This window comes from Pongo abelii, chromosome 7 (genome assembly GCF_028885655.2).
Source record: "Pongo abelii isolate AG06213 chromosome 7, NHGRI_mPonAbe1-v2.0_pri, whole genome shotgun sequence".
Taxonomy (NCBI): domain Eukaryota; kingdom Metazoa; phylum Chordata; class Mammalia; order Primates; family Hominidae; genus Pongo; species Pongo abelii.
The window spans coordinates 17,840,328-17,984,506 of NC_071992.2; the positions used below are offsets into that span (position 1 = coordinate 17,840,328).

The window sequence follows — 144,179 nt, forward strand, 5'->3', positions numbered from 1 at the left end:
TGCACTGTGATCTGAGAGATAGTTTGTTACAATTTCTGTTCTTTTACATTTATTGAGGAGAGCTTTACTTCCAAGTATATGGTCAATTTTGGAATAGGTGTGGTGTGGTGCTGAAAAAAATGTATATTCTGTTGAAAGGCCTTTGACAAAATTCAACAACCCTTCATGCTAAAAACTCTCAATAAATTAGGAATTGATGGGACGTATCTCAAAATAATAAGAGCTATTTACGACAAACCCACAGCCAATATCATACTGAATGGGCAAAAACTGGAAGCATTCCCTTTGAAAACTGGCACAAGACAGGGATGCCCTCTCTCACCACTTCTATTCAACATAGTGTTGGAAGTTCTGGCCAGGGCAATTAGGCAGGAGAAGGAAATCAAGGGTATTCAATTAGGAAAAGAGGAAGTCAAATTGTCCCTGTTTGCAGATGACATGATAGTATATCTAGAAAACCCCATTGTCTCAGCCCAAAATCTCCTTAAGCTGATAAGCAACTTCAGCAAAGTCTCAGGATACAAAATCAATGCACAAAAATCACAAGCATTCTTATACATCAATAACAGACAAGCAGAGAGCCAAATCATGAGTGAACTCCCATTCACAATTGCTGCAAAGAGAATAAAATACCTAGGAATCCAACTTACAAGGGATGTGAAAGACCTCTTCAAGGAGAACTACAAACCACTGCTCAAGGAAATAAAAGAGGATACAAACAAATGGAAGAACATTCCATGCTCATGGGTAGGAAGAATCAATATCATGAAAATGGCCATCCTTCCCAAGGTAATTTACAGATTCAATGCCATCCCCATCAAGCCACCAATGACTTTCTTCACAGAATTGGAAAAAACTACTTTAAAGTTCATATGGAACCAAAAAAGAGCCCGCATCGCCAAATCAATCCTAAGGCAAAAGAACAAAGCTGGAGGCATCACACTACCTGACTTCAAACTATACTACAAGGCTACAGTAACCGAAACAGCATGGTACTGGTACCAAAACAGAGATACAGATCAATGGAACAGAACAGAGCCGTCAGAAATAACGCCACATATCTACAAGTATCTGATCTTTGACAAACCTGACAAAAACAAGAAATGGGGAAAGGACTCCCTATTTAATAAATGGTGCTGGGAAAACTGGCTAGCCATATGTAGAAAGCTGAAACTGGATCCCTTCCTTACACCTTATACAAAAATCAATTCAAGATGGATTAAAGACTTAAATGTTAGACCTAAAACCATAAAAACCCTAGAAGAAAACCTAGGCATTACCATTCAGGACATAGGCATGGGCAAGGACTTCATGTCTAAAACACCAAAAGCAATGGCAACAAAAGCCAAAATTGACAAATGGGATCTAATTAAACTAAAGAGCTTCTGCACAGCAAAAGAAACTACTATCAGAGTGAACAGGCAACCTACAAAATGGGAGAAAATTTTCGCAACCTACTCATCTGACAAAGGGCTAATATCCAGAATCTACAATGAACTCCAACAAATTTACAAGAAAAAAACAAACAACCCCATCAAAAAGTGGGCGAAGGACATGAACAGACACTTCTCAAAAGAAGACATTTATGCAGCCAAAAAACACATGAAAAAATGCTCACCATCACTGGCCATCAGAGAAATGCAAATCAAAACCACAATGAGATACCATCTCACACCAGTTAGAATGGCAATCATTAAAAAGTCAGGAAACAACAGGTGCTGGAGAGGATGTGGAGAAATAGGAACACTTTTACACTGTTGGTGGGACTGTAAACTAGTTCAACCCTTGTGGAAGTCAGTGTGGCGATTCCTCAGGGATCTAGAACTAGAAATTCCATTCGACCCAGCCATCCCATTACTGGGTATATACCCAAAGGACTATAAATCATGCTGCTATAAAGACACATGCACACGTATGTTTATTGCAGCACTATTCACAATAGCAAAGACTTGGAACCAACCCAAATGTCCAACAATGATAGACTGGATTAAGAAAATGTGGCACATATACACCATGGAATACTATGCAGCCATAAAAAATGATGAGTTCACGTCCTTTGTAGGGACATGGATGAAATTGGAAATCATCATTCTCAGTAAACTATCGCAAGAACAAAAAACCAAACACCGCATATTCTCACTCATAGGTGGGAATTGAACAATGAGAACACATGGACACAGGAAGGGGAACATCACACTCTGGGGACTGTTGTGGGGTGGGGGGAGTGGGGAGGGATAGCATTGGGAGATATACCTAATGCTAGATGACGAGTTGGTGGGTGCAGCGCACCAGCATGGCACATGTATACATATGTAACTTACCTGCACATTGCGCACATGTACCATAAAACCTAAAGTATAATAATAATAATAATAATAATAAAAGAAAAATAAATAAATAAATAAATAAATAAATATACATGTATTTAAAAAAAAAAAAGCTATTTACCTTAAGAAGAACACTTTAAAATGTTAATAGGTTACATTTAGTGAGAATCAAATTACAAATGTTTATTTCACGTCGATAATCTCAAGGGAAATAAAGATACAGATTTGAATACAACTGCAAAGCATGGAAAGTTTTTGTAAAATCCAATGTATTTTAACATCTTTTTCATATAACAAAGTAAAACTTAATGCATTTAAAATTTACTAAGAGAAATGCATTGCTCTTGGAATAAATCATTTTAATCCATTTTTATATTTGTATTTGGAGAGAGTATTAAGCAATGAAATCTACCTTAGGTTTGGAGGATTGATTTCCCTAAATGAATATCTTGACTCTCTTTTACTGCCCAAAGAAGGGGGTTGATGGAAATCGGTATAGAGTTCCACGTGAGCCACATTTGCAAAAGTAATCCTTAATAACAGTCAGCCATGTCTATTTCCCAGAGTAGATTTCAGAATTCTTTTTTCAATTTTTTAAAAATTACTTGTTTCTGTGTTGGACGGAAAACTATTCATGACACTCATTAAAAACACTAAGGAAGACTTCATTTGAGAGAGGCTACCATAATAAGGTTTTGTAATAGAGGAGAGAGATGGGGCTCAATTCTGAATATAATGAGGAAATGTGAAAATTTGTAGCTAAATAGCAGGATCAGGGTAAAGGTGGGGAGCCAGTGGGGGAAAATGCAGGAGTGTGGGTGGATTCTGGCTAAGCTGACCTACCAGGATTCTTGCTGAAGGCCAGCCAGGATGATTAGACCTCACCCCTGGGATGGTGGAGGAGGAGAAACCTGATTAGATATCAAGGGTGACCAGAAATTGTGGATGGGGGATTATTGCTAAACTGACTTAGATTTCATGCTAAAATTGGACAATGTACAGACAAACAAGAAAGTTCAAATGTCAGGGCCTAATTGAGAAGACATTTAGGAGGAGCCTGACTAGAGTTCAGTCAAGGAGAGAATCTTTGTCATTTGTCAACATGATGCTAGCATTTCTTGCATCTGTATCAAAATGCATGGTAGTATAACCAAAGCATTTTTCAACTGAGTTTACTGAAAAGCCAAAATTCAGAGATATAAAATTTAGAACTAAGTCTTCTGAACAAAATTAATTTTAAGGGGAAGTAGAATACTTATGAACTCTATTACCAGAATATGTCAAAGTGTGACTAGATAATTGAGAAAAGGTTCTAAGTAAAGCAATTAGTCTAAAACATAAGATCTCAGAGAACGGAAACTTCATTCTATTTGTTACTACTCTGAAAGATATACAATATTAAAAAAGGGAATATGACAGAAAAATTGAAAATGAAATTGAGTAAGAAACAGAAAGAAGGTTACTGTTTAACTCTGAAGATCAGTGAGAGCACCTGCGAAATCGAACTGTCAGGTAAAATATAGAGCACTCAGTTAAAACTCAGGTTCACATAAACAGCAAATTAAGGTTTTCAATGTAAGTCTGTTCTACATATTGCATGGAACATAATTATACTGTATAAATTATTTGTCTTTTATTTTAAAATAAAATTTAACTGGTCATCCTGTCATCGTTGCTAAATCTGGCAACCCTATTAAGAACAGATCATTGACTATCTTTTATTTTGATTACTACTATTAAATTCTAATCTTCCACTTTTACATTTTAGAATGGTGTTCTGACTTAACCTTCATTTGCGACCATTTATTTCTGACTTTACTTGGTATACTAAATCTTCTGGTAGTTGTTGCCACAGGATTAACATTTTTGTAAGCATTTAGTTAAATACCTCAGCTTGGCTGCTTCAAGAAGAGAGCACATAGTTTTACAATGTGTTATACACAGATAATTCATTTTTAACTGTGAATTAATTTATTGAAGGCAAAGGAAGTATTAAACGTACTCTCAAGGGTCAAGAATTGCAAATTGAGGAAGGCTTTTCCTAATCCTCATTTCTTATACTATTTTATTTCTCCTAGTCTCATTTGTCTCTTCCTGATTCTTGGATCTATTCCTCTCCATCTTTCATTTTCCTCCTAACTCCTTAAACTGAGTCAACAATTGGAAACTCCCCTTCCACCTCTAGTTCACTCCTACTTAAGGTAAATCTGCCGCAAATGTACCCATCCTGTTGAACTTTTATTGGATGCTTGTCATTTATATATAGTGGCCTAACGTCAAAGCAATCAAGGTCTCTAAAAATGCATATTGCATGACTATAAGCACTTGCTGCATCTTTACTGCTTCTCAGCAGAGAAACTGCTTACAATGTGTGTTGGTTTAAAGTGCAAAGGGAATACACACAGAGAAAAACACATGTGATAAACGTCTTCAAGCTAGGTCTATTTTTGAACTGTGTCCAGGCCATCTTACAACAGAATTCTGTTGGAATAAATGTATCTTTCATATATGTTGTTGCTATTCCTTGTCTTTACCTCACAATTTCCTATCTCTTCTCAACCTCCATTCCTACTGCACCACTCAACTGCTAAGTCAACAAGAATATACTAGGTCCTTCAATCCAAAGGACTCTTGTTACTTCTTGCATTTGAACTCTCTGCAGCATTTGATACTGCCACCATTCCCTCTCTCTGCGAACAATCACCTTCAAATATACCCCTGTCAGAGGTGTTTGAACCAGAGTGGTTCTATCTTGAATAGGGACTGGGCAAAATAAGGCTGAGACCTACTGGGCTGCATTTCCAGGAGGTTAAGGCATTCTTAGTCACAGGATGAGAAGGGAGGTTGGCACAAGATACAGGTCACAAAGACCTTGCTGATAAAACAGGATGCAGTAAAGAAGCTGGACAAAATCCTATGACAACGAAGATGGTGAAGAGAGTGACCTCTGACCATCCTCACTGCTCATTATATGCTAATTATAATGCATTAGCATGCTAGAAGACACTCCCACCAGTGCCATGACAGTTTACAAATTCCATGCCAATGTCAAGAAGTTACCCCATATGATCTAAAAGGGGAGGAACTCTTACTTCCGGGAATGGTCCACCATTGCGGAAAACTCATGAATAATCCACCCCTTATTTAAAATATAATTAAAAAGTAACAATAAGTATAAGCAGCTGAGTAGTCCATGCTGCTGCTCCTTCTGTTGAGTAGTCTTTCTTTTATTTCTTTACTTTCTTAATAAACTTGCTTTCACTTTACTCTATGGACTTGACCCAAATTCATTCTTGCACGAGATCTAAGAAACCTCTCTTGGAGTCTGGATCGGGACCCCTTTCTAGTAACACCACAACAATACCTTTTCCTTTAAACATTGTAAGGAAATAATTAAAATTACAAAAAAGTTTGAATAATAATAGAATGAACACCTATGAGGCCACCATCTATCTTGAGAATTAAAACATTATAAATATTTAAAACTTCCTGTACATCTTGTTAAAAGAAAAACTTTAGAACAAATAGATTTAACAGAGTTTAATTGAGCAAAGAATAACTCATGAATAGGCAGCCCAATGAACTGCAATAGGTTCAGAGAGACTCTATACTACCTCATGGCTGCAGAGGATTTATGGACAGAAAAAGGAAAGTGACACACAGAAAATGGAATTGAGGTTCTGAAATAGCCAAATTGGTTACAATGTTTCCCTGATTGGAGCACAGTTTGAACAGCTGGCCATAACTCATGATTGGTACAAGAGTAAGTTACAGTCTGTTTACACATCCAATTAAGTTACAGTTCACTATGTATGGAGAAACCTCTAGCCGGAACTTAAAATATGTAAGGCGGCACAGTCCATCAAGTTAGAACTATTTTAACCAGAAAGCAAGAAGATGGCTCACTGACTCAAGAATTTTAAAGTATGAAGCTATCCTATTAGGAAGAGATGACTTAACACTAACCACTGATAATTCACTGAACCCAGTAGGTTTTCTAACAGGGAATCCAAATCTAAAAGGACCAAAGCATCAGTGTTTATATTTAATTGATTATCACACAAAAGTCAGGCCTGATTTAACAGAGATCCCTTTCAAAATAGGGCAGCACTTATTGATAGATGGCTTTTCCCAGGTAGATGAAGGAAAAAGACAATGGGTATTCAGTAGTTGATGGGGAAGCTCTCGCAGGAATAGAGTCAGGAAGATTGCCTAATAATTGGTCCGCCCAAACTTGTGAATTTTTTGCATCAAATCAGGCTTCAAATCACTTGCAAAACCAGGAAGGGATTATTTATACTGATTACTTATTAGTGATAGTAGATCGCCTTACTCACTGGGTGGAAGCTATTCCCTTTTCAAGCGCAACTACGAATAATGTAGTTAAAGCATTGACTGAAAATATTATACCCAGGTTTGGCAGATAATGGGACTCAGTTCACTGCACATGTCATTAAGAAATTAACCCAAGCACTAGATATAACACGGGAATACCATACTCCCTGGCACCCACCTTCATCAGGAAGACTGGAGAAAATGAACCAAACTTTGAAGAGTCACTTAACCAAATTAGTCTTAGAGACTCGGTTGCCATGGTCTAAATGCCTTCCAATTGCCTTATTAAGAATCCAAACTGCCCCTCAGAAAGATGCTGGTTTATCTCCTTGTGAGATGCTATATGGGTTGCCTTTTTGACACTCCACTGCTGACATTCCTATGTTTGAAACAAAAGATCAGATCTTCCACTTGCTCTTCCCTCAAAACTAAAGGTCTTTTAGCACAGGCGCCACCCCTAGAGTTCCTAGCACACCAGCATTTAGCCTGGGGATTACATCCTCATCAAAAGTTGGAAGGAAAGAAAACTTGAACCTGCTTGGGAATGACCATTCCTAGCGTTTCTAACCACCAAGACCGCAGTCTGAACAGCAGAAAGAGGATGGACTCATCATACCCAAGTCAAGAAGGCATCACCACCTCGAGTCACGGGCCATTGTTCTGGGGGAGAGTCCTACCAAACTAAAGCTAAGATACCTCCTTTATTCATTCCAGCTGACAGGACATGAGCTGTATGGTAGCTCTCTTCCAAGACCCCACAACCTGGGGTAATGAATTCTGCCAAGCTCTCCCTGTCTCTATCTGCTATTCCCTGAAGTCCAACAACCCTGTGGGTCAGCCCCTGAGGGCCATCCAGCCTCCATTTCCCAATGCCAATTTTTACCTTGTGTCTCTCACAACAGGGGGAAAATTTAGCATTCCTTGGAGACCTAATGGGATGCCGTGAGCTTAAGCCCTTCCAAGAGCTTAACAACCAGTCTGTCCTTATTCCATCCCTAATAACACAGCCCCCGATAGAACAATTACAAAACTATTTACAAGGCCTTACCTCTTACAGTTCTTATAGATGTACTTATTCCTCTAGGTAGATTCTAAAAAGTTTGAAGAGGAAAAATTATGAAAATCAAGAGGGAGAAGTTGTTGGAAACAGTGAGTTCCTCTTCAGAGGTTACACTTGTCCTCTGTTTTCAAAGCCTAACTTCCTTGCCTCCTTGCCCCTAGTTAGGGTAAACAATTTCCAGCCATTTCCATTCTGTAACCCACATCCATTAACCCACATCTGTTCCCAATCTGTAACCCACATCCATTCCCAGTCTGTAACAACTCACATCTGTTCCTTATTTGGTACCCTTAGTTCCGAAATTGCTCTGTAGCCCCCACCCCTGCTCCATTTGAAGTAGTCAATCAGGATCAGCTTAGATTGTGTTGTCCGACCCCAACCTACAGAGACTGGACACAGTGGCAGGGACTGACTATGTTAGAGACAAAAATCCTTCCCTTCTTTGTTCTGTGTGCTCTCGCCCTTGCTCCCTCCATGAAGTCCACCCTTCTTTTTTTTTTTTTTTTTTTTTGAGATGGAGTCTCACTCTGTCGCCCAGGCTGGAGTGGAGTGCAGTGGCACTATCTCAGCTCACTGCAAGCTCTGCCTCCCGGGTTCATGCCATTCTCCTGCCTCAGACTCCCGAGTAGCTGGGACTACAGGCAACCCCCCACCACGCCCAGCTAATTTTTTGTATTTTTAGTAGAGACAGGGTTTCACCGTGTTAGCCAGGATGGTCTCGATCTCCTGACCTTGTAATCCTCCCGCCTCGGCGTCCCAAAGTGCTGGGATTACAGGCGTGAGCCACCGCGCCCGGCCGATTCTCTTTATTGTATTTTTATTCTCTATTTTATCATATTTTATCATATCTGCTCTAATTGCTATTATTTCTTTCCTTCTGCTAGCTTTAGGCTTACCTTGCTCTTCTTTTACTAGTTCCTCGTGTGTAAAGTTAGGTTTTTGATTTGAGATCTACGTAGGGAAGACTCTCTTTAACTGCATTTTTCCTCTGCTGTCACACCAAAACAATGATCATTGACACAGAAGAATTATGTGACCAAATATGTGGGGAGTTTTTCCTCATGCATTAACCAGCAGACACCAGCTGAGTGCCTTCTACTTCAGTTCTGACACTATCTACCAGGTTGGAGGCTCAGTCACTAAGATTGTCCCCCATACCCTCAAACACTAGTTGCAAGTTTCTGAACAAATGGCTTCAAGTTGGGGTTCCCACATCTCCTTCTTATAATTGGGTTCATTTAATTTTCTGGAGTAGCTCACAGAACTCAGGGAAACACGTGCATTTACGAGTTTAGTATGAAGAATATTGCGAAGGATACAGATAAAAAGATGCACACAATTAAGTATGGGGGAAGGGGTGCAGAGTGTCCATGCTCTCCCTGGGCATGCCACCCTCCAGGAACCTCCGAATGTTCAGCTATTTGGAAGCCCTTCAAACTCAGTCCTTTTTGGTTTTTATTGAAGCTTCATGATGTCAGCATTCCTTCCCCCAAAATATAGGTCATGACTCTTTCTGTTGGAAGGCCTGAAGACCCACAATAAGAAACCTGAGGGAAGGCTAGAGTCCTGCCAGGCGGCAGGTGAAAAGAAGGTAGGAAAAGGTCAGCAGCCTCCCGCTGTGGCATAACACACCCAACATTATAACAGAAGACTGTAACAAGGCCTATGGAAGTTATAAGCCAGCAGCCTTGGGTGAAAATTAACATATATATCATAACACCAAAAGATCATTCTTCTTTTTAATGTATGTATTTACAGCTATAAAATTTCCTTTGAGTACAACTTATGCTGCATTCCCTAAGTGTTGGTGTATCATGTTTTAATTTTCATTCATCTCCTCCAAGTATTTCTAATTTCCCATGTGAGTTATTTTTTAACCCATTGGTTAAGAGTGTGTTAATTTCCACAAATTTATACATTTTCCAGTTTTCCTTGTATAATAATGCAATAATTATGATAATTTCTAGCTTTATTCTACTGTAGCTAGAAAAGATACTTGTACAATTTCAGTCTTTTAAGATTTATTGAGATTTTATGGTGGCCATTCAATCACAAATAGGTTGCACGCCAGATAACATTTCATGTGCACTTGAGAAGAATGTGCATTTTACTGCTGTTGGGTGAAATGTTATGTGTGTATATATATATATATGTATGCTTGTTAGGTCTAGTTGTTGTATAGGGTGGTTCAAGTCCTCTACCTCCTTACTGATGTTCTTTCTAGAAGTGTTAAGCATCATTGAACGTATTGTATTGAAGTCTTCAACTACTATTGTAGAACTGTTTATTTCTCACTTTATTCCCTCAATGTTTGCTTCATATATTTTGGGGCTCAGAGTTTTGGTGCATATATGTTTATAATTGTTTTATCTTTTTGATGAATTTGTGTCTTCTCTCTTTTATCAATATATAATGTCCTTTAATTGATATATAATGGTCTTTTCATTTTTTAACAGTTTGACTTAAATTATATTTTGTCTGATATTAAAATAACAACTTCATTTCTCTTTTGGTTACTATTGGCATGAAATACCTTTTTTCATCACTTCACTTTGAACGTGTTTGTATCTTTGAATCTAAAGTGAGTCTCATGCAGACAACATATAGTTATCATTTTAAAAAAATTTCATTCTGCCAATTGCTGCCTTAGAGAACCTAATCCATTTGAATTTAATGTAATTCTGACAAGAACTAACTTTTCACATTCCACCATTTTTCTATATGCATCATACCTTTATGGTTCTCATTTCTTCCATTACTGCCTTCTTTTGTATTTAGTTGACTTTTTTTTGTAGTAAATCATTTTGTTTTCTTCTTATTCCCTTTTGTGAATATATTTTTAGATGTTTTGTTAGTGACTACCATGGTGATTAACATCCTAAATTTATAACATCTGTCTTAAATTGATACCAACTTGACTTCAATAACATTTAAAATCTCTGCTTCTAAGTACTCCATATTTCTCATACTTTGTTGTTGGCCCATATTACATGTTTATATATTATGTGTATAATACAATAAACATATAGTTATTTTTAACACTTAGATCTTTTAAATCATGTAGGTAATTAAAAAATGAAATTATAAACACAAAATACAACAATACTAGCTTTTATATTTTCTCAGGTACTTACCATTACTGAAGATCTTTATTTCTTCATATGACTTCAGTTTAATGTCTAGTGTTCTTTCATTTCAACCTGAAGGAGTCCCTTTAGCATATCTCAGAGGAAAGGACATACTGGCAATAAACTTCCTCAGCTTTTGTTTATCTGGGAAAGTCTTTTTTTTTTTTTTTGAGATGGAGTCTCCCTGTGTTGCCCAGGCTGGAGTGCAGTGGTACGATCTCGGCTCACTGCAAGCTCCGCCTCCCAGGTTCACGCCATTCTTCTGCCACAGCCTCCCAAGTAGCTGGGACTACAGGCGCCCGCCACCATGCCCAGCTAATTTTTTCTATTTTTTAGTAGAGACAGGGTTTCACCATGTTAGCCAGGATGGTCTTGATCTCCTTACCTCATGATTCACCCACCTTGGCCCCCCAAAGTACTGGGATTACAGGCGTGAGCCACCGCACCCAGCCTATCTCGGAAAGTCTTAATTTCTCTCTCATTTTTGAAGAACAGTTTTACCAGACATGGTATTCTTGGCTAACAGATTTGGGGGTTTTGTTTCTTCTTCTTTTTCTTTCAGTACTTTAAATATGTCATCCAAATGTCTTCTGGCCTTATGGTTTCTGTTGATGAGAAATCAGCTATTAATCTTTTTGAAGGTCCATTGTATATGACAAGTTGCTTCTCCCTTGCTACTTTCAAGACTCTCTTTGTGTTTTTCTTTCGGCAGTTTGACCGGTTTTTCTTGGTGTGGGAGTTTTTTGAGATTCTTGGACTTTTTGATTCATGCCTACCATCAAATTTGGGAGTTTTGTTTAGTATTTATTTACATATTCTTTCTTCTACTTTCTATCTCTGGGACTCTCAAAATGCATATTTTGGCCCACTTGATGGTGTCCCACATGTCCCTTAAGCTCTTTTTACTTTTCTTCATTATTTTTTTCTATCTACTTCTCAGACTCAATTTAAATTGTTCTATTTTCAGATGAACTGATTCTCTTGCTTGTTGAAATCTGCTGTTAAAGCCCTCTAATAACGTTTTCATTTTAGTAATTGTATTTTCAGATGCAGTTTCTGTTTGGCTCTATTTTTTGTAATTTGTGTATCTTTATTGATATTCTAATATGGCTAATACAGTATTTTTCTTATTTCCTTTCATTCTTTGTCCATTACTTTTTAAAGCATATTTAAGACAGTTATTTTAATGTCTTTGTCAAATAGGTACAACATCTGTACTTCCTCAGTGACCGTTCTTTTAATTTCTTTTGCTTATTTTTGTTTTGTGACTATCCTGAATGATTTTTACCGAGACTGTGTTCCTTATTGTTGATGATCACTGGAGTCTCTGTTCCTTACTTTGTGTTAAGCTAGTGTTTTTGAATGCCAAGCACTAAAAACAGAAATAAAAGACAAAACACAAAATCTGCAACAACCAACACAACCAACAACAATCCATCTCCCTGAGTATTTGCAGATTGTTTCTGAGCCTGGGCACACCTTCAACACTTAGCCAGATTTGCACTAATCCTAGAGATCAGCCCAAGGTGAAAGCTTAGGTTCTTTTCAAGGCATGCATTTTGCCCTGGGCATGCATGGGGCTTTCTAAATTTCCCTACATTCATTTTTTTTAAACACCCTAATTTCCCAAAGAAACTGTCTTCAGCTTTTGCTACCAGGCTTTATGCTCTCTATTTCATGTTTCAACTATAATGTTGTGACCCATGCATTTGAGGGTTGTTATTTCAGCTTACAGTGTTTTTGAACAACGGCCACTGCTTTACCAACCTGAATTCAAAATTAAGCGAAACAGAGTTGAATGCTTTGCATCAGTCCTTCAAGGAATTTCTTAGACAGATTAAAACAGACAAACACAACCATTTGCGAAGAAGGTCATCTCTGCTTCCTATGGAACCAGGAACCAAGGGCCCAAGCTACGAATGTAGACTGCCTACCACTGCCACAAGACAAAAAAAAAAAACATTGCTGCATCCAGGAGGAGGTAGGGGGAAGGCAAATAAAAATATCACAAACTTTACTGTTGTTTCAAAGTTGCCTTTTTCTTGACTCAACATTTGCTTAGTTGCTGTAAAATTTTGAATTTTTTCAGAGTCCTGACAAAGTTGATTCTGACAGTTTCTATTTATTTTTTGATATTTCTCTAAAAGAATGAATTCATGAAGCTGCCTACTCTACCATTTTGTTAATATTGCTCTTTGTTTTTGTTTGTTTAAGTAAATGTACTCAATAATAACATATACATAAAATAAGTTCTTGTTAAGATATTAACATTTTAAAAATATAAATTCTAAGAGTTTTAAATATAAATTACTCTGCAAAGGAAAATAGCTGATAAATAGCAGAAAGGAATACATATTTCACTATGTTATGTAACCAGAAGATTGGTGTGGTTAAAGAAAAAACATTTAAAAATGTATTACCTAACATTCAACAAAGAAAAAGTGCAAACAAAATGCATAGTTGAAAAAAATCAGGCTATATTATGGTTGTATGTGTGATTAAAAGCCAAAGCCACATCTAGGGCCAAACACATGTTCCTAAAATTCCTATATACTGTCTCAATGAATTAAAAAACTCAATATAATCATCTCCTAATTGTGCTTTTCTGAGGGAACATTGTTGATTGTCTACCTGACAAACATTGACTTTTTCCTCCTCTCTGCCATAATCTTGATTTTATTTAGTTAACATGAGATCTTGAGCTTCACCAGCCTTGAGCTTCTCCAACTCTGGAGAGTAAATAATGCTTACCATTGTAACCCAGTGATGGTAAATTCGTATCTGTTGAGTGTGATTGCTTTGGGCATACATATCACTGCCATACTGATCAAACAAATGACTGAGGGTACAAATATTTCATTTTACCCTTAATAGCAAATTTTATTATAGTCAACCCTTAAACAATATGGGTTTGAACTGTGCACTGTTCCATTTATATATGGATCCTCCACCTCTACGATTCCTGAGACAGCAAATCCAACTCCCCCTCTTTCTCCTTCTCAGACTACTCAATATGAAAACAACAATGAAGACATTTATGATGGTTCACTTCCACTTGATTAATAGTAAATATATTTCTCTTCCTTATGATTTTCTTAATATTTTCTTTCCTCTAGTTTATTGTTAAGAATACAGTATATCACGCATATAAAATGTGTTAATTGACATTATTACTAATACAAAAATGTGTTAATTGACTATTTTTGTTATTGGTAAGGGATTCTGGTCACCAATGGGCTCTTAGTGGCTAAGTTTTGGGGGAGTCAAAAGTTATATATGGATTTTTCACTGTGAAGGGATCAGTGTTCCCAACCTCTGCATTGTTCAAGGGTCAACTGTATATTATTTGTAATAGGCACATTACAAATTAATGTAATACTTTACTTAAGTACAAACCACTATGGTCTATACATTTTGAAAAAATGGAAAGTTTTTATTTGAAACTATTTAGGTAATTTAGGTGGAATATGTTTGGCCCTTAGATATTAATGGTTATTCTTCATTTTCTACATCCCTTTGGTCTTTCTTTTTTCTTCTTTTATTTAAGTATACATTTTGCATTTAACGTGATGCTAGATGGCTCAACAAGTAGAATACATTCATTCTAGTCAGTTGAGCTATTTTTTCAAAAAAAAAAACAAATCGCAAATTTCTGGGTTTTTTTTAATGGAGCAAATGCAATTCAACATTCCAAAGTAAATTAAGTCCTCAATTTGTACTGGCGCTATTAGGTTCTTTTCTTGACTGGACTGAATTTAGTAGATTCTCTCAAATACAAAAAGGATTTTAGATTACTTATTAAAGATATATCTAAGCATAGGTGGTAAATCAGCATGCATATACCATACAGCAATATAGTATTAACAACCCATAAGCACTGATCTCAGACATCCCAAGTGCCTAATTAACTATTAGTATTAACTAATAGTTAATACTAATAGTTAACACTAATAGTTAATACTATTAACAACCCATAGGCACTGATCTCAGACATCCCAAGTGCCTATGGGTTGTTAATAGTATTATTAACACTATCAGTGTTAATAATACTAATAGTTAATACTAACAGTTAACACTAATAGTTAACACTATTAACAACCCATAGGCACTGATCTCAGACATCCCATGCATACCACTTATGCATAAGTGGTAAATCAGCATACATATACCATACAGCATATAGTATTAACAACCCAGAGGCACAGATCTCAGACATCCCAAACAGGCTGATAATGCAAATGATTCTTTCAGAAACCATTGTATTTACCTTTTGAAGAAAATACCTAGGTAGTGGAACTGAACACAAAGAATTATTAACTAGCTGAAAGTACAGCCAGGGTTTGAGACAGAAAGTGTACATTCAGAATTCATTTTCTTAACCACAAAATTATGCTGCCAGAGAAAATCAGCAATGTTAAACAAGTAAAAGAATATTACATGATAAAAATGCATTTTCAGTAGGCTGTTTACAGTAATTCCAATTCCAAGGTAAGATTTTTGCCTTTTTAAGTTGGAGGGTTGTGAACCTACCACATGGTCACTATGTGTGGTGAGACTTCAGAATATGAAAAAGTGTTTAAGCTTATGCTTTCATTTGCCACTATTAAAGAAAGAACAGTACAGTAATTCCATAATAGTACTAGTTTACACTTAAATTTTTTTGTGAATTGGTCATAGGAAACTTGAGAATTCTGTTATTTTCAGGGCTGAGGTTGAATTCATTTGGGCTTTAATATCAACTACCGGTCTTTCTGCAGAGTCCCTTTCAGGGTGGAAGTACTGGGTTTCAGCGTAGCTTTTCACACTCTACACTATGGCCCTGGGGATGGGTTGACTGCCAACAAAAGGTTGCTAAGCTAATTTTTTGGGGCATGCTCAGAGTTATTGGCCCTTCAGGATTAAAGACGCCCCCACCCCTCGCTTGTAAATGTTGACTGACTTCATAAAAGACTCCAAAAAGTTGAAACCTGTCTTCCTTCTGCACTGAAGATGTTTGCATTCTGTTTGTTAAAATGGATTAAATAGATTTAAATTTTAAACACCATGTCCTAGAATTGTAACAAGCTAATTATTCCATTTAAAACGCATAACAAACTAAGCTTCCTGTTAAGTGGCATTTTTGATCCACCAATTATCTGGACAAATATAATGATGGTCAGTTTTCTCATATGTCCTGCTTTCAATTTACTTCATGATTCAATTAAACAGTTGTCAGTACATGACAAGAAAAATAAGCTCCCTAGTCCATCATGGCCAAGACATATCATTAACATTGATATCTAATACACAAGTTATTGTACATTGAGATATCTTAATAGTTGGATAACATTCTTCTTTTAAAATAATATGTGTGGATTGGAGATGTTGCAATCTAGGCTCAAAAGGTATCTTCTGATCCCTTCCATTATTCAGAAAGTAATTAAAATCAACTAAATAGATTACAAAGACAAGACGAGCAAAAAATTGTAATCTTCTGGTGAACATATTATGAATTGGAGCCAATTACTAGTATGTATTTCTATTACCCTTGGCCTTTGTAATCTGGAAGCTATAAACTTCAATATGCTCAATTCAACATATAAGTCATTATATTAGAAAATTCCATTTCAAAACCTATAGAAGTTAAAATGATTTAAATATAGACATAAAATAGTAAGTATGAAGGTGTTCAATATATTAATCCTGTAATTTAAAATATTATTTGGGCAATATTCTTAATCTCTTAAATATTGATTAAATGGATTTTACAGGAACAAGGTAATAAAATCATTTTGAGCAGCGATTTCATAGTTGTGAATGAAAATATGATGCATTATAAAGTGCAAGTGACTCCAGCATCTTCAGAATGTGAACAAGCTCTTGTCCCCCACTGCCGAATTTTACATTCTTCAATGGATGATTCTCTCCCAAAACAAAACACTTCATTCAGCCATATTGGACCAGTACCTGCAATAACGAGGTGCAAGTGCATTAGTAAGTTTAGAGTTTAGTGTTTCTGTTTGTGTGGGGCAAAGCCATTAATTCCTTCACTAATTAAATAAAAAAGTGTTGATTATTTTCTGTATGCAAGTTCTGTGCTCTCTAGTAGGAATCAAAAATTAATCTCCTGCTTCAGAACACTTTATACTCTGTTAACATGTAAACTACTAAAAGGCAAAGTAATAAGAGCTATAACAAAGTTACCTACACAGTTCTATAACAGCAGAAATTAAGAATTTTTTAAGGATTTGACAAATTAGTTTTATTATTAATCTAAAAATAAAGAAGCAAGTTTCAGCCTTAATAATCATGGGTATATGTAATAACCTGATGATCCAAGCGTATCTGTATGTCAAAGGGTCTTGGGGTATATTTGCACGTAAAATAAACTGGAAAAAGGAAAACTTAATATCAGCATCTTCCTCCTTTTCTTATCTTCCCGTGTATTTCAATTTATGTGTGCCTGGTTTATCAAATACATTATCTACTTTTAATTAAAGTAGAACTAATCTAATCAGCAAAGGGCCTACAAACCATCCTGTAAGGAAACCATGGATTAAGAATGTTACTAATTCCAAGCACAAACAAACAGCAAGAAAATGACAAAGCAAAGATTTTCCTGAGCTGATCAATTGTAAGAGTGATAATAGTAAGTTGGAGAGCCCAAGTATTTTTTCAGGTGCTTATAACAGTATTGAGGCTTTTTGACTTGAGATATTAAGGCAGAAGAAGGAAAAGAATAAAGGAATATGATCTCAAAATCAGAAACCTTGCCAGGGACACTTTTTAGTTCCCAAATTATCTTACTAGGCATGGCATGTTCCCTTTTGTGTTTGTGATTGTATGTGTGAGCATGTTTGTATGTGTATATGTGTTTGTATATCTGTTTCCTTTTAAGTATATAAAGCCTATAAAAACTTTTTGAAAGCCTCAAAGGGCTAATTAAAAACACAGGCAAATAAAAACAATTGCACAAATAGTAAGGCTATTCCCATATTAACACAGGAGGAAGCCGAAGTACTGAAACATTTATAAATTGTATCTATTATATTTATTGTCATTTATAAATTGTATAAACAAACAGAAATTAAACTTTCGGTGAAAGCCGTGGCTCTGTCATAATTTGGAGAGTGCGAGAATGGCTCCATGAATTCTGAACTCGGGCTACTGTGATGTTTTCACATTATATTTTGTAGGTCTACTCAGTGAATTTAGATTTCAGCAGTGCAGAATTTGTACAATCCAGGAAAAGGAAATTGAGAGTGGGAATTCTCCCAATGTCTGCAGCACCAGCAAGGCCATCCCAACATGAACAGCAAAGGAAAGAAATTATTTAGTTGATTAATGTGCTGACATGTAAGCACATGTTTTTAGAAACTGCAGTAAGGGAATTCACGAATGTTAGAATACCAAGGTTGTGGTCCTGATAATGAAAATTTAAGTCCACTCTTTTAAGAATTTATTATGTGGCAGGGAACACTTATACATTTGATGTATTATTCCATGGAATCCCCAAATAACTTTCAAAAATTGAATGCCATTATTGTGTCATTTTACTGTTGAGGAAACTGAAAATCAGCGAGGATAAGGAACTGTGCGTGCTCAAAGTCACATAGGATTCTCACCCTGTATCTACCCTGAGCCACTGCCTTTAATCAATGACTTACTGCAGCCTCCTTCATTATTAGACTTACTTATTTAGCAAATCTGCTTTGGGTGCCTACACGAGTGAACAAGACCAAACTCCATACTCTTGTGGACTGACTTCCTGGGAGGGCTTATGTTCTAGGTAGAGGAAGCAACTAAGATCACATATGCAATCATGCCAGAGCAAATACTGGCATCTAGAGCCTCTGATTCTTATTCTGGTTATTTTTCCTCTGAGGACACATGGATGTGACAAATGTATTGTGGAATTTGGTATCTCTGTCTTTTGCTATGTGGAAAAGTTTCAGACACAGTGAAAAATTTTTAAGTGCTTGTGTATAAGGTAATATCGTAGGTCTTTTCACATACATTTCTAAATCTACTTTTTATAATAACCTTGTTAAATAATGGTAATTATCTCCATTTCATAGATACATAAACTGAGACTGGGAGAGGGTGTATGACTTTCTCAAAATTACAAAGAATAGATCCAGGCAACAGTACATGATGACACTTAAAGCTTAGTGATATTCATTGGTTACATAGATGTCTACATAGAATTATAGAAGTAATTTCCAAAGATTTGTTTTATTTTTATATTAATATATTCAAGACTATTGATCCCAGGGGAAAAATTTATTTAATACATATTTTCCATCTCATTCCAAATTGTTTTCTGCATTAAAAAATTAATGCAGATAGTAAAAAATTCTAAAATGTTATCCTTGTGTAAACCAATGAGATAAAAAACAAATTTGTTTTTATTTCTTTAGATAATAACTGTTATTCAAGGATTTTTGTTGTTGGGGCTGTGACTGTTATTATTTTTTTGTGTCTCTGAACTATTCTTTCTATTCGGTGGAAAGCTATACAAAAATTACGTGTGTTTCTTAGATAAGTTTTTAATCTCTAATCCTCTTCCTCTCTTTCTCTCTCTCTCATCTTTCTACCTATATACCTAGCCATATATATATATATATATCTATGATTTCCTTTATAATGTGAGGGTTGTAGGGATTGATATTGATTATATATTTTTTTTAATTTTTTTTTTTTTTTTTTTTTTTTGAGACAGAGACTCCCTCTATCACCCAGGCTGGAGTGCAATGGCATGATCTCGGCTCACTGCACTTCCGCTTCCCGGGTTCAAATGATTCTCCTGCCTCAGCCTCCTGAGTAGCTGCGATTACAGGTGTGCACCACCAAGCCCAGCTAATTTTTGTATTTTTAGTAGAGACGGGGTTTCACCATGTTGGCCAGAATGGTCTTGATCTCTTCACCTTGTTATCCGCCCACCTCAGCCTCCCAAAGTGCTGGGATTACAGGGGTGAGACACTGCACCTGACCTCCTCTTAACCTCTTTATAAAAAATGAAAGATACTGATATTTCTTTGGGGGATTTGGGTATCTTTAATCTTACCAGCATTTCCATGAAAAATAAAAGGTAATCAGTTTCATACATCATCCAGATATATTATAAAATGATGAGATTTGAGATCAGCTGCTGGATAAATGGGAGAGCAAATATCATTAATAGTTAAAAGTGTCCGAATGTGTATTTTCATTATATTTAGTAATGACTGAGTGACATAAATTTGTATCACTTTTAAGCCTAGTTGGGAAGTGTTTTGTGAACAGTGTCTCCATTGAGAAAAACATTGTAAATTAAAGTTGAAAACACCTTGGGAATCAAAGTAGAGAAGAATGGGTCAATATAGCCTATAGTTTGGATTCTAGTTTTGTGCTTATAGAGAAACCACTCATTTTTCCTCAATTTTATGATACGCAGAATAAAGGAGTAAGGCTAACATAGCTTTAAGACTTTGTCTACCTTTAATATTTCGTGATTCTAAGATTCTGAAGAAGCAAGCTCTTTAGAAATGAAGATCTTAAGTATAAAGGACTTGGAAGGATGTTCCATCTGGTGGAGAAAGCATAGTATGAGAGCCAGGTTAAGGCATGAATCTTGACCCTTCTTCCCACCGCCACCCACCCCGAACCACCATAATGACTACGTACATTTGTACAGCTTTGGTGACCTCTGCTAGCCCTACTTATTTTCTCTATGAAAAAAATATGCTATTTTTCTATGATTATCCAGCTCTATGGACTGGTCCTATATTACTTTCCATAATATTTAACATTCAAACGTTTACATTTTAAATGTAACATGCAAGGAGCAGTATGTAACATGCAAGGAGCAGTATGTAAAAATTTGAGTTGTGACCCTTTTATATATTTATTTATCTTTGAGATTATATTTACTCCCATTCATTAAAGGATAGTTCAGAGGTATAGAGGTGCATTTTTTGATTGTCTTCTGTTTACCCTTATGTTTTTTCTTGAAAATTTCACATAGAAAATTGATTATGGTATGTAAAAGTGGTAATAAAAAAGCAAAGAAAAGACAGCTAAGAATAACTTTTAAATGGCATTTATGTTTATATATTACTTTTGTTTCTGTTTCAGGTTTGGAGTTTCAGCACTATAAACTCAGGAGAAGATGCAATAGTTACTCCAGATCTTACTTCCCTCATCAGCATTCATACAGGCTCAGATATACCTGGAACAAATTCTTGGAGGTACCACTGTTGTCTGATGAAGCTCATCCAAGTTTGCTGCAGGGAGACCACAGGCACAAGAGCTGGGAAAGCCTGGGTACGGGGCAAAAAGTGACTCACTCTCCTTTCCCTGCCCTGTGCATTGATAAACAGTAGATGCCCCTCAGTGCTTCCTTAATTAAACTTGTTTTGTCTAGTCAGAAAAAAAGGTGCATCCAAATGAGAGAACCTATTTAAAGGAGCATGCTTGAGACTTTATTCCTCTAAGTCATTTTACCTGCAGCTGCAAAACTAATTGTTCTTAAAACTAACAAGGATTCTATCTGCTAAGCCAGGTTTGCTATTTAAAACCAGAAAAAAAATACGTGGAGACTGTCCAAAAATTATATTCTTTCTATAATGGTGGATTATAAAAAGAGGGTTCATTTAAATTGTTTTCTGGCTGGGCGCGGTGGCTCATGCCTGTAATCCCAGCACTTTGGGAGGCTGAGGTGGGTGGATCTCGTGAGGTCAGGAGTTCGAGACCAGCCTGACCACCATGGAGAAACCCCGTCTCTACTAAATATACAAAAAATTAGTTGGGTGTGGTGGTGCATGCCTGTAATCCCGGCTATTTGGGAGGCTGAGGTAGGAGAATCGCTTGAACCTGGGAGGCAGAGGTTGCGGTGAGCCGAGATTGTGCCATTGCACTCCAGCCTAGGCAACAAGAGCGAAACTCTATCTCGAAAAAAAAAATTGTTTTCTTTTTGTTTCAATTTTGGTAATGATGTACAATATGATATGAACCTGATTCTTCTCACTTTCCTAAGAGAACGATAAATAATTAAAACATTAATGCATGTTTCTCTTTTACTTCTTTACGCATCCACTCATTTTTCTAAGTTTCTTTTCTTGTCTCTACTCTGCATTTAAAATTGCTTTTTCTTTTCCTCTTGAGTGAAACTGTGAATTTAAGGTGGAGGAATGAAAAAATCAGGAATGTTTTAAACAGCTTTCCATAAACACCTTGTTTGCCATGTCTAATCCCCAATCAGTGAATAATGTAAGCCTGTCTCTTAAAATACAATATCCAGTAAAGTAGATCATAAAACTTACTTTTCAAATCATTTTCTTCAGAACAAATAATGTTGGTTCTATTTTTCTCTCTCAGCTCATTTTGCTTTATAATTTTAAAATTCTCATAATTATTCTTTAGTTGTTTGGTACTGAACTCTAGGCAGACAGTGGAAACAAGAGCTAAGTCAAACCAGGTGCAGTGGCTCACACCTGTCATTCCAGTACTTTGGGAGGCTGAGGCAGGAGGATTGCTTGAGGCTAGGAGTTTTAGATGAACCTGAGCAACACAGCAAGGCCCTGTCTCTATAAGAAATTAAGATTAAAAAAAAAATTAGCCAGGTATGTGGTGCAGGCCTGTGGTCCCAAGAAACTCTGCAGGCTAAGGTGGGAGGATCGCTTGAGAGCAGGAGTTTGAGGCTGCATTAAGCTGTGATTGTACAATTGTATTCCAGCCTAGGTGACAGAGTAAGACCCTGTTTATAAAACAAAAAATCTAAGTCATATTTGTGGGATAGCTACTTTGAATTATCCTTGGAATATCACTGATGTCAATGTGCAATGTAATAGTGATCTGACTCTTTCAAAGAGAATAGCAAATAAATGTGTGATTACAGTTTGTATTGCTGCTAGCAGTGATCTCCGTCAGTATTGAGCAACACAACATTGTGAGTCAGATTTTGTAGTGGGTGCTTTCCATATGCTAGTTAACTTAAGCTTCAAAACAAATCTGCCAGGTCAGTATTATTCTCATTTTATTGGAAAGGAAATTGAAATTCTGAAACACAATAACCACAGCTAAAGCTTAAACTTGCAATTTTTTAAGTTAGAAAACTCCTAATCTTTCCAGTTTGCTTCACTAGATGCTGAAAAATGTAAAAGGAAACCAAAATCTTGATCCATTTTATTGTTCGATGATAATAAAACTCTGGGACAATGTATAGAATCACCAACTACCATAAGCAAACAGCCTCCTGAAAATTTAGACAAATTACGTCAAGAAAACTTGACTTATCTCCACAGAGCCAAGTAAATAACTCCACGTGAGACTAAACTCTGTCATTTTATTCCTTATTTAAGTTTAAAAAAAAACATTTTCTTCTTAGTATCTCAGTATACTTATTGTCTTCCTTTCTTACCAGTTCTTTAGACCAGAAATCCCTATCTTATAGAGATACAAGCAGGCATGAATAAAAGCTTCGAGGAAAATACTATTTTACTCGTGAGACTAAGCCTTAAAGTTAATACGATTTTAGGACAATAGTCTTCAACTATGTGTTTCTCACCTGTGTTTGTAACTCCAGTGGAACAATATCTTTGAAGTACATGGCAAAGCTTCAGGCTCAGAGAAGAAATAAAGCTAGAGATGATGTCTTGTTCATTTTCATACTACAGGCTGTATTTTGCCAGCACTTACTAGTTTTCCTTGAATTAAAGTACATATACTACTACTGTTGCTCTCCATTTGATTTTCTATTTGTAATAGATGAAAAAGCCTCACCTCAACCACTGTACTACTGGGCTAGTTTCTTAAAGCAGGGGTCCCGAGCCCACAGACCATGGACCAATAATGTCCATGGCCTGTTAGAAACAAGGCTGCACAGCAGGAGGTGAGCAGCAGGCCAGTGAGCAAAGCTTCATCTGTATTTACTGCCGCTCCCTATCGCTCACATTACCGCCTGAGTGCCACCTCCTGTCAGATCAGTGGCAGCATTAGATTCTCATAGGAACAAAGACTGTATTGTGAATTACACATGTGAGGGATCTAGGTTGCATGCTCCTTATGAGAATCTAATGTCTGATGATCTGAGGTGGGTCTGCAGCCGTGATGCTAGAGCTGGGGATTGGCTGCAAATAAAGATTAACATTAGCAGAGAGATGAGATGGCACAGAGGCAATAATAAATCAATGGCTTACAGACTCATATCAAAACCCTGTCAGTGAGTGGCAAGTGACAAGCTGCATCTGAGGGCAGGCTTTATAGTGGAAAGTGAGTTGATGTACTTCAGTTGTACAGCTGCTTTTGGTGCCTTTAAATTTAAATTTGAGACAACTTCAAATTTCTATACATTCTGGATTAAAGTTTCAAAGCAGAATATCCTGAAATTGCCACAAAAGCACTGAAAAGCCTGCTTCCATTTCCAACATCCTATCTTAGTGAAGCAGGGTTTTCTGCAGTGACAGCAACCAAAGTGAGATTATGGAGTAGACTGGACATAAGTGACACACTTCAGGTGTCACTGTCTCCCCTCAGCCCCAGATGGGACTGTCTAGTTGCAGGAAAGCAAGCTCAGAGCTCCCACTGATTCCACATAGTGAGTGGTATAATCTACATCATAATAAGTTGTATAATCATTTCATTATATATTACAGTATAATAATAATACAAATAATGTGCACAATAAATGTCATGTGCTTGAATCATCCCCAAAGCTTCTCCTATCCCTGGTCCGCGGAAAAGTTGTCTTCCACAAAACTGGTCCCTGGTGCCAAAAAGGTTGGGAACCACTGTCTTAAAGAAACAATGCTAAATGCAGGCTTGTCAGATCTCTGCACAATGTAAGCATCAAAATAATTCATACAGACTACTGGTATTTTCAGATACTTTTCTTTTTTTTTTTATGCTGAGCTTGTCTGCATTGATTATATTATCTAAATAACTGGCAAATTTTATACTTCATTTTGTCAACAAAAGCACATCTTGAGAATCCAAAACATCTTTTATTTCTAAAGCTGAAGAATCTTCAGTCATTTACCAGGTGACTAAGAGCATGCATAAGAATCGTTATGTCCTCTATTAGAACTGCGGGTGTCCCCTTCATAGATGATAATAGTCACTTGAAATGTTTTAAACAATTATGTATTCAAAATAAATGGTCTTTCATTCTGTGGATGTTAGTTATCATAGAAATGGATTCTGTTCCCACAAAACAATTTGGAAACGTGGGCTGGGTGGCGTGGCTCACACCTGTAATCCAAGCACTTTGGGAAGCCAAAAATAAATACCAAATATACAAAAACTAGCCAGGTGTGGTGGTGCATGCTGGTTGTCGCAGCTTCTCAGGAGGCTGAGGAGGGAGAATCACTTGAACCCAGGAGGCAGAGGTTGCAGTAAGCCGAGATTACACCCCGCACTCCAGCCTGGGTGACAGAGGGAGATCTGTCTCCAAAACCAAAAAAAACAGAAACAAAAACAAAACAGAAAACCAATGTGGAAACTCAGATTGGGAGCTCAGTCTTGTTAAATAACTGATGGCATCATTCAATTCTCTAGGGATGAAGAATTGGGAAATTTTTCTTTTTCCTCTTCTCTAAAAAAACAAAAAGGAAAAACAAACAAAACAAAAGCAAAAATCTAGCTGTTGACCTTGAAAATATCTTACTGTTTTACTTTTGGAGATAAATTTTATAGGTGCAAGAATGATTTCAAACCCACACTTTTCAACCTGGGAAAAATGTTCTAAATATGGGACAGGGATGGAAAATTCGGAAACTCCAGAGATCTATCTGAAGCTATTTATTTCCTTTGTTTCTTCTATGTAAAACTTTAGGGTGCAAGTTAAAAAGTAGGGCCAGGGGCTGAACCTGGCTACAGAAGTTCTGCACATTACCACTCTATTTTCTGACATCTCCTCTCTTCATGAAATTAAATTATCCTTCTGCGATCTGAAGACTCTAGAACCTGAGACTTCTGCTTAAATCCATCTCTTAAACCTAATATGATAATTATTATTTTTTTTTTAGACAGAATCTCGCTCTGTCACCCAGGGTGCAGTGCAGCTCGGCTCACTGCAACTTCCACCTCCTGGGTCCAAGCAATTGTCCTGCCTCAGCCTCCAAATTAGCTGGGATTACAGGTGTGCACCACCATGCCTGGCTCATTTTTGTATTTTTAGTAGAGATGAGGTTTCACCATGTTGGCCAGGCTGATCTTGAACTCCTGACCTCAAGTGATCCACCCACCTCAGCATCCCAAAATGCTGGGATTACAGGTGTGAGCCACCATGCCCAGCCTAACACGAAAATTATTTTAGGTAAAATAGTAGAGGATGTAATTGTGACCTATTATGAATACTATGCAGGTATTTAACACAATGCCTGGCATATAGTCATCACTCAATAAATCATAGCATATTAGCACTTGGTAATATCTTCCAGGCATTTGAGAAGTTCATCTTACCTTTTTCTAGTTCTCTGTAAAAATTCATTTTTCAGAGACAGGCCTTGCTCTGTCACCCAGGCTGGAGTACAGCAGCCTGACCATAGCTTATGTAACCTGGAACTCCCAAGCCCAAGCGACACTCCCACCGCAGCCTCTGTAGCAGCTAGGACTTCAGGTGCACGCTATCACGCCTAGCTTTTTTTTTTTTTTTTTAATTGGTAGAGAGAGGATCTTACTATGTTGTCCACGCTGGTCTTAAACTCATTTATTCCAGTGATCTTCCCACTTCAGCTTCCCAAAGTGCTGGGACTACAAGTGTGAGCCACTGTACCCAGCATAGACTATGTTCCTGTCACTACTTTATTCTCTGTCATTAGAGAATGCCTACATTTCATTTTTTTAAAAACAAAATTTTCTGGCCAAGCGCGGTGGCTCTCGCCTGTAATCCCAGCACTTTAGGTTGGCGAGGCAGGCAGATCACGAGGTCAGGAGATCGAGACCATCGTGGCAAACACGGTGAAACCCCGTCTCTACTAACAATAGAAAAAATGAGCCGGGCGTGGTGGCGCGCGGCTGTAGTCCCAGTTACTAGGCAGGCTAAGGGAGGAGAATCGCTTGAACCCGGGAGGCAGAGGTTGCAGTGAGCCGAGATAGCGCCACTGCACTCCAGCCTGGGCGACAAAATGAGACTCCGTCTCAAACAACAACAACAACAACAACAACCAACCCCACAAGATTTTCTTTAAATTACCTTGTCCAAAATGAGCTGCCTTGTGCACAGCTTGAACACCTGGGTATCCCAAACTCCTACAGACGACCTGTCCAACACGCACTTCCCAGCGATCATCACAAATTGTACCCCACTGGCCGCTGTGCAGTATCTCCACTCTCCCCTCGTGAGGGCCGCTCCCACCGACCAGTCGAACTTTCTTAAATGGAGCTGTAAAGTAAAAAAAAAAAAAAAAAAAAAAGACAAGCAAGGACTAATTATGTACATATTGCTTTATCGCACTTTCTTTTAAACACAAAAAAATGTTTAGCACATTTTCCACGTAAGTTCAACTATTGGAATAAATATTAAACTTTCTAGCACCACCTATTGGTAAAGAGTTTAACTGCAAATATTGCAGCTTTAACAGCTGTTAAGAGCAAAATCCAATCTGTCTTACATGTAAGTTATATATACGAGGACACGTCCAAGATTATATTCCAAAGAGTTTGAATTTTAACAAATATAAGTTTATTGTCATTTAGATTTTTCATACCATTGAAAAATTATAACTAAATGGTTCATTATTTTCTTGACATACAAACATACAAACTTATGAACATATAATGCAGAGATTTTCAATGGTATAGGAGGGCGAGGAGCAGATATTTCAGAATATCATAAACACAAAAATAGGTGATCAAACTTCATGTCTTTTACCAAGGGAAACAAGGGAACTATAGTGACAACATTCATTTAGAAATAGCAAAGACTTTCCTTGTTGTGAGTTTCCTAGATTCTGTAACAAAGTTTTTGTGTTTTTCTTTTTTAGAAAAAAATATTAATGAGACAAAAAAACAGACAATTTTGTTTATTTTTAGAAATGATTCAAATAGTAAACTACAAAGAAACTTTGTTTATAATTATAAAAGTAATTTTGTTCTGTAATGTCTAATCAAAATGATCATATGTACAATAAACTTTTATAAAATCTTGATCATGCTACAGAAAGATTTACATAAATATGAAATGGCTCTTTTCTATTTTTAAAAACCAATATATATGCACTTTGACCTAGTGACAGATTAAATAAAACAGTGCAACAAATATTATAAGAGCAATTCACTTGGCGTATGAAAAATCTCTCAACAGCCTGTATTATTCTGCTAAGTATTTGTTTAGAAAATTATTTGGCTAAAGAACAGAATGAAAGGCAGAGATGAAAAATTATTTTTAAAAATTTAGTTAATATCAAATAAAAATAATATTTTCTAATAATCATAAAATAAATGTAATTCTATGTAAACAAAAGATATCTTTTCAAATATAAGTTTGAGGAATGCTATATTATAAAAAAAGATGTAAATTTCATAACACGGAGTTTTCGGGGATGGCTTTTTGGAGCTCAATTAATTGAAGAAATATTCAGTAACTTCTTTTTCTCCAATTTGAATTCATTTTGTTAGAACAGTAATCTAATAACATTTAAAGTTACTAGATTACTGTTTCAACAAATGTTTTTAACTTATGCTTATTACTGTTTTAACAGGAATTTAATAACATTTAGATTACTGACAATTTCCTGTAATGAAATTGAGTGACTTGAGCCATGCAGAAACATAAAAGGTGGCATGTTACTATATATATAATTATAATTATTCTCTTGATTCTTCCAAAATATAATTCAGTGCTAAATACTGATTTAGTGTAAGCATGCCTGAGTGGATAAGTCCTTCTTCACTTAATAAGCATAAGTTAAAAACATTTTTAGAAATGAAAATCATTTGTTATTATAGTATTTCAACTTTCGTTTACTAGTAAAATTCCTGAGTGGCCCAATCATTTCCTGTAATTGCCTAAAGAAAATGAGAAAGAAAAATCTAAGAATGGATTATGAGAAGCCTTTACATATTAGAGTCATGTTTTATTAACTAGTGTGATATCCAAATGTTTATTTTTATACAAGTCGAATACATCCAAACATATGTATCATGCATGCATGCTATGAAAAATCAGGCATATTCAAACATTTGATTATATGAGCATTGTTGTCCTGCTGTCCAAACAAATGTATGTAAGCATTCTCACTGCCCATTGTTTACCTCTTACTCCTTCCAAAATGTCATGAACGAGTCTTGCTTGTCCTGGAGCAGTGGTTCTCAAATAATAATATGCAGCAGAACAAGCTCCCAACAGCTAATGCTGTTGGTCCAGGGACCACGATTTGAGAACCACTAACCTAGATGATTGCAGTACATATTTAGAAGAGGAGACATATTATATCAGAAACAGATGGTGCTGCTGATACAATCCTTTGATCTCATTTATTGCAAAGAGAATGGCTGACTGTAAATTTCTGCCAAATTCCCTATGCTCAAGGGATCCTGAGGGGGAGTAGGTACCCCTATTCAAATTCTTTTTTTTTTTTTTTTTTTTTTTGAGACGGAGTCTTGCTATCTCCCAGGCTGGAGTGCAGTGACTGCGATCTCGGCTCACTGCAAGCTCTGCCTCCCGGGTTCAGGCCATTCTCCTGCCTCAGCCTCCCCAGTAGCTGGGACTACAGGCGCCCGCCACCACGCCCGGCTAATTTTTTGTATTTTTTAGTACAGATGGGGTTTCACCGTGTTAGCCTGGATGGTCTTGATCTCCTGACCTCGTGATCCACCCACCTCAGCCTCCCCAAAGTGCTGGGATTACAGGCGTGAGCTACGGAGCCCGTCCCTCTATTCAAATTCTTTAGGGCCAAATATGTTTGGGTATGCTGATTCGTATCTGTCACCTGAAATATTTTTCAGTTATAAATAAACTATTGACAGGTGTCCACACATTGTTGATCCTTGACCATTTCTGACGTAATACAGAGGAAAGGCGTCTGAATAGGTCAGTAGACTCATTTGAGAGTTGGCTTCACCTACTATTCAACTGCTCTGTTTTGGTGATGTAGAAAAGTTCATTTGGTCATCAACCTTGATCATAGCATTTTCTCTGTAAGACTGAAGGATCAAAACTTCTCTGAAATTAGCTAATTCATTGTCATAAAGATGTAAAGAATGTCCATCGTTTCTTTGGCATCAAGCTAATACATTTAGTCAGATAGGGCTTTTTTTTCCATTTGGGTATTTTTACCTTGTATATAAAGATTTCAGAAGACATGTATATATGTGTGTGTGTGCGTGTGTGTGTGTGTGTTTCTGGATAGCTGTTTCCTCTTAACTTTATTTGTGTAGACATTTTCTAGATTCAAATCAAATAAACACAGATAAGCATTGACTATGTGCCTAAACAATGATTCCGTGTATTATTATTTTTTAATTGGTGAAAAAACAGAAACAGAAACTAAAGTAATTTAAACCAAAACCAAAATAATAATGTATTTTAAGAACACTGGATGTTTCATAGAACCCAAGGATAAGATTATAGTTAGGTATCTGGAATAGCTGACCCAAGACCCGAATCTGCTTAGGAGTCTCCAACTTGTACTCAAGCTTCTTTCTGTAGGTTGCTTTATTATTCTTTTTTTGTTGCAAGCTAGATATCTTTGCTCTCCTGTTCACGTGATAGAACACGTCTGTTAACAGCTCTTAAGTTTATATTTTATAGTTTCTTTCTCGATGACAGTTACTGTCTCTTTCTCAGTGACAGACTGACAGTTCTAACACTCACCTAACTTGATATTTTACAGCCTATTTCTTCGTGATAGATTCTAAAATATCCAGTGAAGTTCTCCTATGGCCTAGTTTGGGCCAAATGCCCATCTGTGGACTGGACAAACACGCAGAGTCGTTTGCATGAACATGGCATTCCCAGAACGAGAATGGGGAGGCATTTCCTTGTTGAAAGACTTTTGAGCAGACAAAAAACCTTAAGTCCATTCCATAAAAGATATTTTAATGATCTTGGTGCATTTATGCAAATATTTGCTGTTTCTTTACAGAAGAAGTTTGGGAATCCCTGGCAGAATTACAAACATAGTAGACTAGAATGATAGAGGATTTCATGGGAATATTCTTGCCGAGTGACTTGTGGAATAAATAAGGTCATGATTAATCTCTGCTTACCTTTCCAACCTAACCGTTGAGAAATTCTCCCCACCCGCATTGCTTTGTCTTTTTACTTTATATATAACTACTCACATTTTCCAAATAAGTCTCATTCTCCTATATTTCTGGGGCTTTGGTTCCTGTCTGGAATGTTCCTTCTTCCCTTCCCACTTCCCCTTTCATTTCTACACTCTTAGTCTCCAAATTTGGATTGGTTATTCCACAGCACTATTACAGATGCTATACCAAACCACAGTAAACTTGTTTGTTTTCCCCAGTAGACTGAAAGAAACCCCTTACAGTCATCTTTTCAGCATCTGACAAAATGCAAGTTGTCACTTAGTAGTCACTTGATGAAGAGTTATGGCATGAATGAGTAAATGAATGAATGGTAAGCTTCTCTTGATACACGAACTGCATTACCCAGTGAGATTAAATTGGCAAACGCTTAAAATATCAAATCATAGAAGAAACTGAATTTAATATTTCATAAGTCTTTAGAGGGAATAGAATATAGTTTCTATGAGTAGAAACAGAAAAATCATGAAGGAAAGATTGATTTAACTGGCATAAACATAAGTGTTTTTATGGAAAAAAACCCATTATGGCTGGCTACCGAGAGCCTCTCCAAATACGAGGGTTTGGTGGGAGGCTCTGATTAGAGAAGCCTGAGACATTAGAAAATCTGATTTTGTCAGCTCAGTGAGCAGACCTATCTCTTAGATGCAGACTAATGTTAAGCAGAATCTTGGGACTAAATGTCAATTCAATTTACAATGAGAAATGTAATTGCCTTAAAAACTGGAATATTTGAATCTGCTTGACAAGGCCATTTTCTCCCCTTGGGCAATCTGCATAGGAAGGCAAATCACAGTGAGTGAACTCTTAGTTTAATTAATTTATTAATTTACAATGAGACTTAGCAGTGAGATTTTGCTTCTGGGACAGGCCAATGATCTTTGGTTAACACATTTTTCTTTATATATGTTAATACATTCAGTCAGGTTAAATGATTTGACATATCTCTGCTGATTCACTGAATGTTCATTCTATAATTTAACTTTTTAAAGGCAATCTCACTATTCTTATGTCCCAGCTCTTTACATCTCTATGACAATGAGTTAGCTAGTTTCAGAGAAGTTTTAATCCTTTCTTTAGGAAAGAACTGGGACATAAGCATAGTACATACATATGTAGTAAATGCACAAAAACATGAACGGAAGGAAACAAACTCCAGGATAAAGGTTTACCCTGGAAAGGAAGACAGGTAGACATACTAGGACTTCAACTCTGTTCATAACATTGTATTTCTTTTAAAAATTTTTAAAAGTTTTTCTTTAGAGACAAGGTGTCCCTGTGTCTCCCAGATTGAAGTGCTGTGGTGCAATCATAGCTCACTGCAGCCTCAAACTCCTGGGCTCAAGTGATCCTCCTGCCTTGGCCTCCCAAGGTGATGCGATTACAGGTATTAGCCACTGCACCCAGCCAAAATTATATTTCTTGAAAAACAAATACTTGTAGTCAAGATGGTAAATGTGAACATTTCAAAGGTCCAAGTGGTACACATGACTATGTATTAGCTATTTAGTATAAATATTATTTTTCTTTATTTTTGAAATATATTTTAAAGAAGGAAAGAACACATTCACAGCAATGTTGACAGAGCCACACCTGAACCCTGAACAAATTATTTAAAGTGTCCCATATACGAGTCTACCCTTAAAAGTTAGAGAAAAGATACTACGAATCTATTCATCGATGTTAGAAAGACAACATTTAAACTTGAAAAGTCAGGCAACATGTAAGGTCTTCTTTGCATGTGTCAATTACCATTACTCAGTGGAAAGAAATAACTGAAGTGAGAAATGACTTTTGAGGAGCATAACAGTTATTATCCTATTGTTTACTCACAGTCATGATTTCTTTTTTTGTATCATTTATTGGAATTAGGATTTAGGGTTAAATTTATTACAATGGTAGTTATGATATTTGAGATGCAAACATAATACAGAAATTAAAAAAAAATCTGGTTGCAGTTAGACCTGAAAGTTCTCACAACATGGCAAAATTCCTTTAAGAAGATAACAGATTCTTTATTTAAGATAATCACCTTAATGAGATACTTAGCAATGAAATGTGCAACCCAAATATCTGATACCTGAAGAAACTGAGTTAAATTTCTCTAGAAAAATAACATAACAGATTGTGTTACTCCTAAAGCCAGGAAGACAAGTATTTTGGAAATCCTGGGACAGAGTCAAGAGGAGATATTTTTGTAATTTTTGAAGAGACAGGATTTCACCATGTAGCCTAGGCTGGTCTCCAACTCCTGAGCTCAAGCGATTTGCTTACTTTGGCCTCCCAAAGTCCTGGGATTACAGACATGAGCCATTGCACCTGGCCATAGGTGTAATTTTGCACAGTTTACTTAATCGTTCTAAATCCTCATGGGGAGAACACCAGAGTGATAGATTCCTTGTGAGGATTAAGTAAAGGAGGTATATAAAGTGCTTTTCAGACTGTGTGGTACAGAGGGTTCATTCTACACATTATAGGTATTATTGATACTATTATTTCTTAAAAATTCAAATTTCTGGCCTAATGATGGGGAATAGGTGATGGGAGAACAAAAGTATCATATATTAAATAACAGTTTCTCAACTACTTTGTGCTTCAGAATCCCAAGGAGAACTTTTGGAAATCACATGTATCAAGCCCACAGCACAAACTCCCTGAAATCAGAATATCTGTATGTCATGTCCAGGCATCTTTATATGATGAAAGCCTCACGAGTCATTCTGATGTTCACCATATCCTGAGCCCAACTTCTAGAACAATACTAGAATACATATGATCACTTAGAGAGTTACAAATCATTCGCATTATGGAAGAATTAAACTAATACATTGCCACCCAATAAGCAATCAGCAAGACTATTTCTAAACATGATTGAACAAGATAGTGAGTTTGATCCACTTTTTAGTGCCCTGGACCCTGCATTCTGAGATTCTTAAAGGAAATCATGTCTTATCCACCATTTGGTAATTATCTCTTCGGGTTAGGCAATAAGTATATCTTATCTCTACACACAATAGCTTGTCAAGGGGAAAGCTCGGGATCAAAAGTAGAGACAGCAAGAGTTATTTTGAATGAAAAAATGTGGCATTCTTTCTTAGCCATGGCTAGATGTTAACATAATGCCACACAAGAGATGACTTCACAATGAATATAACATATCTAAAGAGAAAGAGAGTGAGACTGAGCCCAAATGATTTACTTTGAACACCTGGATCCTGCTATGCCTGAAGCCATCTGTTGGAATTGTAATTCTTAATTATGTAAACCAATAGACTCTATTTTGTGATTAAAGATGTTTCTGTTACTTTCCACTTAACAGTTCTTACAAATACCTCAATGGTGATTATTTGTCATATTAGAAGTGATTGCTCAGGTCATCCTGTTTGTCATTAATCCCATCACCATTGGTTATTGTCTATTTAAAATGCATTATTCTGGTAATTTTTATTATCTCATGAGACAATGTAAAAGAACATCACTGAAATGTAAATACACAATAATGGCAATAAAAAAAGTGAAATTGTTCTCATAACTATAAAAACACCAGAATGCATCAAATGTGTTTATGGTGCGATTTAGGCCCTCTTTAAGAACAAAGTTACAGAAAGATAGACAAAGAAAACTGAATTCATTCTGAAACAGTTCCAGCCGTGTGCTGCAGAGCTCCTGCCCACAGACACAGGATCAATTCTTGATGCCTTCCTATTATGTACTGAATTGTGTCGCTCCAATATTCGTATGCTGAAGTCCTAAACCCCAACGTGACTGTATTTAAAGACAGAGCCTGTATAGAGGTAATTCAGGTTCAATTAGGTCATAAGGGCAGAATCCTAACTTGATAGGACAGGTGCCCTATAGGAACAGATAGAGACACCAGGAGCTCAGTGCTCACACAGAAACTGCCTCATGAAGTCACAATGAGAAGGTGGCTGTCTGCAAGCCAAAGAGAAGCCTCAGGAGAAACCAATCCTGCCCCCAGCTTGATCATGGGCTTTTAATGTCAAGAACTCTGAGGAAATAAATATCTATAATTTAAGCTATGTTATCTGTGGTATTCTGTTATGACAACCCAAGCAGACTAATATGTTTTCTTTTTTCACTTACGTTGTGTGTTTTTACTTGCAAAGGAGAAATAGCATACTTCAGTGCATATAAACTTAAAAATACAAGCTTCTTCTTTAATTTATAGGTGGAGTTATGCTGCCATACTTGCTATGTTGTGATTTGAACACACTGAAAATCGCTTTTCTGAAAATAATCACTTTGTCCCTAAAACACCTACTTTAAAGGCTGATTTTTATTTAAAAATGACTTAAGTACTTACAAAGGACCTATTAGATATTTTAATACATTAATAATAATAATATGTTTGTTAGCTTACACTCTGATAAAGTACATGTCCTTTTGGTGCAGAAATAGTATTTCTAGGTGCAGGTAATGTATTGGGTAACAGGATTAAGTGAGAATGCAACAGGAAAGAGTTTGAGGTGGAAGATGTTTTATAATAAAACATAATCATTTTATAGGGGAAAATAAGTTTTGTTGTAAATCATATGAACTTTTTGTGAAAATATTGTACACAGAAACTGAATATTTGTATGCAGTTAAAGAGGTTTACTTGTCTTTTGAGCTTTCTAGGAAATAAAAATTCAGAATTATATAAAACATCATTAGGAAATGGGTCATTTTGCTAAATAATTCACATTAGAATTCCTTTATATAGGTCCCTACAATACCTCAGGGTCCAATATTTTACTTTGGCATGGATTAAGCAGGATGTGAGTAAGAAGTAGAAAATGAAAATAACTACAGCATCCAGGAAAGGATTAAGAGTCTGTAGGCTAAGCCGTAATGGGGGAATTTCTTGAAGACTCCATGTGAAACAAGCCAACTGTGTCGTTCTAGGAAATCTGGTCTTAAGATTCACCTCAGGTTGGGTGCCGCGGCTTATATCTGTAACCCCAGCACTTTGGGAAGTCAAGGCAGGCAGATAATTTGAGTTTGGCAGTTAGAGACCAGCCTGGGCAAGACAGCAAAACCCCGTTCCCCACAAAAAATTTTAAAAAATAGCTGAGTGTGGTGACCTGTGCCTGTAGTTCCAGCTACCTGGGAGGCTGAGGTGGGAGGATCACTTGAGCCCAGGAGGCAGAGATTGCAGTGACCCAAGATCATGCCACTGCACTCCATCATGGGTCACAGAGAGAGACTATCCCCCCAACACCCCCTAAAAAAGATTTACATCTTAAGGGCAGCACATTTCCAGAGACGATCGGCTGAGGGGGGGCAAATAATAGGCTGTGAGCCTATACAGGGAAAGTGCTTGAATTTGAGCAAAATAAATAATCTTGTGTGAGTATCAGGCTAATTTTCTTACTGCAGAATAGGAAGCCTGGAGTTGTTCCTTCAAAGGGCAGGAAAGGTACTTGCTACTCAGGCTATGGAGGAAAGGGAAGTGGTGTGTTGGGCCTCTGCTTCGTCTGCATTCCTGCACATAATTGCGTGAATTTCCACTTTTGCTGCTGTGAAAAACGGGGCTGATGTTTTTCCTTCTAATTGGTTCTGGTGAGAGTGAGGCTGTGAGAGTCAGCTGGGATAGGGACTAAGCAGGACAAGTGCTAACTGCTGGATCCACAATCGATTTAAATCTCTATTTCAAACGACAAAACATACAGGTATATCCTGTTTTATTGGTCTTCACTTTATTGCACTTCACAGATCCTGCATGTTTTACAAATTGAAAGTTTGTGGTAATTCTGTGTCCTGAAAGTCCGTCAGTGTCATTTTTCCAATAGCATGTGCTCGCTTTGTGTCTTTGTGTCACATTTTGCAAATTCTCACAGTATTTCAAACTTTTCCTTTGTTACAAATGCTTTCTTCTGCCCCCACTTAGATGATCACTGTATTTTATCTTTAAGTATATTAACATGGTGACAAATCGATTTATTTCATTTTTTTAAACTTTTATATTAGGTTCAGGCGTACCTGTGAAGGTTGATTATATAGGTAAATGGCGTGTCGTGGCAATTTGGTGGACACAGATTATTTTGTCATCCAGGTAATAAGCATAGCAGCTGATAGCTTTTCGATCCTCACCCTCCTCCCACCTTCCACCCTCGAGTAGAACCCATTGTCTGTTGTTCCCTTTTTTGTGTCCGTATCTACTCCAAGTTTAGTTCCCACTTACAAGTGAGAACATGAGAACTTACTGTGTGTGTTTGCTAAGGATAATGGCCTCCAGCTCCAACCATATTCCTTCAAAGAACATGACTGATTCTTTTGTATGGCTGCATGGTCTTCCACGGTGTATATGTACCACATTTTCTTTATCCAGCCTACCAATGATGGGCGTTTAGGTTGATTCCATGTCTTTGCTATCGTGAATAGTGCTGTGATGAACATATGCGAGTATGTGTTTTTATGGTAGAACGATTTGTATTCTTCGGGTATATACTCAGTAATGGGATTGCTGGGTCAAATGGTAATTCTGTTTTAAGTTCTTTGAAAAACCACCAAAGTGCTTTTCACAATGACCGAACTAATTTACATTTCCATGAGCAGACGATAAGCATTCTCTTTTCTCCACAAACTCGTCACCACAGCATCTGTAATTTTTTGACTTTTTAATAAACAGCCATTCTGACAGGTGTGAGGTGGTATCTCATTGCGCTTTTGGTTTGCATTTCTCTAACGATTAGTGATGTTGAATATTTTTGCATATGCTTGTTGGCCACGTGTATGTCTTCCTTTGAAAATTGTCTGTTCATGTCCTTTGCTCATTTTTTGTAGGGTTTATTTTTTGCTTGTTAAGTTCCTTACAGATTCTGGATATTAGACATTTTTTGATACATAGTTTGCAAATATTTTCTCCCATTCTATGTATCTGTTTACTCTGTTATTAGTTTTTTTTTTTGTTTTTTTTTTTGTGGTGCAGAAGCTCTCTAATTAGGACCCATTTGTCAATTTTTATTTTTGATGCAATTGCTTTTGGCATCTTCATCGTGAAACCTTTACCAGGTCCTATGTTCAGAATGGTATTTCATAGGTTATCTTTCAGAGTTTTTATAGTTTTAGGCTTTACTTTTAAGTCTTTAAGCCATCTTGAGTTGATTTTTGTATATGGTGTAAGGAAAGAGTTCACTTTCAATCTTCTGCATATGGCTAATCAGTTATCCCAGCACCATTTATTGAAAAGGGAGTGCTTTTCCTATTGCTTGTTTTTATCGGCTTTGTCAAAGATCAGATAGTTGTAGATGGTTGGCAACGTTTCTGGGTTCTCTATTCTGTTCCATTGGTGTATGTGTCTGTTTTTGTACTAGTACCATGCTGTTTTTGTTCTGTACCCCTGTAGTATAGTTCGAAGTCAGGTACCATGATATCTCCAGTTTTGTTCTTTTTCTTAAAATTGGCTTGGCTCTTTGGGCTCTTGTTTGGTTCCGTATACACTTTAAAATAGATTTGTTTTTTTTTTCTAATTATGGAAGAATGTCATTGGTAGTTTGAGAGGAATAGCATTGAATGTATAAATTGCTTTGGGCGGTGTGGCCATTTTAATGATACTGATTCTTCCTATCCATGAGCTTGGAATGTTTTTCTATTTGTTTGTGTCATCTAGGATTTCTTTGAGCAGTGGTTTGTAGTTCTCCTTGCAGAAGTCCTTCACTCCCCTTTTTAGCTGTATTCCTAGGAATTTTATTCTTTTTGTGGCAATTGTGAATGGGATTGCATTCCTGATTTGGCTCTCAGCTTGACTGTTATTGGTGTACAGAAATGCTAGTGATTTTTGTACACTGATTTTGTATCCTATAACTTTGTTGAAGTTGTTTATCAGCTGAAAGAGCTTTTGGGTCAAGACTATGGGGTTTTCTAGATATAGAATCATGTTGTCTGCAAACAGAGATGGTTTGACTTTTTCTCTTCCTATTTGGATGCCGTATATTTCTTTTTTTGTTTGTTTTGTTTTTTTGAGACGGAGTCTCACTCTATCACCCAGGCTGGAGTGCAGTGGCATGATCTTGGCTCACTACAACCCCTGCCTCCCAGGTTCAAGTGATTCTCCTGCCTCAGCCCCCCGAGCAGCTGGGACTACAGGCACCCACCACCACACTGGCTGATTTTTGTATTTTTAGTAGAGACGGGGTTTTGCCATTTGGCCAGGCTGGTCTGGAACTCCTCACCTCAGGTGATCTCCCCACTGCAGCCTCCCAAAGTAGATGCCCTATATTTCCTTATCTTGCCTGATTGCTCTGGCCAGGACTTCCAATATCATGCTGAACAGGAGTAGTGGAGAGGACATCATTATCTTGTGTTGGTTTTCAAGGGGAATGTTTCCAGTTTTTGACCATTTAATATGATGTCACCTGTTGGTTTTTCATAGATGGCTCTTATTATTTTGAGATATGTTCCTTCGACACCTACTGTATTGAGAGTTTTTAACATGAAGAGGTGTTGAATTTTATCAGAAGCGTTTGCTGTATCTATTGAGATCATCGTGTAGTTTTTGTGAGGTGAATCACACTTATTGATTTGCAGACTTTTCCATTATTAGTAAAATATGGGGAGATTAAAACAAAGTTTGTGGAAAAATGCAATTAAAAGGTAAAAATCACAAAATATAAACTTTATTTCTCAACATAAGCTCCACCAAGTTCAAGACACTTTTATAGGTGATGATACTAGCCATTTAGTCCATCCCTAAAAACCTGAGGATCTTAAGAATTTAACTATATCAATGTTGTAATCTTCTCATTATTAAAAGAAGAAAAATTGGTGTCCTTTAAAAATATTTTGAGAGTGGGAAGCAAAAAGAAGTCAGAAGGAGCCAAATGAAGATTGTAAGATACACGCCCAATGATTTCCCATTGAAACTCTCCCAAAAATTGTCCTAGTTTGATGAGAGAAATGAGCAAGAGCATTGTCATGATGGAGACTCCCTGGAGAAGCTTTCCTGGGAGTTTACTGTTAAAACTTTGGATAACTTTCTCAAAATACTCTCATAGTAAGCCTCGGTTATCATTCTTTGGCCCTCCAGGAAGTCAACAAGAAAAATCACTTGCGCATCCTCAAAAACTGTTGTAAGAACCTTTGTTCTTGACTGCTCTGCTTTTGCTTTGACTGTAACACTTCTACATCTTGGTAGCCATTGCTTTGATTATGCATTGTCTTCAGTATTGTACTGGTAAATCCATGTTTTATCTTCTCCTATAATTCTTCAAATAAATGCCTCAGGATCTTGACCCCACTTATTTAAGATTTCCATTGAAAGCTCTGCTCTTGTCTGCAGCTGATCTGGACAGAATAGTTTTGGCACCCATCTAGAAAAAACTTTACTCAACCTTAATTTCTAAGTCACAGTTGTGAAAGCCAAACCAGCTGAGATGTCTGTGGTGTTGGCTGTTGTTCTGCTGTCTCAGTTCTTTTCAATTAAGGCACAAACAAGATGAATTTTTTTCCTCACAAATTGATGTGGATAGTCAGCTGCTGCAGGCTTCATCTTCAACATTTTCTTATCCCTTTGTAAAACTGAGTTCTGTTTTTGTAAACTGCTGATTCCTTTGGGACATTGTGCCTATAAACTTCTCATAAAGTATCAGTGATTTCACCATTCTTCCAAACAAGTTTCATCATCAACTTTATGTGTGTTCTTGGTTCCATTTTAGCAATATTTATGTGGCTCTGATAGGGGCTCTTTTTAAATAGATACCTTATTTTTCTTAGTGCATCAAATTAGATTCTATTCAGACATGTTATAATAAGCTAGCTTGTTTTATGCAGAATTTTTGAAATCCATGTATAGTGTTTTCATAATACATATTTTCCATGATTTTTTGAAGACCCCTTGCATTTGTTATGGCAATCAGTGACCTTTGAGATTACCATTGTGATTAGTTTGGGGAACCACAAACCATGCCCATAAAAGATGGCAAACTGAGTCGATATATGTTGTGTGTATTCTGACTGCTCCACCAACTGGCTGTTCCCCCTTCTGTCTCTCTTTCTCTCCTCAGGCATCCCTATTCCCTGAGACACAACAATATTGAAATTAGACAAATTAGTAACCTTAACAACGACCTCTAAGTGTTCCAGTGAAAGGAAGAGTGGCACATCTCTCATTTAAATCAAAAGCTACACATGATAAACCTTAGTGAGAAAGGCATGTTGAAAGTCAAGATAGGCTGAAAGTATGAAAGTTATCTAAATTGTAAATATGAGAAAAAGTTCTTGAAAGCAATTAAAAGTGCCACTCCAGTGAACACAAAAATAATAAGAGAACAAACCACCTTATTGCCGATATAAAGTTTTAGTTAGTGGCCTTCATATATGATCAAAACAACCATGACATTCACTTAAGACAAATCCAAGTCCAGAGCAAGGCTCTACCTCTCTTCAATTCTGTGGAGGCTGAGAAAGGTGAGGAAACTGCAGGAGAAAAGTTGGAAGCTAGCAGAGGTTGGTTCATAAGGTTTAAGGAAAGAAGCCATCTCCATAACATAAAAGTACAAGGTGAATTAGCAAGTGTGGATATAGAAGCTTCAGATAATTGTCCAGAGGATCTAGTTAGGATAACTGATGAAACTGACTACACTAAATAACAGGTTTTCAATGTAGATGAAACAGCTTCTGTTGAAAAAGATGCCATCTATAACTTTCACACTTAGAGAGGAGTAGTTCATGCTTGACTTCAAAGCTTTGAAGTATAGGCTAATTCCCTTGTTAGGGGCTAATGCAGCCGGTGACTTTAAGTTGAAGGAAATGCTCATTTGCTATTCTGAAAATTCTAGGGCCCTTAAGAGTTATGCTAAATGTCCTCTCCCTGTGCTCTAGAAATAGGACAACGAGGCCTGGGTAACAGCACCTCTGTTGACAGCATGGTTTACTAAATATTTTAATCTCACTGTTGAGATTTATTGCTCAGAAAAAAAATCCTCTTAAAATATTACTGCTCATTAACAGTGCACCTGGTCACCCAAGAACCCTGATGGAGATGGACAGAAAGACTGGTGGTGTTTTCATGCCTGCTAACACAATATCCATTGTGTAGCCCATGGATCAAGGATTAATTTTTACTTTCAAGTCTTATTATTTAAGAAATACATCTTGTAAGGCTATAACTGCCAAAGAGAGTGATTCCTCTGATGTGTCTGAGCAAAGTAAGTTGAAAACTTTTTGGAAAGGTTTCACAATCCTATATAGCGTTAAAAGAATTTATAATTCATGGGAGAAGGTCAAAGTATTGAGGTTAACTGGAATTTGGAAGAAGTTGATTCCAACCCTCATGAATGACTGTGAGGGGTTCAAGACTTTAATGGAGAAAGTCACTACAGATGTGGTATAAATAATAAGAGAAGTAGAGAACTAGAATTAGAAGTGGAGCCTAAGAATGTGGCTGCATTGCTGCAATCGATAAAACTTGAACGGATTAGGGGTTGCTTCTTACGGATGAGCAAAGAAAGTGGTTTATTGAGATAAAACCTACCCCTGAAGGGAAGATGCTGTGAACATTGTTGAGATGACAACAAAGGATTTAGAATATTATATAAATTTAGTTGACAAAGCAGCAGCAGAGTATGAGAGGACTGATTTTAATTTTGAAAGAAGTTCTAAAGTGGGTAAATGCTATCAAATAGCATCCATTGCATGCAGCAGAGAAATCTCTCATGAGGAGAAGACTCAATCAGCGTGGCATATTTCATTGTTGTCTTAAGAAATTGCCACACCCACCCCAATCTTCAGCAACCATCACGCTGATTAGTAAGCAGCCATCAACACTGAGGCAACACCCTCCACCAGAAAAAGATAACAACTTCCGGAAGGTTCAAATGATTGTTAGCATTTTTTAGCAATAAAAAGTATTTTAAAAATTAAAGAATGTACATTATTTTAAAGACATAATGCTATGCCACACTTAAAAGACTCCAGTGTAGTGTAAATATAACTATTATATGCACTGGGAAACCAAAAAATTTGTCTGGCATGTTTCATGTGATAATTGCTTTTTTTTTTTTTGCCTTGGTCTAGAACTAAAACCACAATATGTCCACAGTATGCCTGTATTAGCTATACACTCTATTAAGAAACACATCTATTGTGTAAATGGAATGCTGCATTTTTTTGAGAAGGAGTATTGCTCTGTCTCCAGGCTGGAGTGCAATGGCATGATCTCGGGTCACTGCAACCTCTGCCTCCTGGGTTCAAGCGATTCTCCTGCCTCAACCTCTCAAGTATTTGGGACTACAGGCATGCACAACCACACCCAGCTAAATTTTGTAATTTTAGTACAGACAGGGTTTCACCATGTTGGCCAGGATGGTCTCAATCTCTTGACCTTGTGATCCGCCCACCTTGGCCTCCCAAAGTGCTGGGATTACAGGTGTGAGCCACCGATAATTTGTGAACCCACAGAAAGCTCTAAACACCATGTAACTGTCAAGGATGAGCAGCATTTACCTAAGTTACCTGGAACCATCCCTACTCAGGTACACTCAGTTCTGCTAACTCATAACCAGTGCTACTAAGAAAGTACATTATGGAGTTAAAAAAAAAAAGACACAATAAAAAAAGACAGACATTGTAGCAGCCAAATAGTAGTGAAAAATGTTAAGGCTGAGCCCGTTAGCAAAATAAAGATAGAATATTAACAGGTAGTTCTTCCCCAGGCACACATAAGTAGCTCTCATTAGTGATAATGGAAGCTTTGTGAGCATTCCAGGAAGACTATGTTTCTGAGTAATATCCTTAGGAGGGAGACTAGAGGCAATAGCTCGAGTAGTTATGAAGGTGGAAACATAAACAAATAAAGAATAACTGAGAATGCTTATTTGGAATTTGATCTGCTGTAAGAATTTTTCTCTTTAGCTCTTCAAACTACTAGGCCCATTCTAGAAAACCAAACTGCTCATTACAAATTTCTTCCCTTTCTGCCTTTCTCTCTCTCTACCTATCTCTTTCTCTCTTTCCCTCTCTTTCTCTTTGCATACCCTCCAAATGACATATCTGTGATATTTATATATAAAAATACATAACACTAGTGTGGGAATATTGAATGGAGTCATAAGGACTTTGGAGATTTAAAGACCTGGCTTTGAGTTTCTGTTCTTCCACTTATTAGCAGTAAGCCTCAGTTTATAATTCTAGAAATTGGGATAATAGTCCTTCACCCAAATGCTCTTCTGAGGATTAATGTATAAAGCACCAAAAACCCTGTTGGGTTGGGTGTGGTGGCTCACACCTGTAATCCCAAGATTTTGGGAGGTTGAGGCAGAAGGATCTCTTGAGGTCAAGAGTTTGGACCAGCCTTGACAATATAGTGAGATCCCATCTTTTTTTTTTTTTTTTTTTTTTAAATAGCCAAGCATGGTGGTGTGTGCCTGAAGTCCTAGCTACTCAGGAGGCTGAGGTGGGAGGATCATTTAAGCCCAGGAGCTTAAACTGCAGTGAGCTATGGTCGTGTCACTGTAGTCCAGCCTGTGCAACAGAGCAAGACTCTGTCTCTTAAAAAAAGATAAAGAAAAGGAAAAAAAAAAAAAAGCCCGTCCTTGCCTCACGGGCTTTACTTTGATCAAAAATGCTTTGGAAAAAGACTAGTATTCATTTAAGATTAAGCTGAGTCCTCAGTGAAAATCAAATGAAAAACCAATGGATTTTTCCTATCATTGTCTGAGTTTTAGATAGGATACTCAAAATTCTCATCCTAGTTGTAGTCTCATTGCACATGAGCAAAGAATGATGAGAAATACTACCAAACCACATATTGGTAATTGAGATATTTAGGACAGAGCCTCACACAAGTGTTATATTGTATGGTAGGAATCATTTTGCTTGACTGAAACATCACTCTTCCAAGTTAAGGTGAGAACACAGCAGACAATTCACTATGACTAGCATCAGAGCTTAGTGCAGGCTTCTTTTCTCTTCATTACCCATTTTTAAAGCTGATAAAAATTTGTGCCATTTGTACCAATAATTTGAACAGGGCATTCATTCAGCATCCATTTTTTGTCTAAAGGGAGAAGAGAAGCCTTTCTTCCCTAATTTGAAAAGTTTGTATTAGTTTTTCACACTGAAAAATCTATATTTAGTCTAGGATGTCAGACGACTTTTTAACTAAATCCCTGGAATTGTCTCCCAGCATCTCTGGGACCGAGGCCATCCTGTGGCTGATGTAGACCAAGGTCTGCTGAAGAAGGCTGCTCATACTCTACCTGACTTGCAGTGCAGAATGGGACAGGAGGTCTCATAAAATTAAACCAAGGAAAAAGAGATACGACTTATCTCTAGATATTTGTATAAACTGGCTATTCAATGTTGCTAGCCTGCTAACAGTCAGGAGTATCTGAACAAGTGGCTAATTCTTCTCTCCCTTTTATTTCTGGAGATTTTAGTGTCACGTAGGCATAAAACCAGAGTACCATTGACAACTCTAACTTCTTTCAACCTTTCTTGGAATTTTCTCATCAGCAGTGTCTTGGGCCCATGCTTTGTCCTTCAGAGACTGGACTCTTGTTTTATTAGCCTGACATTTTGTTCTGACCTCTGTTGACAGCTTCTGGCCTCTGGCGTGCACTCTGTTTAGTAGCTTCTTTTATTTATAACTAATGCTCTTCTGCTCGACTCAGACAAACTCATTGATTTGCAATCTGGTCACACTTGCATTGCTCTATCTAATATAAAATCTTCTCTTTTTCTCTAGCATCTCTCTTTTTGCCATGACATGTATTCAGCTTCTTGCATTTTCATTTCACTTTCACTCCTATTCTGATTACAGATTAAAACTGTCTGCATTATACTAGCGGGGAAAAGCTATTCCAGTTCAGAGAGATCACTGCGAAGCATACCTTACATCTTTAAAGGACTTTATGATTTCACAGAGCATCTTCACACACACAATGTCTTACCTGATCCTCACAACAACCCTGTGAGGTAGGTGTTAACATGTTCATTATACAAGGGTGGAAATAAAAATGCTGAGATACACATAGGCATACTATCTAGAGTTCTACTAGAATCTTAATAGTATGAATCTTGGGTCTGTGTGTTAAAACGTAAAGGAAAGAAGAGTTGTGAAAATGTAGTCTGTTGATCAGTAGAGAGAAACCAAAAATATAACATGTAATCCCATAAGAGCTTTTTAGAACAAAATAATATTGGTATTCTTTTTCATGATCAAAATATTTTTGTTTGAAATGACCAGGTAATATACGAAAAGTTTTATTTTTGGCTTAAATGGGTTGGATAAATTGCCCAAGCTCGACTTCACTTCAAAACTTAAAAAAAAAAAAAATATATATATATATATATATATATATATGCTGTAATTTGGAAAATAAGAAGATGAGAAGGTAAACTAAGAATCAATTTTTAAAAAATATTCTAAGGAATTAAACATTTTTTATCTCCTCTGCATACCTATCCAGCCCTGTTCTTCCCCCAGTATAGCTTAGATGTATTGTAATTGCTTGTTCATTTGTCTACATCTCTCAGGGATAATTAGATCTGTAAAACCAGAGACAATTATCTCTTATTAGCTGTTATGTCCAGCTCATGGAGGTACACAATGGACATGTGAATTAATGAATTGATGATTGAATGAATGGATTTTCTTCTATGACATCCCTATCTCTGGTTGAGAATAATGTTTGAATATAAAGAACTCGCATATTATCAGTACCCATGACAGTTCTCCTAGAACCCAATAAATTAAATTGTGTTCTAGACTCTAGGTGAATGAGTGTAGTCCAGCCTGTACAACAGAGCAAGACTCTGTCTCTTAAAACAAGAAAAAGAAAAAAAAAAAATAAAGCCCTTGACTCATTCTTTACTTTGATCAAAAATGCTTTGGAAAAAGACCAGTATTCATTTAAGATTGAGCTGATTCCTTAGTAAAAATCAAATGAAAAACAAATGGGTTTTTCCTATCATTGTATGAGTTTTAGACAGGATACTTAAAATTCACACCCTAGTTGTAGTCTCATTGCGCATGAGCAAAGCATGACGAGAAATACTACCAAACCACATATTGGTAATTGAGATATTTAGGACAAAGCCTCACACAAGTGTTATATTGTATGGTAGGAATCATTTTGCTTGACTGAAACATCACTCTTCCAAGTTAGGGTGAGAACACAGCAGTTCTCCTAGAACCCAATAAATTAAATTGGGTTCAAGACTCTAGGTGAATGGGTGGCAGAGAACTGAGGACTGGTTGGAGCAGCCCTCCAGTCCATGCATGAGAGGTGTCCAGGCTGGGGGTGATAGGGGAAAGGGGTGATGGTGGAGTAACTGGAGTAAGAAGAGGTATGAGCATGGGAGCAGAGGCCCAAACAGCACCAGGGACCAGGAGAGGAGGCCACGTGGAAGTCAGCTACAACACGGGAACCAAAGTCATTTGGAGGAGTCACAAAAGGATCTTGGAAGTCAGTTGTGCAGATGACTTGTCCAGAGGTGAAGGGCCATTTAATGAGATGGTAGCAGAGGATGTCCCGCCCAACCCACCTGATCTTAAAAGGGCCCCGCCCTAATATGATCAGTGAGTTGTACTGGTCCTGACACATATATAAAAGAGGAAATTAATTATTTTTATCATATTTAAAGAAAGCCTTAAAAAATGTTAAAAATGCATATGAAAAAATTCAATATAAATTTTCACATACCAGAATTAACTAAAGATGTGGGGAATCAGGCACTTTCATACAGAATAAGTTGGTACAACCTTTTAGCAGCCATTTGCAAGAATTCATCAAATGGTAAAATGTATATAACTTTTGAATCATTGATTCTACTTCTAGCAAATTCCCTATTAAAAAGTATTCCCACAAGATTATATGTGAGAGTGTTGAATGTAGCATTGTTTATTAAAGTCTGACCAAAGCAAACAAAAATCATTTAGTGTTCAGGACTACAGGAGTGAATGGCTATATTATGGTAGTTATGGTATAGCTGAATAATAGAATAATGTGTAGCCATTGAGAGAAAAGAGGTAGAGTCATATATAATGATATGGACAGATGAATATACCACATGAGATGTTTATGTACATCATTCTTTCTTTTTAAAGCATTTTGCAGTTGTCATATACTCTACATGAGGAGGGAGGACATGGTGGAGAATGCAGAGGCTGTATACAAACATCCCTCTTACTCCTTCCTCAAAGAAAGCATGTGCATAAACTCCAAAATAGCCATGAAAATATCTGTAACTGAAAACATTTCTGAACATATCTGAAGAAAATGTTCAAAGCATTTGATAACCTTAGGTAATGGAAGACAGTGGGGTGCTGTTTGCACAGTAAATATTAAAAAAAAAGTTTCTTATTTGCAAAACTTGACTAAAGTCAATGTTAAGAAGCTCAGAGAAAGCCTCAGGAGAAGGAGATAAAAACAAAAGATAAAATAAAGGGCAGAGATAAAGATAAACATAAGGATAAGAAGGAGAACTTTTTAAGAGGAGCTCAGCTGAAAGTAAATGGAGTGAAAAGGAGAAAGAAAGAAGTAAGTCGAGTAAAAAGTATACAGCAGGTGTGCCGGGCACGGTGGCTCATGCCTGTAATCCCAGCACTTTGGGAGGCTGAGGTGGGCAGATCATGAGGTCAGGAGATCGAGACCAGCCTGGTCAACATGGTGAAACCCCATCTCTACTAAATAACAAAAGTTAGCTGGGCGTGGCGGCATGTGCCTGTATTCCCAGCTACTCAGGAGGCTGAGGCAGGAGAAGAATCATTTGAAGCTGGGAGGCGGAGGTTGCAGTGAGCCGAGATGGTGCCACTACACTCCAGCCTGGCGACAGAGCGAGACTCCATCTCAAAAAAAAAAAAACAACAACAAAACAAACAAACAAAAAAACAAAAAAGTATACAGCATTCAAAAGTGACCACATTAAAGAATGAATGGATAGAATGGAGAAAAGAAAGACAGATTAATGTTTCTATTGTTTTAATATAATAATAACAGTAATACTCATTAAGTAACACTAAACTACTCCAAAGACACACAACACTCTGTTGTACTTTGAAAGCATCATGATTACACTAATGGCTACTGTAACGGCTGGTATTCACAACCATGCCCTACTTTGTCTAAATATGGCATACCTGCACAATATTAGTTAAAATAATTAGGTTTTGTAAGGCAGATAAATTGGTACTGTATATTTCTAGATAATGATTGCAAATAAAAACTGCTAGATTTTGGTACATAAAAGGATTTGCCATTATCTGTCTAAAACAGACCCCTGATGATTAAATATGATCACCCTGTTTGTGTCACCTATCCCATGGACACACAGACACACACACACATCACATGTAGTTTCTACTGGGAATACAGAGGGAGGAGCTTTTTGATTCTGAGAAGTTAAGTGAGGATTCCACATTCCTCTTCATAATCCTTTCATTATATCAGTATACATTCAGCCTAGACACAACAATTGACTTACAGCATGGCAAATAGAAGACATCTCATCTAATATTTAGTTTTTAAGGTCCAATTAACAGGTTGTGTATATTGCAACATGAGGTCGGCATTAGATTGACAAATATTCTTGTTGTGAAATCTATTCTGTTGTAGGTTTAAAGGTTTAGAACATGGAATACCACATTTTAAGTTTTTAGTAAAATAAACAAAAAGCCCCAGCCATCAGATAGTTAATTTTTCAGGGTTCTTAAACTGTCCAAATTCTTATATTTAAGGTTTCATTTAGTAAGGAAGGAGGTTGTAATTGTTTCTCTTCATAAGCTTGATTTTCCCTCCGTGGATAGAAACTGACTTGAAAATTGAACAATTTTCTTTGTGGAATTTTTAGAAAATAGTATTCATCACAAAAACAAAAGACAAATGGATAATGAGATTGAAAGAGTTGTATAATATAATCTATTTGTTTTACCCCAATTAGCATGCTTATTTGTAGAAAATTATGTTTGGCTTCCATAGAGTCTGTATGAATCTGTGCCGAAGTTCCCAACATTTGCCTCAAGCCCAGATCTCTAGTATCACAGACTTACTTATTACAAGAATTCACACAGAAAACAAAATACTATATACTTACTTAATGTGTTTCCACTCCCCTTTTCCCCTTTCTGGCCTTTTGGTCCAGAATTTCCTTGAGAAAAGAAGAAAAATATTTGTTTTTAATCAGGGCAATTCACAATGTTTGCTTTAACTGGAGACAGATCATCACAAGGTAATTAAAAATGTATAAAAACTTACAGATGTTGAAATGTATAATAACATTGATGTTAATAATAATAATAGTTATTACTTAGGAAGCTCCATTCTGAACCCAGTATTGTGATATTTCAAATTATTTACAAGGCCCTAAATGCCCCATTTTCCTAAATCAAGCAAAGCTGAAGAATAAGGAGTTTGTTTTGTACTTATTCATCCTCCTTTTCTCCTCTTCCTTTGACTGGGTCTTATTCACACCCCCAGGAAGTCCAATGCCTTCCGTGAGCTCCCACATCCCGTTCTTCTATTCACATTACAATTTATGGTTTTCATTTTTCATTTCTTTAGAGTGTACCATCCCCAAAAACTGGGCTGCCAATGAACTTCTGGGAGTGTTGAGATTCTTAGTCATTGGGAAGGTAGGAAGATACCTGGAGCATTCACATCTCTAGGATGATCACCTTTGGTTTTGAGAAACCTCACCCATTTACACAGGGGTGTGGTACAAATATTTCATACGAGGGTCAGGGCTTGAAATGGATGCAGAAACATTGCTAGATCTTGGTTTTTGCCAAGGGATTGCTACTTCACCCACTGTCTCATTTTTAAAGGGATCTGCAGGAGATCTTTGTTTAGTACCAAGAAATCTCTTAAGACTGGTGCTGTTCCTGCTTATTGAGTTTTTTTTTCCAACAGCCATCAGATACAATAAGATCTTCAAGTAATTATTATCTTGACATAAATGTAGAACTGATCCTAGTGCTCTAGTGCTCTCTGTCTCGAAGTCAAAATCTTTGTTAATGTTTTTGATTCCCTCCAGCAAAATTCAGAACCTTCAACCTTTTCATCCTAGAGCTCAGAGGATGTAGTTTAACAACCATAGACTTCAAAATAATAATAGTAATAATTTAGAAAACCTTGTGTTGAATTATTTTGCTCTGCCACTTCCTGGGTATGTGACTTGGGACGAGTCTTTAAATCTTTCTGAGCTAAAGTTTATTCTTCTATAAAATAAAAAAATAACGCTTTCCATTGCAGAGTTGCCTGTTCATTAAGCACTTTGCCCATAAAAGATACACATAAAAGATCTAGTTCTTCCTATTTCTATTCCTCACCTCCTAAAGCTTAGCTGGAATCTTCTCTTTGTGATTTTATTCTCAGGGAATGAGAGAAAAACTTTTTCATCGCAGTTCATTTTATATGGCACAATTATATATAATTTTAGTGTTTATTTTTGATTTCTCTAGTTTACATTGTCTTCATCTGTGCTTTATTTTGAACATGTGTCATTATGTATTTCTTAGAGAAGATTTTTGGATCCTAATTTACCAGCTAAAAAAATACATATATATAATATAACATATATAATTACTAGCATGAGACTTGAGGCACTTATAGAGTAAACATTATTCCCAATTGAAATTGTATTTTGAAGATTTAATGAAATGCCAACCATTTTATATCAGGGCATAATATCAAATTTCTAATTCTCTAATTGCTTTGCATAATGTGATTATACTTTATATCATTAAATTCATTTCTTAATTGTAATTGAGTTGTTTCAGGTACTGCTAAATTGGCAAAAATCGTTGCTACCACAAAACCTTTCCTATATTTTGAGAGCATGCTTTAAAAAAATATAGTACCAAATTTTCATATCGCCAAGAGGAAAAAGGTCTAAGAAATTGTTAAAAATTAGGGAAGGGAGGAGTTAAAACAAAGTGTAACTGATCAGTTCTAATTCTTTTCATAAAAGAGAACATAATAAGCAAGCTTAATTTCATTATTTCAACATTAACTTCACAATGAGAAAAGATAAAGAAACTATGCATTGTTCTTAGAAGACTTTTCACACAGCAACTTGTCTTAGATATTTCAGAATAGACATGCTTAAGCCAGAGCATCAACCCACGAAAGGTCCTTGTAGCTCTCAGATTCTATGATAAATAAAAAATTAGTTTCATGTTTTTATTTTGCTTTTGTTCTTATACCACTGTGACTTTTCCTTTTAAAGATGATAAAATAAAATGTCTTATCTCCTTATAAAAAAAACAAATGTTTTATATCATTTTAACATGATTCAGAGATTTGCTTACTGATGATACTTGAAAATCTTTTCTCACACTTGAAAACAGCAAAAATATCCTTTCTAAAGGACAGGAATGTAGTGGTCTTTCAGAATGATACCTTTGGTCAAAAATGAATGCAAGGGCTTGGTCCAAACCTAGAGTTAACTATCTCCTGTCTTATGTATTACTCTTTAATAAAAAGTAACTTATATTTCTAAAAGCCATTCAAAAGTAAGAACCAGGTCATATGTAAGAGGATATTCTAACTTGAAAGAATATAAGAGGAGGTGTCTTCAATAACATCATCATGATTTCAAGCATTTTTTAGTGCCTCTTATACGAGCCGGATACTAGGTTAGATGTTTCTGCTTACATGCCTTAATTATACTAACCAAATTTCTGCAGCTGTAGCCCGCCTTTCCACCCCCCGTTTTTTTTTAAGCTGTTTTGAAATGTGATCATCCTCTCTCCTAAGCCTTGTGCTTCTTCCTGGTCCCTGAATTCCTCGCCTTATACCCACTCATTAACCTTACACTATCTTTTTGCTTTGCTTTCCTCTGTCTTCAGCCACTCCTCCTCTATTTTATCTTCCATAAGCATTTAAATGGTACTCAGATCCTTCCTTCAAAGAAAAAAAAATCAAATGAAACAAACAAAACTAACAAAAAATGCATCTCTTCCTCCTCCTCTGCATAGCGAGGCAGCTTGAGAGTTGAGTCTACCACATCTCCAACCCTTATCAACCATTCCCTTCTCTGCATACCCTAATCTGGTCATCACCCCCACCCCACAGAATCTGCTCTGAACAATGGCAACATCCCCACAGCATCAGGTGCAAAGAGCTTTTTGTAGACTTCACTTTACGTGACCACCTTTGAAACTCTGTCTTTTTTCATGCTCTGTTCTCTGGGTTTTCTTCTTCAGTTGGGCTACTTCTCTTTCATTTGCTACTTTGTTCATCTCAGCCTATACTTCTGGAACTACTTAAAGCTTTATGCTATGCCCTGTCTCTTTGTACCTTTCTACTCTCTACCCATGAAATATTATTAATATCAGTGGTTCTGAAGAATATTTATATAATCATAGCTAAACTTTGTCTTTTAATCTCTGGCCTCTCCTCGAAACTTCAGACTCATGTGTTCAACCATCTGTACATAGCTCCATGAATCACAGAAAGAAAATATTCAGTAAATGTGTTGAATAAATGAACTATGTATGGTCTAATATTTTAGATAATTCTGAAAATGACTATAACTTACCCTGAGGGAAACAATCAGGTTTTGAATGGACTTCAAGAGGCAAAACAGACAGAAGCACGTTATTTGCATGCTGAAAGTTCTACCACATTGAACAAGGTAGAACAGAACCTTCTACGGATTTTGAAGACGTGCAAGGTTTCACTTCAATTAAATCCTCCAAACTTTCTGAAGCAAATATGTCAGGTCTTATAAATGCACTACTCTATAGATCTGCTATGCATGGAGAAAGTATGAAGTCTTCTCTTTCTCTTCTCATGTTTGTATATCTTTTCAGTTGTAGACTGTCTTATTCACCCTTCATTTCCCTGTTTCTAGCACTGTATCCTTATGAGCAGTGTGTACTTAATCCATGTAGAAGGAAAGGGCAAGGTGAGAAGAAAAAGAGTGTGGGAGGGAGAATAGACGAAAATAGATGGAGGATGTTCTTTTTGAACTTTTTGCTTCAGAATCTGGTAATGTTTTTGATATCATTCACATAGTCCAGGCTGTGAAAAAACTACAACTCAAGCAATGTAAAGTATCAAAGAGTGTTTATATCATAAACTGGGGTCTTAGCTCTGAAATATATTACTTTATCTATCATGGACCTGTTTTTACATATTTCATATTTGACAATTATTGGACTTATTTCTAATTTTACCACCTTTTTCCGACTCTCGTAGAGGAGAGACTGTATTGTTCCTTCTTTTAGTCTGCAGTATAACTAGAGCAGCATCTGGCACTGATGCTGACATCTCTACCAGATTGGTGTCTTTTAATAAGAAGTGATGTCCTAAGGATATGTTTTGTCAAGGGACTTATTACCTCTGCCCTTGTTTTTCTTTGTGCTTGATTACTCTTTCTCCACTGTTTTTTTCCACCTAAACACGATGGCTTTCAAAATGTGGTCCCTGGACCAATAGCATCACCTTCACCTGGAAATTGGTGAGGATGCAAACCCAATCCCAGACCTACTGCATCAGAAACTCTGGGGTGGAGTCTCGTAAGCTGTTTTAACACATCCTCCTGGTGATTCCAACGCCTGCTATAGTTTGACAAATACAAACCTAAAGAAATTCTAGGCCTGTTTTAGTCCAGCACTAACAAACACTACTTTCTATCTAACACATTTTCTTACGGCATGGAATTAATCACTCCTTACTCTCTACTTCCAAATAGCATTTTGTCCAACCTCACCAAGGTTGTTTACTTACCACATGGCATAATAGCTAATTGCTTATGCATTTTTTTCTGTCTCCAGCTCCTTAAGAAAAGCAGCTGTGCTTTATTTATCTCCAGCACACAGTGACCCCTCATCAAGTTGTGTGAACTGGGTGAATGAATGAAATGATACTCTCCAAAGCTAAACATAGGTTTACCATTTGATCCAACAATCACACTCTGAGGTAAACTCCTGTCCACAAAAAAGCCAGCACATTAATGTTTATGGCTGCTTTATGTATAATTTCTAAAACTTATTTTTTTGAGTCAGGGTCTCACTCTGTTACCCAGGCTGGAGTGCAGTGGCATGATCTTGGTTCACTGCAACCTCTGCCTCCTGGGTTCAAGTGATCCTCCCACCTCAGCCTCCTGAATAGCTAGGATTACAGGAGTGTGCCACCATGCCTGGCTAATTTTTGTATTTTTTGGTAGAGACAGGGTTTCACCAGGTTGGCCAGGCTGGTCTCAAACTGATGACCTCAAGTGATCCACCCACCTCAGTGATCTGCCTGCCTTAGCCTCCAAAAGTGCTAGGATTACAGGTGTGAGTCACCACGCCCAGCCTAAAACTTTGAAGCAACCAAAGTGTCCTTTAATAGATGAATGGATAAACAAATTGTGGTAAATCCATAAAATGGAATACTATTGAGTAATAAAAAGAAATGAGCAATCAGACCATGAAAAGATATAGAGAAACCTTACATTCATGTTGCTAAGTGAAAGAAGCCAGTCTGACAAGGCTACATACTGTCTGATTCCAACTATATGACATTCTGGAAAAGGCAAAACTATGGAGTCAGTAAAAAGATCAGCAGCTGCCAAGACATTGTGGTGGGGAGGAATAGAGTTGATGGAGCACAGGGGAAATTTAGGGCAGTGAAACTATTCTGTCTAATACTGTAATGATGGATACATGACCTTATACATCTGCTGAAACACATAAACTGTACAACACAAAGAGTGGCCACTAATATACATTATAGATTTTGGGTAATAATGATATGTCAATGGTTACATATGTACCACACTAATGCAAGATGTTAATAGTAGAGGAAACCATGTGTGCATGGGTGGTTTATGGGAACTTTCTATGCTTTCTGCACAGTTTTTCTATAAATGTAAAACTGTTCTAAAAATAAAATGTATTTTTAAAATACCTCAATGATAGGGACGCTATTCCTTTTTTTACTTTTTTCTTATTTTTTAGAGACAGGGCCTCACTATGTTGCTCAGGCTCGTCTCAAACTCCTGAGCTAAGCAATCCTCCCACCTCAGCGTCTCAAATAGCTGGGACTACAGGTGCTCACCTCTGCATTTGGCCCGACTCTATTCTCTTGATGATAATTCACTTTGAAATTAGGAGACAGTAAACCTAGCTCTTTCTAAAATTGCTGTTCAAAGTTTGCAATTCAAACTTAGGCTACTGGCAGAGCTGATGGAAATAATATCATCATGTGTGTACATTTCAAAATGCTGAGCAACCTTGATTATTAAGCACTATTAGGTAACAGCAGACAATTTATTTTGCAGAGGATAGGATTTCAGACTTCTCTGTATTTTGCTAACAGTAACTTCACAGAGTCTGGCCAGTTGTGGTTAAATGGGTATTTACACTTTGCTTCTTTTTTTTTCTTTGTCAGTCTTTCAAATCTCTTTGTTCAAAGATGGATATCATTGTTCGTGATGATTTATGATTGTGAGGAGTTTATAACTCCTGTGTGTTTTTTTAAACGATTTTCCTCTGGGATATAGAGACTTTCCTCAGGTGAACAGAAATCAGTTTCAAAAATCTGATTTCAGCAATCATTTCTAGACCACAAAATAACTGCACATGAATACTAGTATTCACACAATGACCATTTTTTATCATCCAAGAATTTAAAAATATATATACTACATATATAACATTATGTATATATATATATAAATTATCTGGTGTCTCTTCTACATATTCTATAAAGAAAATACACATTATTGTAATACCTGGCCTTCCAGCATATCCTGGGAGTCCTCGACTTCCAGGAAAGCCAATTGCTCCCTGATCACCTTTAAGACCCGGAGGACCTACATTATTAATGAAGAAAAAAAGGAGGTAATAATTCATTTTCATACAGACTTGAGAGTATAATGAAAACATCTAGTTTTATAAGTGAATATGAAATTAGAGAATCTCCAAATGAAGGAGTAATATCTTTCCTAAAATTTAATGTTTGACAGTGAAAGATAATATAAGCAATAAATATAAACCTTAGTACATTCAGCACATTGCAGCTATTCAATAAATAATATATTGTTGGTAGAAATAAAAGCACATTAGAAAAAATAGATCTTGGAGTTTTAACCAGAAGACTTATGTAGTCAACCAGTAATCATCAAATGGCAGGATTTTGCTGTAGCTGAAATGAAAACTTTAAAATGCATAAGCTGAAAATTGAATTCTTAAGATTTGCCTTAGAAAAAAATGCAACTCAAGCAATGTAAACTATCAATGAGTGTTTTATAAAATAAATTGGTGTCTTGGCTCTGAAATATATTACTTTATCTATCACAGACCTGTTCTTACATATTTCACTGTAATCCCAGTGTAAATAAACATAAACACACACACACACACACACACACACACACGATACACAGATTTACTTATGAGTATGTACTATATACTTACACAAACCCGGGGTTTTATATGCTTAAATGAAAACTGAAAATGGATTTTTTAACCCAATATTACTATGGTGATCATAACAACTGCATATAAAAGAAAATGTTGTATTCCTATGAAATAAAATATTTTATCCTAGAGTTCAGTGGTCCTTGATAAACTATTTTAACAGTTTAGGCATCTTATTTTGTGTCATTATCAATTCAGAGAGATCTCATTCACCCAGTCTCACTTGATCCCTTGGGGAGGCACATTGTAAGAAATTGATTATACATCTTTTCCCAATACCAACATTTTGGAATATTACTTTTAGTTCATAAGTTCCAGAAGACAGGGCTTATATATATTAAATATATTTTAAAAATCTATTCTTGAGTTTTATTAATAGAGACACCTAAAATTGGGCTAACTGCCCTCTAAGAAGTGCTCAGTAAGAAGTATATGATTCTTAATAGTAAGAAATAGTATTTAACCCAGTGTAAAACTTTGATTCCAACAGAAATTAAGCAAACTTCCAAAGCAATAAAGTGATAAACTATGTCTAGAACGATTGCTCCCAAAGCAATAAAGTGATAAACTATGTATAGAAATATTAGTAAAGTCAGGACATTTCAACTCAATTTAATTACATAGTAGTATATATTGGCTGGACTTCATAGTATACAGCCTAACAAAGACCTAACATCTGTTCTCAGTACAAGCTGATTAATGTTTATACCTTCCTTCACTATATAAGCAACGCAGTGAGACTTCTGCACTTGTGGTTACTGAGACCTGTCATTCAAATTTACAAATAAAAACACTGACAGTAAATTCTGCCAATTTAAAAAATTTGAAAACATTCCCCTACTCTTTGTAGAGTGCCATTTACAAGTAACCTCTACTTTTACTATTTCCTTCATTAAGTCAAGAAATATATATTGTACCAGTCTTAGTACATTCCTGGAGTTAAAAATATCCTTATCCAAACAGATCTTCCAGAGTGGAGAAACGAGAGACAGATAATGAGAAAGGTAGCAAAGAAAGACAGTAATTTGGGGGTCATAATTTTAGAAAAACTGGGTAATGGAATAGAGAATGCCATGGTGCCTGCTTTAGACAGGAGCATCCTGGGGCCACAGGAGCATCAGATGCTGACTTCTGATCCAATGCTGACTTCTCAAGTACCTTACAGTGATGCTCAGAACACAGCTGTTCAACTAAAAATCAAGGTTGTTCAACTACAGATCAAGTATGTTTTCAATGAGTGAGCAAATACATCTGTAAATGAAGTGTATGAGAAATCAGGCAGTCATAGACCTCTGTTCTTGGAGATGGTTAAGCAGACTCTATATGGCCCATGGAGTTATGTGACTTGTTTGTTTAATGATGTTTCAAAATGTAGTCCCCAAAATATAAGCACAGCTGTTGAATGTATTCCATAAGATCAGATACCCTGAGGCTTTCAGGAGGCAATTAACTAATTTTCTACAATAATCTGTGGCAATGGGAAAGGGTCTGGCACCTGCTTCTAACTCATGGACAATATAAGTACAATTACATGGAATCTCAGCCATGGGATGTTCCAAGAGACGTTAGACATCATCCAGTCAGAATCCATCATTTTACAGAGACAGTTCCATGAGACCAGAGTGATCAAATCACTTACATAAAGCTGGTCTGATAATTATTCACATGTCCTAGGTATCTTGCTCCATTCAGTCTCCTTTCTGCAATGTAGCAGACTGGTTAAGGGCATGGACTCTGCACTCATGCCCATTGGGGTTCAAATACCAGCTTTGCCTCGAAGAGGTCATTTAACCTTACTGTGCATTGCACCTGTAAAATGGGTGTATTATTTGTTTCTGCATCATCAGGCTGATGTGACAGTTAAAAGAGCTCATACATGTAAAACACTTAGAAAAGTGCCTGGCATGTAATGACTACTTTGTAAATGTTAGCTTTTCTTGTTCTCCTCCCCCTCTTCCTCATCCTCCTCCTCAGTAATACAATCATTATTTTCACCAGCCTGTTGTAAAGGCTTCTAAATTTAGTTTTACTAAATGATACGTACACAACAGTGATATTTTTTTATTCATTGGCACAATTTGTTACTTCCAGAAGAAACCCACTTTCAATACTCAGGCGTAGAGCGACAGCCTGCAGCCAGGCAATGTTCCTTACTCAGGTGTATATTTAGGGATCCTGTCCTTGTTGAAGCTTTAGGGAGGGGCCTTCTTGGGGCCATAGCCTATGGGAAGGAGTGGGCCAGGGTAAAGATATACGTGGATATAAACATTAATAAAATATGGTTCCTCTCTTCCAATATCTATGGGTAAGATGAGCTTTATTTTCTCTTCTGGAAGCACGATTCCTATGGTGGAAAATTCAGTCTACGTAAGGAAGTAAATAGTACTGGTTGATGATGAAAAGTTTGCAGCCAGAGAAACCTTCAGTTCTCTCCCAGGGCATCTCATGTAGGTAGCCCCTCCCATGCCTACAGGTCAAACTACCTTGTTATTGATCACACTGGGGGCATAAACAGCTTCTTAGATGGCCCACACAAAGATTCCTTTAGAAAATAAAGTTGCTTCTCCTTCAAAACATTGTTGTCAGGGGTAAAATCAGCCCCTTAAAAGAAACTCACATGAGATAAAAAATCCTTGATCATGACATTTGCCTCCCTTATATTACTACTTATCATCCTGGAAGCTCTGTGAATTCAGAGATTCTGTATCTGTTTACACACACATACTCTACAGGGTATTGTAGAGCACCAGGCCTGGAGAAAGTGCTCAGCACATATTTTTTGAGTGAAAAGTGATAGGTCATTCTCCCTATCATGCTTTCAAGGAAATAGCCCTCTAAAATAAATTTGTTATTATTTAGGGAATAAAGCATATTTAAACATAATATCCACCCTAGTATATGAATAATAATTCTACTATATTTAATGTGTTAGTTATTTGAGGCTACTAGGACAACCACTTAGGTTTTGCAGATATTTGCATCATGATTGTGAGTCTAGGTGAGTTTGACTTGGTCAAGCTGATTTTAGTAGGCTCAAATGGATGTAGAGATGGGGACATAATAAACCTGCTCAAATGAGAAAGTAGAATTAGTATGAATGTCCATCATATACTCTTTGCTTCCTGATTTCGGTATCAAATATGAGGCAATTAGACAATCTGGTGAAGAAATGAACAGAATGTAGCAAGACATCCAGAAATAATTCATTAGGAAAGATGCCTGGTATTTTGAATAATTTTCTTGCAGTGCACCAAACTAAATGGTAACCTGATAACCTAGAAGAGTCATTGATTACCCCAGGAACTCAACCTGTCTTTTATGAGGAACTGGGTAATGACTATTTGTGTAAATGAGCAGTACCAAAAGCAACAGATTATGACATCACTTTTTACCCTGTAAATTTAAACCATGACAAATCGTTAATTTACAATAAAAAAAACCAAAATCAAAGATTCTTTGCAATGGTGTCTATTTATAACATTAACACAAGCCGAAATTTATAAATCCTTCTATTTCATACATTCATAGTTCAGAAACAGCTGCAGAAGATTCTCCCAAGATGAAGCATTGTATGGCAAGTTGTAGCCCAGACTGAACTTTTATGGTTGAGTTATAAAGCTCTGACAATTGCAGCTTGTATGGAGGAGCTGATAGACCCTTGACACAATAGTAGTTCTGGCAGCAGATTTAATATTGGTTATTTCCCCTGCTGATGACATTAATGCGGCATTGTTAATATCTGATTAGCATTAGTCAAGTGGAAAGACTTTCCTGAATAAAAATTCTTTCCTGGCAAGGCATTCAAAAGCACATCAATACTAATACCATCCGACTTGGCATATTATATATATGGGCAGGATTGCTATTTTATATATATAAAACATGTGTACCTGGATGTATATAATCTATCTTCACATATAATATGCCATATATATATTTATATACATATATATACATATATGTGCTTAGGCAGGTATCAAGTTCGTGCTTTTCATTTTCAAAAATTTTTCTGATGTGACCAGGGCTAGTCAATACACTGATCAGAAAGAAGAACCTTTTATATAATCAAAAGACAGAAAAATAAGATGAAGTACATGGTATTTAGACATGTTTTAGTAACACAAACCATTCTAGTTATAATTAGACCTTGCAGTATTACTTCCTACCATCCAACGGCACGCAGGATATTTGATTTCAAGCCAAGGCTAACCTGACAATCATGTTATTATCTTTTTTATTTTTTCAAGCGAAGAAAGTTCATGTTCTGTCTTCTGTGTCTTCTATTGTCTTCTTTCAAAATATTTCTTTCAAGATTACAACTTAGAGGAAAATAATTTGAAACAATTTTGCTCTTAGTAAAGCACAGAGAGTGACCATCAGCAAAGGTAAGTGTCATCCATATTTTAGCCAATATTTACATTCAGATTTCATTAAACAGATATATTCCAAATACTATATAAGAAATATAGTCCAATTTGCTTGTGATTCATAACTCACTACTAGTGTGAGTTTTTATGTCTTAAAAATGAGATCGCTTACAAATGTGAAGATGATTTATTCAGTGCAAAGATAATTGTTGTACTCCCCTTCACATATGATCTACGGTTAGGTCTGCCTTATACTGTTTTCTGTCTATTATATACGTGTCACTCTCTAGACTTATGAACAATTCCATTTGATTACTCTGGTTAAAGCATTTATTTTCTTTGAAAATCATGAGTAATGCTTATCATTCAGTATATTATATGATTAGGCTACTAGAACATTTACTACCCACCCCCAACACAGACACACACACACACATACACATCCTCTGCAGGGTATAAATAAAACAGCAATCCTCCCCTACACATGTACCTGGATGTATATCATCTATCTTTACAGTATATGATTAAATAGCTATAATTACCATACCTATTGGACCTGGAAATCCTCGTGGACCACTTTCTCCAGTGGGACCTTGATCTCCTTTTTCACCTGGGGGTCCAGGAGGACCTTTAAAAAAATTACATTACTGATCATAGTTGTAAAGCATAGGAAAAATGGGTTAGTCATCTGTCAATATACTTATATAAGGAAATCCAAAGTCTTCTATTTGTTGTGCAATAATACAGAATGTATAAGACTGAACTTCATGAATGGAGGAGTATTCTGCTATTCAGGAATATAATGCCCTATACTAGTAAGGATGACATTGCCTCAAAGTAAACAGCCTAACAGTATATTAAATATGAGTGTGCCTAACACTTTTCTATGTTCTGAGAACCTGTGGGCAGAGAAAAGACAGCAGGCTGGCACAAAGTCACATTAGTGTTGTATGCATCCTAGGCAGTTAGACATAGATATAATATGGAGTTAGCTACTATATGGAAAATCTATAAGTAAGAACTTAAAAGACATTTGTGATACCCTCAAGGGAAAGGAAAATTCACACACAGTAGACAACCAGAAAGCACTTTGCTGGAACTGACCATAAACTCAGATATTTGTCAGTGAGCTGTAGATCGGCGTGAATAGTGATGGTTGAAGTCTTCATTGAGAAAGTAGGATATGAAGGGTACTTTCAAGAATGAAGAGAAAGGGAAGGAAGACAATTCCTGGGGAGTGAGAAAGGCATGAGGAAAGGCAGGAAGGTGAAAATGAGTAGAGGAATTCTTTTTTCAAGTAAAATATTAAGTAGAATTTCTAAATTGCTATAAATACTGTAAACAAAATGGAGACATTGCAAGGAAAACTTTGGTCTCATCATTTTTTTTCAGGTGGCTCTCCTGACAGCTGTGATTAAATAACACTGATTTAGCCATTTATATTTTCTGTGTCCATCAAAACAGATATCCGCTCATCATGCCTTTAAAATGATTATACCTAGCATGTCTTTAGAACTCAAGAGGTAATCCTACCTACATACCATGTTCCATATGGAGTCCAGAGGACAAATAATCTCTTCTTTATTTAAAGAAGAACACTTAGTTTCCTTTTCAACACCAGAAGAAAGAAACAGAGAGAAACATCATTCAATAGATTCACCACAGAATAAGGAAACAGTGATATTTTAAAGGAAGCATTTTCAATTGCTAGTTTGGTCACATACATAGTCCAAGGAAAACATACAAATATATACAGCATCCCTGGTTAGAATGCATTTGTTTACAAATTTTAATCAGGTGGGAGACATAATAACTGAAGAAATCTAAGAGGGGGACACATAAATAAATAAAGATTATCTCATGAGTAAGTATATTTTGTACTTTTTTTGTTGCTTATTTTGACCTCCTTGACTCTACTTCTGTCTATTCCTCTGGTATGTCCCATTTTCAAGGTACAATTTGGGTTTTAGAGGCCCAAGATATCATTACTCTTCTCAATAGAATGTCCCTTTCTCTTCATATGCAACATTGGACACACATTTAATTGTATTTTTATTATAAAAGCAACTCTACTTATAGGAAACATAAAAGCCTAGAAAAAGAGTGAGGAAAAATATAATTCGTAGTTGTGTTATTTTAACTAACGATCTTTACCATTTCTTTCCTAAATGTGTATGTGTATTTTTTTTCACATAATCGTCATGCAAACAACATATTATAGGGCTTTTAGAAATTAACCAGTGTATTATATTCTAAGGTATAGCTTAATTGTTGCGAGACATATATTTAAGTGCTGCACAAGAAATGTCAGGTTTCTATATCAAAGGGAATCTCTATGTGTCCCCTATTCTCTGCAGAAGAATGTAGTACTTCCCAAGAAAAGGAGTTTAACTTCCATAACCATGAACACAGCTGCATCCATTCATCACTACATAGCAATGAATCCCAGGGGAGGGGGGCAGGTAGGACAGACACTCGATTTACAGCCTGAATTTTGTTGAACTAATTGAAGGGAAGCACAGGGATAGTACTCAAGGATGGTGTTTTGAAAAAAGTGCAAAAGCAAAGATTTCAGTTTAGTAACTCAGGATCCAAAGCAAGACGCAGACATTCCAGGAAAAACTAGAACATGAAACAAGAAGAAACAAGGGACACAGAGAATAGATCTAGACTCAGCCTCTGAGATGGACTTCTCACCATTTCTTTGGTAAGTAAGAGATGGAAGGAACTCTCCTAATTACTAACCATCCTTTCAATTATATTACATGTAATTATGGGAACTGTATACTTAATTTTGGAGTACTAGTTCAATCACAGCAAATACATCCGTGTTATCTTACAAAATTTGGAGTTAAAGATCCCTCTCTGTATTTTTATATAAAAATACTGATACCTGGTATTCGAATCCTACAATAAGAAAAACAGGTAAAGCTTTTTGTTAGAGTTCAAACTAGGCGTGTTGAATGTACATTTTTACTGTCATTCTATTCTTCATGTAACATTAATCTCACATTATGTTTCATTTTTGTACACTGTTATAGCTCTTTTACTGTTTCTAACAAAATGTTGGAAGGATCTCAATAAATGTTTTAAGTGTCTTTTAGATTCATCGGGGGAATAAAATAACAAATTATATACCACTTTACTCTTAGTTTCTGATGCAGAACTTTTGAGAACACTATCCACTACATTGCCACCTTCCAAAACTAGCCTCCTCTCCATTCCCATCGTAGCTCACATCTTCACCACCACACAGCTGGACTATTGCTAGAGATTTTTAATCTGGTCTGAATGTGTTTTATCTATTTCACCTCCTAGTTCCCTCAGTGTTGGCCTTCTTCTTCTTTTTGATAAGAATCCGTTTTGCAATGTCTCTATCAAATTAAGGAAATGCAGTAACCTATTCTGCCATAGTATGGAAAAAAGAATAAAGACTTAGAGTCTCTTGTAGTCACCTTTTGTTCATAATTTCCATTTAGTCTTTTCAAAATTTTGTTCCATATTGACATAATAACTGCCTCGTTGCATCAATAAATGGACAAAATGCTACCTGTCAGCTCCCTTGCTGATACATGTCAAAAAAAAAAAACTGGGTTAATATTGGGCAAAATGTATGATTTACTCTAGTTCAAGAAGCCATAGAATTTACATTATTTTTCATCTTTAATATTTCCAATTACAGTTATAGGAATAATTCATAAATACTATCACAATAATCTGCCATGAAGAATTACCTTTATAAAACACATACACAAAATCTACTATTTAGCTTCCTCCATGATTACTTCTTAAAAAGGAAAAGTAAGATTTCTATATAACCACAAAAAGTACTGATATATAACATTTGATAATCATCAATATCATAGAACAGAATTACACAATTTACTAGAAAAGCAAACCCAGGCGTATCATATCATTTAAAATCCTCAGATGATAACATAGCACTAATAATATCTAAGTTTCCAGAGCTATGCTTCTCTAGTTTTTATTCATTATGAGCATTAATTTTCTACTTTGTTTTCAATCTTATCTCATATTCAGATCATCATAAAAATCTGCCACATCTTCTAGTCTATTGCTGCCTAAACCTGCTTCTTTTTTTTTTTCTAGTTTTCATGCTCATTGATTTAGATATGTTTAATCTGGAAGACACTTTAAATATTGTTTAACTAAACATATTCATAGAGGGTCAGAGAGTGAGTTGCTCAAGCTCTTAAAGCTAGTTGGGTAAAATCAGAACTAGAACATTTCATTTCTTTCCTGATCCTATGCTACCATGTTCTAAATTTAATTGACTTCATTTTCCGTATCTGTTCTTCCATTATTCCTCAGCTGAATTTTTCCTTTACATAGTGGTTAGATAAACTCACAATTCAGTTTTTTTTCCTTTGGTTAAGTGTTTTTTTTGTTTTTTGTTTTTTGTTTTTTTTTTTTCAGAGATAGGGTCTTGCTACTTTGCCTAGGCTGGTCTTGAACTCCTGGGCTCAAAAGGCCCTCTTGTCTCAGTCTCCCAAAGTGCTGGAATTATATTGTCTCAGACTCCCAAAGTGCTGGGATTACAGGCATGAACCGCCACTTCTAGCCTACAGTCCAGCTGTTACAATCTCAGTAATTAATTGTACAAAACTCCAAATTCAAATATCCTCAGTTGTTTTTTCATTTTCTCTACTATAAAAATCAATATTTCTTTTTTGGTGCTCTTATATCCTAGGAAGCCAATATATCTAAAATTTTTCCAAATAAACAAAATGTTAGCTATTCTCACCACGGAGCCATATTATATTTTATTTCTCTTAAATACCTTTCTCTAGAGTTCATCTTTGCTTCTTTAAATCATGTTATCCCCAACTGTCCACCAAACTCTACTTCACCATTTCCACAATGAAATTTTATGTAGTTCTTTAAGGCTCTAATTATTATAACTACTTGAGAAATGTATTAAAAAATCTTTGTCTCTTTTAACTGTATAATTATTAAGTGATTATTAATATAAAGGAAAAGAGAACACAAAGTAATTACACTAACCCTGCAATCAACACATGTTAAAGGATAAAGCACTCATTAATTTCTAAAATATGCTTCTTAAGTTATAATTTAATTAATATATATTTTATGGCTAGGTGCTATAAGAGATATAAAGAATAGTTTCTAATTGAAGTAACTTGTGTCCACGAAGAGTTAACACGGTTCTCGAAGAGAATATGAGATACTTTTAAACATAACTATCACATTAGTGATTCTCTCTTGTGAGAGAATGCTTAATGTTCTGTATTAAGACAGAAATAAATATCAGCTGGGTCTTACTGTTGGTAGAACCAGCAAAGGCTTCATGCAAGAGGTGGCATCTTAGATGGACTTTGAAAGATAAATAAGATATTTTTGAATACAAATCAAAGAGAAAATACTTCAAATAAAGGAAAAGACCTGAGACGGGATGCACAAAGTACTGAGTACATTAAAATAACAGTCAAATTAGTTGGAATATTTCATATACAAAAAAGACAAGGGAGGGAATGAAGCATTCAAGACTAGCTAAGAGACACACTGAAGAAGACCTTGAGTGCTACAGGCAAAACTGTATGTCTAACGAAGGGGCAACAGAGAGTCTTTATGCTTCCTAAAGCAAGGCTGTATTTTACAAGGGTGCAAAAAAGGATTACAGTCTGGGCAGGAAACAACTGCAACTCTGGCAAAGAAGTGATAAGAATAATTTATATGAGGATATAAAGAAATGACAAGGGAATAGAGAATACAGAACGTTGAGAACTAATGGTGGTCTTGGGAGATATAAAATAATTAAAATCGATAGCTTGGAAACCAGGAAGAATGACTCTGCTATTATAGAGTGTAACTTGCTAAGAAGAAAGTGTTAGTTTCACTTATTCACTCAACACATATATAATTGCTCACCCACTATTTTCCAGGCACTCTAACAGGCATTGGGAATGCAGAGGTAGACAAGAAGGAGAAGACTTAACCTCACAGAGCTCACATTCTACTGGAGAAGATACAAGCTAAACAAGTAAGCAAATGTAGAGATGACATAATTTCATATAGTGGTAAATACTATGAGGAAATTAAAGCAAATCATGGTAGAGAGAGATGGGGGAGTCTGGAATAAGAATGGTGGAAGGTGGAGGAGGTAACTTCAAGTGCAGCCAAGAAGGAGTAGAGATGTAGAGAAGAACATTTCAAGAGAAAGAGAAAATGTCTAGTGTTCATTATGGACAGCACGAAATGAAACAAACACTTTTTCTTTATTAACTTTTACTTGTTCGTGGCACTTCCTTCTTCCACATTTCCAAGCTAGGCAGAAGGATGACAGAGGGAAGATTTAGAAAATTAGGGTAGAGAAGTAGACAGGTGACAGACCAAGTAGAAGTTTAGATTTTATCCCAAGTCTAATGAGAAGATATTGGAGGATTTAAGCAAGAGAGACAAAAGACACATCTAGTGTAAAGAGAGAAACCACACGCATCCAGTAGTTTGTGTGGGTTTTCTTAAATAGCATTTTTTTTTTCTCTATTTAGAATGGACTAAGAGCAGAGCCAGGGATACCAACTGAGAAGTGGATGTAATACACCAGACTGGGATATGGTTGCCTGAATTAGAGTAGTAATAGAGAGTAAGAAGAAGTTTGATTTGACATATGGTATGAAATAAGAATTAGTCGGACTTACAAATGGATTATGTAGAGAATGAGAGCAAGGAAGTCAAAGACAGCTTCCAAGATCATGGAGTGAGCAGGTAGTTGGAAAATGACAAAACCAACAAAAAGACTGCAAATGCAACAGATTTGGGGAGGCAGATGGGGGTGGCTATTTAAGAAGCGAGGATTTGGTTTTGAATTTGTAAAGCTTTGGACATTTATTTGAAATCCAAAGTGGAGGTATCTAATTGTTAGAGAAAAATCTGATTAATTCAAATTTTTCTTTATCATCTATTTTACTGTGATAAATACTATATGTGATATGTGTTCTGTATAAGCAAGCTATAAAGTACAATAATGAGAATACCCTTGCAACACCACAATCCAAGAAATTGGTATCTACCTAGATGTTCCCCCATCTCATTCATCTATTTCCTTTTCACAGATAAACATTACCCTGAATTTTGTGTTTATCATTTTCTTAAATTTTAAAACAACCATTATGTTACATATTTATGTGTCTGTAAGTTTACATAATTTTACTAACTATAAGCATTAGAAGTAAAAATTGTCTATATATAGTTTTCTGGGACTTGTTTTTATTTTTTTTTTCATTGTCTTCCCTTGATTATTAGGCTTCTTAATTTTCTCAGACTAGTGTATTCGAAATGAAATCACATGAAGTTCTTAGTTCTATTTTTCTAGTTGCTGATATAAAATGAGACAAAATATTAAAATCATGAAATAGAGCTTAACAGACATGGAAGCTGGAATGAGAACATCCAATATGAATTTTTTGTGAGTTACAGAGGAAAGGAGAGAAAGAATTGTGAAGAAGCAATAGTCAAAGTGAATGAAGCTGGTTATATTCCCAAACTGATAGACATAAATCCACTAATATAAGAAGTACAACAAATGTTAAATGGATAAATTATCAATACAAAACCACAGATAAGTAAACTGCAGATATGAAGACAAAGAGAATGACCAACAGATTGGTGGCAGTCATTTTAAGAGCCGTAAGAAAAGCTTGAAGCCAGGGGACCAATTTTTTCAGCACACTGATAGAAGGAATCAAAATAACTGTCAACCTAAGAAGTGCGTATATAGTAAAACAATTTCAAAGATCAAGACAAAATAGAGAAAATGAAATCAGAAGGTTTCATTATCAATTTACTTTCACTAAATGAACTTCCAAAAGATAAACTTCAGGCAGAAGGAAAATAATCCCAGAGGAAATGACTGAGGTGCATTTAGAAGGGAGAACAATTGGTAAATTCATGGGCAAATTTACATAAATATTTGTTGTGGGTGAGTGATGACTATCTGAGCCAGTGGTGCAGAGTTAAATAATTTACCAAGATGGTTGTAGATAAAGAAAGGCAGATTTATTAGAAAAAGCAGGAAAATACCTTGCAAGGGGGCAATGAGCAGGCCAGCAGAAGAGAAAATTATTGCCAGGAAACAAAGGTTTGCTGAAGATTTTATAGAATAGTGTTTATAACGTATGCTGAAGAGACCTTGTGCAGTACTGGTAAGCCAAGGTTACAGTGGGTTAACTTGCAGGTATCTGGTGATAAGTTTCATGCAGGAGGGACCTACATGTTCTGGACAAAGAAGAAAGGCAGATTTATAGCTTATCTTCTTTCTCTTTGCTTTCCCTGGTCCTACCAGCCTGACTACTTTTCCCTAATTAGGGCTCCACAATATTGTCTGCATAAAAAAAGAAAAATAATATTGACTAAGTTCTTGATAAAAAAAATAAAGTAGAATAAACTATACTAAAAATATTAGCAGGAAATTAGGGAAGAGGATCATCAAACCACTTTCAGTTCCTTGTATATTTTAGGATGAATGTTAAGATACTGATCAACTTTAGACTTCAAAATAAATGTTAAGGTCAACAATCAATAAGAAATAGAAATATACTACAAAGTTTCTAAAACCTGTTTGGTAACTTTGGTAGAGAGAAAAATTCAGCAAGAGAAAAATCTTAATCAATCCAAAGGTGGCAATAAAGGAAAGCAAAAGAAACATTAAATAAACTGGAGAAAACCAGAGCACATGATAAGATAGTGGAAATAAATACAATGAAAAGAGATGGTCATATTGTATATTTTTTAAAAAGAAAAGGTAAGTGTTCATTACAAGAGACAAACCTAAAACAAAGGATACCAAAAGGCAAAAGGTTGCAATCAAAATATAGAAAAATACATGCAAATGTTTGAAATCAAAATATAGAAAATCAAAATCAAAATATAGAAAAAATGTATAATGTAAAGCTAAAACTAAAATATCTAAAATGTAAAGCTAAAACTGAGAGCCTACATACATAGTAAGAAAGCATATATATATATATAATAAATATATATAAGTAAGATTAAATTCACCTTATTTCACTAACAGGCGCTGCAGAAGAAATGGACAAATCCATCATTATTTTGGAGAGTTCAAAAGATTCTTTTAATTAATAATACAGTCAAGTAAGAAATAAAAAAGACTGGAAGTTTTGAAAAAACAATACTAACAAGCTTGGTTTGTGAACATGTGAAGAAACTTGTAATTACAGAAAACTTGTATTCAGTACTTATGAGGTAGTTTTTAAAAATGAGAAAATCATTAGACCTTAAGATATATTTTGCTTATCCCTTTCTATTGAAATGATACCAGGTTACTGGTTATCGTACCCTGTCTTGATCTGATTTTAATATTCTTTCCTTTGGGTATCTGCAGTAAATGTAAGCTCAAAAACTATATATTTCAAACCATAGGATTTCAAATATCAAATCTCTGCATGTATCAGTATATTTTAATATATATATCATTTTCTGGAGGAATGACAAGACATTTTACCTTGAATTAAAGTGATATTTCTCAAGGTCTGAGAATGTTCCCAATCTTTCAGTCTGAGATCATTAGTGATGTTATTCAGTATTTTCACTTCTCCTTTTATTTCCTGTTCCAAATGCACTTGTTCTTCTTTCATAGCCATAATTTCTGCTGATACATTGTAAACACGATCCTCTAATTTACTGATTTCCTGTAAAACATAAGTGAGCATTCACAGCCTTTGTTACATACATAATTATCAAATATGAAATTTCAAGAAACCCTCGGAGTTCAGGTTTTTAAAAACATATTACAGGAGTTTTATGGAATAAGAATATAGAAATTAGAAAACTGTTTTGAAAGTAGTAATTCTTTAATTGTGAAACATTTCCTCTTGACTGAATGGCTGAATGTTTACAGTCACAACACACTTCAAAAATCAATTTAATATATCTAGGATAGTTTCCATTCCTATATATATAGATGTCAAAATGCTAACAATAAAATTCAATAAACATCATAAGGTCTTAATTTATCTGAAGTAAAATGTCTTCATACTGTACTTACAGTGGCAACATATTCAAATTCTGTAAATTTGATAGATTTATATGAGAAATTGTTTTATAGTAATAAGCAAAGTTTAATGTCATAATCCTCAGTGGTGATGAACATTGACAATAGAGTTTCATACTCAATAAAACCTCAAACTCGCATATTAACAGTGCTTTACCTTCAATTTGCATTGCCTCTGTATTTGAGGCATTAGTATTTTGTGTTTTCAAACACATGTATATTTTGTGTATATTTATACATACACATTCATATAATTAGAGTGTGAAAAAGAGAGAGGATCTACCAATATCCTGGAATATGCTTTTATATTTTACTCAATAATATATTAAGGATATTTATCTATTAAAATACTTTAAAGTCTGATATTTTCAGTAATTTAGTGGAATTAAATATATTTCTCAAAATTTATTTAGGATTCCTATTCATAGTGTTTTGAGCTGTGCACTTTCCTACAACTTTAAACAATGTTGCCATGAACATCATTTTAAATATATTCATATATTGATGTAAGTACTTCTATAGAACATCTTCCTGGAAGTGGATTTGACCAAAGGAACTAAATATTAAACAGCTCTCCAAATATATGCTACCATTTTTCTTCCTCTTACTGCGTATCAGTGTCCACTTTTTGCCGCTAAATACTGGGTACCATTAATATATTTAAGTTTGCATAGTAAGAGTAGGTACATAGCAAATCATTATTATTTAACTTGTTTTTCAAATTATAGTGAGGTTGAAGTATCCAGTCATTAAATTTCTGATGATTAATATTTATTAATTTTTCTTTTAGATCCTTTGCTTAGTTTTCTCTTTCAGCATTGGGCTTTTTCTTTTTGATGAACCAAATCTTCTCATCTATTCTGGTAATAATTTTTGTCTTTCTGTTCTATTTTTATCCCATTTTCTGTCTTCATTGTATGCTTTATTATTGTATTAAGTACTCCTATGTTCTAAAGTTGATAGATACTCATTTCCCATTTGCACATGGAAATAAGCCAGTGGTTTATTTTTGTTTAATATAGATGTAGAAAGAATATCACACTCTCTTGAGTTGGACTGGACTAGACAAGCTTAGGTGAGAGGATGAAGATGGTCAGAGTGTAAGACCTTTGAAAATAAATGAATGTGCATCTAGAATTGCCTCTTCAATGACACTATACTTAAGCAGAGAGACTTATCACCTTTCATTGCTCTAACTGTGCCTTCTCCCAAACAAAACCTTATTCTAGATTAGAATTTTTCTATCCTGCACCTCCTCCTTCCCCGACCATTTGACATTTTCTGTACAATACCATCATTACAATAAAGGTGAAATAGTGAGCATGGATGTTTTTAGAGCACACCACCATGATAAATACACTTGACTTAATTTAGGTAGCTAAAAATTGCTGCAAGTATGTCAGGTAGTTCCAGACACGCAGCATAAAGTGTTAAGTGGCTGGACAGTGATTTTGCTTCCTAGAAACCAGGAATCATCCAGCTTTTTCATCATACCTAAAAGCTGAGGCTACTTTTTCTTTTTTTTTTTTTTTTTTTTTTGAGACGGAGTCTCGCACTGTCACCCGGGCTGGAGTGCAATGGCATGATCTCGGCTCACTGCAACCTCCACATCCTGGGTTCAAGTGGTTCTCCCGAGTAGCTGGGATTACAGGTGCACACTACCACACCTGGCTAATTTTTTTTTTTTTATTTTGTACAGATGGGGTTTCACTATGTTGGCCAGACTGGTCTCGAACTCCTGACCTCGTGGTCCGCCCACCTCGGCCTCCCAAAGTGCTGGGATTACAGGCGTGAGGCTCTGCGCCTGGCCGCTAAGGCTACCTTCTTATTCCCTTCTTTGAAAACTGCATATGGTGTTTACATTTGTCAAATTTCATTGGAAATTATTTTTACTGGGAGGAGGAAAAGTGTATTTAATTTCAAAAAATCCTATACAGCATCCACACACTCCCTCCACATGCTACCACCAGTGACCCTCCTAGAAACAGGCATTTAATTTTGTAGTCATACAGTCCCTTTCACCTCTGTCGATGGAGATGATAAATGCCACCCCTGTCTTTCATTTGGTGCCAATGTTCTTCCTCTTTCTTTTAAATTAATGTTTGGTGTGTCCTTGATAAGTGTTATGCTGGTGTCACTTATAAGCCATTTCCTCAAATGCCATTTACAAATTCAGGCATTCATTTAATTTATTTATTCCTACATTGAGCTAAAGATTCAAAGATCAATAAAATTATTCAAGCAACGGAGATGAGAGTCCGAATGTTGTTTTTCAGTGTACACAGGAGTATACACACACACACACACACACACACGTACTGGCACTGACCTAGTTTCTAAGTCTCTGTGAGTGACTACTGTTTTTAAAGATGTATATAGCTTTCAAACTTTCACCATTCCCTTGTATTTCCTTTTCTAATGCTGGAGTTCCCTCCAAAATGTAAGTGTAATCTATCCCAACTCAAACAGCTCACTGATCACCAGATTTTGATTGTTTCCATTAATTATCACTTCAAACAGGTTCAAAATCTCTACCATCTTTCAAATAGTTTCCAATTTGCTTTCAATTCCTCACATGTGGATTCAAAAGCATTCCATGGTCAGCCAGGCACAGTGGTTCACGCCTGTAATCCCAGCACCTTGGGAGGCCAAGATGGGCGGATCACCTGAGGCCAGGAGTTCAAGACCAGCCTCGCCAACATAGTGCAAACCCTGTCTCTACTAAAAATACAAAAATTAGCCGGGTAGGGTGGCACGTGCCTTTGATCCCAGCTACATGGGAGGCTGAGGCACGAGAATCACTTGAACCTGGGAGGCAGAGGGTGCAGTGAGCCAAGATCTCGCCATTGCACTCCAGCCTGGGCAACAGAGTGAGACTCCATCTCAAAAACAAACAAACAAACAAACAAACAAAAACATTCCATGGTCTCTGCAGGATTTAATGCACTGCCAGAATCAAATGTATCCTTCTTCTTCCATCTCATCCACCTTCCCTCTGTCCTTACCTCATCTCAGTGCTCTTCTGACCCTATTTCTACATAAATAGTATTTTTTCTCCATTCTTCTTTCCCCCAACTTAACCAATGTCTATCCTGATAACTAACATTTTAGCTTCCTCTCTTTCTTATATTATTCAAAACTATGGACAGTTTCTTCTTCGTACACTTTCTCTAATCTTTCTATAGCCCAAGGCTTTGATATCCCAATACCTTTGATATGCTTACTTATTAACAATGTAGGAAACACTGATAGATTTTAGACATGACATGGAATAGAAACGAAATATCAACATGTTGGGATGAGGTTCACCAATAGACTCCCCATACACAAACTGTAATACCATTGTCTTCTGACACCTTAAGGTGAGGACCATGTATAAGTTCAAAAGTTCTGAGTGAAACTTACAAATAAAAAAAAATCTAAGCATATCAAATGGGTCTTTTGCAAAATTCACACATACAGAGTGTTCACTTCTCAAGATCTGCTAAGATAATCTAAAAATTATGATTGGTTTAGGCAGTCTAAAAAGACATTTTAACAGTATTTATAAAATATGTAAAGGGAGTCTATATTCAATGGGAAAAATTTCCCCTTTTTCTAAGAGTTTGGAGAAGGCGAATCCGTTTTAAATCCCTTAACATTCATTTAAAATCAGGATAAGTCAGCCATAGAAATCAGGGTAAACAGGATGATGAAACAGGGTTTGCAACTTTTGCTTTCCTGTACTGCCTAAGGAGAAGAGACTTGGATGGGTTCCGTTCCGGCACGTGACCTTGCAGTCCCCAAACTCTTACCTCTTCTTGTTTGAAGGTATTCTCTTGGATTTTGCCATTCAGATTTTCTAGGTTGAGCTGCAAACCAAGCAATGTGGTATTCAAACTTATTAAGGACTTGGAGATTTCATCTATTGCATTCCCGTGTCCCTGGACCGAGGAAAACAAAGTACTTAGCTGGAGAAGAATGTCATTAAATCTTTGATCAGTTGTCATGCTGAAATTTTGGAAATGCTCTGTGTCTATGAGGTTGGCTTCCATGTCTGAAATATGCTGGATTCTCTTCTCCATGTTGCTCATGTGTTCCATAAAGACTTCTTGAAATCTCATTTCCTCTTCACTGTCATTTCCTTTTCCCGCGAGACTTTGGGTTATATCGTTTGCATTAGTTGAACCAACTGAGCAATTCTTCGACTCCCACTTCAGGAGTTGAGCTGTATATTTAAGTAAAAATAAACCAGTCATGGCCTGATCCTTAAATGCATACACTATCCCATCCCATATCATTCCATTCCGTTCATTTTATTCCATTCCATTCTAACATTTTGAATGCTAGGCTAAATCGAGTATTTATTTTTAATCTACAATGTGTGAACTATGCTATGTATATTGCTGAGAAGCATACATTCTCCCTTTCCTATTTTATGTTAAGATGACTCCAGGATTATATTACGCTTTCTGAATTGCTGCTTGTATGAATCTTCTTGGCCATTGATTTTGGCTTTGCCAATTCAAAAAAATTCTATAGATTATGAAAGGCTATGTGTCTACGGAACTGTTGTTAGAATAAAGTGGACTAATGCTTAATACAGTTTCTGAACTAAGCATGTTGAATATGTTAGCAATGACAATGATGATCATGATGATGACAAAAGCAATAAGTGGTAAAATAGTGATGTCATGCATCATATGGATAAATTGTTGGTTTATCTTCTTCATTCTTTCACTTGAGCTGCCAGAAAAGTGTCATTTTCAGTTAACACAGACCTAATTCACAGTTGGTGGAGCAGGAAATTGGGCAAATACATTTTTTCTCTTTATAAAGGTACAATTCTCATAAGACTCCTTTTTAACTATTATAAAATATATATTCACAGCAGAAAATTTAGAAAATACAGATAATATGGAAAAATAATTTACCATGAATCTCACCATCCTAGTTTAAACTCTAGGATTTTGGTGTATGTGTCTCAACCCTTATATTATTATCTTAAAATATGATATTTTTAAACAATCTGGAAACAACTTTTTAATGTAATGCTCTATCATAAGTACTTTTTCATATTATTAATATTGTTCTACAAAACTAATTTAACAAACTCCATTGTATTATATGTATGGATCTGCCAGATTTATTTAAAAAAACAGCTGCATTTAGATTGCCTCTTTTCAGTAATATAGTCAATGTTTTGATGAACAATCTTGTGATTAATTATTTCCCAAATTAAAAAAAATTCTATTCTAAAATAGTATTTTAGGAACATACTGAGCTGCTGATAGATATCCCCCAATGGGCATATGTTCTCTAAACAAGCTAATTATCATTCTGAAATAATCTAAAGCAATACCTTTTATAGTTTCAAAAAAATAAAAGGCTTAAACAGTAACTTTTTATGCAAAAATAGGCCAGGTGCGTTGGCTCATGACTGTAATCCCAGCACTTTGGGAGGCCGAGGCAGGTGAATCACGAGGTCAGGAGATCAAGACCATCCTGGCCAACATGATGAAACCCCGTCTCTACTAAAAATACAAAAATTACCCGGGCGTGGTGTCGGGCACCTGCAGGCCCATCTACTCAGGAGCCTGAGGCAGGAGAATCGCTTGAACCTGGGAGGCAGAGGTTGCAGTCAGCTGAGATCACGCCATTGCACTTCAGCCTGGGCAACAGAGCGAGATTCCGTCTCAAAAAAAAAAAAAACATGAATAATTACAGACAATGAGGAAAATGTTAAACACAATCTTATCACTATTCAGTGACAGCTGAGGATTTCTGTTTTCCTATATCTCTCTATATGTATCTATTTATACCTTTTATCTACATGTATGTTAGTCATATTCATATTAGATTGGATGTATAAGATTTTCCACATTTGACAATTATGGAACAATAAAAGGAATAATTTCATATTGCTCAAAAATATATGCAGCTCCACCTGAGTCTATCAATTTTCTAATAAAAGTGATATGGTGATAGTACCATTTTTACAGATTTTTGAGAATTAAACAACACATGAAAAACATTTAGTTCTACCCCTAACTCAAGGATTTTGTTCAATAAATAACAGCTTGGTGTTTACATAGGATCAAGTTCCCTGATTCTAGAATCTTCCTACACTCCTCCATTACCAACTAGGCTACTCTGAACAAGTTACTTATCCCTCTCCTTGCTTTGGTTTTCTCAATTTGTAAAAGTAACAATTACCTCAACAGTGGTGGTGAGCACAAATTAAATAGGCATATCTATTCCTCTAAAGTGCCTTGTACATGAGAGATATTATCTCAGTTATAGAGTCCACCGTATTTACTACCTTTACTTAAAGAGGCTGTGTGTGGATCACTTGAGGTCAGGAGTTCGAGATCAGCCTGGCGAACATGGTGAAACCCTGTCTCTACTAAAAATACAAAAATTAGCCAGGCGTGGTGGTGGGTGCCTGCAGTCCCAGCTACTCAGGAGGCTGAGGCAGAATTGCTTGAGCCCAGGAGGCGGAGGTTGCAGTGCGCCGAGATTGTGCCACTGCACTGCACTCCAGCCCGGCTGACAGAGCACGACTCTGTCTCAAAAAAAAAAAAAAAAAAAGAAGCTATTTGATGAGCATTACTACTGTAGCTATTATTACATTAAGAGTGTCATCCTAAATATGTAGTTAAATTCTAATTTCAAAAAATATATGATACCATATTTTTCCTTGTTTTATTAATTTAATATTAGCTTATTTGAAATAAGAAAATATGACAATATTTTGATGTGATCTACAATAGAGTTTGTATTGAGTATGTTACTCTATATGTCTTAACGTATCAATAACTTGGAAATAAAAGTATATTTCTTAACTGTATCTCATCACATTTATTAAATTCATTGTGGGGACCAAGTTTTGGGTTGACAGCCTCATCCATGCATTCATTAATTCTATGATTTAATTCTTATATACTATGTGGAAAGTATTGCTTGAGTTACTCTGGGAATAAAAGAACAATTGGGAATGGAATTTGACTGTAACAATCAGAAGCCCATATAAACAACTTTATCAAAATTACTTCAAAATTTTCCTCTAACATTGTCCTTTTTTGATTATTATTTCTTTTGAAGTAGCAGTTAAGAATTTAGATTCTAGAATAGAACTGCCTGGGTTAGCAATTCTGGCTCTGCCGTTTATAAACTATGGCATTGGACAAGTTACTTAATCTGTCATTGCCTCTATTTCACCATCTGTATTAATGGGGTACTAATAGTCAGTGTCCAAATAATTAAATGAACTATATGTAAAATACTTAGACCACTTCCTGGCATGTAATAAGCATTTAATAAGTTTCAGGTTTTTGCTATTATTAATATTTGGATTCAAGATATGTGATTCAAGTACCTACATGCCCAATATTGATTAACTATGGGGAAGTAGCATTGTGTGATAAAAATCTTTTTCTGGAGTTGGACGTTCCCATGAACACAGTCATCTCTCTGCTTTATTTTACTATGCACGTTGCACTGATTGCTCAACTGTATAGTTTTACTTTCACTGGAAATAAGATTTATTTTGTATCAGTAAAGCTAATATTTTTCACAATATGGAAAGAGAAGCCCCAATGTGACTAAGGTCACGTGACCAACTATTTTTAATTTGACGACAACTTAAACATGAGATGACAGTAAATGCTACATTTTGTTAATAGATCTAAAAACACAAATTGCCTGTTTCATCGAACCCTGAGTGAAAACTAATTTTTCTATAAAATGTTAACTTTTTATCATATATCTAGGTAAAGAATGCCGGGGTTTATATTTTCAAAAGTTCACTTATTTTTATTGGAGAGATGGCATTTTGTGACTTTTCTGTTTCACACATGAAAGGAGACAGAATTTTATGGTCTGTGCAACAACCTATGGACAGATTTGATTCTACAGATCATACCTACTCTTTCATATTGGAATTATCTTTTCCTACCCCAAATGGATATTGTTTTCAGCTAAAGAATTTTTAGTATTTCAGTAACAATTTATATATATATATACATAAATTCTTGATTTTTATCTTATTGTTCTGACACAGTATTATGTTGTTACACTCTGATAGTGTTTCAGCAGCTTCTTTAAGAAAAGGTTGTAAATGGAATAAACCTTATAATTAAGAAAACACCCCTCAATATATAATTCACTTCATAGAGTTTTATATATAATATTCTATTTCACCCATCAATTCATATTTGCCAAACTTCTACCATTTTAGGGATGTATTCTGTCTACATTTGTAATTTTTTATGCCAAGTAGAGATATGTATTGCTTTTTAGTTTCTTTTTGAAAAATATACTGATCTACAACTTAAGTTGTAAGTGGATTGTCAATTGTTTATTATTAATACATAATAAATATAGTGAGGCCTTTTCCAAATTCTGGTGAATCTGATACTGATGTGAACTTATAAAATTTGAACATTCTTAGTGTCTAGTCAATTTTAGTAGGTACCTACTGTAGTTTTAGTAAACAAACTACTTCAAATCAATCATTGTAAACTCCAGAACAAATGTGTTGACTTGGTAGTATTTTCTAATAGCTCAGGGACTTTGAACTTGGTTAGAACCGTGAATTATTTTCCGGCTCTTGTCTGCAATCTGCATGAGCCTATCAGAAGCTGCGGTCCCTGGTGTTGGCTCTGCAGGCAGTGATTTGCATAAAAGTGAAATCTACTCAAATTCTAATTGGCTTATAGGTAATAATCCCAACAATGAAGCATCATTTAGTTATGCATTTCAAATTACTGATAAGCAAAGACATAAACAAACATACAGATAACCTTGATTTATGAGGAAATTGATTGTTTAATGCCAAACATGTCAGGTCCTTTTACTCAGACAACAATAGTTTGGTTGTTTGGTTGGTTGTTATGGTTGGATTTTTGTTTTAGTTTATTTTTAATAGCCAAAAAGAAGTTGTTACCTCTGGAAAATATTTTCCTGTGGTGACTTTTTTGTTTTTTCTTTTTTTTTTTGAGAAGGAGTCTCGCTCTGTCCCCCAGGCTGGAGTGCAGTGGTGCGATCTTGGCTCACTGCAAGTTCCACCCCCTGGGTTCATGCCATTTTCCTGCCTCAGCCTCCCTAGTAGCTGGGACTACAGGCGCCCGCCACCACAGCCAGCTAATTTTTTGGTATTTTTAGTAGAGACGGGGTTTCACCTTGTTAGCCAGGATGGCCTCGATCTCCTGACCTCGTGATCTGCCCACCTTAGCCTCCCAAAGTGCTGGGATTACAGGTGTGAGCCACTGCACCCAGCCGACTTTTTTGTTTTTTATTGGCCAACCACATTGTTTTATAAAGACTTAATTAAGCTGGGAGACAAAAGACCAGAGTAACTAGAGTTCAGAAGTCTTCGATGGGAACTCCAGCTCCAATACTGAGCTGTCTGAATTTTCTTATGTGGATCATGAGAATAATTACAGTGTCTGTACAGAGGTTAATTGTAAGGGTGTATTATTGTTTTTATTATATCTATCTTAGTGGAATTTTTGCTCTGTCTTGGAATACTTCCTTAGACTGCCCTGTAGCAGAGGAAGTTTGGCCTGGTCTTTAGGAACTTTTTTGTTGCTGTTGTTAAACTGCTTAGTATGCACATAAAAATGTATCTTATTCCCAGCCTATCTCTTATTAGAGCATATGGGCAGACATTTTATCAGTCATATAGAGAAGAGGAGAGCTATAAGGCATATAAATTCAAATGCCAATCGAAATACATCAAATCCATCCAAAATGCTACGAGGGGAATAATATTTACATACGTGCTTAAGGTGTACACAAGCTATCTACCCTTGCAGAAACAGTCAAATCTATCTCCGGTTCAAGTCAGACTCTCCAAGGAAATATATACCTCAAGAACATCATTTTGAGCCCAAGTATCACGTTGTATATTTTTTCTTTGAGAAGATACTATCAGGTTATTTTCAGAGATATTTTAAATAATATCCCTATGAAAAATGTGGTCATATAAACTGGATTTTACTAAGTTGTAGGCCATTATTCTTCAAAGTCTCCTCTCTTTAAAAACTGACAGAAATATTTTTTCTGCTCTCAGTACTAAGAATAGAAGAGCTTCTCCTGGACACCAGGCTTGTTTTTTTATAGTATAGCCATTGTTAATGTAAATGATCATGTTATTTCTTCACATTGGCAAAATGAATACTTTTGAAATTTGTCACCCACATTAGAAGGAGAGGACTCTAGAGGATAATATATTTTTGAAAGAGTTTAGTCCTTTTCATTTTACTTTTACAAATCTGTATTTTTATCTTGCACTTCTTTTTTCCATTCTATTTTGTTTTTTCTAATTTAAAAACTATTTTTTTCTACTTAACTTTGCGGAATCTGTTTTTTAACTTAACGAATTTGAAGGACACTTTGTAATACAGTATTTTCTTTATGAATGTACCATACACAAACGACTGAATGCTTCTTTTTTGCTTTGGCAATGAACAATTCATGGGACGAGTTACTAAATTTCAAAACTCGGGGTTACGTTACCTGCCACTATTCCAATGAGAGGGATGAGAACTGCAAACACAAGGAGGTAAAGGGCAATCAGTGCAGCTCTGAAGGACTTCAGTTTCTCTTGAAGGGAAGGGCTGTTTTTAGGATCTAATAAAACAAAAAAGCCCAGCCTACTGTTAGAAAGTGTTATCTTCTTCCATAATTAAAATTGTTTTAATCTCCAGTTATATTGTTACTACCAAGCCTATTGGAATAAAAAAGAAGAAAAAAGGTTCCACATTTTTGCAGTAGAAAGCAAAGGGACAGTCACAGGAAAAGCCAATCCAGGTATCATTATAGACACTTGATTGACTTATCCACTCACTAAACATCCACAAGAAAGTTACCATGCTCTACGAGTTGTGCTTGTCTGATTTTTTGGAATCAGCTGGTAAATTTTAATATCAACACTTACATATGCAAACAAATTTTATTCAGTGTTCATATGGGAATATATTCTGGGTGAGAATAAAATTTTCTAAAGTAACTATGCAATTTTTAAAATATTTTAAAATCAGATAGGGCAAATATTTATTTTCAATGACTACGATGTTAAAATAATTTTCTTGTCCAATTCCTTCTCAGTAGTTTTGTATCTGGATACCTCTTATGATTTGAATACAGTGTAAACAATATTTAAGAAAAATGAAATAAACAAAGTGATTCACATTTTTACTAATCTTTAGAATGGATCAATGAAGCCCACTCTCTCTATATTTCAGAACATATTAATAACAGTAACCTTTTATTCACATGCATTTATATGGCACTGTGATTTATATAATGGGATATTAATTGCAGTAGAGACAAATCAATATGGGGGGAAAGAGTAGATGAAGAAGTCATTTCTCTGATTAGGTGAATACAATGGTCATTAAAAATTTATTTTCTATGGTCATTGCTTTCATTGATCAATTAAAAAAAGTAAATGTTGCTTTCAGGTTGCAAATTGTTAAATTAAAAACAAAGTTTTTAAATTAAATTAAAACGAATTTAATTTAAGGTATTGAAAAGAAAAGAAGAGAAAGTTTTTAAAAAGTAAAGAAAAGAAAAGAGCTGGATGCAGTGGCTCACACCTGTAATTCCAGCACTTTGGAAGGCCAAGGCGGGAGGATGGCTTGAGCCTAGGAGTTTGAGACCAGCCTGGGCAACATGGAGAAACCCTGTCTCTACAAAAAATACAAAAATTAGCCAGTCACGGTAGCATGCCCCTGTAATCCAAGATACTTAGGAGGCTGAGGTAGGAGAATTGCTTGAGCCCAAGAGGTTGAGGCTGTAATGGGCTATGATCGCACCACTGCACTCCAGCCTAGGTGAAAAAGTGAGACCCTGTCTCAAAAAGAAAAAAAAAAAGGGAAAAGAGAGAAAAGGAAAGGAAAGAAAAGATGGAAGGAAAAAAGAAAAAGAACCCATAATAGAAGCAAGTTGAGATATAGTCCACCTGCCAGGCTGATTAAGCCTGAAATGTAGGAGTCATCTTCTTCATCTTTAATTTATCATCGCAAATGTAAATTCCACCTTTTAAATAGTTCTCAAACATTTTGATTGCTTTTTCTCTGCTCCCAATGTCTCTCTCCTCCTTCTTCAAACTCTCATCATTTCTGTATGTAACAGCACTCACTATTATCTTTTCTTATATGTGTCTTACTTGTGCCACATCCTCCCATCCGTCCTTTACACAGAGCACAAGATCCACTGTGCCCTGGAGTTGAGGTCTGTATTTCAGGTTTGCTATGTAAGAACTCATATATGAGCCTTTAACTTTGTATATGCTGCTTCTTCACACTGAAATGTCTTCTCTTTCTTTTCCACCTCCACCCATCCCCTTAGCAATATGTATTTATACTTTGAGGTTTAGCAGAATTTTAAGTAACTCTCTCCTGACATCTTAAATGATCCTGTTGAGATACAGCTGAGTATTGATACTTTTGAGCTGTTGTCGTAACCTGTGCAAACATGTTTCACCACTGCTATATGGGTTGAATTGTGTGCCCCCAAGAGATATGTTGAAGTTTTAACCATAGGTACCTGTGAAAGTGAGTTTATTTGGAAATAGGGTCTTTGGAGATGTAATCAAGTTAAAATGAAGTGATATTGGATTAGGGTGAACCCTAATCTAATGACTGATGTCTTTGTAAGGAAAGAACAAATAGCTACATAGAGAAGACCATATGAAGAAGGCAGGAGAGATAAGAGTGGTGCAGCTAGAGAGGCAACGAACACTAAGGACTGCCAGGAGCCCCTAGAAGCTGGGAGGAGGCACGGGAAGATTCTTCTCTAGAGCCTTCGAAAGGGCACATGGTCTTTCTGACACCTGCATTTTAGACTTCTGCATCTCAGAACTGTGAGCGAATAAATTTCTGTTGTTTCAAGCCTCCCATTTGTTGCAACAACTCTAGAAAACTAATACAGGCACCTACCACCCATGATTTTCAAATATTAGCTCACGGTGCTAGGATCATATTTAGCTCCAGGACCTAATATTGTAGCTGGGAAGCCAGAAGGCTCAATCAGTGTTGTAGATTAATTTAATTTCATATAATACTGCCTTACCTTTATTTAAGCTTATTTTTATTCTGTCTCAAGAATAGCCCTATTTGTCAAATAAGTATTATTTTAACATCCATATACACTTAAGGTAAGTCTCAAGACGATACTTTTATATTTTGTCAAGAACTCTAAGAACGACCTCCATGGGCAGCCCATCCCCCTCTACTTACTTGGAGGAAGCAAAGCTGTCATTGAGCGAGCATCAAATTTCACAGATTCGGAGCAGCTATCGGTGTCCTCCTGTTGATTGTGAAAGTGATCCCACTGCTCCATACTTCTATGAAACAAATGGAAAAATACATTAATATCACATGAAATGGCTAGGGCTCTTTTGCATAATGTTTTAAACTGAAATTTCAGTTTGAAATGGAATCTATTCAGTTTTTCTTTTTTTTTTTTAATTATACTTTGAGCTCTACGGTACATGTGCACAATGTGCAGGTCTGTCACATATGTATACATGTGCCATGTTGGTGTACTGCACCCACCAACTCGTCATCTAACACTAGGTGTATCTCCTAATAGCTATCCCTCCCCCCTCCCCCTACCCCACAAAGGCCCCAGCGTGTGATGTTCCCCTTCTTGTGACCATGCGTTCTCATTGTTCAATTCCCACCTATGAGTGAAAACATGCGGTGTTTGGTTTTTTGTCCTTGCGATAGTTTGCTGAGAATGATGGTTTCCAGCTTCATCCATGTCCCTACAAAGGACATGAACTCATCATTTTTTATGGCTGCATAGTACTCCATGGTGTACATGTGCCACATTTTCTTAATCCAGGCTATCATTGTTGGACATTTGGGTTGGTTCCAAGTCTTTGCTATTGTGACTAGTGCCACAATAAACATATGTGTACATGTAACTTTATACCAGCATGATTTATAGTCCTTTGGGTATATACCCAGTAATGGGATGGCTGGGTCAAATGGTATTTCTAGCTCTAGATTCCTGAGAAATCGCCACACTGACTTACACAATGGTTGAACTAGTTTACAGTCCCAGCAACAGTGTAAAAGTGTTCCTGTTTCTCCACATCCTCTCCAGCACCTGTTGTTTCCTGACTTTTTAATGATTGCCATTCTAACTGGTGTGAGATGGTATCTCATTGTGGTTGTGATTTGCATTTCTCTGATGGCCAGTGATGATGAGCATTTAAAAAAAAAAAAGAAATGGAATCTATATTCTATGACACAATCTATAATAAATAACATTTAATTTTAGCAAAAAAACCAAAATTAGTTAAATGTGTATATCTGTCATATACAGCAATGTATTAAACCTACCCATAAGTTTTAACTTTCACGTAAAAAGACAGATGTATGTGGAACCCTCTCATGTATCTTTCTATTTATAAATGTGTATCTCTATTTTTAGAGGTGTGCTTTTTGAGTGTGGAAAAAGAGGTAGCTCTTCTTTCTTAGTTGAAAAATTTTTTACACGTGACAGAAAATAACTTGTAAAATGATTTAATCAGTAATTTAATAGAGTAAAAGGAAGGAAGTAAAGAAAGGTCTGGATCTGAATGATCTGATTTGACTTCTTACAAAAGTCAATTTTCCCAGATAATTGTTTTAATTTGCCTCTACCTGAGAAAAGAGAGGATTTGGGAACTATGCCTGCCTTCTTCCATCCTCTTCCTCCACAGTGTTTAAATCCATTAGAGAACATAGTCCTTGTCCATATCAAAACAGGATTCAGAAAAACCAATTCTCGGAAATGATGCACATACAAATTGCCATTGCGAACTGCCAAATAAGGAATTTCTTTAGTATTATTTTAATTACTCTATTCGCTGAAAAGACAGTAATTTCCCTTAGAACAAATAGTTTTGTGTATTTGGACTAAATAAATATTTCCTGGATCTTTTAAGAAAATTATTTATTGGCCGGGCACAGTGGCTCACGCCTGTAATCTCAGCACTTTGGGAGGCTGAGGTGGGTGAATCACTTGAGGTCAGGAGTTCGAGATGAGCCTGGCCAACATGGTGAAACACGTGCCCACTAAAAATACAAAATAATTAGCCAGGTGTGGTGACAGGCACCTGTAATCCCAGCTATTTGGGAGGCTGAGGCAGGAAAATTGCTTGTACCAGGGAGGCAGAGCTTGCAGTGAGCGGACATTGCGCCATTGAACTCCAGCCTGGGCAAGAAGAGTGAAACTCTGTCTCAAAAAAAAAAAAAAAAAATCAAGTATTTATTTATTTATTTATTTACTTATTTTGAGATGGAGTCTCACTGACTCTGTCGCCCAGGCTGGAGTGCAGTGGTGCAATCTCAGCTCACTGCTACCATGTTGGCCAGGCTGATCTTGAACTCCTGACCTCAAGTCTGCCTCCCAAAGTGCTGTGATTACAGGTGTGAGCCATTGCACCCGGTTTCTCTCTTTCTCTCTGTCTCTCTCTTCTCTCCCTTCTCTCTCTCTTCTCTCTCTCTCTCTCCCTTCTCTCTCTCCTCTCTCTCTCTCCCTTCTATCTCTCTTCTCTCTCTCTCTTCCTTCTCTCTCTTCTCTCTCTCTCTCTCCCTTCTCTCTTTCTTCTCTCTCTCTCATTCACTCTTTCACTTTCCAGGGCTTTTCTCATTTTACATTGGCAGCCATACAAATACGTCCTTGTACATTTTTCAGCATAATCTCTTTTCTATGTGCATACTAAGCAGCTTTTTAAAATGTTCCTGTGTCTCTTTAACATGTATCAGAAACATTGGAAAGGTTTGATAAAAAGAAACTGATGGGCCTCACCCCCAGACTTTCTGGTATTTGGGGTGGGGGCTCAAGAATTTGCAATTCCAACAAATTCTCAAGAGGTGATGCAATTGGTCTGAGGACCACATTTTAAGAACCTTTTCCATAAAAGGTGATTATATGCCTTCTTTTGTTGGACACAGTTCCATTCATGTGATTGACAAATTTAGCATAAAGCCAACATCTTCTGATCATTTCTGATTTTCTTGAATGCTGTGTAATGGACTTAACACAGCACAGTTCTAACTGAGCGCACTGGCATCTTCAGGACAGCAAACTCAAATCCAGCCCAGGAAATGAAGGGCGATCATTCAGATGCAAATGTTCATCCCACTGTGGGGAGAGGCAGTGACATGTAAGGATATGACTCAACTCCTGTCAATATATTTTGAAAATATCACTAAGAAGCTTCTTTATTTGGCAGTTTGCAATGACAATCTTTGCATATTCCTCCTTTCTGAGAGTTGGTTTTTATGAATCCTACGTTGATCTGACCAAGGACTGTGTTCTTTAATGGATCTGACCACTGTGGAGGAAGGGGATGAAGGGAGGTAGGCATAGAACCCAAATCTTCTCCTTTCTCGGGTAGAGGCAAAGCAAAATAAATAAATGATTATCTGGGAAAATGAACTATTGTAAGAAGCTAAACTGGATTATTTAGATCCACCCTCTTCTCTATTTCCTCCCTTTAAATTTACCCTATTCGATTTAAAGAGCAGTTTTACTCCCCAAGCAAAACAAATGAACAAAAAAAACCCAGATAATTAAAAAAAACTGAGATGACAATAAAACTTAGCAAAATTCACTTTAAAATATAGTTGAATAATTTATAATCCTTTGGGAATATACCCAGTAATGTGATTGCTGGGTCATATGGTACTTCTGGTTCAAAATCCTTGAGGAACTGCCACACTGTCTTCCACAATGGTTGAACTAATTTACACTCCCAACAGTGTAAAAGCATTCCTATTTCTCCATATCCTCTCCAGCATCTGTTGTTTCTTGACTTTTTAATGATTGCCATTCTTGGAACCGATCCAAATGCCCATCAATGATAGACTGGATTAAAAAAATGTGGCACATATACACCATGGAATATTGTGCAGCCATAAAAAAACAGTGAGTTCATGTCCTTTGCAGGGACATGGATGAAGCTGGAAACCACAATTCTCCGCAAACTAACACAGGAACAGAAAACAAAACACTGCACGTTCTCATGTATAAGTGGGAGCTGAACAATGAGAACACATGGACCCAGGGAGGGGAACATCACACACTAGGGCCTGTCAGGGGGTGGGAGGCAAGGGGAGGGATAGCATTAAAAGAAATACCTAATGTAAATGATGGGTTGATGGGTGCAGCAAACCACCATGGCATGTGTATACCTATGTAACAAACCTGAACATTTTGCACATGTATCCCAGAACTTAAAGTATAATTAAAAAAAAAAAAAGAAAGAAAAACGAAAACCCTATAGTTTAAGGCAGTTGGAACTATGTACTAATGCTTTTTAACTTTGAACTCAGTTTGTAAAAGATGGATTCACAAAAATTGTGTTCACGTATACCTGGTATGTATAGACATGTGTCAATTAAGGACAAAGATATGTTCTGAGAAATGCATTGCTAGTCAATTTCATTGCAGTGTGAACATCATAGTGTGCACTTACAAAAACCTAGACGGTCTAGCCTACTGCTCCTAGGCTACAAACCCCCCCGTCCCCGAGGCTGTGTGGTCTAGCCTGTTGCTCCTAGGCTACACACCTATATAGCACGTTATACTGTGCTGAATCCTGTAGGCAGTTGGAACACAATGGCAAGTATGTGTGTTTCTAACATATCTACACATAGAGAAATGCAGTAAAAATATGCTATAAAAGATACAAAGTTGTGCACCTGTACAGGGCAATTAGGATAAATGAAACTTGCAGGACTGGAAGTTGCTCTAGGTGAGTGAGTGAGTGAGTGGTGAGTGAATGTGAAAAGCTGTAGACTTTATAAACATTGCACTTAAGCTACACTAAATGTATAAAAAATTTTATTTGTTCAATAATAAATTAGCCCTAGTTTACAGTACCTTTAATACTTTAGAAACCTTTTTAAACAACTTTTTTACTCTTTTGTAATAACACTTGGCTTAAACCATAAATTGTGTAGCTGTACAAAAATAATTTCTTTCTAAACAGCTTTATCCTATAAGCTATTTTAACCTTTTTTTTTTTTTTTAATGTTTCTACTTCTTTAACTTTTTTGTTGATAACTATGACACAAACACACACATTAGCCTAGGCCGACACAGGGTCAGGCTCATCAATGCCACTGTCTTCCCCTCCATATCTTCTCCCACTGAAAGGTCTTCAGAAACAGTAACAGGCACGGAGCTGTCATCTCCTGTGATAACAATGCCTTCCTCCAGAATACCTCCTAAAGGACATGCCTGAGGCTGCTTTATGGTTGAATATTTTTTTATAAATAGGAGGAGTGCACACTAAAATAACGATTAAAAAGTATAATATGGTAAATACATAAACCATTAACATTTATTATCAAGTATTACATACTTATGTAACTGTATATGCTATACTTTGAAATGACTGGCAGAGCAGTAGGCTCGTTTACACCAGCATCACCGCAAATATGTGAGTAATGCAATGTGCTATTCCCCTTACAACAGCTGTGAGGTCAATAGGTGATAGAACTTTTCAGCTCCATTATAATCTTCTGGGACCACCATCATATATATGGTCCTGTGTTGACTGAAACATTTTTAAGTAGTGCATGTCTATAACTAGAAAAGTTTCCTTTCAGGCTACCTACTGGCCCCTTCTCCGTATGTTTGATTATGGCTTTGATCCTCACATTTGAGATATTCTGGCTCCATTTTCACTGACATGCAAAATAAACATCTCAGATTATTCTATCTACCAGGTAAGAACGTTCATGAAAAAAGCTGAAGCCTTTCAAATCTTATAAATATCTTTACACTGTGAACTCGGAACCAGTAGGGACCATGTCTGCTTTTGTCCACATTATGTCACTAGAGACTAAAGCAACCTGGAACATAGAACATATTGAATAAATATTGAATATACTGAATAGAATATGCTGAATATTCATATATAAATATATGAGTAACTATAAGTATAAATATTCATTATATATAATTACATATATAACATGTAATACATATTTATATATAAATTATATAATACATAATTTATACATGTTAATATATTATATATTATATAATTGGCAAATATATAGTATATAAATATAATTCTAATATATAATATAATAAATATTATATTAATATAACTATATATTATAAATATATATATTTCCCAACTATATTATATATATCATATATATTTGCCAATTATATATTACATAATATAAATATATGTATAATTATATGTAATTTACATTATGTTAATATATTATATATTATATTATATATTGGCAAATATATATTATATATTTTATATATCATATAATTGGCAATATATAATATTAAATATATAATTATATAATATATAATTATATTTAATATAATACAATATATTATATAATTATATATTGTATAATATATATTATATATTATATAATTGTATATATGTTATATAATTGTATATTATATATTATATAATTGTATATATTATATATTATATAATGTATATAACATATATTATATAATGTATATAACATATATTATATAATTGTATATAACATATATTATATAATTGTATATAACATGTATTATATAATTGTATATAACATGTATTATATAATTGTATATAACATGTATAATTGTATATAACATGTATTACATAATTGTATATAACATGTATTACATAATTGTATATAACATGTATTACATAATTGTATATAACATGTATTACATAATTGTATATAACATGTATTACATAATTGTATATAACATGTATTACATAATTGTATATAACATGTATTATATAATTGTATATAATATATTATATATTATATAATTGTATATTATATATTATATATTATATAATTGTATATAATATATATTATATATTATATAATTGTATATAATATATATTATATATTATATAATTGTATATAATATATATTATATATTATATAATTGTATATTATATATTATATATTATATAATTGTATATAATAGATATTATATAATATATAATTGTATATAATAGATATTATATAATATATAATTGTATATAATAGATATATATAATTGTATAATATATATTATATAATATATAATTGTATATATGTATATATGTATATATAATATATACATATATAATTGTATATATATGTATATATGTATATATATGTATATATATATAATTATTATATATATATAAAGCACAGGCATAGTACAAAAAGGAGTGATTAACTCTTTTGGGGAAGTGAGTAATCAAGGTAGCAATACAGAAAAGATGACAATGAATCAGGGTTTTGAAAATGAGCAGAATCTGGGGTAAGGTCGTTCCAGGATGCAAAATATCATGTTAAAAAGCATGAAGGTATGAACAACATGGAAGTGAGAGCAGTTTTAACTTTTCATAAAGACAACAACATTTATCTTTTACCTTAACATATTTATTTTTAATATGCCTTACCTAGGTTAAGAGAAAACAAAGATTTAAAAAGCCAAATGTCCCTTTTATTATACTTTCTTTTCAGATAACCTTTTCAGCCTAGATTCAGGTAACTTCCTGTCTCTTGCATGAAAGGGGAGGGGTCCTGCACACTACAACAGGCAAAAAAGGCTTTCAGGAAATAAAATGTTTTAATTTGATCTATTACATCTGTTCAATTTTCTTGAGTACCTTGGAGAGTGGGAAAAAGACAAAAGGAGAAAAAAATGGTATTTTAAACAACCAGACTATAATAACCTTAGTTAGGTTGGTAGTACACTGTTTATACTTTTTCTCCAAACAGGTATAAAGGAGGTTCAAAAAGAAGAGGCTGGAGAGGCATGTAGCTGGTAGCATCTGACTCATCAATTTCTTCCTTTATTTTTCTGATCACATAAATTGATCTGGCTTTCACAACCTACCCAAAATATAACATTGAATTACTATCTATACAAATGAAGTAACAATTTATTGTTTGCTTTGGCAGTAGTGACCTGGATTAATATTATTAGTGACACAATATATATTGCTTATTAAACATTTTGCTTTTCTCCCTTTCACTTTGAACTAGAGATGAAGCTTGATTTTGTTTTTAAGTTTCTAACCTTTGGTTTATTTTTTTTTAGCATATAGAAGTGATAATAAATATTTTGTGGATGACTATATTTTAAACTGTGGTTACCTGGGGAAGATTTATTTAATCTCCGAAAAAGGAAAACCATCTAGTACATGTCTACGAGTGGTTTAGACTAACTGACAATATTTGGTCTATAAAATGCCCCTGACAGGTGTAGTGGGCCAGAAGGGAGGTGAACACTAAAGCATACTCAGTGGAATGAGGAATGAACGATTGTCCCTATGGCTACATTTGTGCACCATGGGAAGTCTGTTTGCTTTCTAGGCAATGTTCAAAAGGGATTGGTTTATCACGAAGGATTGGTTTATCATGAACTGCATGAAACGTTGGTATATATATTTTCCAGAAGAAAAAAAGATCACGTTCATCAGAGACAATGCAGCCACAGGATTTGTGGCATTTTCTGATGTTACTGTCTTTTTTCTTAGTCTGCACAGTCTCTCTGAGAATATCATCTACTTTCATGGCTTGAACTACTGCCTGTGTCCTGATCGAGCCAATATAGCCAATCCAGATCTCAATCTCAGAATCAGCTTTTGTTTTACATAACACAACTAGCTACAAAGGTGGATTTTCTACAGCGACCTAACTTTTCTTTTTCCAGGATTTTCACTGTGGGTATATCATCCATTTACATCATCTTTTTATTATCATATCCACTTATTATTATCATCTACTTACTGTATAGTGGAGAATACGTGATACAGTTAGGCATATGCCGGCAAAGCACAGTCACACAATCTGAAGCCAGAGCTTCTTTTCTAGACCACTCTCATCTATAAGACCCATATCCGATTGCACAAAAACTCCTGATTTCCTTTGATCCATTCCTTCCATTCCATCCAATTTTTGGACTTCGGCTTATTTTTATCTACTCCAGCCAGGCATCTTGGGTAGCAGCAATGGTGCAGAAAATTAAGAGGAGAATCCAAGGGCATTAAGAGAGAGGACAAATTAATAGCACCTGAAACACAGCATTTTAACAAAACAGTAGGGAAAAAGTCAAACAGTAGAAGATAACTTTTTTCAGGAAAAAAGACACCAAAGACATAAACTTGAAAAACATGATATTCATTGGGTGAGTAGAGGAAGAAGACTCAGTACAAAAGACAAGGAAGAACTTTTTGACACTGCAGGAGAAAAACAAGAAGCAGTCACGGTCATGGAAAAGAACAAAGAAGTTCGTGGCCTGCAAGAAATCCATAACCTGCCACATAGAATTTAAGTTGTTTTTCCTGTGTGGTAGAAGCAGAAATAAAACCTTGCAAGATTGGCAGCAATAAATGTATAAAAATGAAAGTCCCTCAGTGCATAAATGAAAGTTGTTCATGCTCATGGTTTTCTGTTGAGAAGAGAGATACTGATGATTGCACTGAGACAGCACATCCAGGAGAGTTTTATTTATTTCTGGGTATTCCTCCTCATCTCCCCAACGTCTCAACAGCAGAGTGAGCCAGGGCCCAGTTTCTGTTCTGTTTTCTCTCCTTCTATTTTCACTCCCTTGGTGATCTCACTAGCCTCATTGCTTTAAATATAATCTAGAAGGCTGATGACTCTTAAGTCTTTATCTCTTGCCCATAGCTCACCTCTCAACTCCAGATCCATATATGAACTGCCTAACAACACCCCTGCTTAGAATTCTAATATGGTGCAAACCTAGAGGTCTTCCTTTTTCCTTGCCTTTTCTCATCCACTACACCCTGTCTCTCATCCGATCCTGTTGTTTTGTTTTCAAACGCTATGTAGAAACTGAGGGCTTCTTGTCACTTCCTTGCTAGCATCCTGTCCAAGCCCCATTATCCTTTTCACTGTGACATTTCTTTTTTTTTTTTTTTTTTGAGACAAGGTCTTGCTCTCTTGCCCAGGCTGGAGTGCAGCCATGTGATCCCATCACTGCAACCTTGACCTTCTGGGTTCAAGTGATTCTCCCACGGCAGCCTCCTGAGTAGCTGGGTCTACAGGTACATGCAATCATGCCCAGTTACTTGTTTATTATTATTTTTTTTTCTAGAGATGCAGTCTTCCTATGTTGCCCAGGCTGATCTCAAACTCTTTAGCCTCAAGCAACTTCCCACCTCAGCCTCCCAAATTTTTGGGATTACACACATGAGCTATTGAGCATAGCCTCACCTTGTTGATTTTAATAGCTCCTTGACTTGACTTTCACTGTTACATTCTTGAATTAATTCTCCACACAGTTTCCAGAAGAATCCTCTTAAAAAGTAAGGCAGATTGAGTCACTCCCATGCTCAAAGCCCCTGAATGCCTGCTCGTCTCACTCAGGCCCTCACTAAAGTCTGACTCAATAAAGCAGACCACCTGTAATCCCTGCACTTTGGGAGGCGGGTGGATCACCTAAGGTCAGGAGTTCGAGACCATCCTGGCCCACATGATGAAACCCCATCTCTACTAAAAATACAAAAAATTAGCTGAGTGTGGTGGCGGGTACCTGTAATCCCAGCTACTCAGGAGGCTGAGACAGGAGAATTGCTTGAACCTGGGAGGCAGAGGTAGCAGTGAGCCAAGATCAGGCCACTGCACTCTAGCCTGGGCAACAAGAATAAAACTCTGTCTCAAAAAAAAAAAAAAAAAGAAAGAAAGAAAGAAAGAAAAAGCAAGCAAGCAAGCAAGCTGACTGTTTCTGAACATCCATTTTCAAGCTACAACCCCTTGGGGCTTTGACTTCCCCATCCTGGCTTCATTTTCTTTCCCCCAGAAACATATTTTCCTTATCTGTCTTGTCTATCATCTGTCTTCTCTCATCCAAGCCAGATCCATGATGTGGAGTTTTGATCTCTTTGGTTCAGGGATCAGAGAGTTCCTGAAGGTGCTCATTACATACATAATGCAGTATTTAAAATTACATAAATAAATGAAAGGCAAGATATTTTTCAAGATGACTGGATTTTATATCTTAGGTTATGCCTCGAGAAAACTTTGTGGTTCACTAAAGTAGGGATTTTAAAAATTCTTCTGTTACACACTGGAAAATAAAATATTTCTCTTTGCACTGCATGTAACTAGCAAACTGAAACAAAAATATTACCCTCAGTGAACCCACTTTGCTTCAAAAGCATTTATTATTAAAATTACCAGATTATTTCAGCTCCTTACTCTGGTTATAATCATTGCAATTTTTTAGTAACGTGAACATACATACATGCATGAGCCTTCATTTAGCAGGCAGTGAACAACTCACACTGTTCAAGTGTGCCTTTTAATATCAGTTCCAAAGTCAGGGAAAAAAGTAACTTCACATAAAGTTACTCTTCCTATTAAATGTCAACGTGCTGATAAAGGATTGTGAAATCCTTGGAGTTTGTGTAGTCTATTAAAAGCACGTGCTCATGAGAAGTGAAACACGTTTCTGTAATATCAGCTTTTTATCAAGTGGATGAAAAGTTTACAGGAAATTCATAATGAAAGAATTTCAAGGTTAATTTGTTTGGAACCATATACCTTACTTTTCTCTGTTTTTATTATAAAACATTTTATAATATTATAGATATGTTAGGATAAAATTTCTGTCATCTCATCACCCTAATAAAGGAAAAAAAACCCTTAATTTTTAAAATGAAACTCGAGTCTTTGGAAATATGTATACACGTAACATAGTTCATGTCGTCATGCACATATCATTTGGTATTATGCATTTTCCTTAACATCATCTCATTATTTTAATAATTCAAATGAATTGTTCAAACTTGAAATTTCTTTTATTATTCTTTAGGTTCTGGGATACACGTGCAGAATGTGCAGGTTTGCTATATTGGTATACATGTGCCATGGTGGTTTGCTGCACCCATCAGCCCATCATCTAGGTTTTAAGCCCTGCATGCATTAGGTATTTCTCCTAATGCTCTCCCTCCCCTTGCCTCCCGCCCACTGACAGGCCCCGGAGTGTGATGTTCCCCTCCCTGTGTCCATGTGTTCTCATTGTTCAACTGCCACTTATGACTGAGAACATGCAGTGTTTGTTTTTCTGTTCCTGTGTTAGTTTGCTGAGAATGATGGTTTCCGGCTTCATCCATCTCCCTGCAAAGGAGAGGAACTCATCCTTTTTAATGGCTGCATAGTATTCCATGGTGTATACATGCCACATTTTCTTTATCCAGACTATCACTGAGGGACATTTGAGTTAGTTCCAAGTCTTTGTTACATAATAATTCATCATATATATGATTATATATATATATAAAATCTTATTTATATAGCCATTTTTCTAAAACACAATTTTTCCTTTTAAACTTTTTTTCCTTTTGTCAGGGGGCAATGCTTCACTGATGTAAATAATGATGTTATAAATATTTCCTTTTTTTTTTTTTTTTTGAGGTGGAGTCTTGCTTTGTCACCCAGGCTGGAGTGTAATGGTGTGATCTCAGGTCACTGAAACCTCTGCCTACTGGGTTCAAGTGATTCTCCTGCCTCAGCCTCCCGAGGAGCTGGGATTATAGGCATTTGCCACTATGCCCAGCTCATTTTTGTATTTTTCACCATGTTCATCAGACTGTTCTCAAACTCCTGACCTCAGGTGATCCACCCACCTTGGCCTCCCAAAGTGCTGGGATTACAGGTGTGAGCCACTGCACCTGGCCATTATTTTCATAATTTAGCTTTCTTCTTTCAAAATGTTTCTTTAGGATAATTCACCATATGTGAAACTAAAAGGTGAAAGGAAAACTATTTTGAACTTCTTGGGCTCTACTTAGTGATCTTTAAAAAGATAACATAAATTTATTAATATTCCAGACTTATATATGAATATGGCAGTTTCAAGCAAAATTCACTACCATTGAATAATAAAGCTTATTTTAGAATCATTCAGATTTTAATAAAAGTTAAATAATACCTGAAAGTGGTTTTCAGTTTTATTTTTTATTATTAATGTAAAAGAGAGATTTCCATGTAATTGTTTGACATATATTGTTCTTCTTGGGTTATTATCTATTCATATTCATTGTTTATACATCCCCACAGGTTTCTTTTACCTGTGCACATGAATAAGCTCTTTATATTTAATATATTTAATACATATTTACCATCTGTCTTTTCATATTTGACATGTATTTGTTTTTCTAAGATTTTTCTTTCATCATATTCTTTTTTTTTTTTTTGAGATGGAGTTTCCCACTTATTGCCCAGGCTGGAGTGCAATGGCGTGATCTCGGCCCACCACAACCTCCGCCTCCTGGGTTCACATGATTCTCCTGCCTCAGCCTCCCGAGTAGCTGGGATTACAGGCATGCGCCACCACCCCCAGCTAATTTTCTATTTTCAGTAGAGACAGGGTTTCTCCATGTTGGTCAGGCTAGTCTCGAACTCCTGACCTCAAGTGCTCCGCCCACCTCAGCCTCCCAAAGTGCTGGGATTACAGGTGTGAGCCACTGTGCCCAGCCCATCATATTCTTAAGGTCAACTTTATCTTCAAGATTTGGAATAAATAATAACTTTGTGATCCTCCTTATTATATAAAAGAATAACTTTGATTTTTGTAACAGCGGTTGAATGTGTATATAAAATGAAAATTAAATTAAGATTATTTGTGAAACTAACAGCTTTATGCTTAAGGAACCCATCTGTAAGAAAGATTTTAGTAAGAAATGGAAATATTTATTTTGTGCCTAATGTCACTGATATTCATCCTTGGTAGCAAAGAAGAAAGAGCATCAACTTTTGAATCTGAAGTCTAGATTTGAGTATTGACTGTGACATCATTTAGCTGTGTGACCTTAGGCAAATATTTTAACTTATTTGAATTGAAGTTTCTTTAGATATGTAAAATATGATCACAATATAAATTTAAAGAATTATTGTGAGAAATAAAAATAATTTTTGTAAATTGCCTGGTACACAGAAAATCATCAATATATGAATCCCTGTTATTTTAAAATACCATTTTTTAAAAAATATCAGCTTTTCTTATTTTGTTCTCACGGTATCTTCATGAGGTACACAGTAGTATTTTCTCCATTTTACAGGTTAGGGAACTGAAATGTGTAAGTAACTAGTCAAGTTACTCAGCAAAGGAGCAGGGGAGCTGGAATTTGAACACAGGCAGTCTGCTCCCAGAAGATCAGCTCTTACCCACTGCATAAAACTGCTAATCACTGCACAAAACATTCGTAATCTCAGTTCCATGGTTTTACTGTAAGTATTTTTACCTGGTCAATGCAAATGCCAACCTCCCATTATATGTTGTGTGAATCTTACTTGGTCTTCAAGATTAATGAGATCTCTAGTATCTCCATGAAGATTTATTTTTGATAGACTTTTTTCCCATAGAAGTAATTTTGGCCTCGCCTATATTTTCATAGTAATTATCTATAGCACTTTCATACTACTTAAGGTGCTAGTAATTATCTATAGCACTTTCATACTACTTAAGGTGCTAGTAATTATCTATAGCACTTTCATACTACTTAAGGTGCTCAAATTACATTATGCCTATTTGGAGATATGTTTTAAAGCATAAGATTCCTGAACACAGAAAGAACTATATTTTATTTTTTGTATCCTTTCCCCACATCTAGTTCAATGAAGTGCATATAGTAGATACCCAGCCAATATTTGCTATAAATCAAGGAAAGATAATAAAAGGCATTAGATTAAAGCCAAAAATGTTCCATGAAAAGTTATGAAAGGAGAATAACTGAAATGTATCAAGTTATACTTTGAATAAAGCCAGTATTTTAAACAAAATATGCTTAATTATATGAAAAAACCAAATTGCTAGTTCAAACTACAAAGCATTTAGTGTATTTCATATGTACTTGTGAACATATATGTTTTTCACTCATGGAAAATTTAGCAGAAATCCCTATTTTTGATTATCGAAAAAAACCAAACCAAATTATTGCTGATAGAATAAAGCATTCTACTATAAATCATTCATCTCATCATACACACACACAGACACACAAATATATATCACACACGCACGCACACACACACACAGAGTACACACATAACAATTAATAGAAACAATTCTGGAAAAAACATTAAAATAAGCCTTTTTTTTCTTTACCTTTGGTCCTAAAGAAAGCAGCACTGATTTATCCACTTCTCTCTCTTTACAATTGAAACCTAAAATCTTTATCTCATAGTATTTCAGCATCTGGTACACGAAGAAAGGAAATGACACATTCCTGCGTTGAAAATCTTTCTTAATGTGTTCCAATAGCACTCTCATCAATGCACAGGTTTGCAAAATCTAAATTTGTCAGATAACTCACTCTTCACCCCATTTAGGCCGCTTTAAAAAAAAAAAAAAAGAGAAGTGAAAAGGAAAAGAAACAAGGGTTGTTGAAACAAGCACATAATTTACAGCAGATTGAGCTTTCCTTTTTTTTTGGAGACGGAGTCTCGCTGTCTCACCAGGGTGGAGCGCAGTGGTGTGATCTCGGCTCACTGCAACCTCTGCCTCCAGGGTTCTACAGGCGCGCACCACCACACCCGGCTAATTTTTTGTATTTTAGTAGAGACAGGGTTTTGCCATGTTGGTCAGGATGGTCTTGATCCCCTGACCTCATGATCCACCCGCCTTGGCCTCCCAAAGTGCTGGGATTACAGGCGTGAGCCAGCGTGCCCGGCCTGATCTTTCCTTTTTTATAAGTAATCTATGCCTTCTAAAACATACATGGATTCTCATGATCTCCTCTTTCATGTTACTATAATGTTGAGTAAAGACTCCATGTTTGGCCAGGTGTGGTGGCTCATGCCTGTAATCCCAGCACTTTGGGTGGCTGAGGTGGCTGGATCACTTGAGGTCAGGAGTTCTAGACCAGCCTGGCCAACATGGTGAAACCCGTCTCTACTAAAAATACAAAAATTAGCCAGGCGTGCACCTGTAATCCCAGCTACTCGGGAGGCTGAGGCCGAAGAATTGCTTGAACCCAGGAGGCGAAGGTTGCAGTGAGCAGAGATCATGCGACTGCACTCCAGCCTGGGCAACAGAGTGAGACTCCATCTCAAAAAAAAAAAGAAAGACTCCTTGTTTAGTGATTCGGGTTTTTTTCTGAAATCCTTTTTCCTGTACCTTTATCCCTAGCCTCAAACACAAAACACATGAAGAAAGAATATGATGCCTTAGTAAGTACAAGTAATAAGTAATAATCTAAAAGCACTCACTCCTGTTCTCTCTATAATGATAATAGCATTAGTTTTTAGAGCACCAGACAAGTTGTTTATTTCCAGTAGTATAGTAGAGGGAAGGAATCTCAGGCATGGGATCAGATAAAAGGGATGTTCTTTCCCTTCTGTCATCTATCAGGGTTTTATACAATTCAACTCAGTTATTTACTCACATTCAAGAAGTTCAAGTACGACTCACATAAAAACGTTCAACATTACATTAATGAGCTAATTTTTACAACTGATATTTCTGGAAGAAGGTGTTTAGTTTATATTCCACAGTCACCTCTTTGTGCCTAAACAGGAGAAATAATGCTTCCTACCAAAAGGTGCCCCAAATTGTTGTGCCCATGGGCACCATCCTTCAGAAGTCAATACGTCTGGAAAAAAGAATGCAGGAACAGGGCACGGCCTTTGAGAGATGCAAAATAACAGTATTATTCAGTCACTCTTAAGGTAACCACTAAAAGGCTAATAGCAGTAGTAGGACAGGCATCAAAGTAAGCTGCATAATTTCTAACCACGCAGCTTTAAGACTAGAAGTACGATCCCAATCTGATCCAGCCTGGACCAGCATAAATACTATTGGCTATCCCTCATCAAATTCTTACTGACACGGAACTGGAGACTACAAAACTCACATTCTTTCCTTTACAATTATTTGTATATGCTTCTTATTTTAAAATATAGACCTTTTAGGTTTTTTTGTACAGAATCTGAAGTTTAAAATTTAGATATCCCTGACAATACTACGTGATTAGAAAAGTCAGACTCTGGGAATAACAAGCAAAGACACCAACCTCCCAAAATTCTATCCTAATGAGGTTTCTTTCTGTCAGTGTGCTTTATTTTCAGTATGTCTCTCTAATATTGTTTGGTGTATATCCACGGTGCTAACCACTTCCCTGTGTGATGATTTCCACACTCTTCAGCCAATCTAATTTTTCATTAAAAAACTTCCCTTTTTATGTGTCTAAATAGGTACTATATAATTTTATATAGTTTTATATATAATAATTATAGATTATATAACATAATATTATCTATTAGATCTTACTATATGTAGAAACACCTTTAGCAGGGAACCATGTAAAAAATGTTCAGTTCAAGCCAATGTTTAATTGAGAACAGAGGTAATGTCTAAAGGGTTGGGACTTTGCATTCATTCTTTCATTTGATTTCACAGCAACTTTGTCATATCACTTCCCTAATTGAGAAATTAATGTTTAGAGAGTTAAGTAAATTTCTCAAGATCATAGAGTTATGAGTCATCAGAGCTGTTGTTTAAACCCAGTCTGATTACCAAATTTAGCAAAACACAGTTTTTTCTTAAGCTGAAGTAGGTATATGTGTTATTAGGGGACTATAATATCTCCATCAAAAACGGTATACAGAAAACAAACCACAAATATGGGCAAATTCCAGATCATGTGGATAGTTACTTTGTTCATAGTTATTGTGACGGATCCCAATTACTTCATTTTTGTTGCTTATGGATATATGTGTCTAGAATGAGGTCTATGTAAGACTATGTCCAGTGACCAAATAGAGATTCATAATCAAATAGACAAATGGCTTGAAAGAATTGATTCAAATGTCCTAGGGCTCATTGTGTACAGGTATACTGAACTCAAAAGAAGATTTAACATTTTACACTTATTAAGAGGTATTTTTGTATGTCTAAAGTTACAACAGGTTGTTAGTCATAATATATAGTTAATACATTATGACTTATTTATTGTGTGACATATATGATAAAGTTTCAAGATAAAATTTTTTATGTTCTTAATTCAAAGCAATAAGTAAATAATGATTTAAATGCAGATTTTAATAATGCTGCAATGGACACATATTGCTGTGGGATTATAAAGCATTTACAGAATTATCAAAACATTCTTTATTAAAATTGACATTGAAAAATTGCATATTGGCAGAGCTTTTTGTTTGATAATCACAAGAAGAAAACTGTGAAGTTACCAGTAACATTTTATATAGCCTTATTAAACGGAACTTTCCTAAATGAGAATTATTGAAGTCAAAAAACAGAAACAGACCAAGGATAATATCAGAATTAAATAGTATCTTCCTTCTATTGAACCTATAATAATATTTTGGCTCACCCACACAATCTTACATCGGTGGTGCTAGTTAAAATTTTAATATTTTTGTGAGATTTTAAAATTTAATTAATGTATGCATTATATTTCAAAAACTTGGTTAAGAACTGTAGGCTTATGGTGTTTAGGTCTAAATTTGTGTTTCTTTATTTTAACATAAAATTATAATACAATAATATATCAACAATAAGGTATAGAGATGAATATATTTATTTTCTTTTGAGAAACATTGCACTATGCCATACTGTCTGTTTTTAAAAGAAAGTGCATGGAAGACTTCTAGTTGCAGCTTCAACATCTAAAGAGCTTGGAAGTCATCACTCATATCTCGACACCACGAAAAAAGCTGGAGAAACCAAAAAATCAATGATGTCTTGGACCCATCAGAGAATTGAGGTCTCAAGGAAACCACCAGCCTGAAACCGGGAGTGAGAGGAGATTACACAGCATCACAGCAGAGATCAGATCACCTGCAGCTGATGCCAGTGGAACCACAAACTGGCAGGAACACCTAAGCAGGAATTTGGCAAGAGGCTGAGTATGGACCAGCGTGAACACTGGAGCCTCCTGGGGGCTACAGGTCTTCGAGGCGCCCCCTAAACATTTACAGGCTTTACTTCCAGGAATACAACTTGGTTCTCACCGTATACACCAAAAAATATCACCTGATGTCCCTGGCAGAGAGAGGGGAAATCTAATGATTTTAAAATATACATAGAGCATTTCCTGTAATAAAGGCTTACTCCCCAGCGAAAAGAGTTTATCAGAGCGTTATCTTAGCTAGGCAGCTGAAAGGCAACTATTCAATGCTCGCTCCCTCTAGTCTTCCAGCTACACTTCAACTTGACAGAGAAAAAGGAAAAAAAAAAAAGTTTAGAAACACTCATGAAGGTCATAGTCCAGGGAAAAGGGCCCATTAAAAGACTGAGATTTAATCACAAGACTATAGAACACCTCCCCCCACCCCCACATCTCACCCCTCCATCAACAGAGCTCCAGTATGATAACAGTGGATGACAGCTGAAAGAGATGCAAGGTTTTTTTTTGAAACGGAAGTTTGTAGGGGAACCTAAATACAGTAGAGGCAACAAAGAGACACTACAGGTAATTTTAGCTTCTGACAGCTGTATCTACAGGAAATGTTAGACGTAACCCATCTCCTAGCTAGATGAATATACAACCTCACACTAAAAGGCAAGTAAGCATATCCAAGACCCTAAAAGTCACATTGTCCTTAGCCAGTTAGGGAAGTAGAATGGATAACATATGCCCAAAATACAAATGACTAATTTCCTTGCAAGATCAGCTGTCTCCTGCAAGCAACATTTGACAATTCACCGTTTCCTCGTGATGATGTCTTAACTAAGACTATAGAAAAATGCAAGGAAATGAAAGTGAATATGAGATCACTTTTATGTGCTATTTTAAAAACATTAATGCACATTGCACTGTGTTTAGGGAAGTATGGCTTCAGAATTGTAGGAAAGACCCATGTAGTTTAAATGAGTTTCAAAGTTGTAAAAGTGTCAATTAATTTAAGCCAGAGCAAAATGCATTAAGCAAATTCTTACCCAGAAGTCTGTGAAATCATGATGGAATGTCAGCCTAGGGGCCCAAATGAGAGAAAAGAATTTATGCTATAGCCAAAAGGATTGTTGCAAGGTGGATACCATTGACTTTATAGCAATTTCACATGCTCGATTGCCTTTTATTCTCATAGCAAACCCTCTTTATTTTGCAATGAGAAAACTTAAAGATTCTTGAATAAATTATCTAGGGCCACCTGGCTAGTGACAGAGCATGAACTAGAAAGTATGTTCTGTGATGTTCTAAGCCACCTGGCTCACGTCGCCTTCATAAACATACATAATTGCTTATTCTATACATCTTCAGTTCCCCTCCAAATATCTCCATAAACTACTGCTTAAAGCTCCAGGACGGCCTTTGTGAAAGGGAAATAGGAACTCAGGAACCCAATTAACTTTGCCAAAAGAAAAAAGAAATTAAGGTGAAAGCTGAAACTGCCTTTCATTTTGTTCCTAAGCAGATAGCTACAGATAAAATGTTAAATATCTCCACAGGTAGCTATTTCATATTCACCTTATCTTATGCAAAGTGTAGATTTACTGAGCAAGAGAGGAATATATGATTGATTATCCCCCTACCTGCTCCATTTCTCTTGCAAGATGTGGATTGCCATACCCTCCTCCAGCCATCTTTTCCCCTTTAAATATGGAAGCCCTCAATATCATCTATGGAGAATGTCACAAACCAGAGATGGTTTCTGTGACTCTGTGTTCTTTTTTTCCAGGAATGTCCTTAACCTTGGCAAAATAAACATCTAAATTAATTGAGATCTGTCTCAGATACTTTTTGGTTTGCACTTCCAAAGCTCAAACCTGTCATTTGCTGTTTGATCTTCCTGCGTTCAGAGAATACATGTCTTTTTCTCTTTTGCTCCCCAAATCACTTGGGAGCACCACTCATTGGCAAATTCTAATGTGGTAATGAGAACTGTAAAAATGATTGATAGGGACACTCCACTTAAACACCTGCACTGAAAGACTTCACCAAACTTGTTTTGTTTTCTATTATCTACTCTTCAAGAAGCAATCGCCAAACTTTAACATGGCTTCTAGCAGCTCAAGACCGTATCTCTGAGACCACTGAACCTCCTTTTGGGTTCCTGCCTAGGATAGCTCAGGACTGTCAGTGAATTTACTGTTTGTTCTAACCAATACCTGACAATAAGTCCCTGGCCTCCTTTAATAGAACATTTACTAAAAAAGGGCTTACAACATTGAATTATTTATCTGTCCTTCTGAGATGTGTGTATGTTTCCTATCACCTAGGATTGTCTTCTTCAATGACCTGGTAGTATTTTTTTTCAAGGACCTGAAAGCCATCCCTTTGAAAAGTAGTCATTAGGAAGAATAAGACTTCTGCCTCCTGGTCTCTGTTGGGGGATAGAACCTTTCTCATTTATCACTCCAGATCCACTCTTCACCATTCTGTTTTCTCCAAAAGGATGATCTTTTTGGACAGAATCAAATGGCTCCCCTGACCTCTGTTTCTTGATTAGGTTTGGCAGACTGGCAGGCTAGCAGGAGATTTGTGAGACTGAGGAGAGTGAATCCTCCATATTAATTACCTAAAAATGAAATAAATATTTATGGTCTAGGAATGTTGGGTGGCCTCTTAATGAGTTACTTGGCTTATATAATCCAAAAATGTTCAAGTCTGCTGAGTAGAAACCTAATTGTCATTATTGTGGAGATTCATAACATCTTAGTTCGAAAACTATACCAGTTCAAAAATCTACTACTTCTTCAATGATCGGCCCCTAGAGAAGCAACCCAGCATCTTAGCTATTAGGACTGGGGTAGGCAGACTAATGCCCTCCTCACAAAGGTGTCCATATCTGAATTCCCAGAACAATATTACATTATAGGGCAAAGGAAAATTAAGACTACACATGGAATTATGGTTACAATGGGCTCATTCAGATGACATTAAAATAGGGAAGTTACTCTGGATTATATGAGTGAGTCCAATTCAATCATAAGGATCTTTAAAAGCAGCAGAGGGAGGCAGAAGAGATTCAGAGAAAATAATGTGATGAGGGAAGAATGGCCAGAAAGATGCAAGGTTGCTGACTTTGATGATGAAAGAAAGAAGACCACAGAACAAAGGATCTGGGTGGCCTCTAAAAGCTGGAAAGGGCAGAGAAATAGATTTTCTCCTAGAGTATCCAGAAAGGAATGCAGCCACGCTGACAGCTTGATTTTAGCCCAGGGTGACACGTTTGGACATCTAACCTGTAGAAATGTAAGATAACTCATTTGTGTTATTTTAAGCCACTTAAGTTAGTGCTGCTTTGTTATAGCAGCAGAATTGTATTAATTTGCTTGGGTGCCACAACAAAATACCTCAGGCTGAGTGGCTTAAAAATCAGAAATTTATATCTTACAATTCTGGAGTCTCAAAGACCGAGAGCAAGGTGTCAGCAGCTCTGGCTTTCCCTGAGACCCCTGTCCTTGGCCTGCAGATTCCTGCATTCTTTCTGTTTCTTCATGTGGTTGTCACTCTGTGCATGAGTACCCCTGGTGTGTGTTTTTTAATGTGTTCAAATTTCCTCCTCTTATAAGGACACTAGTCAGATTGGACTATGACTCACCCTAATGGCCTCATTTTAGCTTAATTACCTCTATAAAGGTCTCATCTCCAAATACAGTCAGTCACATCCTGAGGTGTTCAGGGCTAGGATTTGGGGGCCAGATTTCAGTTCATAACAAGGGCTATATTATAAAACCTTCCTTGAAGCTATGTCTAGAGGGCCCCTCGGTGAAAAAACAAAGCTACATACTGGGGCTTATTAATAGAGGCTCAGAACTCTGACCATCCTGAGCACTATGGAAAGTCTTGACCCAATTGCATCTCATAGTAAGTCCTATGGAACTATAGACCCAACTGGCAGTTATTTCTAACTACAAAATGTGAACTAAGAAGATATATATTTAATTATTGGCAGAATCCATATTCGTTTCCTGAACTATGGAGTGAAAACTCTTATGGTAGAAGCACCAAACGGAAGCCACTGACACGACCCCTCCCCGCCAGGATGGTAATCCAAAACAATATTGCATCTCTGGGAGAACTGGTGACATCAGGGTCACCATCAAACGTTAATGTTGCAAGACTGTGATTCTGGGGTAATGATATGTGGCTGAAACTCTCAAAATGGGCAACAATGTGAAAACATCCATTTTCTGTGCAAATATCCACTAGACAGCAACCACTATGTAGAGTCAATAATCTGGCTGACAAGATGACCATAGCATATAGGAAATGGCCATGCAGAGGAGACTAAAGTGGTTCATGGGCTGAAGGATGTAGGCTTTTCTCAACAAGTCGATCTGGATACCGGTGCTCCTGAGTTTCCAATATGCAAATAGCAGAGGCTGAAAACTCAACAAGCTCGTCTGGATACTAGTACTCCTGAGTTTCTAATATGCAAAGAGCAGAGACAAATGCTGAAAACTCCTGAGATGGCCCAACCAGTTATCTGGCAGCACAATGATTATACCTGATCTCTTCCAGGAAGAGATGTTTAATCCTCTATTAAAGAATTTTTAATCCTCTATGGAAAGGAAGGAGTGTTTAATCCTCTATGGAAAAAGCACTTGCTAAAGATGTGGACTTTCCTTTCCTGCTTCACTGATTACCCTAGCAACACAATGAGCAGACACACTGAATATATATATATTCAACAATGATGCATACCACACAGTACTGCTTCTGACCAGGAGCACATTTTATAGATGGTTCCAAGTTTAAAAGCTTTAGGAATTAGTTCTGATGGGTCATGTTCGGTGAAAGATCCATAATTAGACCAGTCACTTCTTTCTACAGTTGGGGTTTTATAAGAATGTCAGCTCCGTCACACAAAAAAATGGATGGTTGGATTGGGAAAAAGATCCCCAGTGCAGGGGAATACCTCAACGTTAATTTTCTGCTCTCTTAATTGTTTCATATTTATCACAGCACTGTTTTTTTTGATCCATTTCTCTTAATTTTCAAACAATGAAAAATAAATATGTATCTTTTCAATATATTTGTAAATAAAAATATTGCTGATAATACCTCATACCTCACATTTATATATTTCTTAGCAAATAAATGATTACTATTAACTTCTTTCTTCCTTTTTTTTTTGTATTTTGCTCACACAGGTAGACCATTACTACCTGTAATTTTTTTTGAATGAAAAGAAATGGAAAGAAACCTTGCATAAATTATCTCATTTCACTCCTTACAATGGAACGAGATATTTTGGGCAAAATAATATTATCCCAGTTTAAAACTGAGGATGCCCAGGCTTAGAGAAGGTCACACAACGCTAAGAAGTGAATTTGAATAGAACCCAGGTTGTTTCTCAGTTAGCTTCTTTCCAACACTCTGTTATCTGTGGATATGACAGTAAGGACTGACATGGCCATGGTCTTTCGACTAAACAACACTTGAGATCCTTCCAGTTTCAAATCCCTCCTTGAAAATGCCTTTTGGGAAGCAGGGTCCATTTCCCCATCACAAGGCTGACAGCACCAAGGGCTCTCTGTCTGTTCCTTGATAACTGCAGTGTAGGCTGTGACCTAGGTCAAGCCAATTACTTAATCCTGCCTGGATTTTGAGTCTTGAAAAAATAATACGAAGATGTTAAAAGATGTAATAAACAACTCATAGCAATGTCCAGAATGAGAGTCCAGCGGAAGACTGATTATCTCGCATCCTGTGCTGGTCATGCTATTAGCAACCTCCTTAACTGGGGGAGGCTGCGGGCTTGTGTGCTTAGCATTCTTTGCTTCCTGCATGCCCTTTTCTCTAGCTGGGCTCTTCAGCCTCCCCAGTGATTTTCTAAGGGATCAGATATTCTTCCAGCACATTTCTTTGCTGCTTACATTAGCCAGAGTTCTTACAACTATAATACTAATGATACTTGAAGTAACCAAAGAGAAGCCGACATAGAGAAACCAGAGGATCAAAAGAATACCAATCACTCTTCTTTAATTTCCATTGTCCAGGACTGTTTCTGTCTTTGTTTTTTTCTTTTTCAGTTCAGTTGTTACAGTTTACAACGTAGCAGTTTATGCTATTCCAGCTGTAACTGTATAAATGGCATGCAATCTCTACCGCATCATGGGCACTATGAATAAACAGATTCTTACATGAAAGTATGTCATGTTCTATTTCTCTTTATTAGATATGTAATGTGGATATGTTATATGCTTTATGATCTTTAGCACTGATCCATTTTAAAGTATTCACTCAATCCTAAGAGACTTAGCTGCAAACATCCTCATTTACCAAATCTAGGATAAAAAGAGAAGTTAGAACTTCCTTAATTAGGCTCAGGTGCCTGAACAGATCTGATGGAATCCTGCAGCTCTCTGCAGGACAAGGATGACATCCAAAAAGCACCCAACTAAAGAGAACAATGAGTATGCTAATGAGGATGAAAGGAAATGGCAGGTTTTTAATCATCAGCCAAAGTGCAGGATACCCCACAAAAGACAAAAAGAAAACACTATCTTTTGAATAATTGTTCAAAGAAGATGATGATTCAGAAAAGTGAAAAAAAATGGAACTAACATAAATGGCTCAAGATTGCATTTTTCTTTACACTATACATGGCAATTGCAGTGCTTAATCTTGAGCCTTTTATTATTTAGATATGAATACAAATCATCTTAAGAAAATTTCTTTGCAAGGCAGAAGCTTTCTCAAAATATAAATTAGTTCTTTCCCGTCTGTCATAATGCTTACAGCGAATTTACACAGCACTTCACATGAAACTATCTTAACCAAAGAGTTTTCTCTGGCTGTTTTTACATCATATGGAAGAGATTTTTGTTTATTTGTTCATTTTATTTTGTTTTACAGTAGTGGAGACTAGTGTATCAAATGTTCCAGGCTGACTTTAAAATCTATAACAAAAACACTGCATTTCTTAAATTTGTAAAATAACTACGAGCTAAGGCAGATTAAGGAGAATTGTTAGAAAACTGGTTACTGACATGATTATATTTACATCTTGAAATAAACTCCTTGCATCCAAATCCCTTGCTATATTCATACAACATGAAAAATGAGCAAGGTAGGCCCTCTAAAATCAGCTAGTAAAAAACTATTTCAATAAAGAAACAGTGTTATTTACATAAGAAATGCATTGTAGAATCTCAATATTTTCCAGGAACCAAACATTTTTATATTTTATAATTCATTCATTTTTATACACAAAATTTTTGTATGAATAACAATGAAGAATCCTGCCTCTGGAATTCACTAATTGTGTGACATCTGAAAAGTAAAATCAGGATTAGAAAAGAACCTCTTCGAGTTAAGTTCATTAAAAATAGATATATAATCATGCCTGACCTTTAGTATTCTATCTATAAATATATTGTAAAATTGTAAACAGTAAATTAAGGTATTAAAATTTGAAATTATAAAACCAACATTAACTCCTCTTCAGTAATATTAAAATAAATAAATAAAATGAGTTTTAAGGAACTCTCAGAAATGTTTTGAAATATCTTTAAAATGAAATAAACTTTATGAAATTCATACATTCTGTGAAAAAGAATACCCTTTTGTTCTAAATCACAGGCACTCAAGTCATTGTTTTTGTTATTTACTAAAACAAAATTGTGGAAATGTTATTGTTGTATCTATCATTGGATTGAATAAAATAATTTTCTTCTAAAAATACATTTAAGCTTCTCAAAACACCTGAATCAAATGGTGTTAAGTCCAAGATGGCAGAATAGGAACAGCTCCAGTCTACAGCTCCCAGCATGAGCGACGCAGAAGACAGGTGATTTCTGTATTTCCAACTAAGGTACTGCGTTCATCTCACTGGCGCTTGTCAGACAGTGGGTGCAGGACAGTGGATGCAATGCACCCAGCGTGAGCAGAATCAGGGCGAGGCATTGCCTCACCTGGGAAGCGCAAGGGGTCAGGAATTCCCTTTCCTAGCCAAGCAAAGCTGTGACAGACGGCACCTGGAAAATCGGGTCACTCCCACACCAATACTGTGCTTTTCCGACGGTCTTAGCAAACAGTACACCAGGAGATTATAGCCCGCGCCTGGCTCAGAGGGTCCCACACCCACAGAGCCTCGCTCATTGCTAGCACAACAGTCTGAGATCGAACTGCAAGGCGGCAGTGAGGCTGGAGGAGGGGCGCCTGCCATTGCTGAGGCTTGAGTAGGTAAACAAAGCAGCCAGGAAGCTCGAACTGGGTGGAGACAACTGCAGCTCAAGGAGGCCTGTCTGCCTCTGTAGACTCCACTTCTCGGGGCAGGGCATAGCCGAACAAAAGGCAGCAGAAACCTCTGCAGACTTAAATGTCCCTGTCTGACAGTTTTGAAGAGAGTAGTGGTTCTCCCAGCATGGAGTTTGAGATCTGAGAACGGACAGACCGCCTCCTCAAGTGGGTCCCTGACCCCTGAGTAGCCTATCTGGGAGGCACACCCCAGTAGGAGCAGACTGACACCTCACACGGCTGGGTACCCCTCTGAGATGAAACCTCCAGAGGAACGATCAGACAGCAATATTTGCTCTTCAGCAATATTCACTGTTCTGCAGCCTCCGCTACTGATACCCAGGCAAACAGGGACTGGAGTGGACCTCCAGCAAACTCCAACAGACCTGCAGCTGAGGGTCCTGCTTGTTAAAAGGAAAATTAACAAACAGAAAGGACATCCACACCAAAACCCCTCTGTACCTCACCATCACCAAAGACCAAAGGCAGATAAAACCACAAAGATGGGGAAAAAAACAGAACAGAAAAACTGAAAATTCTAAAAATCAGAGCACCTCTCCTCCTCCAAAGGAACGCAGCTCCTCACCAGCAATGGAACAAAGCTGGACAGAGAATGATTCTGATGAGTTGAGAGAAGAAGGCTTCAGACAAACTTCTTTGAGCTAAAGGAGGAAGTTCGAACCCATTGCAAAGAAGTTATAAACCATGAAAAAAGATTAGATGAATGGCTAACTAGAATAACCAATGCAGAGAAGTCCTTAAAGGACCTGATGGAGCTGAAAACCATGGCACGAGAACTACGTGACAAATGCACAAGCTTCAGTAATCGATGTGATCAACTGGAAGAAAGGGTATCAGTGATGGAAGATCAAATGAATGAAATGAAGTGAGAAGAGAAGTTTAGAGAAAAAAGAATAAAAAGAAATGAACAAAGCCTCCAAGAAATATGGGACTATGTGAAAAAATCAAATCTATGTCTGATTGGTGTACCTCAAAGTGACAGGGAGAATGGAACCAAGTTGGAAAACACTCTGCAGGATATTATCCAGGAGAACTTCCCCAACCTAGCAAGGCAGGCCAACATTCAAATTCAGGAAATACAGAGAATGACACAAAGACACTCCTAGAGAAGAGCAACTCCAAGACACATAATTGTCAGATTCACTGAAGTTCAAACGAAGGAAAAAATGTTAAGGGCAGCCAGAGAGAAAGGTCGGGTTACCCACAAAGGGAAGCCCATCAGACTAACAGCTGATCTCTCGGCAGAAACCCTACAAGCCAGAAGAGAGTGGGGGCCAATATTCAACATTCTTAAAGCAAAGAATTTTCAACCCAGAATTTCATATCCAGCCAAACTAAGCTTCATAAGTGAAGGAGAAATAAAATACTTTACAGACAAGCAAATGCTGAGAGATTTTGTCACCACCAGGCCTACCCTACAAGAGCTCCTGAAAGAAGCACTAAACATGGAAAGGAATAACCAGTACCAGCCACTGCAAAAACATGCCAAATTGTAAAGACCATCGAGGCTAGGAAGAAACTGCATCAACTAATGAGCAAAATAACCAGCTAACAGCATAATGACAGGATCAAATTCACACATAACAATATTAACCTTAAAAGTAAATGGGCTAAATGCACCAATTAAAAGACACAGACTGGCAAATTGGATAAAGAGTCAAGACCCATCAGTGTACTGTATTCAGGAAACCCATCTCACGTGCAGAGACACACACAGGCTCAAAATAAAAGGACGGAGGAAGATCTACCAAGCAAATGGAAAACAAAAAAAGGCAGCGGTTGCAATCCTAGTCTCTGATAAAATAGACTTTAAACCAACAAAGATCAAAAGAGACAAAGAAGGCCATTACATAATGGTAAAGGGATCAATTCAACAAGAAGAGCTAACTATCCTAAATATATATGCACCCAATACAGGAGCACCCAGATTCATAAAGCAAGCCCTTAGAGACCTACAAAGAGACTTAGACTCCCACACAATAATAATGGGAGACTTTAACACCCTACTGTCAACATTAGACAGATCAACGAGACACAAAATTAACAAGGCTATCCAGGAATTGTATTCAGCTCTGCACCAAGCAGACCTAATAGACATCTACAGAACTCTCCACCCCAAATCAACAGAATATACATTCTTCTCAGCACCACACCACACCTATTCCAAAATTGACCACATACTTGGAAGTAAAGCACTCCTCAGCAAACGTAAAAGAACAGAAATTATAACAAACTGTTTCTCAGACCACAGTGCAATCAAACTAGAACTCAGGATTAAGAAACTCACTCAAAACCGCTCAACTACATGGAAACTGAACAACCTGCTCCTGAATGACTACTGGGTACATAATGAAATGAAAGCAGAAATAAAGATGATCTTTGAAACCAATGAGAACAAAGACACAACATACCAGAATCTACACACATTTAAAGCAGTGTGTAGAGGGAAATTTATAGAACTTAATGCCCACAAGAGAAAACAGGAAAGATCTAAAATTCACACCCTAACATCACAATTAAAAGAACTAGAGAAGCAAGAGAAAACATTCAAAAGCTAGCAGAAGGCAAGAAATAACTAAGATCAGAGCAGAACTGAAGGACACAGAGACACAAAAAACCCTTCAAAAAATCAATGAATCCAGGAGCTGGTTTTCTGAAAAGAGCAACAAAATTAATAGACCACTAGCAAGACTAATAAAGAAGAAAAGAGAGAAGAATCAAATAGACACAATGAAAAATGATAAAGGGGATATCACCACCAATCCCACAGAAATACAAACTACCATCAGAGAACACTATAAACACCTCTAAGCAAATAAACTAGAAAATCTAGAGGAAATGGATAAATTCCTTGACACATACACCTTCCGAAGACTATGTCTATTGTGGTATTTTAATAATATGATTTTTAAAAAAATCCTTGTACTCAGATTTATCAATCTTCTATGGTTTTATTTCCTGCCTTTTTTTTTTTTTTGGAAAGGATCTTTCCTAACTCAGTATCATATAAACAATGTTTTAGTAAGAAAAATTGACAGAAAAAAAAAGAGTGAGAGAAAATACTTGTAATATGCCTAATGTGAAAAGGTCTAGTATTCAGACTATATAAAATATTTCTAAAAATAATTACCTAGTAATAGAAGATATGGTAATTCAGTAATTTTGCTTCTAGGTAAATAGAGAAATTTTTGCACATGTGTACCAAACATGTACCATAATCTTCAAAGAAATGTTCATTACAACCCTATTGGAAACAACACAAGTATCACTTAAGAATAAAATTAAAATATATTGTAGTGCACTGATTCACATAATTATTGATCTCATTAGAAATTATATATATTATATATATGATATATATGGTGGTTTAGACTCCAGAATGTATGTGTGTGTGTATCTATCTATGTATCCATCTATGTATCTATGTATCCATCTTTGTATCTCTCTATGTAGTTATGTATCTATGTATTTATGTATCTATGTATCTATGTATCTATCTATCTATCTATCTATCTATCTATCTATCTATCTATCTATCTATCGTTTTTGTTTTGTTTGAGTTGCTGTCTTACTCTCTCTCCCAGACTGGAGTGCAGTGGCACGACCATGCTCACTGCAGCCTAGACCTCCCTGGACTCAGGTGATCCTTCTGCCACGGCCTCTCAAGTAGCTGGAACTACGGGTATGCACCACCGTGCCTGGGTAATTTTTGTTTTGTTTGTTTGTAGAGACAGGGTTTTGCCATGTTGCCTAAACTGGTCTTGAACTCCTGGGCTTAAGTGATCCAACTGACTTGACCTCCCAAAGTGTTGGGATTACAGGCAACTGTCAGTAATTATTTTAGTAAAAATAGTGTTTCAGAAAAAGTCATGAGTTTAGTTCACAATTTAAACTATTGCATGGTGGCTACTGTGACAGTTTGTTGCCACTGCATTGATTCATGTTAAGTCACAAGCTGTGTTACCTGCTTGTTACTTTGCAACATTCATGCAAATGAAACAATAAAAAAGTCAAATAGCATTATAGTATTATAAAAAAATAGTTCTGACCTTGTGGACCCCCCGAAAAAGATTTGAGAACACAAGAGATCAGTCGACTACACTTTGAGGATTACTGTTTTAGTGTATTGTTTTAATGGGATATTACTCAGCAATGAAAATGTGCAAAATAAAGATGTAGAAAACAGTATAACTCAATCTCCTGGCTATAATTTTGAAAAAAAAAATTGAAGCAATGCTTACAAAACACATAAAGTTGAAAATAGAACTGTTTAGGGATGCATAGAGGTGATAAAGCCAAAGAAACACTGAAGTACATGCTTACCACAAAAGTCATACCGGTAGTTATCTCCTGCGAAGGGATGGCGTCGTAACTGGGGAGGAGCAGATGATGGGCTTCTGGGAGCCTATCTACTTCCGCTGATCTATTTGTGGATCTGCGTGGTTTCACAGTTATTTATTTTATAATAATTTCTTAAACTGTATATTTCATTTACCTTTCTGTATTGATATCACATGTCAAAATTAGGTAATAAAATTGATGAATTAACATTTATTCTAGTGCATTTGTATTTCTTTTCTAATCTTGGTTAGTGCAGAGGAAGGGTCTAGTTTTTCTTCCACAAATGATAGTCAAATTCTCCCCCATCGCTCATGAAATGGTTTATTTTTTCCCTACAGATGTGAAAAGCCACATGAGAAGAGAATGTTTATGTTTTTTGTAACTCTTCTCTTTTCTACATCCATGTGCAACCCTCACTGTGTATGGAGTAAAATTTCTTCTACTTAATGATGCTCACTTTATTTGACTTTTTTTTTTTTGCCTGGCAAGTTATTGCTTAATTTGTTTCACCTATTATTAATTCAATGGGTCACCATTCTCCTTGTCTTTTCCAAAGATAGCATAATGAGGTGCCCTTAACCATCTGCCCTGTAATTTGCATGCCTGAGAAAGAAGCTTACTTTTAAACACTTCTCTAGTGACAGAATCCAAAGATCATGAGAAGGCACATCAGCTGAAGAAAAGGTACTACAGACTGTTGGTATTTGAGGCTTGACTACTTGAAAAAATGACCTGAAGTTTGAGAATACGTACTAATTTGCAATTTAGCTGAGAAAGAAATTTGGATGACAGATGCTATAAGGTTGGTGTATAGGAGCATCACTTAGCTAGAGAGAACCTAATGGATCACACACCATCATCACTGCACCAACATCAATGAGACTCTATTATTCAGCTATATACAGAGAAACTTCTAAATATTTTCTCCATTTTATCGAACAGGACCTCTGAAAAGAATGTAATCTTCAGGTGCTGATAAGGAAAATGGACTCAGGACACATACAATTAAAAACTCAGATAATAGCGCAAAAATTATGTTAACAAATGTTAAATTACAAATGTTAATTAAAGACAAAAGATAGTACACACTTTGGGAGGCCAAGGCGGGTAGATCACCTGAGGTCAGGAGTTCAAGACCAGCCTGGCCGACATGGTGAAACCCCAACTCTACTTAAAATACAAAAATTACCCAGTAATCCCACTTACTTGGGAGGCTGAGGCAGGAGAATCGTGGAGGTTGCAGTGAGCTGAGATTGAGCCATTGCACTCTAGCCTGGGCGACAAGAATCAAACTCCATCTTAAAAAAAAAAAAAGATAGTACAGCCTGTTTTTCGTATAGATTTTTCAATCACTAATTTTTGGTAAAATCCATGTGTGCATTACTGCTAGAAAGGGAAATTTTATTTCAGAGAAGAAAAACAATCTATTTCCCTAATTATGAGAGTTCCTAGGTGACCTTGGTAGGTTTAAATCCAAGTCTAACTCTATGACTTTTACTCTCATTTACAAATTGAGGGTAGAGACTGGACCTTATAATTTTCCTAACACTGTTTTACTTTTGAACAGTAATAGATTCAAAATGTATTAGGTTAACTAAACATTATCAGAGCTTATGTTAAAAGAAGTTTTCTAAACAATTAGCATATATTTATTGCTTTCCAGATATTAATGACATCCATTAATTTGTTCATGCATGCAGTCATGACTGTATTCATTCATTTGTGACAATCAAATTAGAAAACATATAAAGGCCCTTAGCAAACTAAAATAGTACACAAATATGTATGTTATTATTATACCTATTTCTACATAATTAATACCTATATGGTTAATGCCAGGTTAGTTGACACAGGAAATGCTACGAAGAGGTCACTGATAATTTGGTCAGAGCAAAACATGGCTAGTTATTGACTCTTACATCATGGGTAGAATTGCTCTAGCTGAGAAGGACAGAATGAAAGCAGGGAAGTAAGGATACAAAGACAGCGAGTTGGAGAACATTTGATTTAGAAATAAGACAGTGAAAAGAATGCAATAATTAAATTTGAGATGGCTACTATGAGAATTCAGGAAAGGAATCATTAAAATATTAGGAAGAAAATAAAAGTTTTCAGAGATACGGTGTTTGCTGTGAAAAAGTCACATATTGTGGTTCTGGAGTCAGCTAGGTAAATGTGGGTCTCTGATATTCATGAAAAACATTTTCTTCAAGAAAAAAAGCCAATATTTTCTGGATATATAAAAAAGTCACTAAATTATTTAATATTTCATCACCATAGGATCTACAGTACATGTGAAAAAATACATTCTAAACAAAAAAAAGTGAATTAGATATCTTGTTTAAAATTACACAATTTTGAAACAGATTCTGACTAAATAATCATTTGGTAATCTTTTGGCACTAAAATTTTAGATGATCCTGAGAATAAGCTCAGCTAGAACTACTGAGTCTTCAAATTAGAAAATGTCATGTTAATAAATCAGAAAGTGAGAAAAAATGGTTATAATTACTATGAGGTAACATCTGTATCAGGGTTGAAGCTAGTAAACTCTTATTCTAAAATAGAATATTCTCAATATTTCAAGTTTCTGTTGAACTATCAGATACATATTTTTTGAAAACTTTTCTGAGTTGAGCACAAATAGAATCAAACTGTATCCAATTTTAAGTCCTATCATAAGCCATGAATGTAGCTTGGAAGCATGAGAATATACTTTGTATTCTTGTTAGATTTTAAAATAAAGAAATAAGATGTTTAAGGGAAGTATTTTAATGATTAACCCAACCTCTGTTCTAGAGTTGAATTTTTTTTCCTGCCATCCATTTTTTAGTAATATTGATTCCTTCTGCTTGTTGTCTGATGAATGTAGTAATCTCAAGTCTTACAAGGATGGGTTGTAAATCCAACAAATTGAAAAAGTGCTGACTTTGATCTGGGGAGCAATAAAGTTAATAGCTGTGTATTCTAAATTTGACATAATGATGTGCATCACTATCAGAAATAAATATAAAGTTTCTTAAATCAGAGTGTGAGAAGTAACCAGATTTGGCCTGCACACCAATCTAAGCGGAGTCATAGATAGGGGAAGAACACAATTGTAGCATCCATAAATAAAAAATATATATATATACTGACATTATAATCTACACATTTTATGGTCTTTCCAGATGGGATAAGAACTGTTTAACAACGATTCTAAATACAGTAGCATGATTATCAGCATTGTTTAAGATATAGAAACTTCAAATTTGGAATAATGAAAAAAGTGAAAACTTTTCATTGTTTGACATAAAATAAATGATCCTTCTCATGATTAGTAATCTTTAATCTCAACTATTCTTTTTTTTTTTTTTTTAACATAATCTTGCTGTGTTTCAGGCTGGAGTGCAGTAGTGCTATCTCTGCTCGCTGCAGCCTCAACCTCCTGGGCTCAACTGATTCTCCTGCCTCAGCCTCCTAAATAGCTGGGACCACAGGCGTGTTCCACCTAGTCCAGCTAATTTTTGTATTTTTTGTAGAGATAGGTTCTCCGTATGTTGCCCAGCATGGCCTCAAATCCCTGGGCTCAAGTGATCTACCCACCTTGGCCTCCCAAACTGCTGGGATTAGAAGTGTGAGCCACTGCACCTGGCTCAACTACTCTTAAACCTAAGTAATCCAGCTATCCTTTTGTTTCAATATCACATTTCAAGTACTCATTTTAGTCTTAAAGGGTTGGAAACTTCTAAATTGCTTCTTTCACATTTCACTGATGCCTTTCAAAAATTTGGGACACCAATGTGCAACTTAACTATATTTGCATGTGAATTCCTCTGATTTGGAAATACTATTCATAAATAATCGTCATGCTGTGATTTTATAAAACCACCACTCAAATGTACACATTCTAGACATAAATGCATAAAGTTTTAAAATATGGTCCTATAATATTTCAGAGGATATATCTTCATTTAAAAATGTTTGACAGACAATATGGGACATAGATTAATATTCAGTAGTTGAAATTGAGAATGAAAGAATTTGTCAGAAGTTTGCCTAAGACCAATTACAAATTATTTTACCTTTGTAGGCAATCCTGCACTTGGTCTTTAAATTTTCTCCAAGTTTTCGTTCCTATTCTTCCTGACTATCCAGGAGACAAAGTTTAACAATTAGAACTACTATGATCACTCACAGGTTCACCAAACTTGCCATTATCTTTTGCGTGGGCTGTCCTTCAAATCTCCAATTTTCATCAAACCTGTGACGTAAACTTTTGGTTTCTACTCCCTGCCTGCTAGGGTCAGTGAAAGACACGTGAGATGCTACAGGGTCTGCACTACAAATTTATTATTTCCAACTTAAATTGGAAATTTAAATTGGCCTCTTAACAGGCCAATCTCTTTACTTGTTATTTATCCCTTCAGTATCTAATCTAACCTTTTTGGTAATCTCTTCAAGCTCCAATCAAACTTCACTTTTCCTTTACACTCAGCAAAATATCAAATTTCATGCCTTCCTGAGAAAAATGAGATTAAGAAACTTGACCTTCCTCCAGATACGGACTCAAACATACACACTTCCCTAGATATGCTTTCGTAAGCCTTGCCACTAATGCCAGAGGGTGACTTTATCCCTACAACCCCTGCTGTTCAGAGATAAATAACATATTCCCTTCTGTCCTGAATTCTACCGCTTTCTGTAGCCTCATAAGTCTTTCCAATCAACTGTGCTCTTTTTTGATTTTTTTTTTCAATTTTCTACTTCTCCCAGCACCTTCTCCTTGGTTTATGAAAATGTCTTAATAAAAGTAAGCAAATAAATATTTTAAAATTAAAATTTCTTTAGTTGACATTCTCCTCACTCTATTTCACTCTTTTTTTCTTTCCATTCTTGCCACCACATGATTTCTCAATCAACTGCAATGTGCCTTCATCCTCATGAGAGAAAATGTTCTAAAGTCGCCACTGAGCCTAAATCACTCATTAAAAATTTCTCCTCCTTTAACTTCTGTTTCTGCTCCCATACCATTGAACTCTCTTTCTCAGCCAATTTCACTATCTATTTTTTGGTTTATGTTTTGCTTTACTTTTCACAAAATGTTCTCTGCCTATGCAAGTTCAGGGATTTCATGATTCTTAGAAGCACTTCTATAAAAGAGGCCCCAATTCAGGTCTCTAGATCCAGAGTCCACACGCTACTTCGACAGTATGAGTCGAAATTCACAGATACATTTTTTCTGGATATTTTTACCTTTCAATTTCCTGAAAGTATTTTAAATTTAACATTTACAAAACTTAGTTTAAGTAGTTTAAATATAAAATGGTGGAAAAAGTAATCGTCCTAAAATCAATGGAAAACAATTTCATGAAAAGATGACTGCGCCTTTGACAAGAAAGCAATTGTAATTCCTAATTACAATCTCTAAAGATAGAATTGTCAATTTTAGTAAAATTTTTCCTTGGAGAGAAGGCACACACAAATATTAACTCAGAAAGTTACCCTAAAATAGACATCGTATCATGAGCTCCATCAGAATTCCCTCACTTGGAAAAAAGAATCTGTCTCAGTAGTTGTGCCGCTTGCCACACATTAGATCTTTATTTTGTATTACTAACTTGAAACGTGAGAAACAAAGAAGAATAATTTTTATGTAAAGCAGGCTGCTGGAATAGTATAGTGGAGACTATGGGACCAAAACTATAATATGAACAACACAGTCTCCTCGATCTTGCAAGGAATAAAAATAATAAACAATAACCTGAGCAACAGAGCGAGTCCTGAATTCTACTGAAGATAAAAAAAATTGCCAGGTGTGGTGATGTACACCTACAGTTCCACCTACTTGGGAGCCTGAGGCAGGAGGATTGCTTGAGCCCAGGAGTGGAAGGCTGCAGTGAGTCACGATCATGCCACCGCACTCCAGCCTAGGTGACAGAGAAAGACTTTCTCAATTAAAATAAATAAATAAATAAAAAATAAAATAAGTAAAAAATAATGTGAGGGATCAGTTAGAGTGGTGGGAAAAACTACAGGGAAAGGATGCAAACCTGCTGAAAGGTGGGAAGGTTCTGCAGAGCCCCAGGGTCGAATAGCTGAAGGCAGCTGTTCTGTAACCCTGAAGCAGAGGGCAAGGATTAGGTACAAGGCAGTATGGGGGGATTTATCTTAAACAGACTTGTTTACTTATGTTGACCAGGAACTGACCTTTGATCATCCCGCGTGCACATGACAATCCCTGAAAGGGGAACAATAAATGTTAATTACCTACAGGTTGTGTGGGCTCCAGGTTTTCAGCACTGTGCCTGCACTGAATAAAAGCAAGCTCTCGGGACTGCTGCTCTCTGGCCACTGGAGCCAGGCGGTCACCTAGTTGCTCTTACACTGCATACCTATGGCTGAGTACTCATTTCATCTCTTGGCCAGGGTCTGTGGCACAGACCTGGCAAAACAAAAAGAATAATTATAGGGCTGTGATTTGAATGTCTCCTCCAGAACTCACATTGAAATTTAATTGCCATTGTACCATTGTTAACAGGTGGAGCCTTTAAGAGATGATTAGATCATGAAGGCTCTATCCCCATGAATGAATGAATGCTCTTATCATGGAAGTTTAGCGCCCCTTTTCTCTTTGTCTCTCACATGTTCTCTTGCCATGTGATACTTCTGCTGTGGAATGACCCTCGCCAGATGTCAGCACCATGGTCTTGGACTTCTCAGCTCCAGAACTGTGACCCAAATAAACTTCTATTGTTTATAAATTACCCAGTTTGTGATATTCTCTTATAGCCAAAAAAAAAAAAAAAGTACTAAGATACATGGAAAGACAGAGCTTTAGTTAAAGCCAAGGAGGTTTAGAAAAACTAGACTATTGCAAAGTGATACCTAAAGCTGATTGTTGTTAAATTTAGAGAACACAGAAGGAAGCGTATGAGATATAAAGGGCACTTCACTCTCCTGATCCCTTCTTCATTTCATCTTTTAAAAAATATTTACTATAAAAATCCCCCATTCAGTGATAAATTATATCTGGAAGGGGTTCAACGTGGATGCATGTAAGGACTACAAGAAAAAGCACTGATAGAACCATGGAAACAAATGGCAGATGAATATGAAAAAAATTCATGAGAAAATGGGTGAATATTATGAATAAGCATTACTCCAACAAATCAAATAAATTAAAGAAAACCTGTTATCTGAAACAAAAGCTCAAACAAGAGACACAAAACCTCAAAGAAGAGAGTTATTTTAAACAACAAATAGTAATCTGCCATCAATCAGTGAGAAAATGATTTAAAAATCAAGCCTATTCTAGAAAAGAGGAGAAATATGAACACATTCCACAGATAGCACAGTTAATCACAGGGAGAAGAATCTGGTCAAAATAAATGAGTGAAGAGCAGGGAGTTAAAACTACATATAACATAGAGATAATTAGTATCCCTAAGAAGTAAAACAATAGAACAAATCAAATGGCCAAAACATTCAGTCTTTTGAAACTAAAAATAGAAATCTATAGTTTGTAATGGTCATTTTCCAGAGGAAGTATTGAATAAAAATGAATGTCAATGAAGATCAATATAGTTAATTACTGGTCATGGTAATTAACTATAAAAGTAGCAATTCTATAGGATACCCAGTTGAAAAAGCAAGTCACGTATTAAAGAGGGAAAAAGCAAATTTTCCACTTCCCCTTTAATGCTGAAATAACAGTAAAGCAATGTCTTCAGAGTCCTCAGTGAAATTACTGTGACTCAATGATTTTTTTAAATTTAATTTTATTATTATTATACTTCCAGTTTTAGGGTACATGTGCAATGATTTTTATACTCTTCCCTGTTGTTACTGGTTGTAAAGGAGATAGATATTTTCACAAACGCAGAAATTCAAGAACCCTGAGGTATATGTATAATTAGAAAAATACCTGTGCCCCCACAAAATGCCCTAAATGAAGGGGACATAAGGTAAAAGTTGTAAAATTTCTTATCAGTAAATAAAACAAATAAAAAAAACTATATCACTGACAACATAAATTCTACAAATCACTTATTTCTCTATTTGCCTTTACAACCATGATAATTCTTTTTATTTTTTTTAATTTCTTTTTTGAGACGGAGTCTCGCTCTGTCGCCCAGGTTGAAGTACAGTGGCGCGATCTTGGCTCGCTGCAAGCTCCGCCTCCCAGGTTCACGCCATTCTCCTGCCTCAGCCTCCCAACTAGCTGGGACTACAGGTGCCCGCCACCACACCTGGCTAATTTTTTGTGGTTTTAGTAGAGACGGGGTTTCACCGTGTTAGCCAGGATGGTCTCGATCTCCTGACCTTGTGATCCACCCACCTCAGCCTCCCAAAGTGCTGGGATTACAGGCGTGAGCCACCGTGCCCAACCTACCACCATAATACTTCTTTAAAAGCAGTCTTCATAGTCACACTCTAGTTTCTCTTATCATATACTTTTAAAAAACCCAGACTTATTAGATATAAATTACATACTAGAAAATTCCCATTTTAAATATTTATCTGATTTTTAATAAATTTACTGTATTGCGCAACTATCACCACAATCTAGTTTTAGAACATTTCTGTTACCTCTCTGTAACTCTAACTGCTGGTTTACAGTTAATTCTCTTTCCTACTCAGTCCCAGCAACCAATAATCAATTTTCTGTCTCTATAAATTTGTCCTTTCTGGGTATTTTTTTAACTTTTAAGTTCAGGGATACATGTGCAAGTTTGTTACATAGGTAAACTTGTGTCCTGGGGGTCTGTTGTACAGATCATTTCATCATCCATGTATCAAGCCTAATACCCCCTAGTTATTTTTCATGATCCTCTCCTCTTATCCTCCACCCTCCAATGGTCCCCAGAGTGTGTCGTTTCCCTCTATGCGTCCATGTGTTCTCATCGTTTAGCTCCCACTTATAAGTGAGAACATGCGGTATTTGGTTTTCTGTTCCTGCATTAGTTTGCTAAGGATAATGTCCTCCAGCTCCATCCATGTGCTTGCAAAGGACATGATCTTGTTCTTTTGTTAAGGCTGCATACTATTCCATGATGTATATGTACCACATTTCCTTTATCCGGTCTATCATTAATGGGCATTTAGGTTGATTCCATGTCTTTGCTACTGGAAATAGTGTTGCAATGAACATACATGTGTGTATGTCTTTATAACGGAACCATTTTTATTCCTTTCAGCATATACTCAGTAATGGAATCTTTGGGTTGAATGGTATTTCTGTCTCTAGGTCTTTCAGGAATTGCCACAGTGTCTTCTACAATGGTTTAACTAATTTATACTCCCACCAACAGTGTAAAAGCATTCATTTCTCTCCAAAACCTTGCCAGGATCTGTTTTTTTTTTACTTTCTAGTAATAGCCATTCTGACTGGTGCGAGATGGTATCTCATTGTGGTTTTGATTTGTATTTCAAAAGATCAGTTTTTGATTTTGTATTTCAAAAGATCAGTTTTTGATTTTGTATTTCAAAAAATCAGTGATGTTGATCTTTTTTTTTGTATGATGTTGGCTACACATATGTCTTCTTTTGAGAAGTGTCTGTTCATGTCCTTTGTGCACTCCTTAATGGGGTTGTTTGGTTTTTTTCTTGCTTTTTTTTTTTTTCCTGTTTAAATTCTTCATAGATGCTGGATATTAGACCTTTGTCAGATGCATAGTTTGCCAAATTTTTTCCCATTCTGTAGGTTGTCTGTTCACTCTGATGATAGTTTATTTTGATGTGCAGAAGCTTCTTAGTTTAATTAGATCCCATTTGTCAATTTTTGCTTTTTTCACAATTGGTTTTGGAATCTTCCTCATGAAATCTTTAACCATATCTATGTCCTAAATGGTATTGCCTAGGTTTGTTTCTAGGTTTTTTATAGTTTTGAGTTTTACATTTGTCTTTTATCCATCTTAATTTTTGTACATAATGTAAGAAAGGGGTCCAGTTTCAATTTTCTGCATATGGCTTGCCATTTATCACAGCACCGTTTATTTCCCCATTGCTTATTTTTGCCAGGTTTCTTGAAGACCAGATAGTTGTAGGTGTGTGGTCATATTTCTGTGTTCTCTGTTCTGTTCCATTGGTCTGTGTCTGTTCTTATACCAGTACCATGCTGTTTTAGTTACTGTAGCCGTGTAGAATAGTTTAGGTTAGGTATTGTGATGTCTACATCTTTGTTCTTTTTGCTTAGAATTGCCTTGACTATTTGAGCTCTTTTTTGGTTCTATATAAATTTTAAAATGATTTTTTCTACTTCTGTGAAGAATGTCCATGGTAGTTTAAAGGGAATAACTTGAATCCATAAATTGCTTTGGGCAATATGGCCATTTTCACAATATTGATTTTTCCTATACATGAGCATGGAATGTTTTTCTATTTGTTTGTGTCATCTATCATTTATTTGAGCAGTGGTTTGTAGTTCTCCTTGTAGAAGTCCTTTATGTCCCTTGTTAGCTATGTTCCCAGGTATTTTATTCTTTTTGTGGCAATTGTGAATGGGAGTTAATTCATGATTTGGATCTGAGCTTGACTGTTGTTGCTTTATAGGAATGCTAGTAAGTTTCTTACATTGATTTTGTATTCTGAGACTTTGCTGAAGTTGCTTATCAGCTTAAGAAGCTTTGGGGCTGAGATGATGGGGTTTTCTAGATATAGGTTCATGTCATCTGCAAACAAGGATAGTTTGACTTCCTCTCTCTTCCTGTTTGAATACCTTTATTTCTTTCTCTTGCTTGATTGCCCCAGCCAGAACTTCCGATACTGTGTTGAAAGGAGTGGTGAGAAACGGCATCTTTGAATCATGCCTGTTTTCAAGGGGAATGCTTCCAGCTTTTGCCTATTCAATATGACATTGGCTGTTGGTTTTTCATATATGGCTCTTTTCATTTTGAGGTATGTTCCTTCGATACCTAGTTTATTGAAAGTTTTTAACATGAAGGGATGTTGAATTTTATCAAAAGCCTTTTTTTGCATCCATTGAGATGATCAAGTGGTTTTTGTCATTACTTCTGTAATGTAATGGATCACTTTTATTGATTTCTGTATGTTGAACCAACCTTGCATCCCAGAGATGAAGCCTACTTGTTCATGGTGGATAAGCTTTTTAGTGTGCTTTTGGATTGGGTTGCCAGTACTTGGCTGAGGATTTTTGCATTAATGTTCAGTAAGGATATTGGCCTGAAGTTGTCTTTTTTTGCTGGATCTCTGAAGTTGACTTTTTTTGCTGTATCTCTGAAGTTGTCTTTTTTGTTGTATCTCTACCAGGTTTTGTCATTTAAGATGATGCTGGCCTCATAGAATGAGTTAGGAAGGAATCCCTCCATTTCAACATTTTGGAATAGTTTTAGTAGGAATGGTACCAGCTCTTCTTTGTACCTATGGTAGAATTCAGCTGGGAATCCATCTGGCCATGGGCTTTTTTTTGGCTGTTCAGGGTTTCCATTTCTTCCTGGTTCTGCCTTGGGAGGGTATATGTGTCCAGGAATTTATCCATTTCTTTTAGGTTTTCTAGTTAATGTGCATAGAATTGTTTATTGTTTATAGTATTTTCTGACTGTTGGTTTGTATTTCTGTGGGGTAAGTGGTAATATCCCCTTTATCATTTCTGATTGTGTTTATTTGAATCTTATGTCTTTTTATTAGGCTAGCTAGCAATCTATTTTGTTATTATTTTCTTTAAAAAAAAATCAGCTCCTGAATTTGTTGATCTTTGGAATCGTTTTTCATGTCTCCATCTCCTTCAGTTCAGCTCTGATTTTGGTTATTTGTTGTCTTCTGAAAGCTTTGGGTTTTGTTTGCTCTTATTTCTCTAGTTCTTTTAGTTGTGATGTTAGATTGTTAACTTGACATCTTTCTAGCTTTTTGACGTTGGCATTTAGTACCGTAAATTTTCCTCTTAACCCTGCCCTAGCTGTGTCCCAGAGATTCTGGTACATGCCTGCATCCAGGCATCAGAGAACCCAAGCAGACCAGGAGTGGAATGGTACCCAGCACAGCACAGCTGCTCTATGAAATTGTGGCTAGATTGCTTCTTTCAGCAGGCCCCCAATCCCATTCCTCCTGGCTGTGTGAGACCTCCCAACTTGGGTCTCCAGTCACTTCCTACAGGTATGTTCAGGCTGGCAACAGGTCCATACCCTGCTAAGATGGAGTTCCCAGAAGAAACGGCAGGCTGCCATGTTTGCTGTTTCACAGGCTTCACTGGTGATGCTTCTAGATACTGAAAAATCCAAGGCAACAAGTGTTCTTTGTTCTCATTAGTTTCAAATAACTTATTGATTTCTGCCTTAATTTCATTATTTACTCAAAAGTCATTTAGGAGTGGGTTGTTCAATTTCCATGTAATTTTATGGTTTTGAGTGAATTTCTTATTCTTGAGTTCTAATTTGATTGTGCTGTGGTCTGAGAGACTGTTATGATTTCAGTTCTTTTGCATTTGCTTAGGTCTGTTTTACTTCCAATTACGTGATCAGTTTTAGAGTATGTCCGTGTAGCAATGAGAAGAATGTATATTTTGTTGTTTTGGGAGAAGAATTCTGTAAATACTTATTAGGTCCATAGGCTCCAGAGCTGAATTCAGGTCCTGAATATCGTTGGAAATTTTCTGTCTTGACGATCGGTCTAATATTGTCAGTGGGATGTTAAAGTCTTCCCCTGTTACCATGTGGCAGTCTAAGTCTCTTTGAAGGTCTCTAAGGATTTGCCTTATAAGTCTGGGTGCTCCTGTGTTGAGTGCATATATATTTAGTATAGTTAGGTCTTCTTGTTGAATTGAACCCTTTACCATTATATAATGCCCTTCTATGTCTTTCTTAATCTTTGTTGGCTTAATGTCTGTTTTGTCAGAAACTAGGATTGCAATCCCTTTTTTTCTGTTTGCCATTTTCTTGGTAAATTTTCCTCCATCCCTTTATTTTGAGTCTATATATATCTTTGCATGTGAGATGGGTCTCCTGAAGACAGCATACCAGTGAGTCTTGATTCTTTATCCAGCTTGCAACACTGTCTTTTAATTGGGGCCTTTAGCTCACTTACATTTAAGGTTAGTATTGATATGTGTGGATTTGATCCTGTCATCATGATGCTAGCTGGCTATTTGGAAGACTTGTTCATGTGGTTTCTTTGTAGTATCACTGGTCTGTGTACTTCAGTGTGTTTTTGTAGTGGTTGGTAATAATTTTTCCCTTCTATATTTAGTGTTTCCTTCAGGAGATTTTGTAAGGCAGCTCTGGTGGTGACAAATTCCCTCAGCATTTGCTTGTCTGAAAAAGATCTTACTTTTCCTTTGCTTATGGGCTTCCTTTCATAGGTGACTTGGCCTTTCTCTCTGACTGCCCTTAACATTTTTTCTTCTGTTTTGATCCTGAAGAATTTGATGATTATGTGTCTTGAGGATGATCTTCTCATAGAGTATTTTACTGGGGTTCTCCACATTTCCTGAATTTGAATGTTGACCTGTACAGCTAGGTTATGGAAGTTCTTGATGATATCTTAAAATATGTTTTCCAAATTGATTCCATTCTCCTCATTTCTTTCAGGTACCCCAGTCTGTTGTAGAGTTGGTTTCTTTACATAATTTCCTATTTCTTGGAGGTTTTGTTCATTTCTTTTCATTCCTTTTTCTATTTCTTTTTTCTCTATTCTTTCATTTCTTTCATTCTTTTTTCTCTATTCTTGTCTCTATTCTTGTCTGCCTGTCTTATTTCAGAAAGTCTTCAAGCTCTGAGATTCTTTCCTCTGCTTGGTCTATTCTGCTGTTGATACTTGTGATTGCATTGTGAAGTTCTTATAGTGTGTTTTTAAGCTCCACCAGGTCAGTTATGTTCTTCTCTATACTGGCTATTTTGGCTGTCAGCTTCTGCATTGCTTCATCATAATTTTTAGCTTCCTTGCATTGGGTTTAAATCATTGTGCTCTTTTAGCTCATCAAAGTTCATTTTTATCCACATTCTGAAGTCTATTTCTGTCATTACAGCCATCCTAGCCTCAGTCCAGTTCCAAACCCTTGCTGGGGAGGTGTTGCAGTCATTTGGAGGAAAGAGGGCACTCTACCTTTTTATGTTTTTGGCATTTTTGTGCTCATTCTTTCCCATCTTTGTGAACTTATGTACCTTCAGTCTTTGAGGTTGCTTTCCACTGGACGGCATTTTTTTTTTCTTTTAACAGTCAGACAACTTTACCACAGGGCTACTGTGGTTTGCTAGTGTTGCACTCCAGACACTATTTGCCTTGGATTTTCCAGTACGTAGAGGTCTCACCAATGAAGCCTGCAAAACAGCAAAGATGACAGCCTGCCTCCTTCTTTGGGAACTCCATCCCAGCAAGGTATGGACATGTTGCCAGCCCAAACACACCTGTAGGAGGTGGCTGGAGAGCCCAGTTGGGAGGTCTCACCCAGTTAGAAGAAATGGGATCAGGGTTCAGCTGAAAGAAGCAATCTAGCCATAATTTCGTAGAGCAACTCTGTTGTACTGGGTACTGCTCTGCCCCGGTCAGATTGGGCTCTCCAAAGCCAAGAAGCTGGTATGGCTAAATTGCCAAAACAGCAAAGATGGTGGCCCACTCCTCCCTCTAGAAGCTCTGTCCCAGGAAGTTTTAAAATCTCTACTGGCCAGAGAACACTGACAGGAGTGGCTGGAAGCCCCAGTCAGGAAGTCCCTCTCTGGGCATTTTATATAAACAAATTATAAACTATGTAGTATTTTTCATCTTTTTCACTTAGCAAAACTAAAAAGCAATTATTCATGTTGAAACAAATATCAGTAATATACTCCTTTTTATTGTTATGTAGTGTTCCAGTGTGTGAAAACGAGGTAGAAAGCAGAACTCTACTCACGAGATGGGACTTGACTCCAGATATGAGGCTTGGTCACTGGACCAGATTGAGTACTAGCCAAAACGGGGCCAGGGAAGAAACAGCTTTCCGTAAGACATGCTACCAGTGTGTCATGTCAGTTTACAATTGCCGTGGCAACACCTGAAAGTTACTGTCCCTTTCCATGTCAATAACCCAATGACTAGGAACTTACCATCCTTTTTCTAGAAATCTCTGCATAATCCACCCCTTCATTTGCATATAATTAAAAATGGGTATAAATATGACTGCAGAATTGCCTCTGAGATGCTGCTCTGGGCACATTGCCTATGAAGCAGCCCTAGTCTGCAAGGACGAGTACATCTGCTGATGCTGTATACTGCTGCTTCAATAAAAGTTGCTGTTTAACAACACTGACCTGCTCTTTAGTTCTTTCCTGGGTAAAGCCAGGAACTCTCTCAAGCTAAGGCCCAATGTGGGGGTTTGCCTCTCCTGCATCAAATGGACTACATTTTGCTTATCCATTTACCAGTGATGGGCATTGGGTTGTTTCCTAAACAGACTTTTGATCTTAAAACTGCACTGAAATTACTCTTACCCTTATTACAAAGTCTAATGGCTAATTAATCACGTTTTTGTTTTTTTTTTTGAGACAGAGTCTCACTCTGTCACCCAGGCTGGAGTGCAGTGGCATGATCTTGGCTCGCTGCAAGCTCCACCTCCCAGGTTCATGCCATTCTCCTGACTCAGCCTCCCACGTAGCTGAGATTACAGGTGCCCGCCACCATGCCTGGCTAATTTGTTTTTTTTGTATTTTTAGTAGAGACAGGATTTCACAGGGTTTCATCCTGTTAGCTAAGATGGTCTCAATCTCCTTACCTCATGATCCACTCGCCTCAGCCTCCCAAAGTGCTGGGATTATAGGCGTGAGTCACTGTGCCCGGCCTAATTAATCACTTTTTAATCCAATTCACCTTTTCCCTTTTGACAAAGTTTTAAAATTTTAATGTAACCTCCAGAACATCACATTTTCTTGCTGATTTGCTCACTTCCCTTTCATTCCTCATTAGCTCACTGTATTAGTCTGTTTTCACACTGCTGATAAAGACATAACTGAGACTGAGAAGGAAAAGAGTTTTAATTGGACTTACATTTCCACATGGCTGGGAAGTCCTCAGAATCACGGCGAGAGGCAAAAGGCACTTCTTACGTGGTGGTGGCAAGAGAAAAATGTGGAAGAAGCAAAAGTGGAAACCCCTGATAAACCCATCAGCTCTCGTGAGACTTATTCAATATCACAAGAATAGCACAGAAAAGACAGCCCCCATTATTCAGTTACTTCCTCTGGGTCCCTCCTACAACACGGTGGAATTCTGGGAGATACAATTCAAGTTGAGATTTGGGTGGGGACAAAGCCAAACCATATCACCCATTTTGTTGGATAGGTCTTCTTTTGGTTTATAGATCAGTGCTGTCCAATAGAAATTTAATTTGAACCATAAGTGTGACATGAAATTATTTTTTGTGCTATATTTTATTTAATTCAATGTATCCAAAATATTACCATTTTGACATGTAGTAAATATACATGTTTTTAATGAGGTAATGTATTTAATTTTGTGTTTTTTATACTAAGTTCTTTTAAATCCAGTGGTTTGTTATTTACACTTTTAGCACATCTCAATTCAGACCAACTAATTACAAGTTCTTAATAGCCACATGTAGCTAATGGCTACCATACTGAAAAGCATGGCTTTGGATCCTTGAAAGCCCCAGGGAAAAGCTTTCTAAACATTTTTCTTCTCTAACTATGTGTACTTTCTAGAGATATCACTTGGTCCCATGGCTTTAAAAGCCATCCACATACTGATGACTACCAAAGCCATATAGTTAGCTTTGAATATTTAGCTGGACAACTTTACTTGTATGACTAATAGTATCTTTAATATAACATTTTCAAAATAGATCATTTCTACTCCTTTCAAAATATTCTTATTCTTTTGCATTTTCCCATCTCAGTAAATGTTGTCATTCTTCTCCAGTTGTTATAGTTAAACACTGGAAACATCTTTCCATTTCAGAAAGAAAGAAGAAATATTCATGTTTTAGTAACATGATAACAAATCGCTATCCATATATAGAAAATAGCAAAGTCAAACCCATACCTCACCACTTAAATCAAAACCAATTTTAGATGAATTAAAAACGTAAAGTAAAAAATGCCAACAAAATGCAGTGGAAGGAAATGTCAGCATGTATGCATCAAGGAATACTTTTTTTTGTGAGATGGAGTTTTGCTCTTGTCGCCCATGCTAGAGTGCAATGGCACAATCTGGCTCACTGCAACCTCCACCTCCCAGGTTCAAGCAATTCTGCCTCAGCCTCCCAAGTAGCTGGGATTACAGGTGCCTGCCACCATGCCCAGCTAATTTTTGTATTTTTAGTAGAGATGGGGATTCCCCATGTTGGCCAGGCTGGTCTCAAACTCCTGACCTCAGTTGATCTGCCCGCCTCTGCCTCCCAAAGTGCTGGGATTACAGGCATGAGCCACAGCACCATTTTTAAACAACAAAAAAATACAATCAAGAAACCTCAAAAGAAAAAGAAAAATACTCAATGACATTACTGATAAAAATTTTAGGACCAAAATACACAAAGTCAGGAAATATCTGCTACATGTGTTTAAAATGCATGTTTAAAAAATAAGAAATTTTTATATGTTCATTTTCTCTTACCAGTTCTGGAAACTACTTGCAATACATCTTGCCACATGTTTTAAAACTTTTAAAAATCTGGTCCATATTTGACAGTCACAAGATATTAAAAACATCTAGATATACATGAGCAACTCAAGTGGTGAAAAAATGATAAGGAGAAAAACTTGGATAAGCAATTGTTATCAAAATATTTTGCTTCCAGTCGTTTATTGTTTATGTGCAGTCACATAGTATTACTGGCATATAATATATAACTACTTAATAATATGAATCATTTTTTTTAATCTAATACAAATCTGACAGTCTGTGGCAATTGATTTAATAGCCATAACAGTTTTGAGATAGGTGCTATTATCACTTTTATTGTATAAACTAGTAAAGTGAGGCAGAGAGAGATTAATAAAGCTTATTCAAGGTCACTCAGCTATTAGGTGGCAGATAGGGGATTCAGGCCCTGTGTGCTCACCTCCAGAGACTGGGTCCTTAAGATCAACACCATAGCATCTCTTAGTGATGTTGAATACATGTTTAAATAGACAAATAAATCAACAAATTAATATTAAGACATATGCCTCTCAAAATAATTAGGCTGTGAAATATCCTTTTCATAGATCATGAAAATATTGTTTAAAACAATGATGCAATAGACACCATTTACTTTTGCTAATGAAGTTTCTAATATACACATTTCTAATATACACATTATAAGTAACTTTAGCCTACTGGTATGGACTGAATTATGTCTCCCCCAAAGTTTGTATGTTATAGCCCTAACTTTAATCCCCAATATGACGGTATTTGGAGATGGAGACTTTGAGAGGTAATAGGTTTAGATCAGGTCAGGGGATGGGGCCCTCATGTTGGGACTGATACCCTTATAAGAAGAGAGATCAGAGATCTCTGTTCATCTCTCTCTCTCTCTCTCTGCCATGTGAGAATACAGCAAGAATACAGTTGTCTGTAAGCCAGGAAGAAAGTTGTCATTAGAACCTAAACATGCTGGTATCCTGGTCTTGGATTTCTAGCCTCCAAAAACATTAGGTATAAATTTCTCTTGGGTAAGCTATTGAACCTATAGTAATTTGTTATGTTAGCCTGAGCAGACTAGGACACTCATTTTTTAAATCTTATTATAACAGTTATGTTTTCTGCCAAATTTATTGTTGGTTTTTAAGCATGAGTTGTATATTTTAGTTATTGATACTTTGCTTTTTCATATACATTTTAGAATAAGCTTGCCAATTTTATAAAATGCTTACTGGAACTTTGATTTAGATTTTGTAAAATCTATAGACTTATTTGGGAGAAAAAGCATCTTAACAATATTAAGGGTCCTGCTCGATGAGCATGGTATAGCTCACAAATTATATAGGTCTTTTGAAGTTGCTCTCAGCAATGTTTTACAGTTTTCAGTTGAAAGGTTTGGCACAGCCTTTGTTTAATTTTTCCTTTTTAAATTTTTTAACATTTTCCTTTAATTTTTTGTTTTTGATGTACTGTAAAAAGTATTTTTTCACATTAGTTTCACATCATTCATTGCTAGTATATAGAAATACAACTGATATTTGTATATTGACCTTGACCCCTACAACCTTGCTGACATCACATAAAAGTTCTAGTGATTTTTACATGGACTTCCTACGTTTTTCTATAAGAAATTATGTATTCTATACATAATCATACTTTTTCTTTCTAATATCCATTTTATCACTTTATTTTTCTACTTGTTACACATGATCTATAGTGTGATATTTAATAGAAGTTGTGAGAATGAAAAACCTAGCTTTGCTAACAAACTTAGGGGTAAAGAATTAAGTGTTCCACCATTAAATCTGGCCTTAGCTATAGCTTTCTTTCTTTTTTGCAATTACCTTTCATAAACAAGGAAGTTTTTCCTTTGCATTCCAATTTTGCCTAGAATTCTTTTTTTTTTAGTATGTACTATTTTTTTGTGCCCTAAAACTTAAACTATAATAAAAAAATACATATAGAATTCTTACCATAAATCTGTTTAGCTTTTTTTCACATTTATTGAAATAAAAATACGGTTTTTCATCTTTAATCTGTTAATCTTGTTAATTATATTGTCTAATTTTGAAATTTAAATCAAGCATGAGCTCATAGATAAGTTCCAATGAGTCATGATGTTATTTTTATGTCTAGATTAAATTTGCTAATGTTTTGTTGAGAATTTTTCTAATAAGTTTTATGATGACTATTAACCTGTAGTTTACTTTTTTTTGTAATGTATTTGTCTGGTTCTGGTATCAGAATAATGATGACTTTATAGAATGAGATGGCAAGTGTCTTCTCCATTTGTATTTTCGGACATAGTTTGACCTGTATTGGTATATTTCCTCCTAAAATGTTTGGTAGAATTCAATTGTGTAGATACCTGTAACGGATTTACTTTGTGGAAAAGCTTTAACGCAAATTAAATATTTTTGAGAGTTATAGAGCTTTTCAGGTTATATGGTTTTAGTGGTATGAATCTTCTTAGTTTGTGTCTTTCATGAAATTTATTGTTTTCTAAGTATTCAAATATATTGGTATGATATTCTCTAATTATTTTTTAAAGCCTTTAGAATGTTGAGTGATGTCTTCTCTCTCACTGATATTTTATGTCTCCACTTTTTGTACACATTACTTTGGCTAGAGTATTGGAACAGGCTTTTGGTTTTATTGATTTCCTCTTGCTATGGTTTGAATGTGTTCTGGAAGTTTTCTGTGTTGGAAACTTAATCCTTAATGCATTAGTGTTGAGAGGTGGGACCTTTAAGAGGTTATTGTCATGAGGATTCCACCCTCTTGGATGGACTAATGTTGTTACTGTGGTAGTGGGTTTGTTACTGCAAGAGTGAGCTTGTTATAAAAGCGAGTTCAGCCTTCTCTTGTTCCCTCCTGCACATGGTATTTTGCCCTTTTGCTTTCCACCATAGGATGACACAGCAAGAAGGCCCCCACCAGGTGTGGCTTTTTGACCTTGGCCTTCCCAGCCTCCAGAACTGTAAGAAAGAAATTCTGTTCTTTTTAAATTATCCAGTCTCAGGTACTCTGTTCTGGCAGCACAAAACAAACCTAGGATGGGATATCATGGGATAATACAGCAAGAAGACTGCCAGCTTCTGGTTCTTTGATCTTGAACTTCCTAGACTTCAAAACTGCGACCCAGTAAATTTCTGTTCATTTAAATTACCCAGTGTCAGGTATCCCATTATAGCAGCACAAAACAAACACACTTCTATTTTTTTTCTGTTTCCAATTTCATTGATTTCTAGTCTTATCTGTATTATTACTTTTTCTACATTTTTTGGAATAAGTTTCCTCTTCCTTTCTAATGTTTAATGCTACACATTTATCTCTAAGGGCCACTTAGCCGCATTCTTCAAATTTTTTGATGTTTGTGTTATTATTTTTATTAAATTCAATATATTTTCAAATTTTAGACATAATATTCTCTTTGACCTATGGATTATGCAAAGTTATGCTGTTTAATTTGTAAATATTTGGGAATTTTAGTGATATCTTCCATTTTCGTTTTTAAATTCAATTTTATTGTTATTAGAAAACATATTTTTATGATTTGAATACTTTCAAATGTAAAGTTATTGAGAATTCTTTTATGGCCCTACATTTGATATACGTTCTGTACAAATTTTTAAAAAATGTGTATTCTGCTGTCATTGGGTGAAAGTGCTCTACAGATGTCAACTAGGTCTAGCTTTTTCATAGTTTGAGTGTTCCTAACAATTTTCTATCTGTTTCATTCTGTAATCATTGAAAGGGGATATTGAAATCTCCATCATTATTGGATTTCATTATTTCTTCTTCCAGCTATAACAGGTTTGCTTCATGTATTTCTCCTTTTAGATTTTTACATATTTATTATTTTTATGTCCTGAATTTATCATATTATTGTGAAAGAACTCTCTTATTCTTGTTAATATTTTGTGAAATCTTTTTTGATATTAGCCAGTGTGCATTTGTGTGTGTCCTGATATGGAAAATTGTTTTATATCCTTAAACTTTTAACCTAATAAGGTTCTTGTACAAGTAATCTTCACTTTGAATGATTCTCATATGAATGGCTTTCATGTACCATGGTTTAGTTAAATACTACTTCCTCAACAGCATGGTTCAAATTTCAGTTACCATGGTATATTCAACTGTAAGTAATTTCATAAGGTACAACTCTGATATAAACTCTTTAGTCCACAGTCACTATAATAAATAACAGATGTTCACTTCTTTCAAAGTATTCTGTTGATTGGTCACTGAACATATGTTGTTAATTTCAGGTACAGACAGCAACGCATGTAGTTATATTTCCTCCTTGCTGCCCAGTGATAAACCCACACGACATTTTACTAAAATGAATATCGAGAGAGGAACCTGCCCAAGAAAGATAAAAATGTAGCCAGGAAACAAAAAGTGATAATGCTAGAAGCAAAGTTCAAACAAAATGCAAATGAAGTTCTCGGAGAAGTAACTGACTATGGGAATATAAAAACTGTCACATTTCAAGAAACTATAGATATGCAGCTAGAGGACCATAGTGAAGTCAAACATAATGAAAAGAATTAAGACATTCGAGAGGAACTGATGCTGACAAAGACTTCACATTAAGGAAACTCTGAGGGACATTTCACAACTTGAAGGCAAAAGGATACATTGTTTAAAGTAGACTTAGAAAAGAGTATGAAAAATTGCCAAAACATGATGAAAGCCTTTCTCTATACTATATATTATACAATGAAAACACTTTCAAATTACTCCTAATTTTCTTTTACGAGCAAGTAAAACACTTAAGTCCTCAGTTTCTAATGTTTTAAATTACAGTGTATTAAACTACTATTTTTTTTAACTTTTGTATACATTTATCGTGGAGAGTAAAAGGATTTTTAATGTTTGAACAAAACATTTTAAAGCTAATGGGACAATTGCTATTTTTTTAATGACCAAGTTCACTTATCACATGTTCAACTTGTATGATTATTTTATTGTCCCATACTACCACACAAAGCGAGGACTGCCTATATTTAAAGTAGTCTGGAAGACTGCCTATATTTAAAGTAGTCTGGAAGACAGTGAAGTGCTTTTTCATCCAGGTAACAGTCTGTACATACTCTGAACACACAGCAGTAATCTTATCTACATGAAAAAATATTATCTATAGATAATTTTCTTCTACAACAAGACAGAAAAATAGAAAGAAAACTTAATTAAACACATTGCTCTGATTGATTGAACTCTCCAGCAAGATGGTATCATTTTATAAGTTATGATCTGAGATAGCATGACCAAGAATCTAAAAAAGACCACGACTGTAAAAAATCAAACAAATTATAATTAAATTAAAAGATGTAGATTTGATGATAATCTTAGTTAAAGGCATGACAAATAGATATTCACATAGGGCAGTTCTTAAAAATGATCGTAATTGGAATTCTTTGACATAGTGAAGTTGGTTTGCTTAGTCTGTTTTTAAATTGTGAGTTCCCTTTATCCATAGGCTATATCAATATTGACAGTTTCTCATGGTACCACTATAGCATTTGCTCAACATTTTGCAGATGTGTGCACATAGGTTAAAAGACAAAAGTCAGGTTTTAATTCCCTAGCTTCTGAAGTTGCATTGCACCCAGTCTACCTTGATGTCATACAATTGTCAAGCTCCAATTTCTGCTCAGATATCTGTTTATTACAGACTTTTCCTTCCTTTCTGAGGATATCTTACATTGTGCCTATTCCTTTATAAAATCAATTCCCTTGCTAGGTAAACATTTAAAGCGGACTCTAGAATTTCACATCAACTATTTTAAATTTATTTTATTTCTGGTTTTAAAACCCAAATATTAGTAAAATTGCAACCATAGGAATGGATTCTGCCTCCCACGCCATGTTAGGTCTTAGTTCTTTCAGGTTGTTATAACAAAATACCTTATATTGGGTAATTTATAAACAGTGGAAATTTATTGTTCACAGGACTGGAGGCTGGGAAGATTAAGGTGCCTGAAGATTCAGTGTTTGATGAGAGCTCTCTGCTTCAGAGAAAGAGCCTTCTAGCTGTGTCCTCAACATGGGAAAAGGGACAACCAATCTCTTTCAGATCTAAAGGTGCTAATCTCATTCGTGAGGGCTCTATCCTCATCACCTAACCACCACCCAAATCCCTACCTCTTCATATCACCACATTACAGGGTGGGTATTAACATATGAATTTTGAGGGGCTATGCCAACATTGAGACCATAGCACTTTTCCACTCACCCCTAGTTCCGGCAGCCTTAAAGTGATGGGAACTGAAGAGTCTGACTCAAGGAAACGAACAAATCATGAAAGAAAGAAGGTCAGCAGTTTTTCCTAAATTGTCCCTTTTTGCATTTTCTTGATTTGGAAATTTTACATTGCATTTTTCTTAATCTAGCAGTAACTAGTAATGCTTAATACTATATTTTTAAAGAAAATTTTCTATTTTTGCTATCATTACCATATTGTTACACAAGAAAATATATGGATATTCTTTAGTTATCTATTTACCATTCCCTTCTTGTAATGTTTGTATAAAATTTGAAGTCATGTCATTTTAATATAAATAATAAAACAAGTAGAATAAATATATAGTTTATATGACATTTTACATACTCTATATTTTATACCATCTGATTTATATTTTATATGGTATTATCCCTCACACTTGCTTCTTGCATTTTACTCCTTCCCTCCGGATTTCATTTTCTGATTTCTGAGAGCACATTCTCTAAGTGTTTTGGTAACATATTTTAGTTTTTCTTAAACTTTCATAAATGCTTTACTCACAATGACTCTTGAACGATAATTTTTATGGAAACATTCGAACATAACTTATATTGTTACTTCATAGAATAAGCGAATCTATTGTATTCTAGAAGATTTTGTTATAGTAATAAGATATCTCTTAATAATTGAGTTTTTTGGTTTTTTTTTTTTTTTTTTTTTTGGTAATCTCACTTGTCCTTGAGAGCTTTTAACAGTCTCTCTTTATTCTTGGTGTTTCGTAGACTATGATATGTCTCAGCGTGATTTTTTTTAATCCTTCTCGTTCCTTGGTGAGTTTCTGCAAGACTCATATCCTTCTGGAAATCTTTAACATTAGCTCTTCAAATACTGTTCTCCATTCCTGAAACTATTCTTAGACGTATATTGGAATTGCTATGTCTATCTTCTGTACAATCTTAATGCTTTTTTTATATTTACCTATCTCCTTAAAAATTATAGAGTAAATAAATATATAACAGTGGTATTTAGTATAATTTTTTATATTTTCTTTTTTGTTTTTACAGATGTTTTTCTTTCATCTTTCTAAAAATGCAAAGCATATTTATTTTAGAGTTATTTGGCATTGTGCTTTCAGAAAAAGTTCATTTTGAATAAATTTACCTTCTTATTTTTGATATTGTGACTTCCTTGCTGTCAGTTTTCCTAATATGATTTGTAACTTTAGCTTGAGAGCATATTTTAATCAAAATGTTAGTCCCCTCTCTTTTTCTACTGATCTCTTTTGTCTAGAAATCTTGTGGTTCCCTCCAAGTCGTCAAGAAGTACAGTCTAAACTCAGATCCTCTCCTGGTAGTCACAGAATCCCAATCTCAATGACAATGGATTCATTCACCACCCAGCCAGGGTGGGATTTGACTTTGCTCCTGTTTGAGGTGTTGCTGTTGCTCTCCCATCCACTGTAGCTAAGCATTTCTATGGAGCTGCACTCTGGGCAGTGGTTCCCATGCGTTTCAGATTTCACGTAAGTGGAGTTCTTCCTCAGCCTTCAGTTTTATGCAGTAGAGAAGCCTGGCTTGTCTGTCCACTACATAGGTGAACCTTTGGTCCCCACTACACCCTATCAAATTCCTCAGCCTGTTCCTGTGCTCAAAATACAGCAGAGTTCCATGCTAGATTCCTCTCAGTTTTCATACATAACATATATGTATATATATTCATGTCTTTGTGTGTTTGTCCAAGTTCTTGATAAGCAGACACAGAAACAGGGTAAATTATACAAGAAATGTAGTAGGAAAATGCCAGTGAGAAAAAATGGGAAGGGAGCCAGAAGAGGCTGGAAGAGGGATCCCAGAGAAGGAGACAGAAAAGGAAGGCTGTATGGGAGCATCTTAGACATTAGTGATGTTGTAAAGAAAGTTCAGCAAAGCCACTGTGGAAAACATCAGGTGAAAGTTGGCAGGTCAGAGGTATCCTGCGTCTTTCTAGAGCAGCACGCCTCTGTGTCACTGTCATTGGCTGGGAGCCTGTAGGCTGCGTGAACGCAGGTGAACATGACTAACAGAGAATTTGGGCCTCAGTCATTCTGCTTCTTGTAGTCACAGATCTGAGAGGGGTGTTTCCACAGCCACTACACCTTACCACTTTTTTTAGTTGTGTCTTTTTCAAGGAGCACAGACAACACTTTCAATTCAAGATAGCAGACTGACCACTGCTGAAGTCTCCCCTCTGACACCACATACAAATAAGTGAAAATAGAAGTGGGGGAAAAATCAATGACCATCGTAAGAAAGCTAAGAACTTGGAACATGAATAACTGAGAGGATACCTTGAATACTAGAAAACAGATGGAGCTCGATTCCAGACTGAAATCAGAGCCCAGAAGACATTCTGCAGAGTATTGGTAAACACATTAGATGCATTGTAAATGATTCTCCATCACCAATAGTATGGGGCACAGGAGGGTGTTTGGGGCAAGCTATAGGATGATTGGATACGGCAGCAGCAATCTATGTGAGGCAGCAGCAGGAAATTCAGGACCTTAGGCAAGAGAGACCTTAACTCTCCCCTAGATAGCTTCTATGCAGATGGGATAGATGAGTTAGATAGCAAGAAGATGTTAGGTACCTGATGGAAGAAGAAGGGAGAAGTAATTTACAAGGTCATATATAGATAGCGAAGGCAAATTTTGCTATAAATTTTTTCCTAGGCCCTAACCTATTTGTGAAGTTTTATGTGGGTCTGTCCATATTAATAGGAAATGAATCTATCCTGAAATTTAATCTCCCTTTTATGCAGTACTTTAAAATAGGATCTCAAAACAACCCCTTAAACATGTGAGCTCTACAGTGTCTCCATTTCTTCCTTCTTTTCTTCCCCTTTTTATACCCCCCAATGGTAGTGAATACAGTGTAGATTCTGTATATTTACATGTGTTTCTGAAGTGAATGTTAAGACTCCAGATATTTACCTTTGGCTTTATGTGTCATACAACATCATCCCTTAGTATCAGAAAATGTTAATAGAAAACACACTTTGCCGGTGCTTAATTAGATGATTATAGGACCATCTTGAATTGCGTCTACATACACAAGTATAAGTAAGTTTTTGAGAAATTCTAGTTGAATTTTTGGTTAAGGCCATAAGAAAAAAAAATTATTCATTCTAGCAAATGTTTGACTAAAGCCCTAGTTGGTTATTGCATTTTCTTTCTGAATGCATATCACAAAAATGAAAGTTTCTAAGAATTATTATTGTTATTTTTTTGAGATGGAGCCTCACTCAGGCTAGAGTGCAGTGGCATGATCACAGCTCACTGAAAACTCTGCCTCCTGGGTTCAAGCGATTCTCCTGCCTCAGCCTCCCAAGTAGCTGGGATTACAGGCATGCACCACTATGCCTGGCTAATTTTTGCATTTTTAGTAAAGATGGGGTTTCACCTTATTGGCCAGGCTGGTATTGAACTCCTGGCCTCAAGTGATCCACTCACCTCGGCCTTCCAAAGTGCTAGGATTATAGGCATGAGCTACCATGCCCAGCCGAGAATTATTCTTATATGCTACTTATATGGCACATCATGTGGGCTTAAGGAAAAATCAACTTGTTGCATAAAAGAATGCATTCAAAATGCTTGAAGAATTTCTTAATAAAGATGGTGTTTTCAAGGTTCACATAAGTGCACAACAGATTCAATGTTTCATAAAGGGTGTAATTTTTTGAAAAGTGAGCAAGCATGAGAAAACATTGCTTGCAGCAAATTAATATCAAAGTTTGAGAATAAAAATATGTACTCTATAAAAATAAGTACCACAAAAGACAATTCTGAGTACTCATTCTATTTGAGTAATTATGAATGAGTTATGAATGAATTATTCATCCACTGATTAATTCATTTTCTGAATTTTCTTTAAGAACCTCTGGTGAGTTAGTTGAAATAGTGAGACATTCTGTTGTAGTTCATTCAACAATTGCAGTTGCTATATAGTATGCCATTGTATGAATACAAATTAATTTGTCCATTTTACTGTAAATTAATTTCTAGGTTGC

The 144,179-nt window shown here is 36.1% G+C and overlaps 1 protein-coding gene across 1 annotated transcript; it reads right to left on the reverse strand.

The window, feature by feature from the left end:
- Positions 1-16,522: 16,522 nt before the first annotated feature.
- On the reverse strand, positions 16,523-93,880 carry MSR1 (macrophage scavenger receptor 1). The gene is made up of 10 exons (XM_054561218.2): positions 93,612-93,880; positions 85,077-85,183; positions 82,351-82,464; positions 75,645-76,057; positions 71,302-71,488; positions 62,347-62,427; positions 56,745-56,825; positions 50,115-50,168; positions 27,004-27,192; positions 16,523-16,796 (listed from the first exon to the last, which is right to left on the reverse strand). The coding sequence occupies exons 2-10, from the start codon at positions 85,177-85,179 to the stop codon at positions 16,663-16,665; spliced, it is 1,356 nt and encodes a 451-aa protein (XP_054417193.2). The 5' UTR covers positions 85,180-85,183; positions 93,612-93,880; the 3' UTR covers positions 16,523-16,662.
- Between the last annotated feature and the right edge of the window lie 50,299 nt (positions 93,881-144,179).

Bases quoted from the DNA above. Each gene is read 5' to 3' on its own strand.
- MSR1 (XM_054561218.2), bottom strand. From the start codon at position 85,179: ATGGAGCAGTGGGATCACTTTCACAATCAACAGGAGGACACCGATAGC. The intron at 50,169-56,744 runs GTATTACAATAA...TCTTTTCTCAAG, and splicing joins AGGATATGCTGGAAGGCCAG to GAAATTCTGGACCAAAAGGC. The intron at 27,193-50,114 runs GTAAGTATATAG...TTTACTTTACAG, and splicing joins GGGGAGTGGAAACACATTAA to CTCCATTTAAGAAAGTTCGA.